At 44.0% G+C, this 144,179-nt stretch overlaps 3 protein-coding genes across 5 annotated transcripts in view; 2 read left to right on the forward strand and 1 right to left on the reverse strand.

Annotated features, from left to right (window-relative positions):
- The window catches only part of LIG4 (DNA ligase 4), an 8,731-nt gene extending 1,019 nt beyond the window's left edge, over positions 1-7,712 (reverse strand). The window contains exons 1-2 of one of the 2 annotated variants that reach the window (XM_082701251.1): positions 7,451-7,712; positions 1-2,807 (exon numbers count right to left, since the gene is read on the reverse strand). The exon at positions 1-2,807 is cut by the window's left edge and continues 1,019 nt beyond it. In XM_082701251.1, coding sequence (XP_082557377.1) covers positions 44-2,779 — 2,736 coding nt within the window. In that variant the 5' untranslated portion in view covers positions 2,780-2,807; positions 7,451-7,712 and the 3' untranslated portion in view covers positions 1-43. Of the gene's footprint in view, positions 2,808-7,117; positions 7,322-7,450 lie in introns of those variants that run through there. The other variant, XM_082701252.1, reaches the window with a different exon arrangement.
- Positions 7,713-9,778: 2,066 nt separating this feature from the next.
- On the forward strand, positions 9,779-29,641 carry ABHD13 (abhydrolase domain containing 13). 2 transcript variants are annotated; one of them, XM_082701000.1, is made up of 3 exons: positions 9,779-10,047; positions 15,379-15,528; positions 24,594-29,641. In XM_082701000.1, the coding sequence occupies exon 3, from the start codon at positions 24,614-24,616 to the stop codon at positions 25,625-25,627; it is 1,014 nt and encodes a 337-aa protein (XP_082557126.1). In that variant the 5' UTR covers positions 9,779-10,047; positions 15,379-15,528; positions 24,594-24,613; the 3' UTR covers positions 25,628-29,641. The 2 variants fall into 2 exon arrangements, with proteins under 2 accessions (XP_082557126.1, XP_082557125.1); XM_082700999.1 differs by lacking the exon at positions 15,379-15,528.
- Positions 29,642-33,561: 3,920 nt separating this feature from the next.
- On the forward strand, positions 33,562-91,173 carry TNFSF13B (TNF superfamily member 13b). Its single transcript, XM_082701001.1, has 12 exons — positions 33,562-34,277; positions 34,374-34,587; positions 37,980-38,193; positions 43,993-44,137; positions 45,895-46,006; positions 56,596-56,681; positions 56,873-57,918; positions 58,035-58,122; positions 71,763-71,819; positions 83,424-83,536; positions 83,620-83,770; positions 87,550-91,173. Exons 7-12 carry the CDS (start codon positions 57,568-57,570, stop codon positions 87,660-87,662), a joined length of 873 nt encoding a protein of 290 aa, XP_082557127.1. The 5' UTR covers positions 33,562-34,277; positions 34,374-34,587; positions 37,980-38,193; positions 43,993-44,137; positions 45,895-46,006; positions 56,596-56,681; positions 56,873-57,567; the 3' UTR covers positions 87,663-91,173.
- The last annotated feature ends 53,006 nt before the right edge of the window (positions 91,174-144,179 follow it).

Raw genomic sequence — 144,179 nt, forward strand, 5'->3', positions numbered from 1 at the left:
GAGGCCACCGGACCACAGGCTTTCCTCCACAGAAAAGCTAGCTTTAAACCAAGTACCGATTTTCCTCCTGCAACTCACACTTGTCTATTGAATCAGTGACCCAATCTTGCTGCAGGATTTTAAACTTTCTCTTAAGAGTTCTTCGAAAAGCTTTTAAATCTGCCACACGACTCTGATCCTCCCCAACGATGACATGAGACACTCCCTGAGCTAAATGAGAAACCACTTTGGCTCCATGAAACCGAAGCTCCAAAGCTGTAACGGCTAATCTTGTTCCCTCGATGCTGGTACTCAAGTCATTAACAACAGCATACATGTCCACGTAAATAACGCAGTGCCGAAACATACTGAGAGGGCAGCCGTCCCAGGAATACCGGTGCTCTAAATCAGCAATCACAGAAGCCATTTCTCCAGGAGCTTGTGCGCTGGGATTTTTAATTCCTGAGAACACTTCCTTCAGTCGGTTCAAATCCGTATCAACAAAATAACTGTCACCGTAACAATCGTATTCACGGGCAAAATGCTCCTTTGTCGACGGGCACATGTGAATCATAAAGCGAGGCTGCCACGGCACGCAGCTTTTGGTCTTAAAACACTCCAACAGCCACTCGGGCTTGACGACATCATGTTTGTCCGAAGAAATTATGTTTTTCACTCTGATGTTCTCGGACCCTGCAATGACGCAGTACGTGTCTGGGCCTGGATTCTGTACTATGTAACCACCAAATTCGGCAATTCTGTTCTCCAGATCGGGCTTCGGATGGCCATCCGTGCCGTTCATGACACAGAACTCCACATCTTCAAATATATTAGACACTTTGTTTACATTAGAAAGGTTGGGAGCTTTTAAGTGCTCAATAATTCCGATCACTTTCCTCATCTTCGGGGCAGCCTTCCGCTTCTTTTCTTGTGGCTCATCGCCGTCGCCGACGTACAGGTGTTTGGAAGCCAGCTTTCCCGAGGCCTTCCCGCGAAGCTGCTCCAGCCCGTCGCGGGTGGCGCACTCATGCCACTCCTTGTCTTCTCTGATCCTCTCGATTCGTGGAAAACGGAGTGTGCAGCCAGTCTTATACATATCGCTGGGGACGATCTCTGTGGCCTTAACCTGAACAATGACAGAATGACAGGGCTCAATGTACACCTCTGGCTTCTCCGTTCCACATAAAATGCTGCTGGGTGGAGCTTTCCTATGGAAAGGCTTCCAGTGTTTGGCCAACTTCAAACCCAGATCGTACAGTTCTTTCATGGTGTAACCTGAACCAACACGGCACAGAGTATGAAACACCGACGGTTTTTCGCCAGGAGGCGGCGTCTCTGCTACGGCACATAAGAAATGAGACATCATGCCCCCTCGGGAACCCTTCCCCCAGTAGCCCCCGACGATTAGGATGTCCAGCTCATCCACCAGCCCGTCCACGTACTCTGGTTTAATCTTCAGCCATCCTTCGCCTCTTTTGTCGGGCTTGTAAATCGACAGAGGGTGTTTTATCATGATCCCCTCTTCCCGTTTATCTATTGCTTCATTCAAAGCATCGATCACTTCTTTCTGAGTATGAGCTTGTGTCTTCTGCACTATTTCTATCCTACCGGGTATTGGTGTAAAAACACTGGTAAGAATCTCATACCTTTTTTTCAGGGTCTCACGTCCCAGCTTTTTATTATTGACCATCAGCACATCAAACACACAGTAACAAGTCTGCAGATCAGAATCCTCCACCATTCTTTTGATATCAAACTTAGTCCCCTTTTGCATGAAAGTCTGTGTGCTGGGGTTGAAGGCCATCATCTCGCCATCCAGGATACAGATCTGTATGTCTGCTTTGAAGGCACTGTGAATGAACGGTGTGAGAGAACCTTCCTGTGGCGATTTGCCGAACTGATCCGTGTAGTTGAATCCATTTCGGGAGAAGTACTGGTACTCCCCACCCTGCTTGTGCATCTGCATGCGCTCCCCATCGAGCTTGGTTTCAATGTAGAAGCTCTGGTGTTTCATGTCCTTCTCGATCCGCTCAATGTCTGCTATAGCAGCCAGCATCGGTTTAAAGGCTGAGAATAAAGTGATGGAGATGTCACTGAGTCCTATGGAAGGGTCATGCAGCTGCCTACAGACCTTTTCCAGATCTGTGGTGACGTTATGCAACTCAGCAGCATCATTATGGAAAACAGAAAATACAGACTGTTCGCTGAAACCGAGTTTTAAGTCCTTTACAATCATCCGTATAAGCCACTTCTGTTCCAGTGCTGAACTCTGACTTATTAGCTGAAGAAGACTCTTCTTAATTAGGTCCTTTCTTCTGGCAGAATTATTGCTGGCAATGGAGTCTAAAATGTCATTTACCTGCTGTATGGTTAAACTTCCTTTCTGCAAACATCTTGGTTTCAACACAAAATATGCAATTGTTGCAAAGTCACCAGCATCTCCACGAGTTCCGGTGGGCGTTCTGTAATTTAAAAGTTTAAGGGCATCTTTTCCTCCTTTAGGCAAATTAAGCAATTCGATATACAGTTTAGCAAGCATGGTTTCTTTGATTCCATACGCCATTCTCTCTCTTTCCAGCTGAGGAAGAATGAGTCTCATTGCTGGGTAAAAAGAGTCTTTGACATCTTTTTGGTTCTTATGAAGGGCATTGTGAAATCTTCTCCAAGAATCTAAAAATTCCCTGAACTGTCTGATTTTTTCTGCTCGTCCTTTACTTCTCTGTATTCGTTCTAACGTTGAACACAAGTCTGCAAAAGGAACATGAGATGCAACAGTTGGTGAAGTCTGCGCGGCGGCCATGGAGGCGATGGTGAATTCTCTGGTTTAACTAGGAAGGCAAAAAGAGAGTAATTTTCAATTAAAGATAAAATTCAACTAAACATTTCATGTAAAGACCTTACAGATAGTGTCTCATTCGTGATCAACACTTGCTAAACGAAACCAAATTAATGCTAGAAACTTGTCTCTTTTCATTCTCTACATTTAATGAAAATCAACTATTTTACTTCCATCCTATTTAGAATTTATTATCAAAAGTATCACCAGTCCCTTTCTGTACATTTACAATACCGAAATTGACCACTTTGTCTTTCTCCCTAAGTTCCAACTTCTTTTCAATTAATGATTCCATTCCTCATTTAGCTCATCGTGCAAAGGAATAACACAACCACAAAAACAAGGCTCAATTCATTTCATTTCTAGGCTTCTGAGGTAAGGCCTTTCCTGACACTTCTCCTCCTCTTCTGTCAGACGACCACACAGCATCAGAAACAGGCGTTTTCAACAAATCACTGAATTGAAATTTGGCTTTGCGGGTACTGTAGGAGTTCACCCAAAGAACTTATCTTCTCTTTCAGCCAAAAAAAGCCCATATCTATGTTTACTTTCACTTCACTGTTAGCAAAGCCAAATCACTCCAGTGCCCCAAACCCAACTCAGAACACCCTTCCTATGAAATCCTTACCTGACCTACCTCTTTTAACTCTATTTTATCATAGCTATTCAATGGCTTTAGCAACTTAAACTCATTAGCACACCTTTCTGCTCCTATTCACATGCAACTACCCCCCAACAATTCACTGACTACATATGTGCCAGGCACCATACTGTTTCTGCCTTAAGAGAGCTTGAGTTCTGGGGTGCCTGTGGGGGGGGGGGCTCAGTGGGTGCACCATCTGCCTCAGCTCAGGTCCTGATCTCAGGATCCTGGGACTGGTGCAGATGCTCGGACTCCCTGCAGCAGGGAGCCTGCTTCTCTCTCTCCCTCTGCCACTGTCCTGGCTTGTGCTCTCTCTCACTCTCTCTCTCTCTCAAAAAAATAAATAACATCTTAAAAAAAGAGAGAGAGAGAGCAAGCATACATTTTATAAAGAGAAAGGGGCTCTAACGGGAACTTATTATAAAATGCTAAGTGTTTTAACAAAAGTAAAATGTCATGAGACAGCTTTTCACTGAAGCATCTTCTTAAGTCAGAGAGGAAATAACAGGTACCTTGCTGGGTTAGGGTCTAGATTGTTTCCCAAAGTGATCACCACAACTGTGAAATTTCTTTGAAGTTTTAAATATTCATGCAATTTTTTTAGGGGGGGTGAGCAGAGGAAGCAGGAGAGAGAGACTCTTAAGCAGGCTCCTTGCCCTGTGCAGATGCCCCCACAGAGCTCCACCTCATACCATGAGATCATGACCTGAGCCAAAATCAGGAGTCAGAAGTTTACCCAACTGAGCCACCCAGGCACCCCAGCAAATTCTATCAGAATCTCTAAGATATCAGAGCTACTATATGATTTACATTATGTAACATTAAAATCAACTAACTTTTCCAAAAAAGACTTCAATAAAAATGTGCATTCCAGGAATATAAACTGTGTCCTATCTTGCGGTTTTAGACCCCTCCTGGCACATCCCTGTGTCCCCTAGAGAGCAGGGAGTCAGAGCAGGGAGGAGGGAGATGCACTGTACTCTCAGAGACCAGGAGATTCCCCATGGCAGCAAACAAGACAGCACACACTAGGAGCACAGGCCGCACTGTCTTACAGCTGGCACAAGAAATCCAACAGCTGGTGGTTGTGGTACCACTGTCACCACACTGCCAGCCCCGGAGGTGGGGAGCAGTACTTTGCGTCAGTAGTGCCTGGTACACAGTAGGTTTGTTGGTGGAGTGAATTACGGAACGACTAGAGTTGAGCTCCTGGAGAAGCACAGGAGCAAAGGCCAGAGGCTGGTCACACTCGGCACAACCCTCCCCACCCCCAGCCCCACTATGCCTCGTGGGATTCAGTTTTGTGAAAAACATTTAGCAGCTATGATTGCACTGGGAAAGTGCCACAATAGCCATTTGATGGCCTTTGGGGAAAAAGGCCACACTTCTCACCCAATGCCTGACAAAGGAAACTCCGCTTCTATGGAATCAGGTAGACCATGAGACAAAACCCATGAGAGACCACTTTTCCCAGCCTTTGATCTTTGAATACAGTGACTGCTCCCCCGGTCTCATCTGCATAACTGACTGAAACACGGGTCAGATGTGCTCACCGTCTACCTCTCAAAACGCGCCCTCTCAAGCCAGTGCATTACGCGATGTGCTGTGCTTACAATTCGTATATGACATTTACCTAAAACACAGGATATTAAGAAACACTTCTTGGAATGTTCGAGATGGGTACACAGTTTCTGATCTATCTGAATAGTCTACGTGTCTCAGTTCCCCTCAACAAGTTCCAGGGAAAGACTCAACTACTTTATAACAACACTGAAATCGACCCTACACATGGGCGCCAAAACTACTAAAAATGTAACAAGGGCCCTAGAGTTAGGATGAAATGAGGAGACAAATGTTTTTACTCCTTAAAATGGACAAGAACATCGCTTCTCAGCCTTTTGGCTAAGATCAAGTGTCAAACTGCACAGGAAAATAAAAATATGTACAAAAAAGTTAAATACTGGGATTTCCATCGAACATTACACATAAAAGGATTTCCTTGTAAACGTTCTCTAATTTTATTGTCTGGATCTGAGGCTGTCCGCCGACGGTCTACATTCGTGAGAACAACTGAACAGCGTGTGGCGAGGGTTCGGGCCCCGAGTCCGACCGACGTGAGTGTAACGGGGGCTCCACCGTGAGCAGTGCAACACGGGCCAGCCCCGCACCCTCGCCCAGTCTCCGTGGGTGTAAAGCGGGGTCCACCCCTGGAAGGTGAGACGAGGCGGCGTCAGACGCCCGCACACGGGCTGACCCTGGACGGGGCGGCCAGCAAACTCGGCTAATCTGGCACCGCACCGCGGGCGGACGCAGCAACGTTTAAAACGCTGTATGTACCCCAAAGATACAGATGTAGTGAAAAGAAGGGCCATCTGTACCCCAATGTTTATAGCAGCAATGGCCACGGTCGCCAAACTGTGGAAAGAACCAAGATGCCCTTCAACAGACGAATGGATAAGGAAGATGTGGTCCATATACACTATGGAGTATGATGCCTCCATCAGAAAGGACAAATACCCAACTTTTGTAGCAACATGGACGGGACTGGAAGAGATTCTGCTGAGTGAAATAAGTCAAGCAGAGAGAGTCAATTTTCATATGGTTTCACTTATTTGTGGAGCATAACAAATAGCATGGAGGACATGGGGAGATGGAGAGGAGAAGGGAGTTGGGGGAAATTGGAAGGGGAGATGAACCATGAGAGACTATGGACTCTGAAAAACAATATGAGGGTTTGAAGTGGCAGGGGGGTTGGGAGGTTGGGGTACCAGGAGGTGGGTATTGGAGAGGGCACAGATTGCATGGAGCACTGGGTGTGGTGCAAAAATAATGAATACTGGGGCGCCTGAGTGGCTCAGTGGGTTAAAGCCTCTGCCTTCGGCTCAGGTCATGATCCCAGGGTCCTGGGATGGAGCCCTGCATGGGGCTCTCTGCTCAGCGGGGAGCCTGCTTCCCCCCCCCCACCCGCCTGCCTCTGCCTACTTGTGATCTCTGTCAAATAAAGAAAAAAAAATAACGAATACTGTTTTTCTGAAAACAAATAAATCAATTTAATAAAAAAAATAAGTAAAATAAAACGCTGTATAAAGGGTTAGGGACACAAGCGCGGGGCGCTCGGCTCGGACGCAGCAGCAGGACACGCGGGGGACGGACACCACCAGGACCCTGCGGAGCTAACAACGCACACAGCGACCACCCGCCGCCCCGCTGTCCTCAGGCGACGCGGCAGAGCCTGGAGCAGGACCGGCTCGATGCCCGCGACCGCCCCGCCGCTTCCCGGAGAGCGCGCGACCCGCCTGCCTCCCCTGACGGCGCGGGGCCCCCCCGGGAGCGGCGCCCCCACAGCACCCGCCCCCGGCCGCTCGGGGAAGCCGTCCGCGGAGGGGAAAGGCCAGGACGCGGGAGCCCGGAGGCCGACGACGGACGGACTTAAGAAGAGAAACGGGCCCCCGGACGTCCCTGCGGCTGCCCCGGGGCCGCACCCCGCGGACCCCCGCCCCCGCCCCCGCGGACCCCCGCCCCCCCGGACCCCCGCCCCCGCCCCGCGGACCCCCGCATCCCCGCCCCCCCGGCCCCGCCCCCGCGGACCCCCGCATCCCCGCCCCCGCGGACCCCCGCCCCGATCCCGGCGGACGCCGCCGCGGGGACGGTCCCGTCACCTCTCGGAGCCGAGCGTCCCCGCGGGCCTGGGGAGGACGAGGTCCCGGAGTCGGGACGTGCGCGACCGCGGCGTCGCAGGGTCCAGCGCGCCCCGGGAGGCGGACGCGGACAACCCCGAGCCTCGCCCGCGGCCCGGGAACCCCGCCCCGAGGGACGGCCGCCCTCCGGCGCCGCGCGGTCCCCGAGGGGCCCGGGCCCGCCCCTGTGACCGCGCCGGGGAGCGGGCCTGAAAGACCTTCTGTCCGGAAACAAAAACGAACTTTCGAGACCAAAAGCATGTGGCGGGCGGAGAAGACGAGGGACGGCGCCGGCCCCGGTCCCGGGGAACTTACCGCCGGCGCGGCCCGCGGACTCCGACGCCCGCGCCCCGCTGCGCAGCCGCGCGCACGGCCGACCGGAAGCGCAGCCCGGGAGCGGTCACCGAACCGGAAGCCGCCGGCCGAGGGCTGTTCCGCCAGCTGCTCCGGGCGCAGACGCAATCGCCTCTGAAGGGGGGGGGCGGGAGAAATGGGTCCCTGACGTCATGAAGATGATGAGAGCGGCCGCCGTCACAGCGCCAGTCCGTGACGTCATAGGGATAATGTGCGCAGGCGCAGTGGCGCTCGGGACGGGCGCTCCTTGCAAGGCTGTGGAGGTCCCCAAGGAGTCCTGGTATCCGTGGAACTACAAGCAACTCCCGGTCGCCTCCCAAAGCAGCAGGTGCTCTTCGCAAGTGGCTGACCCAAGAGAGTGGGTTCCGTCTCGAGCGACAACCGGAAGCATCTTGTGTACTGACCCTTACTTGGACTATGAACCTAGTCCTCTCCCTGCGCGGCCTCATAGAGTTGTGTTCTCTGTCTGTAAGCAGTGGTTCCAACCCTCATCTCACTGGTTGTTGTGAAAAATGCCCTGATTTGAAAATGGGCATCTTCCCACCCAAAATGTCTGCGGTTTCCTTTAAATGGAAAAATAAGCTTTTGCAAAATTGCCTAAGGCTGTCCTTTCCTATTTGTTTCTCAAGATGGTACAACTTTGGTGTGAGTTCTTGTCTCTTCGTCCAGAAATAATACGTAACTCATGCAAATACATAACATATAATTCTTAATACAGACATAAAGAATTGCATGCCCAGAAATCAACTATGGACTCTTCTAGTATCTGTTCGAGGATTCCAAATAAAAGTACTGGGCAAACCCTTATTCAGCACGGATACAGTAACTGTGCTAGGCATGCAAGATTGAGAGAAAACAAACTCAGTCCTTATGTTGCAGGAGCTGTTGATTTCTACCAGTGTTTGGTTACGGGTTGTCTCCTTTCATGGAGAATTGAGAAATTATCCATGACGATGGGGAAACAACCTTTATAATTATTCAACTTAATTATCAACTTGTTTTGGAGTAGCACCCAACAGTGTTGGTAGAGGACCCCCCACAGTTGCCCATCTTAGCAAAGGGCATTTGTCTGTGCACATTTGCACCTTGTTCAGCATCTACTGAGCTCCTACAATGTCAGAGTTTTCACTTTATATTTTTCATACAAGAGAAGAGCCAAGGATTATGAAACCAAACTCCAAATTAATTCAAATCTTAGTCTCCAATTCACCATGATATTTTAGCCTTTCTAATGCTTGGTTCAAAGATAATCAGGGGTTTTTCATCAAGTATTTTCTAGAGGTGCTGTGATTATTACTTTATTTATGTTAGTGGTCTCCCTTAGTGCCTGGCATTATTGGTGCCAAATAACAAGAAGCTATTATCAGAGGCTTGACCTGGAGCTCTCCATCTGATGGAGGATACATGTTTGTCTGTTGTTTTTAAATATGAAATATCCTTTGTATATATAAAATAGGGCACGGAGAATGGGGAATGATTGAGGGAGAGGGACAGATTCTGTAGAAAACCAATTGAGTGCCTAGAAGGGCTGATAGTGAAGCTAATTTGGGATGCCTGGGTAGCTCCGTGGGTTAAGCCTCTGGCTCTTGGTTTCAGCTGACGTCATGATCTCAGGGTGGTGAGATGGAGCCCTGAGGTGGGCTCCATGCTCTGCAGGGAGTCGGCTTGAGATTCTCTCTCTGTCCCTCACCCCACTTACGTTCCCTCTCAAAATAAACAAAATCTTAAAAAAAGAAAAAGAGCAAATCTAATGAAACACTAGCTTTAAGGGCCCATTTGTGCAGCCACTTCCCAGGACTTGGGCTTTCGCATGTTCCTCTGGTCTTGTGCTTTTGTAAAATTTGCAAAAATAAGATAAATTTTGTATTCTTTTTCTTTGAAAGGCCCTCTAGGGTCCCCAGGTTCAGGCCTCTGATAGAGGCAGGAGAGGGCAGGGCTGCGAGAAACCGAAACAACGTGAGCTATGCACGCCTTTTAAGTACTTGGGGGAACGCACTCTACTATGCGGTAACTCTACCAGGCAGACACGCTTTCTTATGTAATTAATGCTTATTTGTGCGCACGCTTAGACTGTGTCCTGAAGGGAAGTCTGGTGCGTTACCAACACTCACCCTGAGGTCCTCGGATGAGGGTGGAAGGCCTCCAGGGACCCCGGGCGCAGAAGCCACCGGGGAGCGACCCGCGAGCTCCCGCACGCCGCGGGCCGGGCTCCAAGGTATCTTGTCCGCGCGGGCCACCGTCGCGGGGACTCCCCCGACTGCGGTTTGTGCGCATGCCCGGGAGGGCGGGTCGGGTTCCCACTCGCGGGAGGAAGGCGGAGAGGAGAGCAGGTGATGTGGGAGCCGGCGGGGACATTTGCCGGCGACACCGAGCGTGGGCCGGAAGTGGAGGAGCCGAGAGCGGCGCCGCAGGAGCTCCGGGCTAGACCGTGGCGACGGCGGCGGCCCCGCGGCTGGCGGAGGACGATGAGGAGCGACGGAAGCCGCGCGGGGGGACGCTGCTGCGCGGCGCCGGGTTCCGAGTCCGCGGCCGACTGCGCAGCCTGCGAGCGGGTCTAAGTAAGTGCGGGGCGCGGCCGCCGGGCCCGGGGCGCTCCCGCCGGGGCAGGGTCGCGGGGGGCGGCCGGCGGGGCCTCCCCGGGGCTGCGCGACGCGGACGGGGCCGGGCGAGGGGCCCGGACGGAGGCGCAGCGGGGCCGCGGGCGCGCCGTGACCGATGCCCCGGGGGCCGTGCGGCGACCGGCCCCGGAGCCGGTGTCCGAACCCGCGCCGCGGCGCTCCCAGCCGCGCGCCGGGACCGGTACTGGGAGACCGCCGCGCCCCGCCCCCACCCCGGCCGCCCCCGCCCCGAGGCGCCGCGCGCCGGAAGGTCGCCAGCTGCTGGGGCGCGGGGACCCGCGGGGGCACGCGGGCAAGTCTGGGGCGTCGGGGAAGCCGCGCGGGCGCACCCGGCGCGGCCGGAGCCCGTCGTGCTGCGGCTCTCCGCCGGCGTTTCTTATCGTGCAGGATGCATCCGTGCTGTGCCTGCCCCGGTGTCCTGACCGCGCAGCCCCGCTGGCTCTGCGGCCGCTCGACGGAGCTCTGCCGGGGGCCGGTCGCGGAGTGAGACCCGGAGACCCGACGGGCGGCGAGCTCGGGGTTGGGTCCGCGCGGAGCCCCTCCCGGCTTCCTCCCGCTCGGGGTCGTACTTGTGTGTGTGCGCGCTCACACGCGTCGCGTTTTCTGCGGGAAAGTTAGATTTCGTTTCAGGAAGGAGCAGTGGGCTGTTCCCGGGCGCTGTCCGCTCCCCGGGGCCGACCCGGACCCCCGGCTGCTCCCTTCGGGACCTGTGCAGCCTCCCTGCGCGCCCGGCACGGTCTGCCGAGAGCGCGGGACCCAGTGGGTGCCGCCCCGGCCTCGCGGACTGCCCGCCGGTGCGAGACCGGTGCCCGGCTCCACTGCGGCAGCCGGTGCCCCCGTCCGCGCGCGGGCGCAGAGCGTGGGGCGGGCGCCCCGGGCCAGGGCCAGGGAAGGCTTTCTGAAGGAGCTGCTACCCGAGCTGGGTTTGGACAGAACAAGTAGGGCATTGCCCTAGTTATTTCCTGTGCGCAAGGACTCAGGTATTCTCCGCTGAGTCGTACCCATTATTTAATGCAAGTCTAGCAGGACCTGTAGCTGTGCTTAACTTTCACTTACCCTGCTCTGGTGGATCATAAATCACTTTAAATTTTGTTTTGCAGAAGCAGCTGCAATAACACACTACCTATTACATTGATCCCAGTAGTCTTTCAATTACACGTTTCATCTCGCCTTTATCTGTGCGGAAACATGCATTTAGAGAAGCTAAGTGAGTAGACGAAAGTCACCCAGGTAATAACAGACCAAGCTGGAAAACGTCTCTTTCCACTGCGTGGCACTGCCGCCCATTGGTCGTTGATCTGAGATGGTGCCTGTAAGGCAGCTCCTGGCTGTCTCTACCTCCCCATCCTGGGGCCCACATGCCTTCTCAGACACACCTCCAGCCCCTTTGCCCTCTGAGTGACAGGATTTAGGAACCAAGTTGTTCTGGGTTAACAGTATCACTTAGAGATAGGTTTTCCTATGATCGCCCGTCTCTTGTTTCTCATCTCAGGGGAATCTATTCCTGTGTCTCTGTCTTTCACTCATTTAGGACTCAGTGATAACTCAGATTCTAAAAATCTTTCTTGTTCTTGTTTAATCACCCCAGGAAGGCCTGAGGCCCATAGATGCCCTTCTTAAATTGAGACCAAAAGAGTTTCTAGTTTTTCTAATTCTTCTAATTAAGATGATTTTCCCTCAAATGATACACTTCATAATGAATTGTTATATTTTGTTACCTTTTCTAATATGTCTTAACTCCTCCAGCAGTACGTTCTAAAGTTGCAGAGGTGTATTTCTAGCGCTTGAACTATATGCATTAATGAGGTAGCCTGAGAATCATTAGAAGAAAATAATTTTTAAGTTTCATCCATCTAGTTAATATAAAGTGGCTAGAACTGTACCCGCTTCATAAGTTGGAAGTGTCTTGAAGTTCGTTATCAGTCTTAATTCTAACATTACTATTTGCATTTTTAGCCTTTGTGAATCTTTTTAAACAATTTTCTTCCTTGTAGCTATTTATAATCTCAGAACAAACTGTGATTGGCTTGCATAGTGACAATAATCTGTCATCTTTGTTCTGTCAGAGTTGACTGTATTTGCCAAGTCTCTCGTGCTACAAGTGAAGGGGAAGCACACACGTGCTCTCCGTGTGGCTGTTGGTACATGTGTCTGAGGTTTCTGCTCAGGCGGGTTTAAATCCCAGGTCGGAGCGTGCTCTGAACAGTTCGGTTCCTATCCAGCATTTCTGTAGGCCGTTGTTGTTCATTTGTCCCCGAGGACTATTAATACCCCCTTTTTCATTATTGATGACATGTGGGTACCCATTAGGGAAGTAGATAATTCATTGTGTGGTGTCTCCCGCACACTGACAGCTGCTTGTGTTTCCACGTCCGCTGTGCGGCTGCCATGATTTCTTCGCTTCTCCCTGCTTAGCAGAGAAGGAGATACGTTGATGTAGGAGGGTTGAACCCGAGTGCTGTGGTACTTGAAATGTGATTGGAAACTGAATTCCCTCAGAGTAGCTGATGAGCAGCCTGGGACCCTCCTGTCCCTTGTGATCTGGCCGTTAACAATGACACATGGATTTGATGTCTGTGGTTTCCAGCCTTCACGTGAACCTGTTCTGTCACTTGGAGGTATGCTTGTTAACAAATGATGAGTTTTTATTTTTAAACAAGCTGTTCCCAAAACTACCAGCTTGAGATAGACTTAGGGGCCTTAAAAATAATAGTACATTCATGATTGAGGACTTTCTCCATGGCATGTGTGTAATTGGTGACCCTTCAGTCAGTGTCAGGGGGAATTTCTCTTTCACGGACTGGTAAACATCTTCTGTACTTTTCAAAGATCTTGGACTGTTGGCAGAATCAGTAAATCACTACACACTGTATAATACAATGTAAGCACTCGCAATTAAAATAATCAAGATAGTTAGCATTTACTTTTTTGTATGAGAATTCCAACTTTTATTAAAATATGATTTTAAGTACGATTGAAAGAATAACATATTTGTCTGATCTACTCTGCTATTGAGGCAGTGATAATTAAAATGTATTCATTCCCATAATTTAAGTTTTAGTTCTTGGTTTATTTAAGTTTTCTTTATGATTTGGGGATAAAATATAGCTGGATAGAGAACTGATCTGAATAGATTACAGACTTCAGAGGGAAGTGATAATATCTCTTGGCAAAGAAAAAGTTGATGGTGCTTGTTACTCTAGACTTGAAATTAATCTTTAATGTAGCACTTGCCATCGTGTCATTACTTTTTATTGGAGAGACTAACCCGAGTTCCATTAAGTAAAGCAAAAACAAGACATTTCAGAGTTCATGAAAACTCATGGTAGTTCCCTGTATATTCCTGACTCTTCTTTCTCCCTCTCAGTAATCACGTACTCCTAAAACATGCTGTGTTTTATGTGAAGGTTGCTCCGCCAAAGTTATTTTCTACAACTTTAACTCTGTGTGCTTTAAAAATATGTGACTTTGACAGTAGTGGTCTGGGAAGGAGACTAAAAATGTATGATGAATAAAATACCTCACAAACCCTAATTGAAATATAAAATCACTGTGTCTGTGCACATTGGAGATTTCTAGAGACTCATTTTTAATCTTGGTGCATACTTAGCTCGCTCACTAACTTTTCAGTTACTCATTAAAGTCATATAACTGGGCCCTCCAACCTTCTACTGTACTAGTTAACAAAGACTATTTATAATCTAGTGCTTATTTTCCAACTCTACTTTTACTTTTTCTCTGTCACCCATAAAATAGAATTTGTGAGATCTTACGGATTATTCAGGTAAGAGCTCCCTTCTCCAAATATGGGAACCAAGACCCAAGGTAAAAAAGTGATATGTGGGAATACCCATTCAGAATGAGTTGCCATATTTAAATGTGGACTTGCGGGGCACCTGGGTGGATCAGTGGGTTAAATGTGAACTTGGCTAGTGATCTGAGAATGTGTGAAGCAAGAGTCACTGGGTACAAGCCTCGCCTGGAGTGACATAGAACTTTTGCCTAGGCAGAAAGTTCTCCCTCCAGAGTTTGCCATCTGTCTTCTAGTTTATGATCCTTGGGAACCTGAAGAATGCTAGGTGTTTTTATTAAAGATATTTCTCTTCCAGAATCTAGCAAGTTTTAGCAACCTGTCTATATTATAAGACACAAAATATTTAAATTACTGTAGTACATTGTTCTTTTGGGGGAGAAGGTTCTGGTTTTATTTTATGTTTTTATTTAATTCCAGTAGAGTTAACATACAGTGTTATATTAGTGTCAGGGATTTTTTTTTTTTTCAGGGGATGCAAAAATAGTTCATTATTCTCAGTCAGCATGATGCAACACATTAACAAAGTGAAGGATAAAAATCACAAGATCATTTCAGCATTCAGAAATACCTTCTGAAAAAATTGGACATCTGATTTCATGATAAAAACTGTCCACAGAGTGGGTATGAGGGATCTATTTCAACATAATGAAGACCGTACTATATTAAACTTACAAGTAACATCCTACTCAGTGATGAAAGACTGAATGCTTTTCACCTAAGACCGGGAACGAGCCAAGGAAGTGCTCTTGCCCCACTTTATTCCCCTAGTTCTTGGAAGTCCCAACTGTAGGAATCCTCTTCCATGTGGCCCCTGCTCTCCCTTCGTTGTGGAGTTTATTCTGTCAGTCTTCAAGTGGATTTCTGGGGTATTTAGGATGATAGTTATCTAGTTATCTAGTTCTCCCCTATAGTACCTCATTCTTAATCTGAAGGAGTCAAGTTTCTGGAGGAAAAAGACAGTAAGGTTGTATAGTTAGACTCTCCGAAACAGTGGTTTTCAAACTTTCTGGTCTCAGAACCTCTTTACATTGTAAAGAATTATCAAGGATGCTGAAGTGTTTCTGTATATGTGTACTCTAGAGAGAGATATTTACTGTGTTAGAAATTAAAGTTGGGAGTTTTTAACGTATATAACATTTTAAAATGGCAGTAAAAAGTTCATTACGTGTTAATATATTTTTTGTCGAGAGCAGCTGTTTTGAGGAGTATGGCATTGTTTTACATTTCTGTAAATATCTTTAATGTCTGCTTAGCAGAAGGTATATTATCATGTTTCTGTATTCATTCTCCGAAGATAGGTTGTTTTAGGTGAACTGTGTGAAGCAAATCAGGTTCACACAAAACTTGTAAAGAGAAGAGTATTACGGATGTTCTTTGATATTGGTCCGATACTCAACAGGTAGTAGTTTCTTTTTTCTTTTTTTTTTTTTTAAAGATTTTATTTATTTATTTGACAGAGAGAGATCACAAGTAGGCAGAGAGAGAGGAGGAAGCAGGCTCCCTGCTGAGCAGAGAGCCCGATGCGGGACTCGATCCCAGGACCCTGAGATCGTGACCTGAGCCGAAGGCAGCAGCTTAACCCACTGAGCCACCCAGGCGCCCAACAGGTAGTAGTTTCTTAAGGGCTGATTACATTGTGGAATCTGAAACTTGGATCAAAGAACTTTCGTCTTTGTTACATTAAAATCCATTGGTTTGTCTTATAATGGACTGTTACTTCTGCTTGATGTGACAGCATTCATTGCTCATTTGGAACATACTTGTTTGCTGTGTTGGGCAGATTCTTTCAAATGTTGGTAATCGAAAAGGTTATCAAATTGCATTTGCTGGTACCATCATTACCGTGGTGCCGGCCGGAAAGCCTCTGAAGTCATGGGAGGCTATTGGCAACTTCACATTCGTTTTCCATAATGGGTCTGCAGGCACCGAAGTCTGAATAGCCATAGTTTGTCAGTGGTCTTTTTAAGTAAAATTGTTGTCACCTAAAAAAAGCAGCTAGTTCAGCTCTCGACTCTGAATTTCAGTGCAGGGCCCTAGGGTTTTTTGTGTCCTCTCCATTTTGTCACACATTCATCACACAAAATGTTAAAGATGTATACTTATTGGCTATGATATAAGTAAATTAATAATTTTTACAACTTTTTCAGTGACATTCTTAAGTAAAACTGACTTTTGGCTCCTTTCCTGGAGTTCGTGGGGATAAAGAATGGCACTCCCAGGCTCTTGCCTCTGGGTGGCGCTGCCTTCATTGTTGCTCAGGCGCTGCCGTCCTCCCACAGTGGTTTCCTACAGTTAATGCCGCAGTGAAAAGGCAAATCGTGTCTTAGTGCCATTATAACATGGATCTTGAAGATACCTCAGAAGGGTCTTGTGGCCCTTAGGACTGTGCACTGCAGCCACTGGCATAGAAAGGTCTGAGGCCTAATAAGGACCTTAAAGATCATCCACTTCGACTGCTCTGATTTCCTGGACACTGATTGCCAAGTATTTACTTAGATTATGCTTGAATACTTCTAGTTCCTGAGAATAATTGTGCTCAGTAATAAAAATAAGTGGCATAGATAGCCATTTGATGGCAAGTAAGAGAAATCCTTAAACGTGGAGTTGTGCTTTGTCCTGTTTTTAAAAGTTTGTGTAAATCTCCACTTGGTTTCTGTAAGTAACCAAGCATGCTGAAATGTAGAGATTACTCAAATTCTGTTGTAAAGGACACATAGTTGCTGTATTTAAGGGCAGTTGTGATCTTTGATTGTCTTCGTGTCCTCTGTGATTAGATCGGTGTATGTTAGACATGTGCTGTGACGTGTGCCCCTGAGTAGATCGTGAGTCACTTGAGAGTCACATGAGGTAGGATCTGCATGTATTTGTGGCGTTGTCTTTCATCTTTAAGTAGCAGGTAAGATGCCCTGGAATCTGCCGGGCCTGGGAAACCAACTCTGGGTCCGCTCCAGGGGCCTGGGCTGGCTTTGAGAACCTCTACGGGGGTTTGTGCTTGTGTTCTGAGGACTCGTGTCATTGACCAGGGGCGTTACTTTGGTACTGGTCTCTCTCTCTCTTTTTTTTTTTTTTTTTTTGAGCATCAACTTAGACAATATTTATTTAAATAAAATGGAACCATTTGCAGTTCTTCCAAGTGCATATAAACGAGGGAGCGCCTGAGGTGACTAATGGAGGTCAGGTGAGCGCTCCTGTCACCGGCTCCGTGACTTACACCCGCTCACGCTGCAGCCAACGTGATGGTTCTGACAGCTTCACGGCTTCAGATCGTTTTTATTTTTAGTCTTAAATTGGTGACTGTGTACTCACGACGGTCTAACATTTACAAACCTGAAGCACATGGAGCACTAAAGGTGAATAAAACAAGTTAATGAGGACCATACATTCTCAAGGGGATCATCCCAGGTCTGGGGCTTCTGTTCCTGATTAAAGTGCTTCTGTAGTACATCAGGATGTGGCTGGTACTTCAAAACTGTTCTTTTAAAAGGAAAATGATCGTATCTACTTTATCTAAACATTATAATAAAAATTAGTAGTGCTTCTAACAGATTTTTTTTAAAGATTTTTATTTGAGAGAGAGAGAGCAAGGGAGAGCGAGCTCCAGCAGGGGCGGAAGCAGAGGGAGAGGGAGAGAAGCAGACTCCCTGCTGAGCTGGGAGCCTGACTTGGGGCTCAGTCTCCTGACCCTGCATCAAAATCAAGAGTTGGGGAGCCTGCTTCCTCCTCTCTCTCCCTGCCTGCCTCTCTGCCTACTTGTGATCTCTGTCAAATAAATAAATAAAATCTTAAAAAAAAAAAAAATCAAGAGTTGGCCACTTCATCGACTGAGCCACCCAGGCGCCCCTCAATAGATCATTTCTTGAGAAGTGCTTAGTAATATCCGTTTGATGACTCTGATCACTTCATCTAAGTAAAAAGCACGAGATTATTTTTAATGTTGACTTTTTTCATTCAAAGTTAAGACCTGTGCATGTTATAATGATGTGCTCATTTTTTGAAACTGTCACACATTAATTAAATTTTAGTTTACACGTTATTATATATTGAACTCCAGGATTTCACCTGTGTTTTTTAAAAAAGTTATTTGTTTGCACACCATTGTTTTTTGTTTTTGTTTTTGTTTTTTTAGTAATTGACAATAAAACATACAAAATGTGAGGGGAGGAGAAAGGATGTGGCTGTTTGTAGATATGTTTGAGGTGTCAGTGAGCATCAGATACTCAGGGAATAGATAAATTGAGATTGGAGATGCAGTAGACACAGAGAATTGAAGTAAGTTATACACAAGTGTGATAGTTTGAGCCATGAGAGAGAATGAGATCGCTGAGGGAAGGGAAGTAGATAAATGGACAGGACCTGGGAAGATACCGACTTTTAGGGGTGTATCAGAGGGAGGAACACTGGGATTTGGGTATACTGGAAGCCAAGGAGGAGTCAGTGTCTAGTGCTACTGAGGATTGTGGTGTTGCAGTGTGAATTGAGAAAAATCCATTGGATTTATTAGTAAATGAGGTTTACTTTTTTTTTTTAATTTTTTATTTTTTATTAACATATAATGTATTATTAGCCCCAAGGGTACAGGTCTGTGAATCGCCAGGTTTATACACTTCACAGCACTCACCATAGCACATACCCTCCCCAATGTCCATAACCCAACCACCCTCTCCCTACCCCCTCTCCCCAGCAACCCTCAGTTTGTTTTGTGAGATTAAGAGTCTCTGATGATTTGTCTCCCTCCCGATACCGTCTTGTTTCATTTTTCCTTCCCTACCCACCAAACCCCCCATGTTGCCTCTCAAATCCTTCTTATCAGGGAGATCATATGATAATTGTCTTTCTCTGATTGACTTATTTTGCTCAGCATAATACCCTCTAGTTCCATCCACATCCTTGCAGATGGCAAGATTGCATTCTTTTGATGGCTACATAGTATTCCACTGTATACACCACATCTTTATCCATTCATCTGCTGATGGACATCTAGATTCTTTCTATAGTTTGGCTATTGTGGACATTGCTGCTATGACCCTTTGGGTGCACGTGCCCCTTCAGATCACTACATTTGTATCTTTAGGGTCAATTGCCAGGTCGTAGGGTAGCTCTATGTTCAACTTTTTGAAGAACCTCCATGCTGTTTTCTAGAGTGGTTGCATCAGTTTGCATTCCCACTGACAGTGCTCCGCATCCTCACTAGCATCTGTTGTTTCCTGACAATTTTAGCCATTCTGACTGGTGTGAGGTGGTGTGAGGTTTACTTTTTATGAGAGATCGTGGTGAAGGTTCATGCACCAGGTTCTTAGACACTAAGTAGAGAGTTTTTGGAGTGGTTAAAGCCACAGGTAGACAAATTTGAGAGACATTTGACATGTGAGACCTTGTGTGATAGCGTAGCAAGAGCAGAACTGAGAAATGGGAATAAGTCAGATATTTAAATGTGGGCATAAGGTAAAAACATAATAATGTAGAAGCATGGAAGATGAGAAGATACTGGTTGACTGAGTTTCTGTTATTTGTAGGTCTGATGCTCTTTCCCTCTCAGCAACCCTTCTAGTTCGTATAAACTTTGGTTTAACTTTGCATATATAATCTCATCATTTTTCTTGGTTGTTCAGTATACGAAGGTGATATCAGCAAATGCATTTGAGCATGCAGAAGAACCTGGCAGATAATGCATCTCTTTTGGCAACACATTTCGTAAATTTAGCAACACATTTCATAAATGTTTTGCCCCATAGATGCCCCCATAAAATGTACAGTCGCCTTGTTTATTGTCCATGACCGGCAGCAGTGGTCTTGGGTTCAACTGCATATTCACGCTCAAGACCTGAGAGGCCATACCTGGTGCTCTGTCTTTCCCCTTTTTGAAAGATAGAGGATACAAACGCAGCACGTCAGCATCAGGTGCATTGTTCCCCAGTAATAGCTAAGGTTAGAGGAAAGGTGACGTGGGCGGGAGCACGTGCCACCCTGACTTAGCGGCTCCCTGCTCCGTGGGAGATAGTATCTTCTGTAACAGCACCAGGGCATCGCATCCAGGTGCAAAGAGCACACCAGTTCCAAGTCCAGTCCCCACGGAGAGAAGGCTTTCTTTTTGATTCCTACCGGACATGTGTAGCCCTACTCAGTGTTTGCTCAATCCAGGTGTAGCTCACCACTAGGGGTCAAGTTTACCACACAAAATGTTGCTTTGAAAAAGCTGGCATCCCACCTTCATGAGGTTTCCAGGGAAACAGTACTAGAAGGTTAACCAGAGGTCATTTTTTCATGCTGGAGAAGAGGTTTTGTTAACCCTTTACTCACACTAAGTTATTGACAAAATACGTGGAAAACTTGCGTATCACTAGCTGTATGATCTGTGAAGTGCACTGTATTAGAGGCACTGTTCATTTTCATTGCCTTTCATAACGTCTGGGTCTACACGAAGTTGTTTTTACATGCCAGCAGATGGCTCTCTAGTAATTGTATTTTGCCGATAGTTTTAATACATTTAGGAAATTTAAAAAGTCCTTCCATATATTAGGCTTGCTTGCCTCAATTCTTAAGATCATAGAAGTGTGTGCTCGCTCTCTCTCTGTCAAATAAATAAAATCTTTAAAAAAAAAAAAAAGAGAGAGACAGCATACACACTTCAGAGCAGTTCTTATTCACCTGTCCTTAAAGTTGATTTCCATTTGATATTCCTCCAAATGGACTGACTTCGATTCTGTCTTCCACGGTTTAAGAATATAAGTTTATGTTGTTTATCACAAAGTCATTTAGTTAAGGTGACTTTTCAGGACTGCTTTGTGGAAAACTGCAAATTTAATTCCTCTTATTTCTAGCCATAAGTGAACTCAAATATGCCATTTTTCTGATGTCCCGTCTTAAATATATATATGTCCAGTGCTCAGAATACAGTTATGTTTCCTCAGAAGTCTAATAAGTTACTGAAACAATCCAGTAATAAGGTATATTACTAGATTGTTCATTCAAAAAATATTTTAGTCTTGAATATATGTAAAGTGGTGTACTACCCAGTAGGGAATAGAGTAGTGAAAAAGAGAAAGATAGTTCTTAGGCTTATAGATTTAAGTTCAATATTTTATGTTGAAATTAGATATTACAGAGCCTGCTTTAAAAGGATAATTTTTCTAAGTTTGAATAATTGAAAATTGTAACTCTTTTTTCTATGTTTTTTATTTATTTGTATATATGAGATAGTGCGGTAGTTTTTGTTTAATTTGAAAATTGGTCAATTCTTGATTATCCAGGATATAGGGGCCCTTATCAAATTTTTAGATTTGCTTGGTACATTCAGATATTGATGCTAATTTGAGTAGAACATGCTTAGGAACATAGTAGTACAGCTAGAAATATGAGTCACAAAAGCAAATACAGTTAACATATTTCTATAGCATTTGTAAATGCTTTTTAAATTAGTTTCATTTGGTAATGCTGACCGGCCTTATATATAGGCATTTAAAAAATTCTCATTCTACTGAAAAAGAAATTTAGATTGGAAATAAGTGATAAACATAAGATTATTCAGGAAATACATGGTAGAGCAGAATTTTTTTTTTTAAATTTTATTTATTTATTTGACAGAAATCACAAGTAGATGGAGAGGCAGGCAGAGAGAGAGAGAGGGAAGCAGGCTCTCCGCTGAGCAGAGAGCCCGATGCGGGACTCGATCCCAGGACTCTGAGATCATGACCTGAGCCGAAGGCAGCGGCTTAACCCACTGAGCCACCCAGACGCCCGGTAGAGCAGAATTTAAGTGGATGAAATTTTACTGTGTTTTTTTCCTACAAAATCTCCAAATAAATGGTACTTTGAGTTACTCCTCTCTCTGATAACTGTCATAAATGATTGGCTCTAACCATGAAAAAGATAGAAAAATTGTTCACAAAGAAATTTCTTAAATGGTATCTTATTTTCCAAATAGTGCAATGCTCTAATATGTTTGTATTTTATCTCAAACCCTGTTAATCCTAATCATTACACACACAAAAAAGTTTTATTTTGATGTAAAAAGTTAATGCTGGTGTGTTTTTACATTTCTCCAGTACACCTGTTGGGTACAAATGACAATCATTGGTATCACTTATAATTAAAAATTAAAAATAAAATTAAGTAAACAGTGGATGAAAAGTTTAAGTGGGCCAGATGTGTTTGTTGAGACGTATCCGCTGTGTTGAAGGAATATAGAATAGCTCTGACTGATCTGAGCACTGTAGATAAATTGCTGTTATAGGTTGTAAAGGCATTGATTGATTACTGATCTGCAAAAAGTTGTCAGATTGAATGTAATTGGCTTATTTGGCTGCTATAATGCAACCACTTTCAATCTGGTTTTTAACCAGTTCTTGATATCTGCTGCTCAGGGATTGCTGCTTCTACAATAGTTAAGCTTGAATTTTTCTTTTACCTCACATACCTGCTTTTCTCTGGCTTATCACGGAGCTCATTGTAATAAAACTTGCTACAACTGGGTGGCAGTGTTGATTTCAGAGAAACTTCAGAAAAATGTCCTGTTGTCGGTGTACATTCACAGTCATTTGGATAAGAACTCAAATTTGAAAGTCTGTGTTTAGTGAAGTAGTGTAAAGTAGTGTTTGGTGAGATAATGGTAAAAATCAAATTTGTTAAGTCATCTAACTCATCTTTATAGCCAATCCAATTTAACTTGGTTTTATGATTTTTTTTTTAGTGTTTAATTCAGTGAATGAAAATGTCACATTTATTAGCTTATGGAATACAGTAAAATTTTAAAAAATCAGTCACTAACATTAGATTCAATAATAACCTCTTTATGGTAGTTTTATTAGTGAGTAAAAGAGAATTTAGTATTTTTTTAAGAAGAAAATATTCAGTTGGGGAAAGGTCAGCTTCTTTAACAAATGGTGCTGGAAAACTGGATGTCCACGTGCAGAAGAATGAAACTGGACCCTATCTTAGACCATAAACAAAAATTAACTCAAAAAGGATTGAGGACTTTTAAGACCTGAAACCATAAAACTCCTAGAGAAAAACCTGGCCATAAGCCTCTGACATCTGTCTTGGCAAAGATTTTTGGATCTGTGACATCAAAAGCAGGGGCAGCAAAAGCACAAAATAAGTAAGTGAGCCTGCATCAAACTAAAAAGCTTCTGCCCAACAAAATGAAAAGACAGCCTACTGAGTGAGAGAATATATTTGCAAATTATATATCTGATAAGGGGTTAGTCCCCAAAGTATATAAAGAATTTACACAACTCAGTAGCAGCAAAGCAAACAGTATGAGTATGAAATGGACAGAAGATCTGAGTAGACATTTTTCCAAAGAAGACATACAGATGGCCAGTAGGTATATGAAAAGATGTTGAGCATCACTAATTATCAGGGAAATACAAATCAAAAACCACAGTGAGTTATCCTCTCGTTATCTGTCAGAATGGCTGTTACCAAAAAGACAAGAAATAAATGTTGGCAATGATATGGAGAAATGGAAAGCCTTGTGCCCTTTTGGTGGGAATGCAAACGGCACAGCCGCTATGAAAGATGATATGGCGGTTCTTCAAAAAATTAAAAATACAACTACCATATGATCTGGCAATTCTGCTTCTGGATATTTATCCAAAACCACTGACTCAAAAAGATATGTGGACCCACATGTTTATTGCAACATTATTTACAACAGCAAAGATACGGAAACAACCTAAGTGTCCTGTTGGTGGATGGATGGATGGGTAAAGAAAATGTGATACATACAGACAAGGAAAATAAAAAAGAATGCAGTCTTCCAGTTGTGACAAAATGGATGGACCTGAGAGCATTGTGCTTCCTGAGCTAAGTCAGAGAAAGACCAGAAAAAAACAAACTGCAAAAACTAACCCCTCTCCCACACCCAAAACAAAACAAAACCCCCAAACCCCAAGTTTAACAGATACGGAGAACAGATTGTTGGTTGCCAGAGTCAGGGATGGATGAAATGGGTGAATGTACAAACTTCCAGTTGTAAAATAAATAGACATGGGGATACAAGACACTGTTTGGCAATTATCATTAATACTGTATTGCTTATTTGGAAGTTTTAAGAGAGTAGATCTTAGAAGTTCTCATCACAGGGGGAAAAAAAATTTTCCAGTTGTGTATGGTGACAGATGTTAGCTACTTACTGTTGTGATCATTTCCCAAAATATATAAATACTCTTATTTTGTACACCTGAAAATAATACAGTATTACATGTCAGACCTCAGTACAAAGAAATTTTTTTTCTCAGCCTACGTGGCTCACTGGTGGGCACGCAAGGAGCTTTGGAATCCTGCCGGCTGGCCTCTGGCCTCTTCTGCCTGAGAAGCTGGGAGCACAGCTGTTGACTTACGCCCCCGAGCCTCCCTTCCCTCATATACAAATTTGGGAACATGGCCTCAACCGATTCTTCTGTCAAATCAAGGAGAATGCCTTAATGAAAGTACCAGGCAGTAATTAAGCACTTTTTTAAAAGAGGAGTATCATTTGATAACTCTGTGTTTCATAAATACAGCAGTGGCAGGAGAGAGGAGACTGATGGGACAGAAGCAGCAGGGGAATCCGGACAGCAGTGGGTGGGCCCTTTGAGGAGTCTCCAGTAGCATAATTTATTATATCGTGAATCTGACTTTTTAAATAACGTATGTCGAATTACTGATTCTCTCTCTCTCTCTCTCTCTCTAGGATACTTACGGAGAGTGGCCATGGAAAAGTCCTGGATGCTGTGGAACTTTGTTGAAAGATGGCTAATAGCCTTGGCTTCCTGGTCTTGGGCTCTTTGCCGTATTTCTCTTTTACCTTTGATCGTGACTTTTCATCTGTACGGGGGCATTATCTTACTTTTGTTAATATTCGTATCAATAGCAGGTATTCTATATAAATTCCAGGATGTATTGCTTTATTTTCCAGAACAGCCATCTTCTTCACGCCTTTATGTTCCCATGCCCACTGGGATTCCCCATGAAAACATTTTCATCAGAACCAAAGATGGAGTGCGTCTGAATCTTATTTTGATAAGATACACTGGAGACAATTCACCCTATTCCCCAACTATAATTTATTTCCATGGAAATGCAGGCAACATAGGTCACAGGTTACCAAATGCGTTGCTTATGTTGGTGAACCTCAAAGTCAATCTTTTGCTTGTTGATTACCGAGGCTATGGGAAGAGCGAAGGAGAAGCCAGTGAGGACGGACTCTGCTTGGACTCCGAGGCCGTCCTGGACTATGTGATGACTAGACCTGACCTTGACAAGACAAAAATTTTCCTTTTCGGCCGTTCCTTGGGAGGAGCCGTGGCTATTCACTTGGCCTCTGAAAATTCACACAGGATTTCAGCCATTATGGTAGAGAACACGTTTCTAAGCATACCGCATATGGCCAGCACTTTATTTTCCTTCTTTCCGATGCGTTACCTTCCTTTGTGGTGCTACAAAAATAAATTCTTGTCCTACAGAAAAATCTCTCAGTGCAGAATGCCTTCTCTTTTCATCTCTGGACTCTCTGACCAGTTAATTCCGCCAGTGATGATGAAGCAACTCTATGAGCTGTCCCCGTCTCGGACTAAGAGATTGGCCATTTTTCCTGACGGGACTCACAACGACACGTGGCAATGCCAGGGCTACTTTCCTGCCCTCGAACAGTTCATCAGAGAAGTCCTCAAAAGTCATTCTCCGGAAGAAATGGCCAAAACTTCCTCTAACGTAACAATCATCTAATGTTGTTCCTTTTGATTCATGCACTGTATTTTAATTTGTGCAGAATGATAAAGAATGTTCCTTCCTAGAAGTGTGTTATGTCTGTACTTGTCTGAAGAGTGACATTAAACTTTGAATGGACTTCAGTGCTCCTCTGAGATGATCCAAATAGTTTTTTACATTTGAAGAACTAGAATTCTTGGGATTCTTTCATACATTTTCATCCAACCTTTCAATGTGGTTATGTACCCATACCTTTAGTTTAATATGCCAGTGTAATAGCATATTGTATTCAAAAGTTTCTTGTTGCCTACGTGGTGTGCCCTGTGTGACACTCGGGTTAATGGCGGGGTGCGGAAGGAGAGTCGTAAGCGAGAAACCTTTGAGTATTCTGCCTTTAGTAAATACCGGGACAATCATGGTAAGCAAACGTAGTCTGTTAACTGCATTCTTCCCCTTACCAGTTAAAATGAAATGCATGATGGTATTTTATTCCTTGAATTATGCAATGCAATGTTTTTAATGTAAATACTACCGGTCATATACCGATGTATATGGTAACCTGGGTCATATCTATTTTTATGTAAACTCTATTTTGTTCTTGGCAAGAAGTGAAATTGAGGCCTGTGTGCAGGTTGCCATTGACTTTTGCTCTGGTGAATGCTGAGATCCAGCTTTTTCTTACAAATAAATGGGACCCCATTTTTTCAATATAAATGTACCGTGTTTTGTTAGGTACAGTCTGGATCATGGCATGTAAAAATAGAAATTTAGAATTTTACTGCAGCTTTGATGTGCATATTTGAACTTTTTAACATTTGTAATTTTGGTGGCAAAGAGAATTTTAGCTTCTGTCAGTTTTGTACGTCTACAGCTAAACCACTAATAGCAGTCATAATGACAATTAGAAATTGTTTAAGAATTAAATTAGCAAGTCTTACATTACATGATTGTACATACTATTTTACAGAAATTCCCACATTTGATTTTTTAAGTCCAGTATCTAGGTATATCTAGCCCACTAAAGTCAAGGTATCATTTATTGGACTTTCTGAAAATAAAAGTTACAAAAACAAAAGCAAAAAAGCTGTTCTTTGGTTTAATGTTCCAGTTGTTACGATAGCATTGAACGACAGTGTCAGGAAGTCTTATTTATTTCTCTCCTACATGTAGGAATGTGGGAGTGAAGGAACTATAGAACTTTTTCTTACAGAACCTACTACCAGATCTAACAATTAAGTGGCTATAAGTGAGAAGTAGCATTTAGACATATAGAAGAGTAAGAAAAATCTTACTTAAAAAAAAGAGCCCCTTTAAACTTGCAGGATTTACCTTAAAAAATATAAGCTATAAGGTATTATTGTGCTAAGTTGTTTCAAGTCGTCCTCAAAAATTAGGTGTAATTGAGCTCTGTCCATTACGTTACGTCAGCTTTAGCATACCATATTTTGAATATTTCAGCTATATTTATTGGCTTTGTGCAAGTAGCTAGAGCAGAGAAATAATGGGTCAACGTTCTTGACCTTAATTATAAAATCTTTCCATGGAGATAGGGCTAGAAATACTTTGCCAAATAGCATTCTTATTCACTTTATGTCAGTATTTAGAAAAAAATACATTCTAGCAAGGGTGATTGCTAAAGGATGCTGTTTTTCTATAAATTACTGTTAGAAAGTCATGCTTTTCTAAAAGTTGGTAATCCATATCGTGGAAGGTGTATTTTTATGTATAAATTCACCACGGTTAAAGGATAATTTTCATCTTGTCAGTCATTGCTATGTAGAATGATTATCCTAAATAGTAACGTATTAAAAAGAAAAGAGTTAATACAACAAATGTAGTGTCCTTAGACGTGAGCTCACGTGGCACACCCGAGATGTGTATCATTCTCGGAAGCTTGCAGAGCACCTCTCTGTGTGTTTCTGTGATGGCTCCGTCTCCTGCTTGGGGAGGGGCTTTTGGACTTCAGTTGTAAATATTATGCTGATGAAGTATAAAAGCTTTTTCTTCACCAGTGATTTTGTTCTTATGCTGCTTTTGGTTGTTTGTTTCCTTTTTTAGGGTTTATAAATATTTGTTTTTGTTTTCCCTAAAGCTAGGATTTCAAAAGTCCTAAAGTACTTGTGTCCACCCCCACTTTCATTCCCTGGGGATTAAGGGGCATTTCTTCCTGCGGCAGAGGGAAGAGTGTGTTTCGGGTTGTAGTACATCTTTCCTTCCTGGCTTCTGTATTTGAGATGTCCTTAGATGGGGAGAGGGGGCCCATGAATCCCCTGGCATCATTTTTTCAAAACGTATCGAATCTTGTGGCCAAAACAGTTAGTCTTAATCAGATGTGACTTCTTCATGGGTCACTCCTTCATTTGGACCCATGTCTTAGTGGGAATAGAGGTGTTTCTGCCTTGTGTATTAATTTCTGGCTCGTTTTGGAAGAGCGGCTCTAAGAGATGAGGAATGAATTTTAAGTTATTAAGCTGCTATAGTTTTGGAAATCCTAGGATGATTTTAAATACAGCAAAATACAAATTGTATTTAGATCAAAATTCATGATTTTAAAAGGGATTGTTGGGAGAGGGGTGAATGGCAAAAAGAATACTAAAAAGGATTTGCAAAAGATGGGGAGAAGAAATTTGTGACAGGCGAGAGATAAAAGATACTAAATGAATAGAACTAGCTGGAAAGGGAACGTGATCTGGTTCTTGAGTGTAGGTCCAGGAAACGATTAACTGAATAGGTCGGCAAAAAGGATACCTCATGGTGCAAAACAATACATTTGTATGCAAAGCGTCTCTAACCAAGAAACTGACTGGAGCACCTGATGTTGCAAATAACTTTGTAAAATTGATATTTTTACTGAAATGGTATTTTCAGTTTTCTTTTTACTGGGCAACTTAGCTTATTTTTTTCATGATGAGCTGTGGATACTTGGTAATTACCCAAATTCCAGCTTTGGTGATATGTCAGTTACATTCTTTTGTTGAAACTTCATACCACCGGATGCTTTTATATTCATCTTTTATTTTTGTAAGATTTAGTTTGAGGTGGAAATAGGTTTGTTTGGTCAAATTACAGAATGAAGGACACGTTCAGCTTTATATAAATATTCTCACAATCTCAGTTTAAGGACAGTTTTTAGCATTGAGTCCCTTTCTTCCTTAAGGTTGGGAAAAAATAAGGTAAACTTCTACCTAGGATGTCACAGAAGTCACTTTTAAAATTAGATCATGATTGAGATATACTGAACTCTTGCACTGACCTCCCCTTCTCCGTTTTTCCTATTACGTTTGACAAAATAATGAAGAGAAAAAAAAAAAACTGTGAGAAATATTCGTTATAATGCTTTCAGATTATCCACTTAAATTTATGTATTTTCATATCACTCAGGTAAAGTTGGAAATGACAGAGCACAGACATCTATTTTTTAAATCAGTAGGGTAGAAAATGAAGAGCACTTCTGTTTATTTATATTACCATATATGCACATCATCTAAGCTAATCAGAAATAATATATTCATTTGTATAGCAAAATGAATGCATTCATCCTAACTACAGTCAACACATTTTTGCCAAAAGGCACAAATATACCTCCATTTATATTTTGTATCTAAAAATGTAGTTTAAAAATAGGACTACGTATAAGAGACACTTTTTACAAAAAGTGCCATATGCACACAATGTAACGGGGATGAGTGTGTGGTGTTCAACATCATTTATGACAGTTTCCGTCAGTACAGTGAATACTGGAAAGTCAAGTTGTTTTCGACTTATTCAAGTATATCCAGGATAAAATAAGTTAACCCAGTTTCATGATGTAAATCATATTTTTGTTATTTGCCATATTTTATTTGAAGCAGTAATACAATTTTATAACTCAGATTTGAATGTTATCGTACACGATGTGCTGGCCATGGCAAGCAAACATTTACATTTGTTTTTTTTTTTTTACAATAAATTTCATTTAGAATATACTTTCTATTTTTCTGTACTGACATATGCAATAAATTGATAACATTAAAAGTTTGATTAATGTCTTAAGATAGTTTGTATTCAGTCTTTTTTTCCCCCCAGTTTTCTATTAACCTAAATTATATAGTAGGACATTAAGGTTTCCTAAGGGTTAAATAAAATTTCTGAATGCATAATGAAATTAATGAATTTTTATTGTTGTAATGGTATGGTTGATAAGTAGAAGTGAGATTTATATTCTCTTCGTATTATCTTCCCACAGAAGACATTTCATGTAGGCTCATAGTAAATATTTTCTTTTTTTTCAAAGGTTTTCTTTTTCTCAGTTTTTTTTTAAAAGATTTTATTTATTTATTTGACAGAGTCAGAGACCGAGAGCACAAGCAGGGGAAAGGGCAGAGGCAGAGGGAGAAGCAGGCTTCGAGCGGAGCAAGGGGCCCCTTGTGGGGCTCAGTCCCAGCACCCTGGGATCGTGACCTGAGACGAAGGAAGATGTTTCACCGGCCGAGCCTCCCCGATGCCCCGTGAATATTTTCTCTATATGAACCGCTGGTGATTGAATAGGCCCCAAAGCATTTGATGAGTTAAATGAATCTGGGAATGGATACATTTTAACTACTGATAGTCCTATTGCCTTCAGATCTCACAAAGTGCTTTCTCACGGGATTCTGGTCTTTTTCCCTCCGTTACTATGGGGTTGGGGGTGTAGGACGATGTAAGATGGCCTGATGCGTGTTCAGTCTTGCAGAGTCTGTATCTTGGTTTCTCTGACAAGAAACTCACACGCTCCAGTAGTGTCAGAACCAGTTGGATGATAACAAAATGTGTGACAGACCATTTTAAACGGCCCCTATGAGTCAGGGTGAGGAGATCCCTTATCGGAGGCCACCGTTCCACTGCAGATGTGGTGGGAGAGGCGATCTCCCGTGTACTTTCCTCAAAGACTGCTAACCTGAATCCGAAGAGAAAGTAGTTTGTTTTTTGTTTTTTGGTTTTTTTTTTTAAGATTTTTTATTTTTATTTGACAGAGAAAGACACAGTGAGAGAGGGAACACAAGCATTGAGAGAGGGAGGAGCAGACTTCCCGCTGAGCAGAGCGCCCGATAGGGGGCTCGATCCCAGGACCCTGGGATCATGACCTGAGCCGAAGGCAGACGCTGAACGACTGAGCCACCCAGGCGCCCAAGAAAGAACTACTCGTTTAAAAAACTAAGAACTACTCGTTCTTATTTTCAAAAAAGATACTTTCACAGTCCTATTTCCCAACACTCGCTTTACATCCCGTGACCTGCTGAAAGTCATGGGCAGTTGGATCCAGTTAAAGAATAGAACAGTCACCTTATTAACGAAAAAGGAGGGAAAGACATTTTCTAAACACCTACAAGTGTAAGACCTGCATGTAGGGCACGTTAATGATCACGGAATTCCCACAGCAAAGCTTTGAGACAATCTCGAGTGATTTACTCGTTAGGAACACTTCCAAACAATGGGCCATAGATCAAAAATTAGGAATGTTACACAATAAGCCACATTTTCCCAGAGCATTTATTTGTGTTTCTGTGGAAGATCTAGAGGTTAACCTTACTAAGACTTCTCATTCTCTCTTTCAGCCCTTGATAAAGCAAACTCAAAAGAAATAGGGACGTCAGTCTCCAGGTTGCGCAACAGATGCTGTGCCACCGATCTCCCTGTGTATTTCCCTGGTCCTGCCACACGGGTCCCTGACATTATTTTATAACAGCTAGCACTTTTCCTGAATGATTGTGACATACTAAGTATTGTTCTGACTCCTGTTTGACATTTAATTCTTGATCACTAAACAGTGAACTGGTTTCTGACTTGGCTGATCTCACTCTTTGGTCTTTGTCCTGTTTTAACTTGCAAAAACAACTCCACACCTTTCCCTATCAAAGGGCACTTCGTGACTGCATTTCTCATTAGATCAGAGTCAGACTTCTTGGTCTGTAGGGTCCTTTACAAGGTGATCTTAACCTTCTAAAAAGTGGCTACTCTTTCGTGAATCAAACTCGTTTCTCTACTACGCACTTAACGCCCTGTGCGTCAACCTGTATATCCAATGGCCTCTCACCTTGCTGAGCTCCCACACCCATCACCCAAATCCATGGTAGCTTTAGGAATAGTGTCTCCTCTTTCTGAAGATTATGGCACTCACTGCCTTTTGTAATTTGGTAGTTGATTATATTCAATTCGGTTCTTTTTTAAACACACTATCTCGTTTCCCGTTTGTATGTCTTGGCTTCGCAGTAAATCAAGGTGCGGCAGCCTGCATGCGATTTCTCTCTGTCTGACATAGTGCCTAGCACCGTGCTAAGCACCTTGTAGTGCTGAGTGTGTTTTCCATGTGGCGTGTGCTCACTGAAATTGGTCCACGCTTTTCCTTCTCTAAGAACAAAGAAGATGCACAAAGGCAATTAATGTAACATTGTATATTTCTTAAAGGTTTAGATTTAGAATAGCAGCAAGTGAAGGTAAACACGCGCACACACACGCACACACACACTCCCTAGCCCGTCATCAAAGTAGAAACATCAGAAGCTGCCTGTGTGATTAGATCACCCTTCAGAGGTGGGCAGGGGAGCGATTATGCAGGACATGTGACACTTGTAGGATCTAACTTCAGCTGAGCAGAGGAAAGAGGCAGACAGAGATGAAAACACACTTAAAAAGAGACCGCACAGAAGGAGGGTATGGAACAGGGATCAGACGTGATCACTAAGCCTGGCCGTAAATAGAGCTGATACAGGACTGCAGTGTTAGCAGGCACACCAGCGGAAGGCCACAGGACCCCTTGTCACGGGATCTCTCTTCTGGGTGATAGAGATTATGTCCCAGTTTTGTTATCTTCCATTTATTTTTAATCATGTACTTGTAATTCACTTTTTAAAAATCTATCATGATCCCTATAGTCATTTTAAAAAAAAGATAAGGTATGCATTTAATGTGGCATATTGGTATTTTTTGTGGCCTTAATCCCGGGACATATTCCTTGATGTTTTAGGAGTTCCAGGCTCCTCTGTAGCCATCCTGCAGGCAGGCCTCTGAACACAGGATGGACTGAGTTAGGGGAGAGCCCGGGGCAAGTTCAACATCTCTGGAGCAGTTGGTAAACAGTTGTCATTCCCACTTAAAGCAGACCTGAAGTTGAATGACAACTGTTGTAGTATTGTTAAAATCCCTTCCAGTCTTGTACTGTATTTCACCATTATCTGTTATTTGGGCTTCCAGCATTTTCCTCGTTAATGTGAATTACAGACCCACAAACATCAAGCAGACTAAACTTGGTGAAGATGGGCACAGTTCTTCTCATCTCTCCTCATTGGCTTGGGCGCACAGCTGGAATTCAGTAAATACCAGATGAGCAAAAAATATCCCTTGGGTATAGCAAATACTCCAATATATGATGATATCGATGGAAAATATATATCGGTACATTGCATTCCAGAGACATTATCTGTGAGAGCAGAGGCCCCCAGAACTTTCAGGAGCCTCTGTATCCGTGTGTCCTCTCAAAAGCTTGTAAAGGCTGCAGCGTGCACTCCGAAGTTAAGCTGAAGTAGTGAAGTTAGGATGAGTACGAAGGTCATAGCCACGTGCAAGTGATGTTTTTTTTTTTTTGTTGTTTTTTTTTTTTAAAGATTAGTGATGTTTTCATGTCCGAAACACAGAAAGTGTTTCTGTCGAATCGAAGTGACATACTTCGTTAACTAGAATACCAGGTAGTTGGGATAGATGGCTAATGATGTTTTATACTTTTTTAAAGAAAATGCAGGCTTGGGCACCTGGGTGGCTCAGTGGGTTAAGCCGCTGCCTTCGGCTCAGGTCATGATCTCGGGGTCCTGGGATCGAGTCCCGCATGGGGCTCTCTGCTCAGCGGGGAGCCTGCTTCTCTCTATCTCTCTCTCTCTGCCTGCCTCTCTGCCTACTTGTGATCTCTCTGTCAAATAAATAAATAAAATCTTTAAAAAAGAAAGAAAGAAAGAAAATGCAGGCTTGTCTTGAGGGGTGATTTAAGCATCTCCTACACTCTTGAAGAATTGTAGGTTCTAGGCAGTCTTCCTACAGATCCTAATAGAACTGTCCTGTGAAGGCTAGTTTTGCTCAGTTTGACCTCGTATTTGCTGTATGTATTTTGCATACCTTAATTACTTGTCTTCCATTTTCTAAGGCCGAGCTAATCTAAAATATAAACCGTTTGCATTCTAATATATAATTTGTTTCCCTTATTAGAATAATTGTTGCTTAAGAGCCTAAAATGTAAGAAAATATATTCATGAGTAACTCATTGCCCTTTAATTTTTATTTATTATGAGTAGAACTGGAGTAGAAAGGCCGAGGGCAAGTCTGATGAGGAAGAGTTTATACGAAGGTCACTTTGGCAAAGTGTGTTCTTATTGCCTACTGAGCTTTGGGAAAATGCAAAGGAGGAATGATCCTGACACGTGAGAAAAGCACACACTCATTATGTAGCACAGAAAATAGCCCTCCTGTTTTTTTTCTTTTCTTAATTTACTTTCCTCAGAACTAAAGAGCCCCCGGCGCCGTGTCGAACCCCCTCCTCCCGGACCTCTCGGTCCTCGGGCGGCATCCGTCTTTCAGGCCCGCGTTCCCCCTTCCTTGATCCTCCGCCCGCCCTTTCATTCTGTTGTCGCTGTTCACAATCACAGATCTACAGAAGAAGTTGAAGGTACAGTGGAAGAATTTTTAATGAAACATTTGCAAGTTCATCTCCAAGCTGATGCCCCCTGATCTCTGAATATTTTCATGTGTTTTTGCTGAGCAGATTCTCCTGCGCACATCCTCATAACGCAAACATTAAAACCAGGAAATCACCAAAGTGGATTACCTGAGCCTCAGATCCCACGTATCCCAGCATCATTTACGGACAAAGCATCTTATGAATATAGGTGCAAAATAAAATACTAGCAAACTGGATCTAGCAAAATATGAGAGAATTATGGATCACAACCAAGTGAACTTTGTCACAAGAATGCAAGGTTAGTTTAAAATCTGAATTAAACCATTTAAACCATTCAGTTTAAAATCTGAATTAAGCCACCTGGGTGGCTCAGTTGGTTAAGTGTCTGCCTTCGGTTCAGATCATGATCCCAGAGTCCTGGGCTAAAGCCCTGCGTCAGGCTCCCTGCTCACTGGGAAGACTGCTTCTCCCTTTCTGCCTGCCACTGTGCCTGCTTGTGCTTTCTCTCTGCCAAATAAATCAATAAAATTCTTAAAAAAAACAAAAAATCTGAATTAATGCAATACACTACACACACACACACATATATATTAGTCTGCTTGGGCTGCCATAACAGAATGCAGACTTGTGGTTTAAACAACAGAGATGTACTTTCTCACAGGCTAGAGGTTCATGATCAAGAAGCCAGTAAATTTGGTTTCTGGTAAGAGCTGTCTTACTGGCTTATAGATGGCCTCTGTCTTGATGTGTCTCCATGTGGCCTTTCTTCTGTGAGTATATGGAGAGAGATCTCTTCCTCTTCTTTCTTATGAGGACACCAGTTATCAAGATAGAGTACCATGATTACGACCTTATTTATTTTATTCCTTTAAGGATTTTTTTTTTTTTCCTCATAAGAGGGAGAGTGTTGGGAAGGGCCAGAGGGAGAGGGAGAGAGAGAATCTTAAGCAGGCTCCATGCCCTGCACAGAGCCCGACACAGGGCTTAACCTTACAACCCTGAGATTATGACCCGAGCTGAAATTAGGAGTCGGACACTTAACCCACTGGGCCACCGAGGTTCTCCATTAGCTTTATCCTTTTAAAGGCCATGTCTCCAAATACAGTCACACTGGGGGTCAGGGGTTCAATGTAGGTATTTCTGGAGGACACAGTTTAGTCCATAAAGCTATATGAACAGAAGAAAGCATTTGACAATATTCAACACACCATCTTGATGAGAATCACTCAACAAACTAGGAATAGAAGGAAGCCTACGCCCGTAGTGAGCATTTACAAAATACTTGTGGTTAGCATCATACTTAAAGGTAAAAGACTGAAAGCCTTCCTCCTTAAGATCAGGAACAAAACAAGGGTATATATTCATGCCACTTCTATTCCACATTATACCAGAGGTTTTATGCAGACGAATTAGGTAAGAAAATAAAATAAAAATCCGGCAGGTCGAAAAGGAAGAAGTGAAACTATTGATGAAATGATTTCTATGTAGAAAATCCTAAGGAATCCAACAAAAATCAGAACTAATAAATGAGTTTAGTAAGGTTCCAGGATTCAAGATCAAGTGGAAAAATCAATTTTATATCAATGCACTATTAATAAATAATCCAAATAAGATAGTGTTTTGGGTTGGATTGTGTCAAAACTGATTTTTGACACAAGTACCAAGATTCTTGAGAGGACAATCATTTTAACAAATTGATGTATAGACTGGATATCCACATGCAGATGAATAATTTGGATTCCTATACACACCATATAGTAACTCAAAATGGAAAAAAATCTAGAGGAAAACATAGCCATAATCTTTGTGACCTTGGATTAGGTAATGGTTTCTCAGGGATGACATCAAAACACAAGTAGCAAAAGAAAAAAAGAAAAAACAAACAAACAGAGAAATTGAGTTTGATAAAAAAGTTTTTTTTTTTTTTAACTGTGCTTCAAGGAACATTATCAAGAAAATGAAAAAAAACAACACGCATATTGATAGTGATAGAAAATATGTAGACATCACAAATCTGATAAGGGACTTGTCTCTAGCATATGCAATGATATAAAAAAATATATAAAGACAATCTCATTTTAAAATGGACAAAAGATGAGAAAACGTTCTCTGAAGAAGAATACAGGTGGCCAATAAGCACATTAAAAGATGTTGAGTGTCATTAGGGGTGAGGGAGATGTGAATCAAAACAATGATAGGACAGTACTTCACACCCACTGGGATGGACATAATCAAAGATGGTGACAGCAAGTGCCTGCAAGAATGTGGAGAAACTGGGCGCCTGGGTGGCTCAGTGGGTTGGGCTGCTGCCTTTGACTCAGGTCATGATCTCGGGGTCCTGGGATCGAGTCCCGCATCGGGCTCTCTGCTCGGCGGGAGCCTGCTTCCTCCTCTCTCTCTCTCTGCCTGCCTCTCTGCCTGCTCGTGATCTCTCTCTGTCAAATAAATGAATAAAATCTTAAAAAAAAAAAAAAGAATGTGGAGAAACTGTGGACACTCACATTGCTTGTGGGAATGTAAAGTGGAGGAGACGCTTTGGAAACCAGTGTAGCAGTTTACATAATGTTAAAGAGGGAGTTAACCTATGACCCAGGGTTTCCATCCTGGGATATATCTGAGAGGATTGAAAATACGTGTTCACACAAAAACTTGATTGTACGTGATTGTTCACTGAAGCATTATTCATAATAGCAAAAAAAGGGGAACCTGTCCAAATATCCATTAAGTGATAATTAAATTAAAAAAATGTGATGTATCCCTACAGTGAAGTTACCGTTATGCTACAATAAAAAGGAAGTACTTTTAGATGCTACGACATGAAGGAACCTTGAAAACATGCAAAGTGAAAGAATTGAGTCACAGGAGATGATGTACTGTTAACAATACAGGTTTAAACTGCAGTGAACATGGATTTTTTAAAAATGTAAACACAGTATAATACTGTATATGTATTTTCTCTAATGATTTTCTTCCTCTAGTTTTGTTGTAAGAATATAGTATATAATAAGATAACCTACAAAATATATATTAATTGACGGTTATCTTTTGGTCAACAGTAGGCTATTGGTAGTTACGTTTTTGGGGAGTCAAAAGTTATACATGAATGTTCAACTCGGTGGCGGGTCAGCAGGCCTAATCCCCTTGTTGACGGTTCAACCGTACTCTGTTTTTCCAGTCATTAGCAGTGTCCAACGAGGCAGCTCGGTTGAGTCAAGAAGGAGACTAATGTCTGTCCAAAAGGGGGCACTGAGTGGAATTAAAGAGTTTCTTCTGGGGGTAGTGGAAATATTCTAAAATAGGTTATTATCTATCTGTATCTGAACTATACAAAAATGCTGCAAATCTTTGAATTGCACCTTTAAATGGGTGAGTAGTGGTGCATGTTAATTATTTTAGTAAAGCTGTTACAGTGGGTGAGACCATTTAGGAATAGTCTAAGTAGAAGGCGTTGGGTTCAAAGGATAGTGTTGGCTCTGGAGAGAACTGGATGGATTCTAGATACCCTCGGGAGGAAGCTGATGGGGAGGAGTGGGGAAGAACCCAGAGCCGATAGTTCTCTTGCACCTGGATGACTAGGAGAGCGCAGGGAAGTTTTGACAGAAATATCAGGAGGTCACGTTAACTTTATAATGAGTATGAAGTGCCTATAAAACAAAATAACGAGTGTTTTTCATTCTTTTCACTGCCCAGCACCCGTCCTGTGCTTTGGTCGTCCTATCTGACCTGTCCGAGCTGGTCTCCCTGTGTGGGACGCTCCTCTCACAGCAAAGATGCAGGTTCTGTACGTGACCCAGACTTGGTCGACCAGACACACTTGCTCAAACTTGGAGCTGGAGAGCGGTGACGTGGAAGAGGAAGGCCATGGCAGCCCACACTAACGCAGGCCTGTGCGGAGAGCAGCCAGGTGCAGATTTCCCAGCCTCCTGCCCCTGCGGGCGAGCCGACGGGGCAGCGTGCCGAAGGATCTGGGCCGGGGGCCACAGCAGTGGTATCTTTATGGGCCCATTTCTGTATCGTGATGGGGAGAGGATATACGGGTATTGAGTCCCCAAGCATACTTCTCTAGTTCTTTACAAAGATTCTGGAAGTTACCCCGAGTCTGTTCAGTGAAGTTCTTTTCTATTTAATTAGCTAGAGATGGTTTTTGTCACTTGCTGCTAAGAGCAACCTGAGGCATAGGATACCTGAGAGGGCACGGAGGTTTGGGGAAGAGCTCTGAAGACGGGCCCCGGGGCAGCCACCCGCGCTTCCCTCATGGATAGACCGGGCGGGCAATGTGAGTGCGCTGAATGCGATGGAAGAAGCAGAGAAAGTGGTGACTCCAAGGTGTGTGGTTCTGGTGCCGTAAAGAGAGAGAGAATGTTGAGGGCAAGAGTCTGAAAGGGAAGGAGGAACCCAGGACCTAGCCTGAGGAACCTGAACATTTAAAGGCTAGGAGGACAGAAGATAGCCCTAGAAGAGAAAGAGAGGGAGATGCTTTATTGGGGTCTTTGCAGAGCAGCCAGCACTTGACAGTTTAGAACAAGGTTTGTTCTAATGGGAATGAATGAATGAATGAGTGAGCTTCACGCCCAGCTTGAGAGCCACGAAGGTTGCTGAGCACTGATTGCTGATGCAAATACACACGGGTTATAAAAGTACATAGCATGGTGGTGAAAAAGATCAGCAAATCGGTGTCGCAGCAACGAACAGCTCCTTTTATGACAGTGCAGAGTCCACAGGAACCCAAGAAGGGGAGGAAATTCTCAGCCCCGTCCTGCTGACTCCGTGTGCCACAAGAAGCCGGGCAGCACCTCTGAAATACTTTGGCTAAAAGTCTTCCCTGAAAACACACACTCCGACTCCGTGTATTGTGTGTCCAGTAAGATTTATTCATGAATTTAGGTCATTATTAACAACCTTCATGACTACTGGACTACCACACCTTTATTTAATTAATAATGCCAGCTCCTTTATGGTGACCATAAAAATGATGTGCAAGTTAATTCGTATGTTTTCTTTTTCTCCTTAGCTGGACAGATAGGGGGTAGCAGAAACAAGCATATTCAGATAAAGTGTAAGAAAGAGAGATGGTGGCATTTATGTTTGGACTTTCCGGTACCTTGAAATTTTTTTATTTGGAAGTATAAGCAGCCATTTGAAGCTCACCGGATCAAGGCACTGTCTGCTCCAGTACTGACTGTCTCCCACTGCAGTCCGAGAGAGGGGGGAGCACAGGGAGACTCCCCGGCCTTTCGATCCTGTTCCACTCATTCTCTGCTTCTCTGTATTTCGGTACCATTCTTTTTGACTCTTTGGAGTTTGGAAATCTTTTAGTGCAAATCCTCGAAACTTTTTTTTTTTTTGAAAATTTTTGATGGTTCTAATTCATTTACATTTCCTAAACATATTGAAATCAGCATGTTACTTTCTAACAAGAAAAAGCCTGCAAGCTGATGAACTTATCAATTTGAGTCACATTAATATCCCGGCAGTATTCATCTTTAGGCTTTAAGTTCTCTCAGCATCCTTTTTAAGTTTATAATTTATCAGGGCACCTGGGTGGCACCTGCCCTCAGCTCAGGTCATGATCCTGGGGTCCTGGGATCGAATCCCACATTGGGCTCCTTGCTCAGGGAGTGTCTGGTTCTCCTTCTGCCTGCTGCTCCCCCTGCTTGTGCTCTCTGACAAATAAATAAATAAGATCTTTAAAAAAATTATAATTTGTCTTCAAATAATACTTTGTGGTGTTTCCATCTCTTGCCTTTGTGCTATTTTTGTCATGTATTTTCCCTCTATATAGCTTACACATTTTATAATTATTGGTCATCAGTTAATTATCTTCTTTCAGTGGCAAAAATCACTTAATAGAATTTACAATCTTAATCATTTTTAAGTGAGCAGTGAGTAGGGATGGGTACATGTGCCTTGTGCGTGGCCCTCGAGAACATTTTTATCCTCCAGACCTGGAACCCTGTACCCAGCGAACGACTCTCTCTTCCCCTTCCTCCAGCCCCTGACAATTGTCATTCTCGTTTTGGTTCCTATCAGTTTGACTGCGTCAGATCCTCATACGAGCGGAAGCAGGCATCTGACATATTCACTTTGTATAATGTCCCTGCAACTCCAGACAGACTTTCCTTCTATTCTGAAGCTGCATTACATTGTATGTGTATAACGCATTGTCTTTATCCAGCCATCCGTCCTTGGACATTCAGTTTCCACCATGTGGCTCTCTTGAATAATGTTTCAGTGAACATAGGTGTGCAAATATCTCTTTGAGATTCCATTTCCCATCATACTGGGTATGTCTTGGAAGTGAGATTTGCTGGATCATATGGTACTTCGATTTTCAATTTTCTGAGGAACATTCGTACTATTTTCCGTAGCAGCTACACTGTTTCACGTCCCCACCAGCAGAGCAGAAGAGAACCACTTTTCGCATATTGTTGCCCACACTTTATTTTCTGCTTTGTTTGTCATCCCAGTGACCGTCCCTATAGGTGTGAGGTGGTATCTCGTTGTGGTTTTGATTTGTATATCCCTGACGATTAGCGACGTTGAACATCTTTTTCACGTGCTCGTTGACCATCTGTGGATCTTCTTTGGAGAAATGTCTATTCAAGTGTTTTGCCCGTTTTTAAGTCAGGTTATTTGGGGTTTGCTGCTGTGGTTGCTGAGTTGTTATTCTTTGTATATCTTAGATATCACTGCCTTATTGCATATGTGGTTTGCAGTATTTTCTCATTCACTGGGTTGCTTTTTCATTTTGCTGTTTCCTTGGCTGTGCATAAGTGTTCAAGTTTCATATAGTCCCTGTTGTCTATTTTTGCTTTTTATACCTGTTCCTTTGGTGCCCTAAGAAATCATTGTCAAATCCAACGTCATGAGATTTTTTCCCCAAATGCTTTCTTCTACAAGGGTATAGTTTGAGGTCTTAAGTTTAGGTCTTTAATCTATTTTGAGGTAGTTTTGTTTGTGGCGTTCATGTAAGGGTCCCACTTTATTCTACTGTGTGTGGATGTTCCGTTTTCTCAGCATCATTTGTTGAAGAGAGACTCCTCTCTCCATTGTTCAGCTCTGGCAGCTTTGTCCTTTGATCCCATATGTGGTCATGCATTTATTTGTGTCTGTTCTGTTCTGTTGGTCTGTATATCTGTTTTGATACCAGAAACATGTTGTTTTAATTACTGTGATTTTATATGATGTTTTAAAATTAAGAAGTGTGAAGGTTCTAGTTGTGTTTTGCTTTGTTTTGTTTTTTTCTGTTACGATTGTTTGGGCTATTTGGTGTCCTTTGAAATTCCATACAAATTTTACTATGATTCTTTCTATTTCTGCAAAGAATGCCACTGACATTTTGACAGGGATTGTGTTGAATCTGTGGGTTACTTTGAGCGTATTATGGACATTTTAACAATATTAAATCTTTCAATCCATGAACACAATATATTTCTATTTATCTGTGTCTTGTCTGATCACTTTCATCAATGTCTTGTAGTTTTCAGTTTATAAGTCTTTTGCCTACTTCGTTAAGGTATTACTGATTATTTTATTCTTTTTAAATGCTATTATAGATGGGATTGTATTTGTGATTTCCTTCAGGTTGTTCATTGTTATCGTACAGATTTTCTGTTGATTTTATATGGCACAACTTTACCGAGTTTATTTATTTTTTATTTCTAGTAGGTTTTTCATAAAATCTTATTGTTTTCTACATATAAGATCATGTCACCTGTAAACAGAGACAGTTTTACCACTGCCTTTTCAGTTTGGACGCCTTTTATTTCTTCTTGCCTAATTGTTTTGGCTGAGACTTCTGATATAGTTTTAAGTAAAAATGTCAAGAATGGGCATTCTGCCTTTATTTTTAACCTTAGAGGGAAAGCCCTCAGTTTTCCACCATGGAGTATGATGCCAGACACACGCTTTAATATGCAGCTTTTGTGTTGAGGTAAGTTTCTTAGTTCAGTTTGTTGAGTGTTTTTGTTAGGAAAGAGTGCAGAATTTTGTTAAACGCCACAGCAGAGCCCAGCACGACAATTTTGATCAAAGAACCAATGGACGAAGCTTCTCTGTGGCAGGCTCTGGGGTCACATGCACTCATATCTCTGCTCTGTCTTGGCAGATGGGGTTCTGCTGTGCTTGGACTTGGCCCGTAAATGGCACCATCAGCGGTGACCTCAGCTCCACTACTCAGTGATCGGGGTATCCATGGGGCAAGCTGTCTGAGAGGGAACCCAGAGAAAGGGAGGAGGACATGATGGGTATCTTCAGTGTAGTATCTTTCTCTTGGAATATATGAATTCTAGGAGGATTTGTTGGCAATTGTATTTGAAGACCTTAAGAATTGAATTGTTAGTAAAGTTATTGGAGCATGAGGACATTTCAGTACGGAGATAGTTGGAAAACAATTTAATTTGGTGTCAGTGAATGTCAATGAACTGCTTCATTTTTCAAGGTTAACGGGAACAAAATTTAAATGGTTGATAAAGTCTTTAAATGGTTAAGATCCTGTGCCAACAAGGGTACAAGAAACTGTTGTCAGCAGGATTATGAATTGTTACATTTTGCATCTATGTATGGAACATGAAGGTTGGTTTCATCACTTCTAGCCAGTGTGTTCACTTTGGAGAGTCTATCCCCTAAATATAATTAGATGAAGGCATGTGTAAAATTATATTTTAATGTAGCATTTTTGGAGTAGCAAACAAACAAAAAACCCCCTACAAAACAGCTTGAAACTCCCTCAGTGGGAAATAACAAATTACAGAAAGAATTAACCTTTTTTTTGTGATCTGCAGAAGTACTCATGATATAGTCACTGAAGCAAATCCATTGCAGTGCGATGTGAATAATAAGCATCTGTCAGGAACCCTGTAGATGTTAAGATCTGTGTGAATGCACACCGGCCCTTGCCCCAGGGACACACCAAACACACAGTGTTCTTGAGCTATACATGTTTTTCTCATTAAAGGTTCAAAACAAAAATACACACACAGAGGGGTTGGATTAGAATTTGTATGTGTTATCTGACTCATATGTAAATATACACAGTAATACATTAAACTATTGATATTGATTACATGTAGAGAGAACTTGCTGTAGGTAGGAGAGAGAAGAAACAGCGTGAGTTGGGATGGAACTCAAAATTGTATTGACCTAAGGCGTAAGTGGAATAATGTTTAATAAAAAAGATCTTTAGACAAAAATATGGGTTTTGTTTTACCTAACATTGAAAAGATAAAGTTGGGGGGGGGTTGTGTGTGATTGCTTTAATAATTTTCCCCTCCCCTAGTTCATAGAAGTCTTTCTAGTAATATGGTGTTAAAAGTTGGGGTGTTGTGGCTGGTAAAATCGTCTGAAATAGAGAGAAGGTATTTTAAATATGTCAGTCGTGAATTACCAAACAACAGTCATTATGTATACACATATGTTTATGCATACACACATCTCTATCTGTAACATATTCCATATATCCCCTACCTATCTATCTGCCTATTCACCCCCACTGACCTTTTCTTAGAGAAATGGTTGTATTCTGTACGTGATTTATTCCACTATGCATTTGTCACTTAATATATTTGGGAATATTTTTAAAAATATAAGAGAAGCACTTTCATGTTGTTGAACTTTTAAGGATCTAAACATAATTGGAATATATAAAAGTTTATATTGAACTTCAAATTTTTTTAAAGATTTTATTAATTTATTTATTTGACAGAGAGAGCACAAGTAAGGGGAACAGCAGAGGGAGAGGGAGAAGCAGACTCCCCACTGAGCAGAGAGCCCAGGGCAGGGCTCGATCCCAGGACCCTGTCATCATGACCGGAGCTGAAGGCAGACGCTTAACCCACTGAGCCACCCAGGTACCCCTGAACTTCAAATTTCAAGTCCCTTTAACAGAGTTTTGACATTTTTGTTAGCTCATCAGCTGTAGAGCACCATAGAGCTTCTCTGGGAGTATCTATATTCTCGAGCTGTTAGAGGCTGAAACCCATGAGCCCCGACCCCTTCGCCCAGCGACCGGACAGGAGGTTAGAGGAATGCCAGACGGGGTTCTTCCAAGTGCGCAGACTCGAGCGATTAAGCAGGCTCAGCCACGTTGAATAGAGGAGTGAGGTGCCTTCCTCTGCCCTCTGGCACATCTAAAACCTCCACCATTGGGTCACTCTAGTGTTGTTCGATAATGTTTTTGAGATAGGATCAGCTTTGTGGTCGGCAGCTCAGATAGCAGGATCTCCCCGGAAATGGGGAGACACAAGGTTAATAGGATCCATGCCTGCAGAGCATCATGATGCCTGGGCCGGTCGCTTCTTATCCTTGTCGGTACAAAGGCAGTGTCTCCTGTCATTCCACAGGAGAATGGTCGCATATCTTGAAGCCCACTGGTTTTGCCAATTAAAAGTCATTTTTAAGAAGATCTTATTTATTTATTTGACAGAGAGAGCGAGCACAAGTAGATAGAGCAGCAGGCAGAGAGAGAGGGGGAAGCAGGCTCCCTGCTGAGTGGAGAGCCCGATGTAGGGCTCAATCCCAGGACCTTGGGATCATGACCTGAGCCAAAGGCAGATGCTTGACCGACTGAGCCACCCCGGTGCCCACGTATCTCACAATCTTCATGTTTCTTATAAAACCTAAGATGTAACACAGACAAGGACACTCTATATAATAACTAACCCATCTTAATTCATTAAGTCTGTTTAACCAGTGTGCATCACAATTGGGATACTGAAGTATAATAAATCACCAGTTGGGTTACTGAAGTATAATAAGTTACTGGAAATTTAAGGCATGCTGATAAGGTTCTGATCTATAACTTTCCATAAATAGACAACTGTGCATTTAGATAAACCAGCCTAAGTTCTTGATGCGATAGATAGGGCCGTATGAAGCACGCGTGGCCTGCATAGTGCAGACTGCTGATCGCTTTCTTTCTGGGAATGGGGCATCTGCGTACATCGGTCATTGTGCTAGATTTCAGTTCTGTAAAGGCAAGCAAAGCAGGCAGCTCCTGCCTTCATGGGGTTCGGGGAGGTAAAGAGTTAGCAGATCAGTAAATAAATATACGCACACGCGGTACAAACGTCCGGTAAGTCTGGTGATTGGAAAGCATAGTTTTCCCCGAAAAAGAATTGTCTCCCTTCCTCTTGGAAGCAGGGAACATTACGTGTCCTTGTTTCTCTTTCTTTCTTCTTCTCTTCTTTAAGAATCTGTTTTTCAGTAATCTGGATCCCCCAGCGTGGGGCTCAAACCCACAACCGCAGGTTCAAGAGTCACACGCTCTGTGGACTGAGCCAGCCACGTGCTCCCTTGTTTACCTAAATCAGATTGACCTGCATCAGCCTCCGTAACCTGTAAAAATTGTCCATAGTTCTTGACTAATGATGGAAATAGAAGTCAAAACGACAGTGATCTATCACCGCACATTCATTAGCATGGCCGCCACCAAGGAATAGAGTGGCAAGTGTTGGCAGGCTGTGGAGATGCTGGAACCACTTTGGCCTGTTGGTGGGAATGCAGACTGGGGCAGCCACGGTGGGGAACAGGATGGAGGGTCCTCAAAAGACTAAAAATAGAACTGCCTCTGATTCAGCAATTCTGCTTCTGTGTATCTCTCCATAAGGACTGAAAACGGGACCTCCAGGAAGTATTTGCACAAGAACATTCTAGCAGTATTATCCACAATAGCTCAAATGTGGAAGCCATCCAAGCCGATCGTCCTCCCTCCCCGATGGGTGAGTGGATAAACAAAATGTGGTATTGCGTTGGCCAGGGTTCCCCAGAGACACAGAAACAATGGGATATGCATATGTATGCACATATTCTAGTACAAATACGAAAGCCGAGAACCCGGAGAGCTGCTGCTCTAAGTTCCCATCTGAAAGGTAGCTGGCTCCAGACCCCAGAGAGCCCATGTTCCAGTTCCAGTTTGAAGGCAGGAAAAGACCTGTTTCCCAGTTCAGCAGGGAGGCAGGAGGAGTTCCCTTTTCTTTGAAGGAAGGTCACCCTCTGTTTTATTCGGGCCATCAAGGGAGTGGGTAAGGGCCACCTACATTAGTCACAGACATACATACGGTGGAATATTATCCAGCTTTGAAAAGGAAGGAAACCCCGATACAAGCTGACATGGACGAACCTTGAGGACATCGTGCTCCATGAAGTGAGCCGGTCACAGGAAGGCAGACACCGTAGGACTCCACGGATCTGAAGTGAGCCAGTCACAGGAAGGCAGACACCGTAGGACTCCACGGATCTGAGGATCTAGAGTGTCCGCACCATAAAGACCGATAGTAGAATGATGGTTATCAGGGGTTGGGGGCAGGGTGCTTGTTAGTTTGGTGAAAAGAGAGGTTCCGTTGTGCATGTTGAAACAGTGCTGGCCACAGACGGTGGTGATGGTTGCCCACCAGTGAGAGATGGTAAATTTTATGTTGTATGTTTTTCATCACCATAAAAAAAAAAAAAAATCTAGGGCCAGAGGCGGCCTTACAGACAAAGGACAGTCCTGGGAATGAAAACACGTTTCTCCATAGTGAGTACAGTGGAGTGGACCACACGTGTCGCCACCTTCTGGAGCCTGAGATGATGTAGAAATCCTCTTTGTGCCGCAAAACCCATGCCATGCGGAGCTTTCCCAAAGTGAAGAAGGTTTCCTTGTCCGAGTGAGGGTGAGAATTATAAATTCAAAAGTCAGCTATGTTAAAGAGAGATTCAAGAGTACCTGTCTAAAGGGTAAGATGGTAAATTTTATGTTCTTTGCATATTAATGCAATTTTATAACCTAGAGTTAATGATTGAACATCAGTGTTCTGAAATGGTGAAGGAGTTTTTAAAAACTTTTATTTATTAAGTAATCTCTACCCCCAATGGGGGGCTCGAACTCATCACCTCAAGATCGAGTCACCTACTTTACTGGCTGGTCCTGCCAGGTGCCCTGAAATGGGAAAAGATTTTGACAGTCACCTGCAGATACGGTTTGTACTTTATTCCATGTCAGTTGTCATCCTTGGTTAATTATCCTGAGTCCTGCTGGTTGATAAGCGACAATGAGAATTTCACCAGAATTTTGCACGGCATCATGATTGCCTGTCCTGAGCGTGGAAATACCAACATGGGTCTGGATTGTGTTTAATTTTTGAAACGATTAAAGCCCATTATTCAGTTTAAAATATGTAAACAGCTGAAGCCATGAGATAACAGATTATGCTTTTGGTTAAAATTCTGGAAATCACCCTCCTTTTTTTTTTTTTTTTTTTTTTTACTCTAGTGGTAGAACAAAGAGACCTATTTTTAAGAGGAACAGAGAAAAAAAGTCAGCCCATTTTAAATGCAGAAAATTCAGAAGTAACCAACAATAAGATGATTTTTTACTAACGTCTTAGATGAGTTTTATGATTGCCCACAATGATGTAATACAGCTTTTACAAATCTTCTTATAAATATGTTGGACACTCAGACTTGGTAATAAGATGGTTTGAGAAATGAAGAGTCTTTAGCTTTGTATTTTGAGGATCAAGAAAACACAAGAAAAGAAGTTGCCAATTGCCAATAAAGGGTTCAACATAACGAGAGTTAATTTTCCTTGAGACCCAGTCTGTCTGTCCTTCTGTACTGTTTCCTCCTCCCATGGGTAAGTTCTCAGCAGCAGAATTGTTGAGTCGAAGTGAGAATGTGTTTTCAGTGTTACTAGGTAATTCCAGAGTGGTTTCTAAAACAATTTATTTTGCACTCTTGAAAGAGTTCTTTTCCCACGTTCTAACTAACAATACCTAATTAACAACTAACCCTCAGTGCTTGTTACCTTCATTAACTTTCACTTCCTGGGTTATTTTGACTTATTTTATTCCTTTCCCGATTTCTGCGGAATACTCTTGTGTTTGGGTGATAGCTTTGTTTGCAGTGCTCCTTTCTCATTAGTGATCCATACCGTGCTCGTTTCATATAACTCGTTTCCCTTCTCGGTGCTCTCCAGGTAGCTTCTCACTTCAGTTTTGCACATCTCTTTGATTCAGATTTTATCTGTGATTGTAGTTTTTATCATTTCCTTTTTCATTTTTTAAAGACTCTTTTTTTTCTTTAACATATTATTTATATACTTGAGGGGGGTTGGGGAGAGAGAGTGTGAGAACACAGAGGAGAGGGAGAAGCCAGTATCCTGCGGAGCAAGGAGCCCGATGTGGGGCTCCATCCCAGGACCCCGGGATCATGACCTGAGCTGAAGGCAGATGCTTAACAAACTGAACCACCCAGCTGACCCTATATTTTTAACATTTTCAAGTAATAACTCTTTGATCAGCTTTTTTTAATGATTTCAATTTTTATTACACCAAGAACAGTGAATGTGGTATTTCAGTTATCTATTGCTAAGCGACAAACCACCCTAATTCAGTGGCATATAAAGATGATGGTTTATTACTTTTGTGACTCCACGGCTTTCTGGCAGATGCATCTGCTGGCCCTACCTTAGCTCATCATCATGGCTGGTGAATTTGGACTTCTAGGCTCAAGCTAGCCTCCCTCACACATTTGACACTAATGCTGGCTCTTGGCTGGGGCACTTGGGTGCTTCTCCATCCCCCAGAGGATACACGGACTCTCACACTGGGACACTGGGTGCTTCTCCATGTGTGCGCCCATCCCCCAGTGGACACACTGGGTCTATGACACTGGGGTGCTTCCCCATTGTCTTCCCATCTCCCTGTGGATGCCCTGGCTTTCTTACGTGGTAATCTCAGGAGAGCAGCCCAAGAGAGGGTGAACTAGAACTGGGTTACATCTACCGTAGTCTCCTGATCACAAATCAACTCACAAGGTCAGCTCAGATTCAGGGGGTGAGGAAATAGAGAAACTTTTGGGTAGGAAGAGCTGCGGCGTCTCACGGCAAATGGACTTTCACCAGAGAGTTTATTCTCACTCTTCCAAAACCACACATCACAACAGTTTATAGAAAATGCTACCTTTTTGAGAGTTGTTAATGTTGAGTAAGTTTTGTGTTTCTTGTATGTTTTGAAAAAAAATCTCTTTTTCATAGATATAGTCATTACCTTCCTCTTTTGATTATCTTTCCACTAATTTTATATATATATATGTATATATATATAATGTTAAAAAATACAGTGTTAAATATTATAGCATCAGTTCTCATGAACCTAAACCATCGGAGAAACCACTGGAAATAGACAAGTAAAACACTGATGGTAGGAGACTTTAATCCATCTTAATTAGTCTGTAACAGATTATATAAACAAAGGATATTGTGAACTTTAATAAAAGTATGTGTGTCATAGTCACACAAATGAAAATATTAATCTAAAAAGAAGCTTTCATTAATTTTTATTGATAGAAATAGGAGGAGAAAATAACCATAATGCAGTATGGTAAGTGAGAAATTAGTACCGAAAATGAAAAACAAATGCCTGGAAATTAAGACAATTTAGCAAATATCTCTTAAATGATTTTTGAGTCCAAGTAGAAATCCAAACCAAATGGTGAAATTTTCTTGAAAATATTAACAATAAAAACATATCAAATATGATTGAATTTTGCTAAGCAATGCTCTTAGGAAACTTAATAGCCTGTTTGTTTATATCAAATAACAAAGGAAATGAATGATTTAAGCATTCAGCTGAAGAAGTTGGAACAACAAAACAAACTTAAGAAAAGTAGAAGGAAGCAGATCCCAAAGATAACAAGTAAAACCATCTGTTGATTACTTAGATAACAGTAACCAAATACCTTTTAGCTGTCTTTTCACAAAATAAAGGGAGAAGTCATAAATAAACAGTTTTTAAAAAATAGTAAAAGACCACCACAGGTACAAAATAAGTTGAAAACCAGATAGAAACTATTTTGTATAAATCCATTGTAGTTTGAAATTATTTAAAATAGATGACCTCACACAGCAGAATTTAACCTCCGGAAAGCAGGAGTTTTCAAACTTTCTTTTAAAGTTTCTTTCTTTCCTTTTTTCTATCTTCCCTTTCTTTGCTTCTCATCCCTGGCACCTAGAGCATTAATGACGGACCAAATGGTAGTTCAGCCCCCATGCTCTCCCTGGTTTATTTTTTCATTTTCCTTGTACAGAATATATATATATAGATCTATATATAGATCTATATATATATATACTCCCATTTCCCCTTATCAGTACTGCAAAAACTTGTTCATCAAACCCTCTTACTATCTTTCTGGCATCTGTAGTCTCTCTAGAAATGTCCCATTTGTCATTTTTGTTAATGATAATTTGTACTTTTTTTTTTTTTTTGGTCTTCCTAAAATTTACTCATTTTTTTGTTTCGAATAACCAGATTCCTTTATCCTCTCTATTGTGTCGTTACTTGCTATCTGTTTCATTATTTTTTTTTAAGATTTTATGTATTTATTTGCGAGAGAGAGAGATTGAGAGCACAAGCAGGAGGAGGAGCAGAGGGAGAAGCAGGCTCCCCACAGAACAGGGAGCCCGATGTGGGGCTCCATCCCAGGACCCTGGGATCTGACTTGAACCAAGGCAGATGCTTAACCAACTGAGCCACCCAGCTGCCCCTATTTTGTTCATATTTTATCTTCTTTTTATCTCCTATCTTTAAGCTTAATTTGGTGTTACTTTTTTAATTTTTCAGGACTTTGTGAATTGTATGCTTAGCTCTTTATTTGCCTTTCTGCTTTGCTACAGTGCTCAGATCACATAGATCTTCCACCTTTTAGTAAAATACACAATCGAAGCTGTCACGTCCCCGGTAAGAAGAGATTGAAATGCACCCCCCTGGGTTTGGCATATTTCCCGCGGGGCCCATAGACTTTGTGCAGGGATTTCATCAGGTTTCCTTGGGTGTGTTTTCCTCGGAGCTACCACTTGGTACCCACTTTCAAACTAGTTTTAGGTCTTTGTTGGATTAAGGCAGTTTTTTCTCCCCGCTTCGTGTTTCCAAATCACTGTGTCTTTAATCACCACGTTCCGGCCCGTCTTTTGTGCTCTGTGTTCCGCGGCTTGATGTCCCCTCAGGCTTGCAGGCCAGAGGTCAGAGCGTTGAAGTGACCATCCTTGCCCTGGGTTCATCTCTTACACTCTTTAACTGGAAAATTATTTGGAGTCTTTCTCAGTTCGTAAACAAATTATCTGCAACTGAATCTTCTATCAATTTAAAAAATTCGTGTCGTCTGCCCCCACCTTTGTGCCTATGCAGGGAGATGTCTGTGTTCTTTCTTTCTGGGACCACTCGCCTTTCCTGAACATGTCCTTGGCATCCTTTAAAGGCATGACGTGGCTGCAGTCTCTTCGGCCCTGCTAGTGGGAAGCCAGTCGGCTCTGTGCGCGCAGAGCAAAGGCAGTCTGCCCCTGAGGCCCGAGGGCAGGCGCCCCTTTCCGCCCATCTGGTTCCATTCTCCCAGCCCTGGGCCAAGAGGACTAAGTCTCTCCCCGTCTGGTTCCTTCGTACGTGCTGGGGGTCCAGGAAACGTGGCCTGCTCCTGTGGCGCTGATGACAGCGCCCCGCTCCCCCTTCTAGCACCGAGCCACTGAGCCTCCCGTCTCACATCCGGACTGGAAGCTGCCCCTTGACGGAAAACCTCACACCGTCTTTCCGTCCCAGACCAGTTCGAGCGCTGCGCATCCCTCCTGTCCAGCTGCCTCTGGGCCTCCGAAAGACAGGTCACTGGGGAGCCGGTCATAAGGACAGTGGGATGGATTCACACTGCGTTTCCCCAAGAGTGCCCTGGGGTCCCCTTGGTGTGCCTGAGGTGCTTCCCTCCCCACACAGAGACCTACAGTCCTGATTTCCTATTTTCCCTTCAGGAAGAGGTGACTGAATGTTTTCTGGTTCCACAGATAAGACAATCTGTTCCCTACCTTTCCAGAAGCTAACTACCAGTTGTAAAGTTGTTGTTTTCTTAAGTTTCCTAACACTACGAAATACCTGAAGTTATTGAAAAATAACTAAGTAAAACTGGGAAGAAGACTCTTACCGAGCGCATCCAATTTTTTTTTTCTTTCCAGCTGCAGATGCTGGCCTTTTCTGTTTATATTGTAGTTTTTAAAACGGGGACATGTGGAAAAAATTCTGAAAGAACATTCAAAACTGTTCTGTACAAAAAGTCTTTAATTGCGGGACTATAAATATCCTCCAGCTAGCAGAATTAGTTAGGCCGCTTCTGGGTGGCTTAGCACCTAATCATGTAGCAAGTTGGCTTAAAGAAGAAGGCAAATGTGTTACTTAGTATAAGAAGTCCAAATGTGGAGCAGGAAGGTTGATTACTTCAGCACTCAGTAGTGGGGTTAGAGACCTGGTGTCTTCCATGACCTTGCTCTCCTACCCTCAGCCTGTCAGCCCCGGCATCCCAGCAACTGGCAGATGGCTGCCACCATTCTCCGTTGTCCCGTGACATCATGTGACAGAGCGAGTATTTCTTGTGTTTCTCTTTAAAGATGATGAACTCTTTCCCATCTGCTTGTTAGAAACCTCACGAGTCCGTCCACACTTAGCAACCAAAGGCAGAGCCACATTTCTGTGATTAGGATTGAAACATGCCATTGGTCAGAGTCTCACAAAGACCGACGTCTAAACAAAATCAGCTTCTTACCTACAACCCAGCAATTGCACTTCTAGGTATTTATCCAAGCGATACAAAAATGTTGATTCAAAGGGGCACATGCACCCCAATGTTTAGAACAGCACTATCAACAATAGCCAAATTATGCAGTAACCTCTTTGACATCAGCCATAGCAACTTCTTGCAAGACACATCTCTAAAGACAAGGGGAACAAAAGCAAAAATGAGCTATTGGGACTTCATCAAGATCCAAAGCTTCTGCACAGCAAGGGAAACAGTCAACAAAACTAAAAAGCAACCCACGGGATGGGAGGAGATGCTTGCAAATGACATATCAGTTAAAGGGCTGGTATCTAGGACCTATAAAGAATTTATCAAACTCAACAGCCAAAAAACGAATAATCCAGTCAAGAAATGGGCAGAAGACATGAACAGACACTTCTCCAAAGAAGACATGTGAAAAAATGTTCATCATTAGCCATCAGGGAGATTCAAATCAAAATCAAAATGAGATACCACCTTACCCTAGTTAGAATGGCCAAAATTAACAGGAAGTAAACAACATGTGTTGGAGAGGATGTGGAGAAAGGGGAACCCTCTTACACTGTTGGTGGCAATGCAAGTTTGTGCAGCCACTTTGGAAAACAGTGTGGAGATTCCTGAAGAAATTAAAAATAGAGCTTCCCTATGACCCTGCAATTGCACTACTGGGTATTTACCCCAAAGATACAGATGTAGTGAAAAGATGGGCCATCTGTACCCCAATGTTTATAGCAGCAATGGCCACGGTCACCCAACTGTGGAAAGAACCAAGATGCCCTTCAACGGACTAATGGATAAGGAAGATGTGGTCCATATACACTATGGAATATTACACAGGCATCAGAAACGATGAATACCCAGCTTTTGCATCAACATGGATGGGACTGGAGGAGATGATGCTGAGTGAAATCAGTCAAGCAGAGAGAGTCAATTGTCATATGGTTTCACTTACTTGTGGAGTGTAAGGAATAACAAGGAGGGCATTAGGGGAAGGAAAGGAAAACTGAATTGGGGGAAATCAGAAGGGGATAAGAAACGTGAGAGACTGTGGACTCTGAGAAACAAACTGAGGGTTTTGGAGGGGAGGGGGGTGGAGGGATGGGTGTGCCGGGTGGTGGGTATTGAGGAGAGCACGGATTGCACGGAGCACTGGGCGTGGTGCATAAACAATGAGTCTGGAACACTGGAACACTGAAAAAATAAAATTAAGATGTTAAAAATAAACAAGCAAACAAATAAATAAATGAAATAAAATAAATGAAGTAGTGCAGAATTTAGAAAGAAATCAGGTTCTAGATGTTGGGCAGGAGACAGTCTATTAAGGTCGTGAAGCCCCCTTGGGCATGCAGACATGTCTGACCTCAGTGTCCACCTCCATCCTTTTGCTTCTAACATCTACTCAGCAAAATTTCAACTAAGTTATTTTAAATGTTTGAAAGCTCTGCCTTATTAATTTTTCGAGGCAGAGAGTAGTGTTTCTAGTGTGGGTGGCATCACGCTGTCATTTCTCCCAGTGTTTCTGAGATGGGTTGAATCATGCCAGGTTTTAGTCAAGTGTCCGAGGGTGTCTGTGTGTTGTCTGTGTCTGTGTCTGTGACATGGACAGAGTCATTCGTGGGTGTGGAGTAGCAGATGATGCACTGACTGCCCATATCCGTCTTAATACTAATTAGAATTTTATTCGTGTTGGTATTATAAAGGTCAGGAAGAGCAAACTAAGCTGCACGGGCCTTGGAAATGGTGTCGGAGCCGACAGAAGTGTCTTGAAAGCTCCCCCTTAAGCACTGTTTCTTCAGAGCATTACATCCGGAAGCAGTCCCGTGACAAACTAAGACATACTTGCAAATGAAAATGAATACTTAACAAACGTGCCTATGTTTCCCAGCAGTGAGGCTAATTAAGTTCCAGTAAATGCACGTGCTCCTATTTTTAATAAAACTATTGAGTATTAGGGATCAGTATGACTGACATTAATTTTTGTATATGGATCTACCATGACTTTACAGTTAAGTTACCAAGTGATTAGCACTAAGCCTTACAAATCCATTTCCCTGGCTGCATACATATTTCCAACAGGAGACAACGTGATTGTTGCCCAAATGTAATGGAGCCTTGTATCCACCTTTTTACCGTATTCTGAGCCCTTTAGGAAGTTGGTTTTACCGAGATCTATTGCTAGGTCCATCCACATGTCTGGGAGAGGCGTGCAATGCCCGAGTGGCACGGATCCTAGGGAAAGAAAACTCACCTTCGAAGAAGTGGTGTAAGAGAGGTGTCCTAAAGGTGCTGACTCTTCAAAACACTATTAAGCCAGAAGTTTCTAATTAAGCTTTTTGCATATTTTTGAGGTCGTCTATATAGGTAGTAGACAGCCAAAGATTGTATGTTGGTTTTACTCTCTGGTTCACATTCTTGGATAAACTCCTCACTTAAGTTCTTTTCACATATACTCTCACAAGTTCCTATCTGCCCAGTCCTGAGTGGAGGGACAGGAACATGTATTCCATCTGGGGTAGCTACAGCTGTACTACACAGGAATGCTTTCTATCCCAAGTGAGAAAGAGAAGTGGGTAAAAATAGCTCCATCCTGGCCAAGAGCACGGCGCATCTCAGGCACCCTGGCTTCCTTCCCTGAACACACTTGCGGTGTGGAGAGTTAGTCAATGAGCGGCATGCTATGTGTGGAGCAGAATTTCAGTTAAATTATCATCAAACCATGTCCCCAGCAGGAAACAGATCCTTGGTGTATGGGGTAATAACTTCCTTAGGTTCCTCTAACAAGAAACTCAGGAGCACATGAATGTCACTTAGTTTCTACCTGTCTTTAGAGAAGTTCGGTGGTGTGACCGCTGTGGCGACACGCACATGGGCATGGCCGCGAGTCTCACACTGCATCAGGGAAGCGGCCGCCTGCCGTCCTCCGTGGAAGAAGCGCCATCCCTCTGCAGGCTTAGGCTTGCCCACGGCTTGGTCCAAGTTGAGACGCTTGTTGTAAGTTGACCTGCACGTGGACTGGTCAGTCGTTTTCTCTGGAGATCGTGGGCCATGAAGGTCTCTGCCCAAAAGAGCAAGGAAGGCAGAGCTGATTCTCCAATGCGATCAAATTATTCCCTGTCTCTGGAATTTTTACAGCGGAATATGGAGAGCTGTGGCCCCCCGCAAGGGGAGGAGGGTCGGCTCACAGAAAGCCGCAGCGGCTGCGAGTGTCCTGGGTGGGAGAGGAGAGCCACCGCTTTCCAGCTCGGCCCTGAGTTCTTTTATTTCTGCGTGTGTGGAGGTGATGCAGATCCACACCCGTAAGCTGAGTGAGTTTCCCTTACTTTCAGTCAGAAGGCTTTAATACAGTCCCCCGAAGAATTATTCTGTTTTCTGGAACGTTATCTAGCGTGTGTCACCCTGACGGGCCTGGAGACCAGGGCTGTGACCGAAGACGTGATCACATGATGTTTGGCGCTCGCAGAGGGCGTCCTTCTCCACTTCAGAGACGGGGGACCCGCCGGCTGGTGTGGGGACCCCGGTCGTCTTTGAAATAACTTTGCAAAGTTTTTTTTTTTTTTTTAACCTTCTTTAAAAGTCACTTTAAAAGGTTTCAAAATTCATAGACCCAAAGAAAAAAATAGCCGTCCTAAAATGAGTGTCGGATGGTGTCCCCCTGGCTCCTGGGGAGGCAACGGGAACTCCTTGCGGGGAGCTCCATGACCCTGGCCAAGGGGGCTGTGTGCCTCCTCTCCTGCAGGTGTCTGCCCGGCAGCCGGGCGCACGTCGCAGGGAGACACGCGCGAGGACGTCTGCGGAGATGCTGCTTGTAAGACAGCTCACGGGGTGAGTGGGTAGGGACAGGGCCGCTCGCGGTGGGGCTGGACCGAGGCACTGGGAGTCGGGAGGAGGCCGGGTTTCCCAGACCCCGTCCGACCGACACCTGCGGCTGGGGGGGCCGACCTCCCGGCGTGGCCGGCCTGGGGGCGTCGAGTCCCAGAAGGAAAAGCAGACACGGGTTCCCCTTGGAAATGCAGCCCCCGCAGAGCAAGCAGCCCTCGGGTGGAGCTGAGACACGTCTGCAGGATCTCGCCGCGTTCTCTGTGTGGTGTTGCTAAGGATAAAGCGAGGATGGCCGGGTGGCCTCCGGTGCCTCCTCGGAGGACCGCCTGTTTCCTCCCTCGAGACTGTTCCTATATCGTTCTCCAGCTGGGACTGTTCAGGGCCAGCACTGAGCTTATCTGACCTGCACATTCATTACTCTGACTCCGGCAGAACCTGAACATTCCTTCCCTCCGGTGGTCTGAGCCCCGCGCCCCGAGGCAGCAGCTCCGGCCGTGCCACCCAGAGCTGGTCCCGCACCTGCACGGCTGCGGGGCTCTCCCCAGCGGGCCAGCCCGCACCCCGGTCCCGTCACACCAGGGGCCTGTGTGTGTGTGTGTGTGTGTGTGTCTTGAGATGCCATTGAAATTCTTACAAAAACTGAAAGTGAAATGAGGAAATGATTGGGCAATCGGATTGAAGCGCCGGTGCCGGGAAGACCTATCCTGCAGCGGGGCCAGGACGCGGCCGGGCGGGCGGAGGGGAGCGCAGGAGAGCTGTCCTGAGGGCGACCGCAGGGCCAGGCCCCCGAGTCAGTGTAGGACACCAGCAAGCACAGCTCACAGGAAATGAGCCATTCCCTGCGCTTGCTTACTCGAAAGGTCCGAACCTGCAACGTTCCAGGAGTGCCATGGATGGCTGCGCAGGCCCGCAGTCACGCCTGTCTCCCTGCCTGGAGAGGGGAGAAGAAATGCAACTGAAGGAGTGTGTCTCCATCCTCCCCTTGAAGGAAAGCCCCTCTGTCCCAGTCTCCAAAGATGGAACGCTGCTGGCCGTGACCTTGCTGCTGGCCCTGGCGGCCAGCTGCCTCTCGGTGCTGGCGTTCTGCAGGGTGGCCGCCCTTCAGGCCGAGCTGGGGAGCCTCCAGGCGGAGCTGCGGGAACTCCACCGGGCTGAGCAGCTGCCAGGCGCCCCCCAGGCCGGAGCCGCAGCTCCGAGGGCAGCTGTGCAGGAGGCCCCAGCTGTCCCCTCGGCTCTCAAAGTGAGTTTGCAGCAGCTGCCTCCCCCCGACCTCCGGGCGTGGCTGGGCTCGCCCCGCACAGCTGCCTCCCGCACCTCAGCTGTCTTTGCAGTAACTTGGGGTTTTTCTCTTCTTAGGGGATCTTCGCACCACCCGCTGCAGGAGGGGGCAACTCCAGCCAAAGCCGCAGGAACACGCGTGCCCTTCAGGGTCCAGAAGAAGCAGGTAGGTTTCCGGCACAGGAGCATCTGGGAGTCAGGGAGCCTGTGTCCACAGGTGTGGAGGACGGTCGGTCTTTGCTCTGGGGGCCCGGGAGCCGACCCGGGCACGGAGACCGTGCAAGTTGCATCTAAACCAGGGGAAGCTTTTAGGCACAACCGGTGCACAGCACGTCTGTCCTCCAATGAGCAGAGTGTGAGGGGCTGAGCTGTCCCGAGAGCAGAGGAGGAGGAATGAGCCGCGTAGTCTTCCTCGTAGATCATGCCTGTGTCAGAAACCGGGTCCAGCCCTGCCGGGAGAAAGCGCCGCGTGTTAGTGCAGATTCTGTCTCCCTGAGTCCAGAAAGCCAGGGCAAGGAGAACACCTCCTGAGGGCGTGTGGCGGCCCTGCGGCCCAGGAAGCTCCTATCGCAACAGGTGTGTTTGTGATTTCTTTTGTTTATTGCCTTCGTTTAAAAAAAAAAAAAGTTCATTTTACACACACACACACACACACACACACGCAGAGATTTTAAAGCTTCTCTTTAAGGCTTTTCCAGGAAATCCACAAGTTTATAATCTTGTAAGAGTTCTCCAGTGATTCCTGCTTATGTTCATGTCCCACTTAATTCCCAGAGTCCCAGAGTCCCAAGCCTCGGATTGGGCAGGGCCTCCGAAAATGCCCGATTCTAGTTCCTGCACTTCAGAGATGAAAAAGAGCATTTGTATTACATTCAGTAGCATCACAACTTAGGAAATCTGTGGTATCGTTTCCCGTGTCTGGAGCACACGGTGTGTCGGACAGGTACGTGCTGTGATAGCCGATGTCACGGCTACTGTGTCCTTAAACACTCACCCTGCCCGTGAGGCCGCAGGACAGGTGTAGCTGTGTGGGTACAGGTGTGTGTTTGGGGAGGGAAGGGCCTGACTTACCCGCCAAGTGCTTCTCCGTCAGACTACACACTCACACACACTCACACACACTCACACACACTCACACACATACATACATTAGATGCTCTGGCTGGAAACTCTTCACTACCTGCCTTGTTCATGGGCAAAATTCTTAACCGATAAAACCATGATTTTTATGTCTTATCAAAAGCAGATGGGTTGAAACATATATAAACTAGGAAACACTAATATTTTTATTATACTTTAATAAATGAATTACTTTCATACTTTGCATTTTACCTGTATTTCCTACATAATTGAAAAAATACAACATAAACTGTGGTATATTTTTGTGTTTACTTATCATACAATAAGCCTTTTCCCTACTTCTAAGTAATTCCATATTAGTTTGCTATATCATACAGTTATTTAATGTGACCACTTCCAAAATTTTGTGCAGGTCTCTTGTTTCTGAACTACATGTTTCACTTAAATTCTGTAGATAGACTATCAGAGCTAAAAGAGGATGAACGTTTTTACCACCCTCGCTGCCTGACGCCATTTAGCTTTCAAAATGACTTATAAATGTACACAGTCAGAAATGTCGTGGACGGGTTCTCCACATTCTTACAGCATCTTATCTGTTAAATTTTATTTTGGCTAATTTAGTGGTTATAAAACTATCTCAAATGTAATTTGTTGCTTGCTTACAAAGAAGAATTTCTTTCTGCATATTTGGATAATTTCTAATTTTATGTCCTGCTAATTTTTATTCATAACTTCCCTCATTTGTCCTAATTTTTCTTTGTAATTTTGAAGAAACTATGTTAGGCATACTGCTTATCAAAATTTTGCTGTAAATATTTTCACAATATTTTTTTTAATTGTATAGAGATTTTGTCTGTGTATTTAATATGATAAACTTTTCCTTTTCATCTTCTCTAATACATTAAAGCTAAACACATTAAAGCTAAAATTGTATTTATTCAAAATCTCTTACATAGTCTGTTCTATTCGCTGCTACTTTGACTTTTTTATAACTTGGTGTTTTAGTTTGGTTTTTAACTCCTTAATCCTCCTGGCATTCATTTGGTAGATCATGTCTACTAGCTTTAACTTCCCTTTTTTTCTTTAATTTTCTCCTTCCAAATTACTGCTAAATATCTCAACTAAATTTATTGGATGATTTTTTAACTTGTTTGCATTGGGCAGCTTACTATATTGTATTAAGTTTCTCATATATAGTTGAATCTATTTTGGACTGTCTTTTTATTGATTTATTATTCTATTTATCTGTATTAAATAAAATACTCAAGTATTTTGTAATATAATGAGCTTTATATCTAGTACCTCAATCTTCTTCAACCTCTATGTTAGTATTCCCAGCCTCCGCACATTAGTTTTACAAATAAACCTTAACTTGACCATCTCAAAGAGGGTGTCTTTATAGCAGATTTAAGAAGAAAGGATATTGAGTAAGAAATTAATTAACTTACAGAGTTCCACTTCCCCCAAATACCCTCTGTTCTATTTTAAAATTTCCTCCCATGTGCAGATTTTTACAAATTTGTGATTTTATGGCATCCAAAAATTAAGTACTGATTAAAAATTTCCCTAAATAATTTGTAATTGTTAGAAAGTTTGGAAAGTAATACAAAATTCTATCGAGTGAATGAAAATTTACCCAGTTTCCCAAGTCCAGATGGAGTTGCTATTGTCATTATCGAGGTTTGCCTGAGATGTTTTTTAGACCTTTCATAAAATGCATGTATCTGCATGGTATATGTGTGTACAGTATGTGTAAGAATTCATCATATATATGTATGATTAATGTAGCAGTAAATAGTATATCTCTCTACACACACACACACACACACACACACACTCAGCAGTCATAGATCTGAGATGGGAGGCTTGAAGTGGGTACCTCGGTGACAGTCGTATTTGCTTTTCCTCATTCATGAAACTGGGTTGAATGCTGTTTTAAACACTATCGTTTTGTGCAGGGAAAATAAATTTTCTTTAGCACGACCAAATTAATGTATCTATAACCGAGAGGTTTATCCAAAACTCCTTGATTTTTTTTTTCCTCTGTTCAGTACGGTCCTTTTTTGGAATTGAGGAAATTCTGAATCTATGCAGCTTTCTTTGTTTTTTGTTTGTTGTTTGTTTGTTTCTATTCTAGTTCTAATTTATTTTTTAAGATACTTGTTAATTTATTTATTTGAGAGAGAGAGAAAGAGAGAGGCCATGAGCTGGAGGGGTGGGGTCAGAGAGAGGGACAAGCAGGTTCACCGCTGAGCTGGGCGCCCAACTCAGACTCGGGGCTCAGTCCCAGGACCCTGAGGTCATGACCTGAGCCAAAACCAAGAGTTGGATGCTTAGCCCTGAGCCACCCAGGTGCCCCTAGTTCTGTTTGTTTGTTTTAGTATTTTATTTTATTTTGTTTTTTAAATTAATTTATTTTCAGAAAAAACAGTATTCATTATTTTTTCACCACACCCAGTGCTCCATGCAATCTGTGCCCTCTATAATACCCACCAGCTGGTACCCCAACCTCCCACCACCCTGTCACTTCAAACCCCTCAGATTGTTTTTCAGAGTCCACAGTCTCTCAGGGTTCACCTCCCCTTCCAATTTCCCCCAACTCCCTTCTACTTTCAAAGTATCCATTCATGTGCTTATTTATTAATTTTCTATATACATTCTAGAACCATTGACATTTTTTGTTGGGACTTTATAAAAATTGTAACTCTGAAGAAGAAAATGAATTTTCACATTGTTTAATTGCTTAGCTATCTCTTTATTAAATATCAAATTTTGAATTTCCTAATTAGATAGAATTTTCCTTATACAGGTTTTATTATTCTTTCATAGTTAATTATAAAAGAGGTTTTGTTGTGATTTCGAAGTCCTGGGATTTTCAAATAGGTTGTTAAACTCTTTGAGAAGGTACAGAATTGTCAAGAAATAATGCAGCATCCGATCTCATTGTTAGTTTTAAGCCACATCCACACACTTATTGGATTTATACTTAATAGAATTACAATATTTTTTCAGATTTTGTTTTTAGGATCCTCTGTTTTCTATACTCCTTAGTATCACTGTGCTGTCACTTTGTGTCAGAAAGGTTCAGAGCTAAGTACTGCTCAGTAATATGCCAGACTGCTGTGCATTTTTACTTCTCTGTAAATCCAACCTTGATTTCAGCAGGCACTACGGTTTTATCACGTGTCTATCTAATTTGTAAGTAAACTCCGGCGTGTTGGGCCTAGAAAGCTGCAGGTCCTCAGCACCCAGCACTCCTGGCGTCACGTATCACCTGCGGGAGGTTTGTACATGTCCTTTCTGTCCAGCTAGAGACCAGAGGCTTCTGTGCTCTGGGTCCTGTGTCTCTGGCACATCCGTCATGATACTTGCACACGGAGGTGTTCTGTGAATATTTGCTGATGGATTTTGGGCTCATGAAGCAGTAAGATGCAATGATTTGGCGTCCCTGGAAGGGGGGATTTTCCCATATTTCTTCATTTCTCAGGTTTTGATCAGAGGCTGTGTTATGCAGTTCTTTAACTTGACATTTGAAACAGCCGACTCACCAAAGGATGAGTCTGACAGCAAGGCTGGAGTTGCAGGGGGCACCTGGGGACCCCTTGCCCCAGACCTTCTTGGTTTACCAGACAGAGGCACAATTAGGGCTCGCTGAAGAAACTTTCATGTTCAACAACCTGTGTGACTAATTTTGTGGATTTCTGTCCTTATTTAATGCTTTGGTTCTAATTGAAATATTATTTACGTACGGAAAAGGGCACAGATCGTAAGGGTATGTCCTGGGGAGAGTTCCTGGAATAAACGTGAGGTGGAGGGCCGACATCACCGTCAGCCCCCAGGCCCCCCAAGGGCGAATTCTGTTCTTCTGTAGTTGTACTGTTTGGGTGCTTGGCTCTGGTTTTGTTTTCCTTAATTGTGTTGTTTCAAATGGAGGCCTTACTAGGTTTCTGTATTTCATAAGATAATTCCTGATTGTAATATCACAAACAGAAATGTGGGGAAATCCAGGATCAAAGAATTGCCAAATGGCTCAGATTAGCCCAAAGTTCACTTTTCAGCCCCTAAATGTATTTGGAGATATTCCCAATTAAAACTATTAACTAAAGTGACCTAGCTTTGAAATATTCCTGTTAAAGTTTCTTCACAAATGGAATCATCATGATACCTGTAGTCAGCGCTCATCTAACGGTCCCGTCCACTCAGAGAACGTGGAGATGACCATACTAGGAGCCGTCAAGAGAAAGGGTTCTTGCCAATGGATCGCTACTGAGCTAAAACCAGGTTTTATTAATAAAATCAGGTAACCTTTATAATTTCCCCTTGTTATTCAGGAGGGAATTTAAAAGTTATTAGAATTGCATGTGTTTAGGGGCACCTGCGTGGCTCAGTGGGTTAATGCCTCTGCCTTCGGCTCAGGTCATAATCTCAGGGTCCTGGAATCGAGCCCCGAGTCGGGCTCTCTGCTCGGCAGGGAGCCTGCTTCCCACCCCCACCCCACCTGCCTCTTTGCCTACTTGTGATCTCTGTAAAATAAATAAAATAAAAAAAAAGATTATAGAAATACAGAATGTATTTTTATTGATTGTGTGTATCATACTCATCTCAAGTTATAAGACTAAAACGGTGTTGAAAACATGAACAAAATGTAAAAACAAGAATAGGGAAAAATTATCCATATTTTATCTTGTAAATATCTGTTGTAAGATTTGGGCCAATCTACTTTCAGTAATTTTTCTCCATTTTTAAATAAATGGTTCTTGGTTTGGAAGTATTTTAGAATAAAAGAAAAGTTGCAGATAATACAAAGAGTATTACAGAGAGTTACCATATACCCCCCATTGAGAATCTCCTTTAATTTATATTACTATACTTTGTCACAACTAAGAAACCAACACTGGTATTTAACAAGTAACTGAACTGCATATTTGAGGGTTTTTTCTTTAACCATAGTTCATCTCCTTTGCAAGGAAAGATGGGAGGTCTGATGGGTCTATAACATCTAGTCTTTGTTTCATTGACATTTCTGGGTTGGCTGGATCTTACAAGACTATAGAAAGAAATTTAAAAGCATATCCAATATAGAACTCAATCATCCAGGCCAACTGGGTGGCTTAGTCATTAAGTGTCTGCCTTCAGCTCAGGTCATGATCCCAGAGTCCTGGGATCGAGCCTCCCATCCGGCTCCCTGTTTGGTTGGAAGTCTGTTTCTCCCTCTCCCACTTTCCCTGCTTGTGTGCGCTCTCTCACTGTCTCTCTCTCTCTGTCGAATAAGTAAATAAAATCTTAAAAAAAAAAAAAAAAGATCTCAATCATCCACTTTGTACCAGAATCAGGTTAACTGGTGCCTCTTCCCCAGTAAGGGTGTGTTCCTTCCTAGAACAGAAACAGCTGGCTGCTGTCTTGGTGATCTTTGACCAGAATCTTCCCTGAGTGCTATCCCCCCCCCCACCCCCGCATCAATAGTGGCTTCTTTTTCAGTGTTGCAAGAGCTGGCTTCTGTTCAGTTTCCAAAAAAGTAATAAAATAAAATAGTGATCTCATAATCAAATCTCTGAACCCTGTTCTTGTCAAGTTTAAAGTTTTGGGAAATAGAAGGAACAGGAAGTGAGTCAATCAAAGCAGCCAGAAGCGATGTCTCATACCTTCCATGCATGCCACAGGCCCGTTAGGTCTCAAGCACTGTTCTAGGTGTGGGTGTTGATCAGAAAACACAACAGATAAAAGTTTCCTGCCCGCTGGAGATTACGTTATAGCGAGGTAGAAAGACACAGAAAGTAGTCAGTAGACACAATTAATGAATAGATTACTAGATACCAGAAAATGGCACAGATCATGGGAAAGTACAGTATCTTGGGCAGCATGAAGGGTGGGGAAGAGGAAGAGTGTGCATCAGGGAGGCCGGGGCAAGTCTTTCTGTTCCTCCTCGAAGGCTCATTAATTCTTTATACTTTCAACTTTAAAAAGAATTGAAGATATGGGTTGATATTTCAAAAATAAATTCATAATGTTGGGGAATAAGTTCTCATTAATAATGCTGTAGGATAAGATAATATTAGTTTCGATGTTTATTATTTTTATGAGTCAAGTCCTATTTAAAAGAACGGTATCGAACAGCTGCACTTTTGTTGTGGTTGGATTTTCTTTTAAAAGGGATTCTTGGGGCTCCTCCGTGGCTGTCTCTTAACTTTGGGCTTCAGCTCAGATCATGATCTCAGGGTCATGAGATCGAGTCCCACCTCAGGCTCCACGTTCAGTGTGGAGTCTGCTTGAGATAATGTCTCTCCCTCTCTTTCTGCCTCTGCCTCCACTTGCATGCACACACTTTCTTTTTCTCACTCAAATAAATAAAATCTTTTTTAAATTTTTAAAAGAAAACAAAAGATATTCTCATTTCTTAGAAAAGAAACAGGGTTCGCTCAAAACTAGAGGAAACATCCACTGTGCCAAGGTCTGAGGTGGGCACTCCAGAATTACAGAAAAGGGGAGGGAGAAACTAAGTTACTGGGTGTGTTGCACTCACAAACTCTGGGTTGGGCTCTGTGGGTTTATGACACCACGTACCATTCACCTTCTCAGTAACCCCTGTTAGGTAGGCATTACTGTCTTCATTGTAGGTGAGAGAATTGAAGCCAAGACATCACCAGTCCCTTACCTTCACAAGCTAAATACTGAGTTGGAGAAATTTTTAAAAATTAACATAAATTTTAAAATAACACTGTAATCAATAAGCTCTTTACCTTTTACAAAGCACATGTAAAGTACCACTCCCGTTGGTTCTCACAGCAACGCAATGAAGTAGATATTTTTATTCTTCTTACACAAAGAAGAAAAAATATTTTAATGTTAAGTGTTAATCTCATGATTAAACAGCTAAGTTGGTTTGAGAACTAACATTTGAATCCATTATATACTGACTACTAAGTCTGAGTTTTTTTTTCCATTGTGCGAGTGGTATGTCTTAACATCCAAGTAATATAACAGATTTGACAAAAAAACTGTTGGGTCCCCAAGAGGCCTAGACTGTTACTAACATGAGTACCAACAGGAGGCCATTAAGCAATGGTATCCTAGGATGTGAGATCAGACCACAGACTGACAGATGATGGACACCATGATGGATAAGAGCTGAGCTGAGTTTTGAAGTATGAGTCAATTTGGGGAAGGGGAGACAGTATCCCAGGGAAAGGGATCAGGGATGGCTCAGGCAGAATATAGGCCAGCATCTTGACATTGCCCCTTTGCTTGGATTTTTGCAAAGGAACACTGATGGAAGTGTTTTCACACGTTCAGGTTTCCTCCTCCTCCTCCTATGGCTGGGCCTTTTGGGGTAGACAGGGAGACTACCGCAGGTGACTACGCAGTGACAGCTTCTGACACTGGCTGAGAAGTCACTCTTCACAGCTCTTTCTGTTTCTCTTCTGTCTGCCACACTAGAACTTCTTCTGGGAAATAGAGAGTGAGAAATTTTGGAGAAATACTACACAACCATTTGCTTCAAAAAATAATATAGTGTACTATGATTCTACAAAAAAAATTCAAAATCTTTATTATTGAGGATTATTTGTTATGGAAAATGTTTTTTGTATAACCCTGGGATTATAACCAAGGATTTATTGTTAGATGGTCCAGATGTCAGTGGTTGTTTCTCTTTTATGAAACCTATTTTCCCTAAGCATTAATTCAGTTTGATATAATGTGTATTATAAAGTTGGATATAAGGATGAGGTTTCAAAGAACCATTTGGAAAAGGTGGATATTATTATAATGTCTATTTTTGTTCTAAATGTTTGCACAATACTCCAATTTCTCTTCAGATAGTATAAATTTTTTGCCTTTTACTAAATTGTTGCATGGGTTTTCTTTCTTTTTTTCTAGTCTGACATAAGCCAGACCCCATGCAGATTTGTAAACGGTGCTCCTTAACATCAAGTGTCAGCCTAGGGAGAGAGACAGTAATAGAAACAATGAGGATGTATAGTGAAATGTTATTTCAGTAGATGTTTGCGCAAAGTGTAGTGGGATCCAATATTTAGCAGGAAGAATGAGGAAAAGAATGGATATTTGGTCTGAGCCCTGAAGGAGGGATGGGTTTCACCAGATGCCAAGGTGAGGAGTATGTAGCCAAGGGAATGGCAGACACGCAGTCGCAGTTGGAGCTCCGTTCTGCAAGGGGTGGGGGTGCTGAGGTCCTGGGATCATGAAGGTTCTTGGGTTTGTGTACAAGGGAAACCCACTGAAGGAGTTAGAAACAGTGGAAGGACAAGATCAAATTCAGGCTAAGGAAGGCCAATCTGGACGAAACGCAAGAGATAGAGTGGAAATGTCAGACAAGAGAAGAGCCCCAGCCCAGTGGCAGGTGCTGTCGTCCAGAGCAGGGAGGGTGGAGATCTGCACCGCTGCCGTGCTTGTCCTGCCCCTGCTTATCATCCCTCCCTGTCTGTCTGTCTGTCTCTCCCCCTTCAGTCGTCCTAGCGGTGCCCCTCCACCCTCGGCCTTTACGTATACTCATGACGATTAGTTTCGACTGGAATGCTCCTACCCCCTTCTTTCTTCTGACTTCAGTTTAAGCACCCCATTCTGAGAAACCCTCCTTATCTCTCTTGAAACTTCAATTCTGTATGTGTGACGCTGCTCATACCTGTTCTCCGTGGACGTAGGGATGCTCCATGGGTCTAGGGATTGTGTCTCCTCTGATTCTTTCCTTTTCCTTCTCCTTATCCCTTCACTCTCCTTTCCTCTCCTTTCCTCTTTTCTTTCTTTTTCTTTCCTTTTCTTTTCTTTCTTTTCTTTTTCTATCTGGAGCACAACACGTGGCCTAAATTTAGTGTCCAGTAAAATTATTGAATGAGATAAATAACAGACAGAATCCAAACGGAGCAAAACTTGAAAATTCAAACCATTAGAACTTGGTTATTTTCTGGGTTTCAAGATGGCAAGGGAAGGAATCAGCATGTTTACAAAGTGTCTCCGTTGGGCGGCTCAGAGGATAGCCATAAGCACTAAGAGAAAACAGAAGAGTGAGAGGTGCGTGTGTGGGAGGAACATAAAGAAATAGATTTGGGTCATGTTGAGTTCGAATCGTCACTGTGATATCCAGACAGAAGTGTCCAAAGGGGAGTCAAAGGTGTAAGAGCCAATTGGGCAACTCCCCGGTTATCTTTCTTCAAACACTCAGGTATATTTCTATCTTGGTTTTGAACTTCCTTGACTTCAAGTATGTTTGCATGTTATGTCATGAAGTTAATTTTCTTCTCTGGTAAGTTACCGATATCCAGTGCTTTATGCGTAGACACCATTAATAATGAGAAATAGTCTAATAATTCAAAGAAGTCATGGCCAAAGAAAAATAATACCCTGTGGAAATGGGGACTCAACTACAAAATTAGTAATTTTAAATTAAAATAGTTCATCATTTGTAAAATGAAATAACCTATGAAGATGGCATTTTGTTTTCCTGGGTTTTGTTTTGTTCTGTTCGTGTTTTTACTCTTGGTGTTTATGAGGCAAGGCAGAGGGTTACCATTTTACATATCTTACAGTTGCTTTAGACATAAAAGATGCTCACATTCTAAATGGTGTGTGACAATGTTAGTGCTTAGGACTCCGTACACACTCACACACACACACCTTCCATTCAGATATCTTTATTTACTCCTGTTGACTATTGTGATTTCTGTGTTATTTTATCCACCTCTTTCCAAAACCCTCAAAGAACAACCCCCCCCCCCCTTCGGTACTGCCTGAGGGCCTCTGTAGTGCTGCCATCTTTCTGAATTATCCAGAATGGAAAGCTCGTTTTCATTATTAGCTTTTAATTCTCCTTCAGACACACAGTCGTTAGTCACAGACCTTTAATTCTTTTCCCCACACTCTGTCTTGGACGCCATATTTATGGAACTGCTTCTGGGAGCCGATCATCCGCATATTGGTTACGACCACTCAACAGCTGAACCTTGGCTTTCATTCTGTCTGCGTGACCATTGATTCTACACGAGAACGCGTGTATGACCTTCTTAAAGCACAACATGTATCAGATGGGCCCCCTCAAGTTAAAAAATTCCTGATTTAAAAAAAAAAAATTTCTATAAGGCAAATACATGCTTCTCAATTTAGCTCCCTAGAAATATTTTTAAAACTCCGCCTACTTGTGTTGGCAAACTGTTTATCATTGGTCCACTAAAACTCTATAATCCAGTTTTTTTACCCCTAAATTCATTGAATTTAGGAAAGGATTTTACCCCTAAATTCATTGAATTTAAGAAAGGATTCATTGAAATCAGGAGTAATGTCTTAAAGATTTTCTTGTTTCTCTCTGTCAGGTGGTCTTTATTCATTTGGTCTTCATGGCCTCCTAGTACTCTTCCTTTATGTGCCCAGTTTATTGGGTTCAATACTGTGAACGAGAATGATGTTAGCACCGCTCCCATGATAATAGCCAAGACATATCTCGCAAGTATTGTGGGCCAAGAATAGTACTAACTATGCCACACGCTTTATCTCATTTAATCTCTATATGCATGTGCACATACAGCCCAGGAAAGATGGAACATTCGGAAATCTGACCTCGACTTCTGTCAACATCTGTCCTCATAGAACCTATCACAGTGCCCTGTGAGGAGTGATTCCTTAAGAAGTGTTTGTGAGAAAGATGGGAACATGTTTAAGTAGGGCTGGGTGGGCTGCCCTGGACGCTGTGCCTGTCCTTCAGACTTCCCTGCTGTGGGTGTTTTGTTCCTCCCTTCTTACACGCTGTCCTTATTCATGGCCGTTCTGCCTCTTAACGATGCTTTTACGTATTTTTTGTGGCAGAAGGTCTGCCGTAGTGACAGAACCAACGAGTCACATTTTCCCTGTGGCACAGACATGGCCACTGTCATTTTGCAGACCAATGAAAGAATTACAGAGTCTCCAGAATGTTCTGCTCCAATTGAAATGATGAGATAACATAAAAATATGTTAGAAAAGGTTCAGGGTTATAAAGGAATCATAGCTTTTTTTTTTTTTTAAGACTTTATTTATTGGAGACAGAGAGAGAGCACGCACAAGTGGGGGTTGGTGGGGGGAGAAAGGGGCAGAGGGAGAAGGAGAAGCAGACTCCCCGCTGAGGGGGGATCTGACACAGGACTCGATCCCAGGACACCGGGATCATGACCTGAGCCGAAGGCAGTCACTTAACGACTGAGTCACCCAGGCGCCCCAAGAATGACAGCTTTTAACATTGTGTTTCCACTTTGAAATACCAAGGGTATTCTTCTTAGCAGGTTTTCTGATGCGATTACTCCCTGCACAGGTACTCGTTGAAGGCCTGTCTGCCTGTACAGCTTGGGGGTAGCTTACAACTGCTACATCGATGGGGTGTTGTATTGTGAGTATTAACATGCAGAAAGTTTTCAATTAATAAGTGAAGCAGGAATTCTCTGTGTCACTCTTAAAATGTGACCACAGAGAAGCCTGTTTTTAAAGGATTACTTCAACTCTGAATAAAATACTTGCGGTAAGAAAAACTCTACACTAATATTTTCTTAATTAAAAATAGGCACGCTTAAATGGCTGTTTCATATTTTTCACAGATATTTACTGCTCTGCTTCCTTTTCCCATAGGCAGGGTTCTCATTTTGCTTTCACCTGGGGGCTTCTGTCTTTATTTGAGAGAAGCATTCTCTGTGTCCTTGAATGCTGTCTGGAATATCATACACGTGATATGTGGTGCAAATTGAAGCTTCCCAGAAGCTTGACTGATTCTGCAGTTCCAGGGAAATCTCCCATTCTATTTTTAAAGATGCTTTCTTTCTTCTCTTCTTGGTCCAAGAGATATTACCCAAAGCCTGACTTTGGCTCCAAAGCGAAGCAGGCAGGGTCTCTATCTGGCCCTGTCCGTTTCCACCACAGACCCCGAAACAAGCTGTTTACACTTTCCGGGACTTAGTATCCCGTATGTAATTTTTAAGATTTTTGTGAAGTCGCTTGTATTTATATCTGCTCAGTAAATGTTAGAAATTGTTTTTATTTTCAGGAATAGTCATTGTATTAGCAGTAACAGTGAATTACTATTTAATGTTAACTTTTTCTTTGTTTCTGTTTTTGCTTTTTGTTTGGTTGGTTGTTTTTATTTGTTTGTTTGTTTGTTTGTTTTTTGAGAGAGAGAGTCTATGTGAGTTGGGATGCCGGGGGGGGGGGGGCGGGCGGGGAGGGACAGAGAGAGAGGGAGAATCTCAAGCAGACTCCATGCCCAGTGCAGAGCCTCTATCTCATGAACCTGAGACCATGATCTGAGTCAAAATCAAGAGTCAGATGCTTAATCGATTGAGCCACCCAGGCTCTCCTTCATGTTAGGCTTTTCTGAAACAAAAAAATCACTTTCACGTAGTCTGATAGTTTGGCTCATACGTATGATGGACGGGAAGATCATGTGATAATTACTAAACCAGCCTTCTGTCCCCGCTTGACCTTCGGGCAAGTTAGATTGAACTCTAAGGATGATATAGTTGCTGGGTTCCAACAGCACATAGAGTTTTTCTAAACCATGGATTTCAAGAACATACTATATTTTAAGTAAAATTTATAATAAAAAATCTGGGCGTGGACATCATAAAGCAGTTTGAGAACAAAGAGCAGGCTCTGTTGGAAGCAGACTTGGTTTCATGCTTCTGGAAGAGCACCTGTGCTCCTTGTGCACTCTTACTGTTCCTCGTCAAGTAACTAAAAGGATGTATTTTTGCCTTTCAGTCACTCAGGACTGCTTGCAACTGATTGCAGACAATGACACACCTACCATACGGAAAGGTAATGAGAGCCCCTCCCGTAACTTTTCTTACACGTTAGTCACTTGTAAGACTGCATTCAGACTTCATCTCGAATCCGCTGTCTGCCTGCAAACATCTCAGAATCAGATGTGAATAAGAGCCTTCAATCTCTTCAAAACGGTTGGGGAATACATGTTTAGGCTACTGTAATAATCTAACAAACAGAATTACCTTAAAGACACAAATACTTAGAAATGTAAAATAATTAGCCTATGATAAAACCAATACTAAGCCATGCTTAGGTTTTTGTTTTAGATTTTTAGAAATCACTTTGGCTTCTCTGATGACTCAAGATCATTTTCATGAATATTAACTGGTTTTTGTTTTATTTAGGTTTTAGAACTCACAATAGGGGGAGGATGAAACTGAACAAGTCATAAACCTTTTATATCAATTACTAGTGAATATGTAATTGTGCAAATGAACATGACACTGTTATGATAAACCAATGTGAAATGATTGCTTTGTATTTTGCACGTATCAGTTGAAGACATGCGACGTTCTACGTACCGTGTGGGCTTTGGGGCTTCGTGACAAGTCAGATGTGTACTGTTCTTCACCTTCATGGAATTTACCTTTTGATGAGGGGAACCGGGGAAAACGCTAATGAACAAGTGAAATGTAAAATGATAAAATTAAGTGCAATGGGAAAAACTCCAGCAGGCGGGGGCCTGGGGAATGTCTGGGCTGTGAACCAGAACAGGGAGTTCACAAGTGTCAGGGGGCTAAGCCAGGAGCCAGGAATGGGGAAACGAGAAGGAGCCCAGAGGATGGATTTGGACGGGCCTCTGTACTGAGTGCCAGGAGGGCCGTCTTACATCTGTATTTTTCTAAGGGGATGTAATTCTCCCAAATGTAGCACAAGTACTAAACTCTTTGAAACCCTGTTATCATTTATCACTCTGCATTTTCCAAAGTTCTATCTTTGCAACTTTAATAGGCAGCAGACTGTTTGCTAAGAATTAAAATAAAGTCCGAAGAAGACCTTAAGGACCAAAGATAAAATTTGAAAAATATAACTTAGGGAAAGTTTGGTTTATATGTTTGGCCAAAACAAAAATGCTGCCCGTCACATGGAAAGATGAAGCTGCTTTTTGGTCCTGGGTGTGAGTCTCACAGAGGACTATGTGTGATGTCCCCGGTTGGTGGCTGCTCTCCACTGACCTCAGGTGCTTATCTTCATGCTTTACCCCTTAGACATGTAGGTTAGCCCGGTGAGACCAGCAGGCCTTGAGCAGCATGGGACTGTTAGTCGTTAGCACCAACCCGGTAAGGTCTGCTATGTTGTGTTTCCATTTTCACTTGTCTCACTATATTTTTTAACTTAACCTTTTGATTCCATCTGACCCATTAGTTGTTTGGGAGTGTGTTGCTTAATTTCCATGTAGTTTTGAGTTTTCCTATTTTTCTCCTGTTACTTATTCCTACTTTCACATCATTGTGGTTAGAAAAGATGCTTGATATGATTTCAGTCTTCTTAAATCTGTTCAAATTTGTTCGGTGCCCTAACATTTTATTTATCCTGGAGAATTTTCTTTGTGCGCTTAGGAAGAATGCATATTCTGCTACTGTAGGATAGAATATTTGTATATCTGTTAAGTCCTTCTGGTCTGTAGTGTTTTTCAAGCACACTATTTCTTTACTTAGTTTCTTTTGGATGACCTATCCATTATTGAAAGTAGGGTATTGAATTCTCCTACTCTTACTGTGTTGCTGTCTATTTATCATTTCAAATCTGTTAATATTTGCTGTATACATTAGTGGCTTCAGTTCATTAGGGGTAACAAGTATATATATGCTTGTTATACTTTCTTGATGAATTGATCCACTTGTCATCATATAATGACCTTCTTTGTCTCTTGTGACATTTTGTTACTTGAAGTCTATTTTGTCTATATAAGAATAGCCACTTCTTGTCTTTTTTGTTTACCATTTGTATGAAATATCATTTTCCAGCCCTTCACTCTGAGTGTCCTTAAAACTGAAGAGTTTTTTGTAGGCAGAATAAAGTTGGATTTTGTTTTCCCTCCAATTCATTCAGCCACTCTATGCCTTTTGATTGGTAAATTTAATCTATTTACATGTAAAGTAGTCATTGATAGTGAGGACTTATTATCTTCTTTTTGTTAATTATTTTATGGCTGTTTTTTAGTTCCTTTCTTCCTTTCTTCCTCTCTTGATGTCTTCCTTTGTGGCTTTGTGTATTGTTATGTCTTCATCCTTTATCTTTGTATTTTGGGTGTCTACTACAGGTTTTTAAATTTGTGTTTACCATATCACTTACATAAAGCCATTTAGTTACAGTAGTTTATTTTAAGCTGATAAGAATTTAACTTTGATTTAGATCTTTTTATATTGTGTGTCTATTAACAAACTACTATAGTTATAATTCTTTTAGTACCTTGTCTTTTAATTTTTATACTAGAGTTCAGAGTGATCTATACTCATTATAGCCATTTCTGTCAGGTTTACTGGAGATTTGTTTTATCCCTTCGGTTGTGTTGGATTTTCCTTGTTCTTCACCTTCCTTGAAGAGTTGCTTTGTTGTCTATTCAGGTACCTCTCCTGCTCCTCACTGACTGATTTTGACTGGGAGATACTTTTACTGGTTATCAGTGCTTGATATTAGCCACTTTAAGGCTAGGAGCAAGGCCCACTTTGCCTCCTCCCTACCTTCCTGGAGGAAAAGAATCTGTTGTCTGTTTTTCCTCAGTCATACAAAACAAAACAAAGCAAAGCAAACTGCTGGGTATAAAAGAATGTCCTCCCCTTTTCTTTGTTTCTTGCTGTTGCAGGGACCAAGCTCTTTGAATCATTCAGCACAAAGTATGGGGTGAGATGGAAACCAGTTCCAGAGAAGGCACTCTGAGAGGCTATGTGGCTAGGCATACACTCAGATTTCCCCATCACAGATGGAGGCCGTCTTCTTGGTGCTGACAATAGCCTGTCTGGGGGAGGGACTGATGTGAATAAATTGAAATTGTTCCTCATACATATATTAATGTTAACTGCTTCTCAGTTTGTGCTTTACTACGTAACTCCTACTTCTTAGCTGGATTCTGAATTTCTTTTCAGAAAGTTGGCATTTACAAGGTATTGGTACATCACTGTTTCTGTGAAGGGTTGATGTGTAAGGCTTACTGTGCTGCACCTTGCTGACATAACCATTCATCCCACTGCCTTTTGCCTACATGGTTTCAAGGGAGAAATCAACTGTTAATATTATTGAGCATCCCTTATACTGGAATGATTGCTTCTCTCCTGCTGCTTTCAAGATTTTCTCCTTGTCCTTTCTTTTAGCTGCTTAATTACAATTCACCTTGGTATGGATCTCTTGGAGTTTATCCTATTTATTTATTTATTTATTTAAATATTTCCTTTATTTGTTGGAGAGAGAATAAGCATGGGGGAGCAGAGGTAGAGGGAGAAGCAGGCTCCCTGCTGAACAAGGAGCATGATGTGAGATTCAATCCCAGGACCATGACCTGAGCCAAAGGTAGATGCTTAACCAACTGAGCCACCCAGGCATCCCCATGTTAACCCTTTTTAGAATTCATTCTGCTTCTTGGATGTGTAATGCAATCTTTCTTCAAAGTTAAGAAGACCTCCTCTTATTTCTTCAAATACTCTTTCTGCTCCTTTCTGGGCTCCTTCTGGGCTTCCCATAATGCAAATGTTAGTCTGATTGAGAGTCCCCTGCTCAGTTCACCACTTCCATTTCTTTTCTTTCTGCTCCTCAGACTGGATAAGTTTAATTGTTCTATTTTCAAATTTGTGGATTCTGCCTTCTGCCTGCTTAATTTGCTCTGTAACCTCTCTACTGAATTCTTTATTTTAGCTATTTTACTTTTTAGCTCTCACGTTCTATTTGGTTCCTTTTTTAACAAAATATTTTTTATTTGTTTACAAAGAGTGTCCATTTGTTTATACATAATTCTCTTAGTCTTCTTAAGCTTTTTGTCTATGGTTTCCCTTTGCTCTTTAAGCATATTAAAAGATGTAAATCTTTGTCTAGTAAGTTCAATATCTGGGTTTCCTCAAAATGGTTTTGCCAATTTCTTTTTTTTCCTGGGAATGGCCCATAATTTTCTGTTTGTTTTATTTGCTTTTGTCAGTCTGCTGTCCCTTGTTCCAGAAGGCTATGTGTAGTAGACATCTTTAAAGTTTTTGATTGACACCAGGCTGGGGATTTGCTCCTATCAGAAAGAAATCTCTAAGCAGGGGCACCAGGGGTGGGAGAGAGCAGTCAGTAAGACATCTGACTCTTGGTTTCTGCTTGGGTTGTGATCTTGGGATCATGTAATCAAGTCACACATCAGGCTCTATGCCCAGCACGAAGTCTGCTTAAGACTCCCTCTCAGTCTCCCTCTCCCCCTCCCTGTTCTCTCTCTAAAATTAAATAAATCTTGAAAAAAAAATGAAAAGAAAAAAAATAAAGAAAGGAAATCTCCAGACAGGTCAAAATGCATAGCCACAATGATTTGAGAACAAAGTAAGTATTATACTCAATAGTTCCAGCAAGGTGACCCCTAGAACTCAGGGCTTCATCTCCCTAGCTGCTGCTCTGTTGGAGAATGGGAGATGGCAAGTGTGTAAGCAAAAATACAATACTTCCATAATGAAATTTAACAGCCTTTTTCTTTTTTCATTAATTACTGTCTTGGTTGCTGTAACTTTTTTTTTTTATTAGATTTCATATATCCAAAGATGTTGATTCTGTAAGTTTTGCCAGCTTAATTGCTATTCTGGTGGAGGGACTGATTATTTGAGCTTTCTACTCTGCCATTTTATATGACATTACTCTGACATCTATAATTACATCTTTAGGGAATATCTATTGACCACTCTGGTCTAGAATAAAATTAATATGATTCCTCTTAATTCTATATATTCCTCCTCTCCCCTACCATACATTTTTGGGGTACCAATGTTATATTTCTATATGTTATGTATGTACTATTAAAATATCTATGTTTCTATCCATTGAGGTCAACTTTAATACACAGCCTTGGAGCCCCAGGTATTACAAATGAGGCAGTTGAATGAATTTACTACCAATATTTTTCCTCCTCTACTTCTCTGTATTTGTAAATTTTATAATTTCTACATTGTCATGACATAATACTGTTTCCTTCTTTTCTTTCAAATCATTCTCTTTATGTACTTTTGTGTTCAAACCATTCTTTTTATGTGCTTTTTGCTTGGTTTTACAGATAAATGTAGTCAATACCTATCCCAAGTGCTTTTATTGTGCTTTCCTCATTCATGTCTTAGTTTCCTGAATTTCACTCTATTTTACTCAAAATGGGCTCAGGAGAAAAATGTTCACTAAGCTTCTGCACTGATAAAGCTCTATCTTTGTAGTTTCTTTTTTTTTTTTTATAAGTAATTTTTTAAAGATTTTATTTATTTATTTGACAGAGAGAAATTATAAGTACACTGAGAGGCAGGCAGAGAGAGAGAGAGAAGGAAGCAGGCTCCCTGCTGAGCAGAGAGCCCGACGTGGGACTCGATCCCAGGACCCTGAGATCATGACCTGAGCCGAAGGCAGCGGCTTAACCCACTGAGCCACCCAGGCGCCCTGTAGTTTCTATATGTTAAGGACAGATGGCTAGATACAAAATCCCCAGTTTCCCCTTTATTTATTTGAGTTGTAGGAATTTCTCCACTCTCTTTTGGCATTAAATGCACTTTGAAGAGAACAAAGGTAAGAGAAATATTTCTTCTTATAAGTGGCTTGACTTTTTTGCCTGATTTTACAAAGAATTATTTATTTACCTTTAAAAGTCAGTACTTGTTTTATTCTATATCTCAGGGTTGACTGCTGAGTAGGTAGCACAACAGCTCCCAAAGACATCTACGGTCTCATCCCTGAGACTTTCGAGTATTGTAGGTCACACAGGAAAGGGCACTTTGTAGGTGTGATGAAGATAAGAGATTTGGGGGAACTACCCTGGCCGATCTGGGTGAGCCCAGGGTAATGACAAGTGTCCTCGCAGAGCAACTTGGTCTGGTCAGAGTCAGAGAGGTGATGTGAGGTTGAAATTCAAGATGGGAATGATGGGTTTGGTGCCTGGGAAGACAGAGGAGGCCAGGAACCAAGGAAAGCAGGAAGACTGTGGGAGCTGGAAAAGGCAAGGGTTGGGCTCTGCAGCTTCCAGAAAAAACATAGACTTGCCAACACCTTGATTTTTGCCCAGTGAGACTTCTGATGTTTTGAACTGTGAGATACTAAATGTCTGTTTTTTAAGCCACTGAATACTTGATGGTTTGTTATAGCAGCAACCCACAACTAATGAAGCTATCTTGAATCTACTTTCCTGGCCTGGGCGGCACCCCTTCATCTGTGGTGGCTCTGCTTGACTTTTGTTGTGGCTTGTTTTGTCTGTCAGGGTTCCAATTACTTGTATGTGCTTGTTCTTGACCTGTCTTATAGCTCCTATATACTTTATAGTTCTAGATGTATTTTTCAAATTCTAAACTCTTTATTTCTTTGTTTTTGCAATACCTGTTTCCCATTCTGAAACTTTTATTTTCATTTCAATGATTTATTTATTTTTAAATTTTATTTATTTATTTTGCCTCCTCGCCTCCCACGTTCTTCTAGCCAACATGGAAATTTCCTGGACTGTGAGTTTGCAGAGATTTCTGTGTGCCTACGAGGGCTTCTTCACCATTAGAGAGTTGATTCTTGCTGGTTCTTTGTAAGTTGACCAATGCCAGGACCTTTCACTGTTTTCTGGCTGCGCCCCTCCCCTTCCACACCCAGCCCCAGTGTGAACCCCTGACTTCTGGCAGCCTGTACAGCTACTCTGGAGAACATGCATCTGTCTGCTTCTTTCACATGACCCAATAGGAGGTAAAAAAGGACAGATGTTATTTCCACAATCGTGTTGATAGCAGAAGTCTCTTGTTTGTTTCTGCCTTGCCATCTAATTATTTCATATAGGCAATGATGAACTTTACTTTCAATATCCCAGTAGAATTTTAACACTTGATGACTCCCTTCTTGAAATACACGCTGCCCTTGGTTTATTTCTCTAATCATTTCCTTACCCTTTGGGCCATTCCTTTTTAAATTTCTTTGAAAACTACCCTTAAATGTATTTCCTCAATAGAGATGTCCTTCAGTCCTCCAGTACAATCATATTCTCTTTTCATTCTTCTTTTTCCTTTGGTGTTTTTCAGTGCTACTATGTCGTCACTTAGCAGGTATGTGCTGATGGTTTAAACATAGATCTTTAGCCCAAACCACTTAGCTCCAAGCCCATATACACTCCTGTCTTTTTAACATATCTTCCTTCAACTTGGTGACATCTCAGCCTAGACCATAGGACTTGTCCCCACATTTCCTCCTCTAGCAATCCTATTCCAGTGAGTGTGATGACTGTGTCCTCAGTTGTTTCAGGCAGAATTTTGGGTGTCATTCTTATCTCTTCCCTCTGACTCAGTACATTAATCTCAAAACTCTGTCAGTTATTCCCCATGAACATAACCTGAATTAATCCATTCCCTTAAATTCCCATCTTCCCAGACCCCCATCATCTCTCCCCTTGGCTGGTTTCCTTGGCCCCCATTTTGTACCTTTTCTTGTCTGGTAACCACAGAGTGATTATAGCCCAACCGGGGCCTCCAATGACCCTTCATATAACTCAGCCTCCATGGCCCTGCCTGGCTGCGTGTGCTCTCTCCTGATTCCCCTGCTCTGTCCCAGCTACAGAATCACACCTGTCATAACTGTGGGTTTCCATGCCCAAAAGCACTCTTTTTATATTAAAAAAATTACTACTTCTTGAATTGGTTGACATAATCTGCCTTCTAAGAAAGTATTATCATTATCTTATCCCCTAAAACTATTTTCAGCAGCTGTATGATACTAAGATTAAAAAATCAGAAAGGCTGGGGCGCCTGGGTGGCTCAGTGGGTTAAGCCGCTGCCTTCGGCTCAGGTCATGATCTCAGAGTCCTGGGATCGAGTCCCGCATCGGGCTCTCTCCTCAGCAGAGAGCCTGCTTCCCTCTCTGTCTCTCTGCCTGCCTCTCCATCTACTTGTGATTTCTCTCTGTCAAATAAATAAATAAAATATTTAAAAAAAAAAAAAATCAGAAAGGTAGCCAATTGACAGCTTCTCTCTGTAGCGTTTTTTCAGTTACTGTGGGAGGTAACACCAGAAGTATGGATGTTTTCAAGGAAATCTGTTCATAAAGTAAAATTAAAAAAAAAAAAACAAGTATTCATGAAATGCATCTGATTTTTCTTTTTTTTGTTCAAGATTTAATTGGGCATTTTTAAATTTTTTAAAATTTATATTCCATTAGCCAACATATAGCCTCATTTGTTTTTGATGTAGTATTCAATGATTCAGTAGTTGCACATAACACCCAGTGCTCACCATATTTCTATAAAATGTTATCAACCTAAAATTTATGTTTTCATGTAAGTCAGATCACGAAAGACGTACTCTTCTTAAGAGCAGATGCTTTCAAATATAGTGTAAATGATTTTCACATGTTAATACTGGCATTCTGTTGATTTCATTTCATTATTATTATACACATCCATTTTAAGTTTTCAGAGACATTTAAATACCCCAAGTATTTACAGCTCCATGGAGCTGGGAAGTTCAGGCTTTATACACCACAGCACATCTGTGTTTAGCTGTGGACTAACGGAGATAAAGAGAAGCAGTAACTCTTGGCGTTTACTTACAAATTCTCAAATATTTATTGGTGGCGATGCATTCCAGTTTAGAAAAGCGTCCTCTGGAATGGGTTCTTCATGCGTATTTTCTTGTCAGCCTTTATCCATCGTCTAATTAGTGTGCTAAAAGTCTCAGTAAATTTTAAGATGTAGAAGCGTTATATAATATTTATGCTTACGTTATAATCACTTTAGCTCTTAATGTATTCTTTCATCTGTTTTCTTAATGGATCTGAGATTCACTCCACATGTACCCCCTGAGTGCAGACCCCGGGCAGGGCTGTGTTCTTGGCGTTTGGCCTCACGCAGTGCGGTCCGTGGGTGTGCGTGCTGGTGTATGTGTATGTGCACTGTGTGTGTGCAGGGAACAGGAATACAGACAGTACATACAAACCAGTAACCATGGGCTGTCTCTAATAAGAATATTTCCAGCAAGGTAGGATGAAATGCCAAAAGAACATGTCAAGAGAACATAAGAATATACCTAATAACTACTTCTTTTGCTTTCTGTTCTGACAATGCGGCAGTGAAAGTTGGTACAAGCTGGCTCACTAATTTTACAGATGTAAAGAAAAGCCTTTCCTCAAGAAATAGGAAATCAACTTAAAGTATTGAAAAAAAAAAATGTGCAGCCAAGAAATACCTCCAGCCAGAATACGAGCAAGCAGGTTTGGAAATGAGCCTGTCCCTTCACCTCCTGAGTATGTCCTACATCTGTGGTAGCTTCCATCTCGCACAGTTCCGGCAACCAGCTCATGAAACCCTTTCAGAAAAAAATTAATAAATAATATGATGCTTTTAAAATGCAGCGGGATGCTTGTGGGCAACTGTATAGCACACCACCATTTTGAGTTAGTTTATGTCTAAAGTTGGGGTCATTAATTCAGTGACGCTTGGCTGCCTGTCCCCGAGGGGCATCATCTCAGGCCCCAGAAGGCAGCAGGGAGCTGACTTACAGGGCCCCGAAGTCAGAGAGGTCCCAGTCTCAGGCATGTGCTGTTTCGGAGGGAGAAAATGTGCTCGGTGGTCGGAGCATCCGACAGGTGTCCTCAGGACCACGGAGGCCCCTTTCGTCATCCGCTGCATTTCACAGCAGTCACAACACGAGACTTCATTCTTCCCATGTTTTGGGCAGTCTGCGTTTAAAAATGCCGTGAGCACAGATCTCACGTAAACCAACAGAAAACGATGGTATTGTCATCTTCCCACTGCCTTGCTGCTGTGTCAAAACGGGATGACAAGATTGCCTCTGCGACGTGTCCCTGAGGAGACCTTTCCTCCAGAGACTGTCCCCTTCCAGTGGGGCACCGGAGGGCTTCCATCCAAGTCCAGTTTCTTCATGGGCCTTCCTGGGAACAGCAGAGCTGGGTGACCAGGCCTGCCGAGCACTGGGGGGCCCTCCTCCCTCCCCATGGGAAACTGAGGCGCGTCCTGTGAGCACACAAGAGGACGGACAAGACCACCTGTGTCCACAGGCACCTGTGGCTCCTTCCGTGGTCTCCCTCACAGCCGCCTGTCTTCCACCTGTGGGCCATGCCGACGTGGAGGGCTGCGAGAGGGAACAGATCTCAGATTCACAGTGTCCTTCGCTTTGTGTGATCACCTCGGGCTCTTTACTTCTCTGAAGTGTTGAGAAAATATGGGGTTTTTGTTTTATTCTCTTCCCTCCTGAATCCTATTCGGAAAAAGCTCAGACAGGATGGGTTTGGGGGAGCTAGCTGAGGCAGGGACGCTCACTCAGCCGTTCCTACCGTGCCACCCCCTGACAAAACTCCACAGGAAAGTTGTTCTTGAAACTCAACCCAGGACAAGTCGTTCTTCCCAGAACTTCTGGCATATCGTCTTGTGGGCCCCGAGTTTTATTATTCCCCTCTTTGCTGCGACCGAGGTGAAGCCTGGGGACATACCCCTCTTTGCTGCGACCGAGGTGAAGCCTGGGGACATGCGTTGTCCAGCATTATCCATTATAAGGAACATTTTTAGATTATTTTAGACCACAGTTTCATTTCACTGTTTTCTCTCCTTACATTACCACTTCCCTAATCTTCTTTTCACTTGTTAGATGCCATTTTATTTATGCCCCTGCATTCTTGACCTAGTCTCAGTTTTACCCTTTACTCTGGTATTTTTACACGATGGTGAGAAATCCAGGGAATTTAATGCTGTGAATTCACAGGAGAGGGTGTTTGTCCCTGAGCATGGTGTTCCCACGCCAGAGGGAGGCCCCCCTCCTGTCTACCCGTTTCTGTAGCCGCTGGCGGCTCTGTGTCCCCTTCCTTGGGCTCTTGTCTTTGCGGACCCCCCCAGGACTCCCCCATGAAATCTGAGGGCTCACAGAGGAGAATGTGTGTGCTGACCTGGAAGCACTTCAACTTGGATATCGCAGAGGACTATTGCCGAGTTCCTTGACCTTGTCCTCGTAGAGGCTGTGTCTTGGTCCCTTCCCTCGCTGCCCTGAAGCCCAGTTACGGTGCCTGGTGGGGAGGGGGCCTCCCCAGGCCCCTCGCTAAAGTCTCCCATCCTAACTCGGTCCTCTCCAGGAACCAAAGGAAAACCAGAAAACCTCTGTGAGTGTGTCATTCAGAGACATTTGGTCCGTTTGGCCCCATCCAGACCAGGCTTTCTGGCGAACGTCGCTGAAATACACAAGATTTGAAGAAAATGCAGACTTTGCTTGAGATGTACTGGCCCTCGGGTCCCCAAATACAGGGGTGCGGGAGGTCGTGTGCCCAAAACCACTGCTGAAACACCAGGAGAATGTCCTGATGGTCTCTTTTGTCTCTTTTGTAAAAGATGAATTTCTCCTCTAAGTTTCAGACTCCGGTTTAGCGGCCGAGCAGACGTGGAAAACCGCTCTTCTCACCAGTGCTCTGTCTTCATCACAGGGGCTTACACATTCGTTCCGTGGCTGCTGAGCTTTAAAAGAGGAAGAGCCCTGGAGGAGAAGGAAAACAAAATCCTGGTGAAGGAAACGGGTTATTTCTTTATATATGGGCAGGTAGGTTCCCTGCCCCCTGCTGCCTCTGCCTGTTTCTCTCTGCTGTGCTCACTTCTGACCCGCGTCTCTGGTTTGTTCCTCAGGTTTTATACACCGATAACACCTTTGCCATGGGACACCTAATACAGAGAAAGAAAGTCCACGTCTTTGGGGACGAATTGAGTCTGGTGACTTTGTTCCGATGTATTCAAAATATGCCTGAAACACTACCCAATAATTCCTGTTATTCGGCTGGTAAATAACAATTCTGTGTAAATAGAAGAATGGTTCTCGGTATGCTGGGCGGCGTTTGTTCTCTGGAAGGATAAGCTAGCTCTTTTGAGTCGAAACGGATACAATCATTAGTAATGGTTTTATCGTTCTTCTGTACATGGAGAAGGGGCCGTAACGCGCTGGCGATCAGCACGGAGAGCAGTTCCAAGCTGCATTTCCTTCCGTAGATAACGCTGCGTAAGAACCCAGGGAATGATTACCATGTGCCAGGCATCCTTGTCTTATCCTGACCTGGGCTCCTTCGTCCGACCACCGCCCCCCTCCCCCCCTCCCCACCCCGTTTAAGGGAGGCGGCATCTGAGACACAGAGAGGTAGCTCATGCTGCCCCAGAGGGCACAGCTTCCAAGTTCCAGAGCCTGGATGAAACCAACAGGTCTGACCCCAGAGTGGGAGCCCCCAAAGCTTTTCTTGTTTGTGTTTTTGTTTTACGTGCTGCTGAAGACATGTCCTTAACCAAATCAAGGGTCTGGTCAGGTTGCCCAGTGGCTTTCTCTCCCTCTCCCTCTCCTTCAGGTGACATGTGCTGCACATAGGCCAGACAGAGGACTTTGGGATGGGAGTTTGCAGGAGCGAGGCTCCTTCAGCTCGGGGCAGTGAGGATGAGGAAAGGAAGGAAAGGGAAAGGGAGGACTTTGTTCCCATCCGGTCTTCAGGCTGTTCTTGCAACAGAGTCTTCATTTTATTTTGGGGGTAAATTCATCAAAGCTGGTATGAGGGGAGAAAAAAAAAACATATTAGCCTTGAACACATTTTTTCCTCTCTGGTGATTTGACACATCCACTGAGAACCCTGAGGCATGTCTTCAGTTCCGTATTCCCTGAAACACAGGCCCGAGGCCTGGCCGCCTCCTCTGAAGCCCTAAGTTTCAAAGGCGTTTGCTACCGAGTGCACAATCACTCATCAGGAAGGAAGGGAAATTGGAGGGGGTGTCCTTGTGGACCCGCAGCCATGAACAGCTGTAAGGGGATGATGAGGAAGTGTGTTGAATTCAAACTCCCTAATTTTCATAAAGAGATGTTCCCCTGTGCTCAGCGATGACCAGTATCCTGGCATTGCAGAAAACCCACAGAAAGACGCGGCCACCCCGTCTGGACTGACTCTAGGCACAGCAGGACGCAACACGGGCGGTGTCTGCTCATTGCCCTTCGGTGCTCCTGCCCTCCGCCACGCCGCCCCGGGGCCTCAACTTTGAAGACTAGTTTATTGGACCTTTGGGCTGTGCCCCGGTGCCAGAGCGTAGGTTAGGTAGGAGAACCGTTCTCCAGGACATTCCGGGCTGCAGTGCTCATCTGTTCTGGGCCAGTCTGCTTCAAACCAGTTAGTATATAAGAGCCGGACATGCTCCCATACATCATAACCTGGGAAAAAATGCAAACGGTCCCTCGGAAGAGCCCAGCTGGCACCAAACACTGGTCTTACGCACAGCTGGATCGCGCTGTTTCCCTCTCAAATCGAGTGTCTGTTGTAGAAGTGACAGCTCAGCTGCTGCGATCGGGAAGGACTGGAAGAGCCAATAACTCAGTGTTAGAGTTTCAGACAGAACCTTCTTGAAAACTGTCAGTTCACACGGCCTTTATTTTGAGTTAGTATTACTTAATGCTCCGTGATCAATAGCTTTTGTTAAAATACTAGATTCTCTTCAGTCTATGATAACAACTGATCTATTCAACAAGTAAATTCCAGCTTTTTTTTTTTTTACTGTTTTATGTAGTCATCAAATGCTTTGCTAATCCTAAAAAGTGTGCATGTTATCCTTCGCAATACCTGAAACTATGTTCTTTTGTTTGTTGTCTGTCATAGTCCATGACAAAAAAACAAGATCCTTGGAGACAGAATCTTCTGTCATTCTGATCACAGCCCTGTGCGTGTCTAGAAAGGTGTCTGGTACATCGTAAGTTCCGATAAGTAAACACTGACTAGCTGTCGCCTGAGGAGATCTGGGTGCTTTGGGCCTGATGGATGTTAACATACATAATGTCGTTTGTGTAAATACATTTTCAAGGCATCTTCGTGAAAATACAACTGCTTTTTTAAATTGTTGGTTGAAAATAAGAACAACATCGATAGTAATTTGTTTGTTATTTTCTTTGTTTCTTCTCCCCTAATCATCCTTTCTTCTCTGTCATCTTTGTCTTTTAAAACGGGTCCCCACGGATGTACCGAGGGTAGTTCCTGAATTGTACTCTGTGTTCCTGAATCACAGAACACATCCTTGTAAAATAGGCACATACAGATTTATTAGTTAGTTTTGAGGAGCTAAGTATTTTATTGCTTTTGATTATGAGGACAAATATGGTCATTTAAGGGAACGTGGAAACAAAGAAGACTGTCAAAAATAATTCAAATGTCTCCTAACCCCATGGTCTGGACTCCAGAGAAACACTATGTTAATGGATGGGTTTTGCTGATAAGTGGTGTTTTGTTTTTTGTCTTCCTAGTAATATACACATATTTATTTATTTATTTATTTTTATTTCTTTTCAGCATAACAGTATTCATTGTTTTTGCACCACACCCAGTGCTCCATGCAATCTATGCCCTCTCTAATACCCACCACCTGTTTTCCCCAACCTCCCACCCCCCGCCCCTTCAAAACCCTCAGATTGTTTTTCAGAGTCCATAGTCTCTCATGGTTCACCTCCCCTTCCAATTTCCCTCAACTCCCTTCTCCTCTCCATCTCCCCATGTCCTCCATGCCATTTGTTATGCTCCACAAATAAGTGAAACCATATAATTAACTCTCTCTGCTTGACTGATTTCACTCCGCATAATGTCCTCCAGTCCTGTCCATGTAGATATGAAAGTTGGGTATTCCTCCTTTCTGATGGAGGCATAATACTCCATAGTGTATATGGACCACATCTTCCTTATCCATTCGTCCGTTGAAGGGCATCTTTGGAAGACCATTCCATGCTCTTGGATCGGAGGAATAAACATTGTTAAAATGTCTATACTGCCTAGAGCAGTCTTTACTTTTAATGCCATTCTGATCAAAATCCCACCACTATTTTTCAAGGAGCTGGAGCAAATAATCCAAAAATTTGTATGGAATCAGAAGAGACTCTGAATTGCTAAGGAGACGTTGAAAAACAAAATAAAACTGGGGGCATCACGTTACCTGATTTCAAGCTTTACTACAAAGCTGTGATCACCAAGACAGCATGCTACTGGCATAAAAAATATACACATTTTATATGCACATTCAGTGCATATTTATGTGATATCTATGCAGTTTATACATCTGCATAGTGTGTGTGTACTTTGTGTATTCTATTTTGTATTTTTATTTAACATCATTTTTTTTGTATTTCTATTTTGTTTTTATGTAACATCATTATTTTTTTAACACTGTTATAAACATTTTTGTCAATAAAATGAAGCAAAACCACTTTTAACCACACAATATCCCAAGGAGGGATGTGCTATGATCTGACTTTTTTTCTTCTTCAAATAAAACATTGGTTTCTGTTCAGAGTCTCATCTTATAGACAGTAGGTGAGAAATACATTTATTTGTATCTGCTGTCTTTCTGCTCATTTGCTTTAGCTTTTTTGTTTGTTTTTTACTCTGGTCGTAGGCCGGTGGAATTGTAACTGGTTTGCAGTCCGCGGGTGTCCCTTGAAGCGTGAATGCGTAGGTTAACATTTCCCCAAAACAGCATCGTTTTATCCAGTGCGCCCCCACCCTGCGTCCCGCGCCGCACGACCGCTCAAAGTCCCTGTGCATCCTTGTTTTCCAGGCATCGCGAAGCTGGAGGAGGGCGACGAGCTCCAGCTCGCAATTCCGCGGGAGGACGCCAAGATATCGCGAGACGGCGACGGCACGTTTTTTGGGGCCTTGAAGCTCCTGTGACCCGCGGACACCTGCGCCGCGGCCGGGTCCTTCCTCGCTCCGCGCCTCTGAGGAGGAGACGCTTCCCGGGAAACACCCGAAGGAAGAAAAGCAGTGGTTGACGCGCCTTTTCTGGGAGCTGCTTATTTTGATTCCCTGACACTAGACCAAACAGGAAATTTCACGGACAACCGCAGCCCGGGGGTGTCCTGGGGACGCCCGGAGGCGGCCGTTCCGGGGAGACCGAAAGGAGGCCGCCCGCTGCGAGCCGGCTGGGCGCGGTGGCGCTCTCGCTCGGCCTGCAGGGGCCGGTGGCCGGGGCCGTCGCCCTTTCCTCCGAACGACAGTCCGTCGTGTCCGCGGGGCGCTGGGACGTTCCTGGGAAACCGCCGCAGCCCGCCCGAGTCTTCACGTGACATAGAAATATGCCCTGTCCTTCCGCCGTGAACGTGCGGAGAAGTGTTTTATTAGAAAGAAAAGAAAACAAAAAAAAAAGAAATCTTGCATTTGGCACATGAAAAAGTAACTTAAAAGCTTACACGGAGATACATTAAGCCCTTGCACTTAAAACGCAGGCACTATTTAAATTCCTCCAGTTTACTTCAAGTCCGCCCTTTTTATCTGTAACATTGTATCACCGTCTGCCCTTTTCATCGGTAACATTGTATCACCGGCTGCAGCACCAGACATTTTTCGCAGGAGGGAAGTCATTCTCTCCGGCGTCTACACTTAACTTGTATATTTTTTCTAGCTAATGTCAGTCACTTCAGAAACTTTACTGTGGGGTAATTCCAGTTCTTACGTATGCGAGCATAGAGTGAAAAAATAGCCGTGATTGTTCTTCTGTAAAAATCAAATCTCCAATGGAAGCTAATGAATACCTTTATAATAATGGGATCTATTTGCCCTTTATTTCTTAATCTTCTGTTTTAAACTGCTTCTATAAAGCACACCCATGTTATTAGGTTTATGGAAGTTGAGCTGTCGTTAAACTTCTTGGCGTCCGGAAAGGTGTTCCTGCCATGTGCTTGTTACCCGGCTCTGGATACACCAGAAACATCACCTTCTTTCCACCTAATAGAGAATCGTACTCACAAACGCTGTCACAACGGCCTTTATGACATCAATCTCCCTTGTTCTGCTTCTCTTTTTACAAAAAAGAATTTACTTCATTAAACAATTTCCGTCTCTCGTTTAAACAGTAGGTGGAAAAGATAGACCCCGATCTAGACTCATTTTCTCCAGTCCACATTGGAATGCTCTTCAAACAAAACAAGACGATTTGTACTTTGTGTCTAAGATGTCTAAGATGAAACGTTTAAAACTCTGATTACCACAATTTTGGATTTTTTGTTAAAATCAAATGTATTTTCAAACTTACTGTGTTACAATATTATAGTTAAAAAGTACAGGGAGAGCAGAAGCCCTGATCTAGGAGGTGAGTCATTGTCCTCATGTTGCTGCTAACTTGAACTGCAGAAGAGAAAATCTCAGTGCCGTCTGCCTGGCTTTTTGATGGAGTTTGCTTAACACCCTTCATCTTTCGGTTTCTCTCCATGTAACTAAATGACGTTTTAAAAATTCAGTGCTGAGGTGTCTGGGTAGCACAGCGGTTGAGCCTCCGATTCTTGGTTTCAACTCAGGTCACGATCTCAAGGTCATGGGATCGAGCCCCACAACAGGCTCCACGCTCAGCGGGGAGTGTGCGTAAGTTTCTCCCTCTGCCCCTGCCCTTCCCCCTTCCCCTGCTGTGGGCACCTACGCACTCTCTCTCTCAAATAAACAAATAAATCTTTAAAAATAAATAAATAAATAAAACAGTGCATACCATAAAACATTATTAAGTAATATGCGTTAGGGTAGGAAACAAAGCATTTGAGGTCATGCATAGCTTATATATTTCAAAAAGGATTTGTTCACATCAGTACAATAGATAGATAGAAAAGAAGCAATTCTTGGAGCGTCTGGGTAAAGAAGGTAGTGCTCCGGCTCAGCAGGCTTTCCCGTCAAGCCGTTCATCTCCACCCGGCTCTCCCGTGTTCCTCTTCAATGACTGAGCGCAGTCTATGGGCAGATGCTGCCTTCTGCCACATAAAGCGTCCTTAACTTTTACTTTGCTTTGAGTTTAAACCAGCATTGAAATGTAAATCATGTCTTCCTCATGCATGAAATTGTGAGGGAAGTCAGGGAGGTTCTCTAAGAGTTTATTTAACAGTGAGGAAACAGGACAAAGAGGAGGTAGTCCCATAGTGGGGAGGGTGGGAGGTGGGGTCTTCCCGGCAGCACTGGGTCCAGCGTCTCCCTTTCCCTAGCTTTCTCCCAATTTTCTTCAGGAAAAATGATGTCATAGTGAGATTTCCTATAACAGAACGTTTCTAAGGTTCACTGTATGGACCCAGACCCCAGACAGTTGTCTTATAAGCAAACTTAGAAAGGATGCTGGGAACTAAGCACTTGAGTGTTGACTTGCTCACCTGCGTGGGACAGAGGGACAAGCCAGCAAGCCCCCATGAAGTGACGGGCAGCCCCACCTGGGTCCTGGAGAGACCGACGCACCGTCTCAGCTGGGGTGCAGAGAAAGGATTGGTTTGGGGGATAGCAGTGGACTGTCAGAAGAACTTACGGGATCCTATTGTAACGTGAGCTATGAATCACACTTGCTGTCCTGGGACTGAGGTTGTAACCTGTGAATGACGCACCAACACAGACAGCTGATGCGTTTGCTTTGGCTTCCGATTTGCTAATATAAAAATCTAGACTTGTTTCATGAAAGCAGGACATTTAAACATTCTATGAATATTCTCCAAAAATATTTGGGGAAACCTATGTACACATTTCTGTTGGACTGATACCTAGAAGTTGAATTGTTGTGACAGAGGATGCGCCTATGTGCAGCTTCAGTAAATACCGCCAGAGAGATCTCTGAATGATAAACAGTTAACAGAAAATCGCACCAAACCAGGCTGTTGGAGGCAACAACCCATTGGGCTAGTTTCCGGTGGCCCGCTGCAGCCACGCAGGCGAGCACTGGGCTGCAGACCGCACGGGACTCTCTTTTTCCACCTGTCCTGTGCCTGGCCCCACACCAGGATGTTGGCGATTATCAAATACACTTTACTGCTGATTACCTTTGGGCATATTTGCTTTCACAAATCAGTTCTGTAACTTTGTATGCATTGGGCTAAATTTTACAAACTAATCATTGGTTAAAAGGAAGTGGCCCAAGGTCCCCAGTCTTGCTGATATCAGGGCAGCTGCTCCTTTGGGGTTCCTTGTCTTCCATGGGTGAAGCATGGGAGTGAGGGGCCCCATAGGGGGGTCAGCGATGCCACACTTGGGCGCTGTCCCTGCTCAGCTATGGCCAGACCAACTTTTTAGGTTTGGTTTGAGGTCCTCACCATCACCACTGTCCTTATTCAAGTAAACTAAGTCTTTGGTTATTTTAAAATTAATGCAATGAAATTATGTTTTAGATCATTATTAAGATTATTAAAAATAAAGACAATCAAATATAATCATATATGCATATTAATAATGTAGCACGAGTATGGATTTCTTGCTTATATAGACTTATTTTACAATCTCATTGTAACTAGCCCAAGGGCTAGTTAACTTGTCATTTTAGAGAAATAAAGGAGAACTACAATGCAAAAATACTGATACACCTGGGATGCAAGAACAATTTCGGTGTCACCTTTTCCCTCTACATTAAACTAGCAATAATTTTTTTCACAAATGCACATACACGCACACACACCATCACACACACTGCAACACAGGCATGTGCGAGCGCACACACACACACACACATGCACACACAGACACACTAGAAAGCAGCTCTTCTAGAGCACTCCGGAGGCTCCCAATCTTGGTTTAATCCTCTGCTGCTCCGTCTTGAGATTTGTAATAATTTTTGAGGAAGGGGTCTTGCATTTTTGTTTTGCCCTGGGCTCTGCAAATTAGGGAGCTGTCCTGTCCCGCTTGAAGCTCTTGGAGAGAAGGACAGGATGGCAAGTAAGGGCATGTCCCTAGGGGTGTGCCCTGGAGTTCAAGGCCCTGGAAGGCTGTTTGTTCACTGGTTGTATCCTTTAGGATCTGGGGATAGCAGTCCTGCTGAACTCCCCCAGCTGCTGGGAGAAACAGATGAACATGTGAAAACACCTAGACGGGTACCTGGCACATTACACATGCTAAATGTTGTTGCTCGAAAGATACACACACACACACACACACACACACACACACACACACACAGAGAGAGAGAGAGAGAGAGAGAGAAGGGAGGGATTGCAAATGGAATTCGAAAGAAGTAAAGAGACGTGCACTGTTTGGTTTTATTTTAGCAAAAGATCCAAAGCTAAATCTGGTTTTGTTCGGTTTTAAGAGACCTTGAATAGACCCAAAATAAAAAGAGAAGAAAGAAAGGAGAACCAGAAAGCACCTACCCGACCCCCCGCTCGGGCTGGGGAATACCACTGTCCATCCGCCTTCAGTCCCAGAAGGACACTTGCCTCTACCTTACAGTGCCCTGAGACAGACAGCAGCTCTGACTACGTCCTGCCCTGGAGGCTAAGTATTTCCAGGATTTAGGAGACGGGTTGGGCCAGAGTGTCAGTGTGGGAGCCAAGGCTTTTCTAAATTTAACCCCACTGGAGTCAAAGAACCAGGATCCCGGGATCAGGTGGGAGAGACTAGACAACGTCGTGGGGGAGGGGAGTGTTGCGGAGAAAGAAAACGCCCGCAGGAAGGAGACTGCCGGGCTCTGGGGACGCCCGTCCCAGTCCCACCTGCAGGTGTGAGCAGGGACAAGGGACTCCGGGACTCAAGGGACCAGGGACTGTGCCCGCACCCCCGGCCTCGCCCCCCACGGGGTTCCCTCCACTTGCCGAGGAAACAGCTGACCCTCCTAGCGAGTCTCGTCGGGGAGGGCACGACCTGCGGGGCCCGCGGACACCCGCTGGGGCGGGCGGACACTCAAGTGCGAGCGGGAGTCATGCGGGCATGGAGCCGGCCGCGTTGGAGCTGAGCTGCCTTCCAGACACGCCGGCTGCTTCCCGCACGGCGCTGACTCCCTTGGACGTTAGGACCAACTGATGACGGGTCACGTGTAGCCGCCGGGCCGGCAGGGCCGTGGCCTCCGGGGCAGCAGGGCTGTAACCTCCGGGCCGGCAGGGCAGCCCAGCGCGAGTCCAAAAACCGTAGCGAGAGCGCACAAGAGGTTTGCAGAACAGCGTGGCCTGCCCCGGACTCCTGTCCGCCCCCTCGAAGGCGGTCCTCGGCCTCGGAGCGCGCGCCCGCGGGGAGGCCGTCCGCGTGGCCCTCCGCGTGGCCCTCCGCGTGGCCGTCCATGAGTCCCTGCGACCTGCGCTCCGGGAACCCGCCTCACCACGTGTCCCGGGAGAGAGATGCGCGCGCATGCGCCTCCCAGGCGAGAGGGGCGGGGCGGGCATGCGCTGGAAGGGGGCGCATGCGCAGCCCGACGCCTCGCCAGGCGCTCACCTGCTGGTGCCGGCTGGGAAGCTGCGGGCGTCTTCGTTGCTGGAACTTCAGACCAACTGGGGTCCTGGCTGCTGCCCCATGGGGTCCGGGGCGGTGTGTTCCACAGCCCCCGGGGCCGCAGAGGCGGAGAGAGAGCCCCGCGGTTCCGCACGCCGCACCCCAGGGTGGAAAATAGGGACGCTCTCCGGGGACGAAGCCTGAGCCAAGTAGGAACTGGTGCGCGGGCAGGACGCCCGCAAACACACGCAGGGGCGGGGGGAGAGCAGGGGAGGAGGAGGAGGAGGGAGCAAAGAAGGAGCATTTCCGACGCGCAGGGACCTACGGGGTCAAGTCAGAATCAGTGCGTAGGACTTCCGGAATTTCGTTTTTAAAAAAAAAAAAAAACAAGCTTATCAAGGTACAAAGTACATAGTATAAAAGTTACTCGTATGAAGTGCACAATTCAGTGTTTTTTTAAAAAATGAATTTGGAGAGCTGTGCAGAAAGGTACAGAATTTGGTTTTAAAAATAGGAACTTGAGATTTTAGTGCCAGGAAGGAAGACGAGGGTCTCCGGGGAAGATTAAAATAACAACAACCTTTTATTTATTAAAAAAAAAAAAAAAGATTTTATTTATTTGGCAGAGATCACAAGCTCGCAGAGAGGCAGGCAGAGGGAGAGGAGGAAGCAGACTCCCCGCTGAGCAGGGAGCCCGACGTGGGACTCGATCCCAGGACCCTGAGATCATGACCTGAGCCGAAGGCAGCGGCTTGACCCCCGGAGCCACCCAGGCGCCCCCGACAACAGCCTTTTAAAGAAAATGCGTGAAGCACCTTTTAAAATGTTAGGACGGACGTGGGCTTATGAGAGGACAAAGGGAGCGCAGAAGAGTCTAGATGTGCCCCCCAGGTGCCCCCAGCGTTGGCGTCCCGGCTTCTCACGTCCTCACAACCGAGGAGCGACCCCCCCACCCCGCGTTCCCATGAACCGGGCTCACCTGGGACCGGGATCCGTGCGGTTTCCGCGGCTGAGCCTCTGCTTTCCAGAACCCGGTCCAGGCCGTGCCTTCGGCCTCCGGCGCTCAGTCTCCCCGCCCGCCCGGTCCGGGCCGAGCGCCTGACTTTGCTTGGCGTCGCGGCCCCGCAGGTGCAGGGGTGTCGGCCGGCTGTTCTGCGGGACGTCCCTCCGTCTGGGTTTGCGGCCGGGGTTTCTCAGGTTGCAACAGCTGCGGTGCCTTTGCGGTTAGAACCGCCTTCACGTCCCGTCGGATCAGACGCACCACCACCTGGCCGGGAAGTGTCCGCCAAGATGCCAGGGACCACTTTTAAATTCCCATAGTTCCGCTAATCGTGAAACTGCTAACGGTGCAGGCTACATTTATTTGGAAACGAACCCACAAAAGGTTCATTTTAGGCCACGGACCGTCCCGCCTTTGCCTGGTTAGATGTTATACCCCCGTGTCACCACTAGAGGGGAGCACTAGAACAACGAGCGGACAGGTGCGCCTTCTACTGCAGAGACAGGAGTGCTGTTAGTCGCCATAAAATACATTATTAGTGTTTGATGCATAACACAATAAATAATTTCATTCTGATTTTAAAAATCAGTGAGTTAAAATTAAAGGGGATGAATTTTAAGTTTGTGTTATAGTTTTTAAAAAATTGGTCAAGGAATAAAATGTCTTAATAATTAACTCTGAAAATTACCGTCTCAAATAAAATTTTCACGTTTTGGACCAAAAAAATAAAAATAAAAGTAAAGAGAGAAATACTAAGTGCGATAAAACCAGAAACTGGAAGAACGTTCAAAGACAAGCCAAACCCTGCTAAAGCCCATTACTGTTTCCTCAAATCATATTCAGTTTCAACAAAGAGGTGCAGTATCACAATTTCTACTCTGTTCTTGCGTGATGAGCATCAGCTCCTGTTGAACTGTAGGAACTGGTTTGCAAACCTGAGAACTTTGGCGAAGGTGGAGTCCCGGAGAGTCAGGGCGGAGGGAAAAAATAATGACAAGGAGAAAGGAGGAAAGAAGCTGTAGGTCAGGCTCTCTCTCCCAGGCTGGGCTGAAGACACCGCTTCCTTCTCTGACTCCTTAATTAAGAGATGGTTATATTGATATATCTTGATGCCAGCACACAGCAGACTACCTCCATTAAATTTTTAAACTGCTTATATGTTCACTGTACTGAACCAGTTTGCATGCATTTTCTAATTTTGATTAAAAAATCAAGGAGTATTTTTAGAACAGTTTTAAGTTTGCAGAGAATCCAGTAGAAAACGCAGGGTTCCCGTACACCGAGTCGCTACCTCCCTAATGCCCCTGTGTTTAACTGACTGGGTTAGTGTGGCAAATCAGCGACAACGGATGAACACACACGGACACACGATTATTAACTAAAGAGCACGGTTTACATTAGGGCCCAACCTTGGTGTTGTAATCTACGAGTTTGGGCAAAGGGGCGATGTCATGCAGTATGGGTGTCTGCAGTGTGACACGGAATCTTTCATGGCCCTGAAGGTCCCCTGTGCTCCCCCTACTCACCCCTGCACACCCCAAATCCATGACAGACCACTGATCTTTTTGTCTGCGTAGTTTTGCCTTTTCCAGAATGTCAGAGAGTTTGGATCACACCCTCTGTAGCCTCCTGAGACCGGCTTCTTTCATTTAGTAATGTTCCCTTCAGGTTCGCCAGGCCTTTTTCTAGTTTGACGGCTCGATCCTTTTTGCTTCCGAGTAATATCCCACTGTCTGAGGGATCCCGTTGATCTGTTTATCTCTTGAGGAACATCTGAATTGCTTCTAGATTTTGGCAATTGTGAACGAAGTGGTTGTAAACATTTGTGTGCAGATCTCTGTGTGGAGACATCTTTTCAGCTCATTTGGGCCAGTAGCAAGGAGCACGGTTTCTGGAACATACAGGTAGGGGTATGCTTAGCTTCGTAAGAAACCACCGAGCTGTCTTCCAAAATGGCACCATTTGCCTTCCCAGGGCCAACAAGGAAGGTTCCTGTTACTGACATCCTTGTCCAGTGTTTCTTGTCAGGTTTTCGCCATTTAGTGGGTGAGGAGCGTTATCTCCCCTGCAATTAGTTTGCAGTTCCCTCAGGACACGGGACGTGGAGCACCCTTCATACGGCTGTTTGCCATCCGTTATCCTCTTCGGCGAGGTGTCTGCTGAAATCTATTGTCCACTGGCCAACTGGTACGTTCTTTTTCTAATAGTTGAATCTTAAAAGCTCTGTATATCTTTTAAAAGTATTTTATTTATTTATTTGACAGAGAGAGACATGGTGAGAGAGGGAACACAAGCAGGGGGAGTGGGAGAGGGAGAAGCAGGTTCCCTGGTGAGCAGGGAGCCCGATGCTGGACTCGATCCCAGGACCCTGGTGTCATGACCTGAACCGAAGGCGAGGCTTAATGACTGAGCCACCCAGGCACCCCAGCTCTGTGTGTATTTTTAATATAAGTCCTTTATCAGATACGTGTTTTGCTAAGATTTCCTTCTGGGCCGTGATTTCTCTTCTTATCCTCTTATCTATTTTATTTTTTGCAACAACTCTGTGATGAAGGGGTGATGGTCATTAACCGGGTCCTGGAGAATTTCTGTATCTCATCCGAGCTCTCCAACCCTACAGTGCAGTGGATCTGGAGTGTGAGCCCAGATAGGGCAGAGCCTACTGAACTGACCACTTCTTTGCTCCCATACTCCGTGCCTATCAGCTTTGCACACAGGCCATTGGTGCTTGGCTGAGGTCACGTACGACACAGAGACCCCGACACTTGTCCATCTGCCTTCCACAGTACGCAGGCTTCTGATGCTTCCTTAGAAATGTCGTGAGTTAGTGCTACCAGGTGCTTAAAAGTAGACGTTTAAATACTGTAAAATCAAATCCAGCCTAGAAAGAGTTGCTTTTAGACCAACAGTGGGGATTTTTCAATATCAGAGAAGAGAATGGTTTCCGGAAAGCTTGCATGAAATTCCACTAAAAGTTAAACAAGGGGATTTTAGTGGTTTTCTTGAAGGAAATGAAAGTGAATCTTCAGGAGAGGAGGCCTGGGGCTAACCGGCCTCATTTTAGATCACTTTGGTCTGGAAATTTCCAGGGAGAGAGCTATAAAGTCCACTTAATCAAACACAGAAGAAAATGTGGATGAGCAGCCGTGTGAATGCATTATCAACCAATTTTTCTAAAAATGAAACAGAGGGAGAGAGAGAAAGAGAGAGAGAGAGAGAGAAGAGGACCTGGAAAGTGAGTTGGGGGTGAAGGGGCGGGCTGCCCTCAAATACTGGAAATGTTTCCTTGAAGAAAGAGCATCTGTTCCTTCGTCCTGCAGAACTCCGGAGTGCACGGTGAGGCTCCAGGGGAGACCAAGTTTTCTTTCCACACAAGGAAAAAAAAAAAGTTTTTTTCTGGAGATGCAGCTGCTCCTGCGTGGAATCAGCTCCCCTGCCATCCGTCACAGTCCGGTGGCTGAGCGTCCCCACACCCGCTGTGGAGCCGAGGTCACCGTCTCATCCGCAGCCCTCGGCCCTTGCGGTCTGGGCCAGCGGCAGAGGGCAGAGGCCCAGGGGAGGAGGCCAGGCTTCCACCGGGGCCCACGGCTGAGCTGGGGCCTGTGAGCGTGGAGCCCGGAACCCCCAGGCAGCAGATAGAGTCACGGGTGGGAGCTGGGAGAAACAGAGAAGGCACATTATTGCCACCAGTTCCGATGACAAGGAGAACCCTTTGTGTGCCATCTGCTGAGGAGAGGGAAGGCGAGGGGGAGCGTCCAGCAAACGCCCAGCCCAAGTCCTGGATCCCGAGAGGGGCCGGTGTAAAGGCGGGGAGAGAGGAGGCCCCGTGGGGCGGGGACGGTGGGATCCTGCGTCGCAGGAGAGAGAGAGCTTTAGATTTGCTTTCCCTGAGGCCTCGGGGATAACCTAAGGCCAGAGCAGGCAGGAGGCAGAGAGAGAACGAAGGGCAGCGCTGTGCCCCTGATGGGGGGGCGGTGCGGGGGAGGCCTGGCTCTTCTGGTCGGGCAGGAGATGCCTGCAGCCTGCCCTGAGCCAGCTCTCACGGAATGTGCTCAGGGTCACCCTTTGGGGACAAGGGGCCCCCACTCCAGCTGCTGGTGGCTACCTGCCGGAGAAGGGGAGGGGGGCTCCGGTCTCCCTGCCCCCCACGCTCCTCCCCAGCCTTCCTCCGGCAGCAAGGCCCAGCCCTGGAAGAGGTGGGCTCCTTTGCCCCCGCCGTGCATTCAATCAGTGGGAAGAGGCTGAGGGCCTGCGACCGTCCTTGCTTTCTGCAGGACCCAGTGGTCCTATTTTCAAAGAGTTAAAGCAAAGGCAAGATCACTTGGAGCAAATGTTTTCATGACCAAGGTCATGACCTGTGCACAGTGAGCTGTAGGAACGGGGGGGGGGGGGTGCGGGGGGTCCTTGCTCCTCCAGGCCAGCCCCAAACCTGCTTCTTTTCGCTTCTAATTAGCTTTTCAGTTTCATAATGAATTAAATTTAATAGACCCTGAGCCTAGAGACAGCCTTGTTGCCTTTCACTCGCTTTAGTCTGAACTGAACTAGCCATGCATCCCTAGGAGTCAACGGATGTATCCATATTGTGAATCGTATGAATCATATACTATCAAAGATGGGAATTTTAATGGTTGTGTTATTAAAATCTGAAATATTATAATTTTAATGATTGTGTTACTCATATTAATCTCCGAGTTCCAAATCATCGATTTTCTTTTAAAGTAACGCACCGGACCAAAACAATGAGACAGTACGGGGCATATTTGATGTTTCAAGGGCCGTACCCATCCTGTGCTTTAACTGAAGGAAACCTTCTGTAAATCTGCCCCCACACGGTCTTCTCTCCGCTTGCCAGCTGCGAATTGATTAACGCTGACACGGCGTGGCGATGGAGTCCCTTTTATTTTGCTGTGTTTCATTCAACTTCGAGTCCTAGTGCATCTGTTTGACTCCGAAGCCCCTTTTTTGCCATGAAGATCTCCCATCTCTCAACATTTGGGATTGCGTATGCCTTCCTCTGAAATGAGACGGAATTTCGTTTCCACATTTTTGATGTATCTTCTGACGTTAGCTTGAAGAGCAGCGTGGAGCCGTGGTAGGAGCATGGGGTGTCGAGCCCCACGGAACTGGTTTGACTTCCACCTGTGTGACCTGGGGAGGGCGTCCCACGGCAAGGCTTCCAGTTCTTGATCTGCACAGAGCTGGTGTGGGCATCAGGGATCCGCTTACACGACACGCCTCTCCGTCCTGCCCACCGTGGCTGTGGCGTCATCGACGCCCACAAGTCCTCTGTCACTAGGCTGGTGCTGATCCTGGAGGGCAGAGGCAATCACCACTCACCTTTCTACCACCATCGCTCAGTTTGGTGTTTTGCTTATAAAAGTTGCCAGTTTATGTTTCTTGATTAGGAAACTTACTGTTGAAGAAATGAAGTGTCTTGTAGATCCTTACTTAGGGGAAACCAGGAAAACCACTTTCTTGCCCCATGCCCATTGCTTTCTGTATGTTAATGTCAGTTTGTAAACAGAAGGCACGTTCACTGTGCATCGTCTAAGGTCTTATTGGGAGGAATAACATACTTTTAACACTTCAAGTAAATAGAGGGAATTAGGAGCGGGTGCACTGTGACCTCCTGTACCCACAAGTCTCCTGGGGTCAACACAGCAGGTCGACAGCACTTGGCAGGAAGCTCGTAATAAAAATGACTCCAGCTGAGTTACCGTTTGGATAACAAAGATTTGCTGTAAAGATTTGATGATACTGTCTTTGGCCCTAATGGATAAGCTTTACGAGAGGTTGTGATGATCATTTCTCTCATCTCTGTTCTTGGACTTAAATGTCCTAGAAAAGGCCGGCTGGTGAAGAGCTGTAATTATCAACTTGGCTGAATTAGGAAGCTTAGGGGATGTGCACTGGGCTTACTTTCCCCTCTTCTCTGTGCATACCCTGTCTCTCTGCCGTTTCTGGTAAGGATGGGAATGACGGTGAGAAGTAGTCATAGTCAGGGGCTTCTGTCACAGGAGCTCTTATGATGTCTCCACTAAAGGACCAAGTCTCTGCTAGACAGAACCCCAGAAGAAAACAACTGTAGCATCTGGACATGCACAGAGCCATTTCCTGGTGGCTGGTGGTGGGAGAGGAGGCGCTGACAGACGCCCATGGGGGTGAGGGGGGTTCGCGCTTGCTTGGACAAGGGGAGATGGAGCTATATGGGGAACTTTTCCTGGGAGGTGTGGGGCACATGTGGAAAAAGCCAGTCTTATTCTCTAGGAAGTTATAAAAGAGCTGATAAAATGCAGCTGCTGAGGAGAGCTAGGAATGTTGAAAGGAGAAGTCTGGGCATGATGTGTGTAGCCAACCTACCCACTTGTCTCTCGGACCCTGACCGTCGCATGCGAAGAACAGACTCAAAGCACAGAGCTGAAAAGACAATACCTGAACGGAGACCAGGCCTCTATCCAAGACACAGTTTTGTGGTTCAAACTCAGCAAGCACCATTTTGTGCCACTCCTGAAGTCCTTCAATCCATGCACCTAAAGACCTGAATGCCGTTGCACGGGAGGATTTCCTTATGATAGAGAAGAAATATGGCAGTACACGAGCATCAGAAAGGCCTAATTTGGGGCGCCTGGGTGGCTCAGTGGGTTAAGCCACTGCCTTCAGCTCGGGTCATGATCTCAGGGTCCTGGGATGGAGTCCCGCATCGGGCTCTCTGCTCAGCGGGGAGCCTGCTTCCCTCTCTCTCTCTCTCTCTGGCTGCCTCTCCGTCTACTTGTGATTTCTCTCTGTCAAATTAATAAATTAAAAAAAAAAAAAAGAAAGGCCTAATTTGACAATAACTGAGGATTTTGTCTGTTTTGTAGGCTCATCTATTTTCAATTCGCTTGATCTTTTTTTTTTTTTCCAGTAAGCAGCTTCAAAGGAAAAGTGCCACACTAAATTATATTTTAAGACTTTTTTTTAAAATTTTTTTAAAATTTTTTATTTTTTATAAACATATATTTTTATCCCCAGGGGTACAGGTCTGTGAATCACCAGTATTTTAAGACTTTTGTGGCAGGTTGTCGATGGATTCAAAAGTTGTAGAATCATTTTTATTCCCACTACATAATTATTTTTTCATGTATTTATTTTTATTATTTTATTTTATTTTATTTTAGAGGAAGAGAGAGAGGGAGAAACGGAATCTTAAGCAGACTCCATACCTAGTGCAGAGCCCAACGTGGGGCTTGATCCCACAATCCTGAGAACATGAGGTGAGCCGAAATCCGGAGTCAGATTAACTGACTGAGCCACCCAGATGCCCTGCATTTACTTGTTACTAGTATGTTTTTGTTTTTATTTTTGTTTGCCTGACAACACTTAACCTTTACTTATTCTCTTAGATTTTTGAGTTCGCTGCACTCAGTGTCTCGCACTGGCACATCCGATCATGGCCCTCTTTGCTTCGTGAGCTAGAGGTTTCCTGAGACAGGGGTGAATCCGTTAAAATCTCACACAAGTCAATTTGCTGATTCATAGTCACCGTATCCTTTTTGGTGGGCTCTGGTTATTTCTAACAGTTCAAGGTGTCCCCCATCACACCCCTCCAGCAAACTGTCTCCCAGGCGATACGCTGTTGAAAGAGAGAGAGAATTAAGTGCAGCCACAGAGTCAGACAACTGGTTCTCTGTACTTCAGTGAGTGGTTTGCATGAAAGCTCCACCAGGTTGCAAAACCAACCATGCTCTGAAAGTAGATACACAGAAGTTTCTGAAACTCTTTGTCCCAGGATCAACCAGAGAGTTGGACCTTTGGCACCATCTGGAAGGGTAAGAGACTTAATCACCAGGTTTTTGTACATGATCTTTTAGGGGTTGAGATGCCTCAAACTGTGGCCAGCAGCCGCACATCCCTCCAGTAGGATATCGTGCTGCTTCACAGTCCTGGAGGGCAGAGGTGGATGGCGTTGCAGGTAGAGCCAGACGTTCTGGCCTCTGGAGCCTGGAGCCCTGACGAAGGTCTCGGTCTCCCAGCCATGTGGAGCGTGTTGCCTGCTTCGTCCACCATTGCTTTGTGTCCCTCCAGCACAAATGAGAGGCCACTTGCCACCCAGACCCATCACCATGTCTGTGCCCTGTGCTGGTTCTATGAACAAATCACGGGTCTCGTCGCTTGCTTCATTAGGAGAAGTTGTTGTCACAACGGCTCCTTTAAAGCACTTCGAATTGTCGAGAGAGCAGGCAGTTTGGGTCCAGGACTGCTAAAGCAGAGGAAGTGAGGGGCCTGCGGGAACCTCGGAAGGAGCGGGGGCACTGGAAAGTGGCTGCTGAGGGCGGAGGTGACCAGGCAGAGCTGACCCGCTGGCCCAGCAGGTGCAGGACAGAACAGACTGTGACACTGCTTTGGAAGCTCACGGGAGCGGACGGCGGGGGTGGACAGAGAGTGCACCACGAGTGTCCCTGCACCTGTCCAGAATAAGGAGAGAGGCAGCTCCCCTTTTTCCTTAGAAAATGCATAGGTTCTTTCTCTGTCCCTTTGAATAGACGTCACTCATTTTAAAAGGTAATTCCCCAGTTTCCCAATCCCCGTCAATCTTTCTCAAGGGCGGGGGAGCCTTCTCTAGGGGACGTAGCATCAAGGAAGACAGCCACCGGTCTCCTGGCGCAGAGATGGCTTATTTTCCTTTGTATAAAGCCGTCTAACTAACAGGGGAGGTCACCCTAGTGACAAAGCAGGTGTAGGACCGACAATGCGGGCCAAGTGTGCCATCATGCCTGGCCACGTGAGGACCAGTTACCGTGTCTCCTGAGAACGTGGACGTGGCGGGTTGCACCGGCTCAGCCACACAGAGCGTGGGATTTCCTTCTCTCGGTCAGTCTCTCAGCAGACGAGCTGTTCTGTGACTCACATTCTGACTTAGCACTTGCTGGGTAATAACACCGCTTCCTGCACGGACTTGGTGGAGAAGACCTCTGCGTTGGCAGGGACTGTTTTAAATCCTAGGTCCCCACTAAAGGCTAAAGCTTGGGGCACCTCAAGTCTTTGACTTCTTTTTTTTTTTCCTGCCGCAGGATGATGCCAAGACATGTCCCCAAGAATCTTCTCTTTGTTTATAGAAATATGGTTTGTTTTCCAGCGGCTGGCATATTGACCCCCTCGGCCCTGGCTGGCCGCTGCAACTTAGATGCTCTCTCAATAACTGCCGACGCCTCCCATCAATCTAATCGTTCTCCCTGGCCAAGCCCTGAGGCTTTCAGTCCATCGCCATGTGCCTATTGGTGATGGGGTCGATATTGTCCGGCCAAGCGCAAACTCACCCCTGGGATAATTTAGTCAGAATAATAATGTTAGCGATAATAACGGAAACACATACATTCTTGGACAAGTGATATTTCTTGGTGCACTGCTGGAGTTCTGAAACTCTGCCTTTGAATACGTTCATCAAATTCTTGGATCTGTATCAATATCTTCAATTTCTTTTTCGTAACTTTTCTATTTGATTTAGCTCTATTTTTTTTAATAGATTGAGAGAGAAAATAAGTTCACCCCCCCCCCTCCAGAGAACCCAGCACAATATTAATGACCCAGAGATAATCCCCGTGAAGACGTCACAATTCACAGTGCTCGGGTATCTGGGGTTTTCCACACTTGCTATTGTAAAGAAAGCAAAGCAAAGAAATAGAGATGTTTTAAAAAGTAAATTCAAAAATAATAAAGTAAATTGCCTTCCCCCAAATTCGTAATAGCACCCAGATATTTTAAGAGGCACCAGACTTAAAGGACGAGCACATCGTTGGAAGCGTGTTCATTTTCAACGAGGCGTTTATGTTGGGCATCATCCCTTTGGTCCTATCACAGGAGCTCAAATTGCTTTGGCTAAATTGCTTTCAGCCCTAATCATACGCTGTTTCTCAGCACAGTGCTCTGAGAGACTGTTACGAATTAATTGAAGTGATCGTACAGGATTCTTTTTCATTAGAGAGATTGTCTTTAGGGACACATCCATCATTTGCTTGGAGTTTGTAGGGAAAAAAATTCTGGACAAAAAGCAGTTTCCAAATTGGAAGTCATCCCCACTCTCTGTTGCTTAATACAGTGTAAGCCTGGAACAGCACACACACACACACACACACGCACACGCACACACACACGCACACGCACACACGCATGCACACACACACATGCACGCACACAGGTCCCTTAGGACGAATACTAAAAATGACAGGTTACTGCTCGGAAATCTAACTTCTTGCATTGGAAAATCACATGAAATACACCTTCTTCTGAGAAGTAGAAGAAGAGGCAAAACAATAGAAACGGTGATTTCCTGCCATTCACCGTGGGCTAGCATGACCTTTAAAAATTATCTCCTTTCACCAAAGTATTTGAGGAAGTCGTTTTCTTCATGAAGCACCAGGCTCCAGGGTCACCAGCCAATACTCTCATGGGTTAAAAAAAATCACTTTTTCAGGTGGTTTAATTTCTAGCAGGGAGCCTTTGAAGTCTCTGGAAAACTTGGCTCCTTCCCAGCCTGATCCTCCCCTGGAAGGACAAAAGGCTCCTCCCGTGTCTGGTGGCGGCCACTAGATGGAGCCTGATGACAGTTCTAGAATGCTTCCCTTCTCCGAGGCCCAAACCCTCAGCTCAAAGATTCCTGTAATTTATACACTGTCTTTTTAAGGAGGACTCGATGGTTGACTATCTGTTGGGCTGACCTCGTGCCTTCCCAGTTCTGTTTCCGGCTGGCCCTCTGTGCCTGCCTTTCCTGGTCCGGGCTGCAGCCAGGCCTTCTAGATCCTTCTGAGAAACAGCAGGAAATACAGTACAGACAACCAGTGAATGCAGGGCAGTGGTGACCTGCGGTTGTCAGCCATCTGGGAAAATAAGAGTAGGAGGACGTGGAATACAGATGTCCTAATATTTTCCCTAACGGCCCAAGAAGGGAGACATGAGCCTTCAACTCGCCAAAGCAATGATCCACCATGAGGTCCTGTCTTTGCTGCCAAGGACAGAAAAGGAAAATCGGAAATGCAGGCACGCACGAAGGAGCGGACACTGTTGGCCAACGTTGCGAAAGCAAGAAGGGGACGCTTTGCTCTCCCCATAAGAACACCCATGCCTCACCACCAGAGAAAACAAACCCAAACAAAACTCCACACCTTGGGGAAAAAAGGAAAGTAAGAGGTCATCCTGAGGGTTCCCCTCCCCAGAATGATGAAACCTCGACTCTCGAGCCAAGATCAGAACCCCGACGCCTGAGAACGTGAGTCTGAAGGCCGGTGGCCTTGAGCTCCGGGAGGTCATGTGTACTGACCTCAGCTACCTATGGGGTCTGGTGATCAGAATTCCTTCCAACTACACCCAGACTCAGTTCATATATTAGATCCACTCAAAATTGGGGGATCTGTCCTCCTCATGGTGAGTCCCATGAGTGGTATTTGCAACGTGGAACTATACAGCCCGTTTCAAGAGTGTGCTGTATATTCTCCTCCTCCAAGGGCAGGCTCGGAAGCAGCCTCCTCTGTGATCCTCTCTAGATGCTCTGGTTCCCAGCTGCACGACGTGGGATTTCCATGTGGGCTTTCTCACGGGGCGAGTCACACTAGGCACCTTCATCATCTTGAGGATTCACTGAAACAAAATATGTGAGATGCCTTTCAGCCTGGCCCATCACATGTTCCGTAAATGTTAGATGCGTCTCTTTATTGAGCTACGCACTTCAGTTGGAAATCATTTACTCATGTACAGGTGGGACTGTTGAGACCTAATGGTCACGGTTCTCACATCTTCTGTCTTCTACCAGCGAGCAGCGTAGAATCTAACACTTAGGGCTTGTTAAATACTGTTGTCATTCTTCTCAAATGACAGCTACAATTCTGAAGGTTTTCGAAATGTCTTAAATCAACTCAACCAACAACCATCGAGCATTTTGAGGTTAAGCCTGCAGACCTTCTGACGTTCACGCAAACACCTACATGCTGGTATTTTTATACTCCTGCAGGCAAAGAGAGTGATGGTACCAAGTGGTGGGACCTTCTCAAAGGGCTTACGTGTTGGGGTCGGGGGTGGGGGAGGCCGCACGTGACAGGGGCATCTGACTCTGCTGAGGAAATGCGGAGACACGGTCAGAGAGTGCTTCCCAAGAGGATAGGTTAAGGAGGCTAAAGTTCATCTTGGTGGCGATGGGAACTAAACGGCTGATTTATTTGTGAACTGGAAGAGATGCTATTATTGTCACTTTTATTATTGTAAGATGGCGTTGGTAGCTCTGCTGTGGTTGGTTTGTCGCAGTGAGAGAGGAAACAAGGAATTGGTGAAGGGGCCCGCACCCAGCCGTCGTGCAGAGGACGTGAGGGGGCCCGCGGGCAGACAGGATACGTGGGAGGTCGAGCCATCCGTGAGGGGCCTTGGCCTGGCATTGTGGGCCGTCCAGCTCAGAAAGAAAGAACTAAGGGAGACACGACCTGGTGGTCCCGGCGGCCTCCTCAACCTCTACTGGGCAAAGGGGTCAGGCTATAGTCCTGGGCCTCTCTGACTGCAGAAGAGAGAGCACTGATCATGCACTCTGGCTTCCGAGAGCCCTGCAGGGTGAGAGGACACGTGTCCACCTCAAGCCTTGGTGCTGTTTCGTGGCTTACTCACAGTGGGGAGTAATGGAGCCCAAGGGAAGCACCCATCTTGCCCTCCGCCCCCGCCAGCCTCAGGCCGCCCATAAAGCAAGACCCACCAAGATCAGATAGGCTAGGCTAGGAGAAGATAAGTTAAGATAAGATAAAGGCCAAGATAAGATAAGAACCAACTTTCCCAATTGGGAGATCTTTACTGCCCTTGGAGAGAACAGTTTTAGTCCTTGGGGAGCATCCCTGGATGGAGAGATCGGGCTGGTCAGGATGCGCGGACCGGAGCGCCATTTCATTTCACGCAACAGGCTTGTCTGTGAACGGAAGGAGAAATAAGAAGAAGCAGCCCAACGTGTCTCTTCATTTTGTCCGTCAAAGTGTTCTTTATATTTGGGGAGATAGATGGCACTTGGTTTTAATGTTTTGCTACAAAATAAGCCATTGATGACGTGATTAAGTATGAGAGGTCAGTAAAAATGGTCTTTAATTTTGTTATTTTCCAAGTCACCCAAGTGCTCCCTCGTGTCCAATAATCATAAATCCGGACTCACCAGCAATAACGGAACGCTGAGTGAAGACAAGCCCTCACACGAGGCCGGCCTTTTTCAGAAAGCGAACACTTACATACTGGGCTCTGAGGGACCTGTTTCAGAATACGCCTCCTACCTCATCTGGCGTGGACCGCAAAGCATCCCACAAACAGAAGACACCGGAGCGGTGCTAGGGGTGCCGGGCTGGCTCACTCAGGTAAGCATCTGACTCTGGTGTGGCTCATAAGCCCAGGGTCCTGTGATCGAGCCCCGCATTGGGCTCCCTGCTTAGGGGGGAGCCTGCTTCTCCCTCTTCTTCTACTGTTCCCCCTGCTTGTGCTCTCTCACTCGGTGTCTCTCTCAAATGACTAAATAAGCCCCCCCCCCAAAAAAAAGAAAGAAAGAAAAAGAAGTTTCTTGGTATTGATGGGGCTGAGATGCTGGGTCTCAGCTCTCTCCCATTATTTTTGTTCAATGTGTGTGTTTTCCATTACATCATTTTGCTAAAGGCATACTATTTGGGGGGGGGGAGTGTCTATCCTTCTTGGTGATGTGCACAGAGTTTTGGAGGATATACAAAGTGACTCAGATATAAGTGACTGCAGTTACCTCTGTCACCTAGAAGTTGTCCATCCATATTTCCTTTTAACATTTATCATTCCTTCCTTATTCTCATAAAAGCTATTAAAAGCCGAAATACCTTTGGGATATCGAAAAATTCTACTTTTTCGGCATGTCCTTTTTGTAAAATAATTAATAAGGCCTTTTATAAAGAAATTATAATGCATTTTCTAAAAGCCAATCATAATAAAGAACATTATCTATACCATAAAGTCAACTCTTTTAATAATTTTGGTAATTTTCTTTCAATAAAATTCACAATTAAAATGACAAGAGTTTATCCAATTTGAAATTGGATGATATGATCTTAAAAATTCAGATGAAGATGCAAATGTTTGAGTACAGCCAAGAATATTTATTTATTTGTCTGAGAGAGAGGGAGAGTGAGCACAGGCATGGGGAGTGGCAGAGGGAGAAGCAGGCTCCCCACTGAGCAAGGAGCCCGATGCGGGACTCGATCCCAGGACCTGAGACTGTGACCTGAACCAAAGGCAGACACTTAACCGACTGAGCCACCCAGGCGCCCCAAGAACACTTTTTAAAAAGTCTATGTGTCAGATGTCAGCAGATACTACAAAGCCAGTGGAATCAACCCAATATGGTGTTGGCGTAGGGACAGATAAAAAGTAGGTGAACCAAAGAGCAAACCAAATAATTTTGGCTGTATAAATCCAGGAATCTCACCCAGTGTACACGAGATAAAACATCAGACAAAAATGGTATCTTAGCTCAGCAGGACGGGGCGGCTTATGTGACAGGACGTGCCGGCCCAGCAGCCCATCCTTATGAAGGAGGGGGTCTCAGGCCCCAGAGCGGCGCGTCCCAGCAGTGGCGCATGCGTCCACGGCCACACGGCCACAGGGAACGGTGGCCAAGGCCGGCAAGTGACGTGGTTTTGAGACTGTGGAAGTCTTTACGAGTCGCAGAAGGAGTGAACTTCAACGTGTAGGAAAATGGAGATCATTTTTCCCATGACCGTCATACGCATGTTTTAGGACGGAGCTGGCAGACACGAAGGATCTGGGGGAGGGCAGAGACGCAGTGCGGTAGCCGGGCAAGAAGGTCTGCGGGAGGCCAGACGTGGGAGCGCGGGGTCTAGAACTCCGGCGATGACCTCAGACAGCTGGGGAGCAAACCCTCGAGGCACGCTTGCCCGCTTGACCCTTTTGCCAAGAGGGTCATTCTCTCGCCTTGCCGTGTGCGTTCTCAACAAACTCCTGGTCTCAAGGTCTTTCCCCTCCTGTTCGGCAGCTGTAGGGACCCACAGGGAGCCCTGTCTTTTTCCAGTTCCTGGAAGCGGCTGTCATTGCACCGACCTCCATCCTCTTGTTGTAACCAGATTGTGGCCACCAGCTCCCCCGTCAAGAGCTCTCTCAAGGGAAACCACAGATCTTGTGGCTCAAAACCCACCCCAGAGTGTTTCCAAGCCTAAGAGATGAGACGAGGCATCGTCTAAACGCTGCTTCTCGTCAGTGAGCGGTGGCACCAGCCAGCAGGGGACATTTCTCTCTGCGATCACGCTCACTGCCGGTTGTCTGAAGCAGCAAGTGGAGCCCAGACCCACAGACCCACAGCTCTCCGACTAGGATGACTGGGGTGTAAATCTTTTCAAAAACAAACCCTAGATTAGGCTTGGAGTCCGTTCAAACTTCATTGTGCAAAAAGTCGCCGCAAAAACATGGAACATAAAGAAAGCCGAGAGCGTGTGGAGAAGAAAGGTCTTCTTGTCGTCACATCCTTGTGAGGATTCCTGTTTCACGCTTTGCAAACGGGCCATGAGGGTAGGCTTGAAAGATGGAGGAAGCAGTACCTGTCTTCCCTCTTGGGCTTCTGAGCGTGACTGTTTCTACAATTATTCTTCTTATGTTAATTTTTCAGTAAATACTTGGTGCTGGGAATTCTAATAAGAGTATATATTCTCGGGGCGCCTGGGTGGCTCAGTGGATTAAAGCCTCTGCCTTCGGCTCAGGTCATGATCCCAGAGTCCTGGGATGGAGCCCCGCATCGGGCTCTCTGCTCGGCAGAGAGCCTGCTTCCTCCTCTCTCTATTCCTGCCTCTCTGCCTACTTGTGATCTCTGTCAAATGAATAAACAAAATCTTTAAAAAAAAAAAAAAAAAAAAAAAAAGAGTATATATTCTCATTTTATTCTTCATTCTCAAATCATGTTATTCCCAGAACAGCATTTATCAGCAAGATTAGTCATTTCTCCATAGTCGCACAACAAAACATGAAAAATTCGTCATCTAACTCAAGCATACACGGCCCCAAGGAGCTCGCTCTCTCCACAGTATATATCCTCCCAGTTAGGCCAAAGCAACTCATGTGAAGAGGAAAGCCTGAGTGATTTTGGTGATGCATTTTGCCTTGAATGCAAATTGCTTTTGTGCCCGTGATCTTCAATTAATTGGATGAATCTTTGAATCACGCCGATGTGAGCCCTGAGTCTGAAGAGGGTAACGCTGGTTTCAGCAGTTGTCCTGGTACCCAGACTTACTGGCCTGGTTTAGAATGTGGTAGTCGTGACATTATTATTTAGGACAAGCTACTTTAATTTTCTAACCCTCTGTTTGCTTGTCTATACAATGGGTGTCTAGACGTTAAGACTTAATGTAAATGAATCTAGTGATTAAGACTCACTCATAAAAATCAACAATCTCCTTCCCCTCCATCATATGTCTCCCCCTCAGATCTAGAGTGTTCCTAGACTCCAAACAGTTTGTACCTTGTATTTTAGATAATGAGTTTGTGGTGAGGTTGGCATTCAGCCCCCAAATAAACATCTCATAGTGGAATTTCAGGACTACTGTAAACAAACAGGAAAATGATAGGTTGTAAGATACTCTTGGAACATTTTCAAATCTCAGTCCCCTGGCATCTGTTTCTTTAAAAAGCATTGTGAAGGGTACCTGGGTGGTTCAGTCCGTTGAACGTCTGACTCTTGGTTTGGCTCAGGTCGTGATCGCAAGGTCATGAGATGGAGCCGCAGGTTGGGCTGCACACGAGGCTCAGCGTCTCCCTGGGATTCCTCCCTCCCTTCCTTTCCCTCCCCCTCTACGCCCTTTCCCCCATCCATGTTGCTCGCTCGCCCTCAAACAAATACATAAAATCTTAAAAAAAAAAAAGAAGCGTGGGAATGTAAGTTTGGGCTAGGTTCACTGATAGTCTGGCATGGTGCAGAAGGGAGGAGACCTTTGGAAAGGAAAGAGAAAGACAAGCAGACAGAGAAGTGAAGACAAAAGTTTTCCAAGTGAAAACAGTACAAAAGTTGGTGAGAAAATGGGGAGGAAATTAGCCATTTTGATAGACAGCTGTGAATGTTGTTAGTGGTTGATATTGTCGTTTTATCTCTTGAGGTCTAGGGTTAATAATGATTTTCACATCCGCGTGGTTTGATGCGAATCCAGTAGTCACTGTGGATTGCACCAGCCAGAGCGGCGGAGGCTGGCGTGGGAATAAGGGACCCTTCACCACGAAGGCGCAGGAGATGCCTTCCCTGTCACGTGACCCAGAGCAAGAAGAGACCCGGAGACTGAAGCTTTCAGGTGCTGTTTTTCTGGAATTTGACACGGGTGCGTTGCAGTTGTCTGCAGAGGGAGATCATGCCCTTCCTCCTCCAGAGACTTCGGTAAGCTTCTGCCAGAAAACGATGCGCTGCCCCCACCCACACTTTTGTCCTCCTGCCGTTGGGGGTACAGTGACTCATTCCAGGAGACCAGGTTTCATTTGGCTGTGTTGCAAAGACTCTGGAATTCTATGAGGACCGCAGGAGAAAAAACGTCCTTGTGCTTCCGCGACGTGTTAGCTGGAAAATAGAACTTGAAGTTTCTGTCAAGTGCTCCTCTTCCCTGGGAAATCCTCTGAGAGCCATTATATTAAAGTCAAAACAGAGCCAAGGATGCATTTAACCTCTCCCCGGTGACTTGGAGACGTCTCTCCGCTGAGTAAGGCACTGATGTCCAAAGCGATAGACACAAATGTTCCAAACTACCTAATGTCAAAGAAGACAGATCGTTGAAAGCATCTGACATATTTTGGACTTTGATGTACAGGAAATAGGCTGGTAAAAAGTGTCCTGTCACGGAGTCTAGGACATTGAAGAACTGCGGAATGGAAGCCCGAACAGAAAAGAAGACAGGAAGATGAATTGAGCTTTTCCTCTTCATCAATATGCTATTGACAGGATGACTAACAATACAGCCCCGGGACGGGAGACTCCGAGTGAGGCTGACCGACATGCTGGTGAGGTCGGCTCCCCTGCCTCGTCCTCATGGGCTTACCCGGGGGAGTGGGGGGGCACATCAGCTTTGATTTCATGTAGTAAGCGGGGAGCTGCTGTAAAATCGTGGACTCTGCAAGTGTCACATGTCACCTTCCGTCAACGGTCAGTTTTAGTTCGTGCGAAATGCATGTCACACTCACAGCTCTCAAAGTGGGACCGCCAGGGGCCTTCTTTCCAGTGAGCGCTCGTCCCTGGGACACCGGCTTCCGTCCCCACAGGATGGAACCTGGTGGGCGTTGGCGACGTTATGACCTGGCTCTTGCCCGTGAGTGGGCAGTAGTCCGGGAGGACCCCGCCGTGCTGTGTGAGGACTTCCCCACACGGTTGCATTAGACTTGACCTTCTGCTCCAGGAGAAACGGGAGGAGGAATCGTGTGGAAGGGACCGTCCACCCGAGGGGGGTGTCCTGACCTCCAGGGCAGGCGGCCAGTGCTCGAGGTTCGCCGCTGCCCAGAGACCAGAGACGCCGGGCGGATGCCCATGCCCTGCCTCCAGCCGTGTGAGGAGCCGCTGCGGCCCAGAGCTCTTGACGGTGAGCAAGTCCACGGCGCCACTTTGCTTCATGGGGAGGCTGTGTGAGGCGGAAGGGCCGCCGCCATGCGTTCATAGGCCCCCCCAGGACCCCCCGCCTCTGAGGGATGGTCAGACACATTCTGCATTTCTTGTGGTAAGAGCAGAGAACAGGAGATGCACCTTGTTAACAGATCTTCGTATCTCATACAGCGTTTTCCACTAGAATCCGGCGCTGTACCCCAGATCGCTGGTGCTCACCCCTCCTCTTGAGCTCACTCCTCCTCTTGCGTAACTGGAACTTCTGTCCCGGAAACAAGTAACTCCTCCTCCTCTCCCCTCCCCGATGCCTGGAACGCACCGGTCCTCTCTCCACTCACTCGACTTACATCTAAGACGGTCCCCCTCGTGGAAGCTCCGGATGTTCTTGAATCACAGCCAGTCGCCACTCATACCTGAAAAGCGATATGTAGTCTCCACAGGCTCCTGAGTTAACCCATCACGGCAGAGGATACAAATGTGACTTAACATTGTTTCTTTGCTCATCCATTTAGCTGATTGTACTCCCTTGATCTGCTGTCCTGGTGTGGTAAACCCACAGTCCTGTGCCTTACCCTCTGGACCACAGCGCCGGAAGACCCAGCTTTAAAGCCCCACGTGGGAGAGTGAGATACGGTTCAACCCGCAGCCTGCTAAGTGTCCCCTTGGTTTAGTTTGGGGAGATGTAATGAGGGAGGAACCAGACAAAACTTCCTGCCCAGGAACTTCTCTTCCAGGGAGGGAGACGACAGCGAGTCGCCCACGTAAAACACACAGTGCACTTGACAGTCGCGTGTGGAACACACGGTGCACGTGACAGTCGCGTGTGGAACACACGGTGCACGTGACAGTCGTGTGTGGAACACACGGTGCACGTGACAGTCGCGTGTGGAACACACGGTGCACGTGACAGTCGCGTGTGGAACACACGGTGTACGTGACAGTCACGTGTCCTTAGGAGAGAAGATAAAAGCAGGAGGAGGTGCAGAACATCCGCGTCTGAAGCAGGAGTGAGCCCTGACAGTCTAGTGACACAGGGGTGGCAAATGACAGAGAGCGGGTGGCCTCTGAGTGAGCACTGCGTGTCACGCATGGCGCGTGTGTTGTGTTGAATGGGGTCGGGGAGCAGCCGGGGAGCAGGTGCCGCCAGGTGCTGGCAGAGGGCCAGGGGTGTTCTGGGGACGGAGCGCTGGCGTGGGGCCACGGGAGGAGAGGTCAGAAGGGCCAGGGGAGCCTGTGTGGAGCGGGCCTGGTGAGGCTGGAAAGGAATTTGTCTTTTTCTCTGAAATGGGAATGTCTGTAAAGTCGTGCACAGAGCAGTGCCGAGATAGGCTTGACAGGTTCCGACGGATAGCGGAGAAGGCACTGGAGAGAAGCCTCAGCAGAAGCAGGCGGGAAGTTAGACGTCAGGACGGTAATGAAACCGAGGCTTAGCGACGGCCTTGCCCGAGGTGTTGGCTGCGAGGACCCAGCGAAGGAAACAGCACTTACAGCGGGAAGGAATGTGGGTGGGAGTGGGGAGACCCAGAACTTGCTAGGCCGGCTGCCTCTGCCCGGGGCTGGGAGAACTCACGGGGCGAGATCCCACGGGCGGGAAGAGAGACGTCTGCTTCTGGGCAGAAATTTGTGACATTGGTATGATTCTATATGGAGGGACCGGTCGACAGGTGGACTCATGGTTTCTGGACAGAAAGTCTGGACCAGAGACGTACCTTGGGGACCCATCGGCAAACGGGCAACTTCTAATCCTGCGAAACTGAATGATACCAGCGAGAGCATGATTTTTTTTTAAGCCTCATGGGAAGAGACAAAGACGCAGAGATCCCAGCAGAGGCTTGGTCAGCCTGGAATGTTTGGAGGGGGCCTGGGCCAGCTCCTGGAATGTCAGAGGAATTCCAGGCCCCATCTTGGGAGCCACTTCTTTCTACTCAAGCCTCACGGCGTGTCACCTGGCGTGGGTAGCGGTGAATCTTGGGTCTGCGTATGACACACCTGCAGAATCCACGTCCTCACAGGGCAGAGGAGGGGGGTTGGGGCCGCAGAGGTGCAGTGTTGGCTCTGCTGTTCCAGGATTCTGTCACACGCGGAGCTAACTCTATCTGCCACTCGAAACACTTCCCCACAAAACTCAGTGCCTGATCGTGTTCTCAGCTCTTGTGTTCACACGGCTAGGTTACAGCCAGACGCTGAAGTGTTGTTCCTTTTGTTTTGCTTTTGACAAACAAAGGATTTTTTTTGCACGATTCACAGGAGTGTCAGACACCGGCTAAGCAATAAATACTTCTTGTTATGAGATAGTAATTTTATGGTCATTTTTTTTCTTTCACCAGAAAAGATCACAGTCCTGGTTTGAACTGGGGTCACACAGGAGAGTCAAAAGATATCGGCACAGTCTTCGTTTGCACGAGTGTATCTCGGCGCCTTCTTATGGACATGAAGTATGCTTTTCAGCTGCCTTAGGGTTCCTTCTTGACAGAAAACAAAAATTAAAAAGAAAAAGCCGGGACACCTGGGTGGCTCAGTGGGTTGGACGACTGCCTTCGGCTCAGGTCATGATCCCGGAGTCCCGGGATCGAGTCCCACGTCGGGCTCTCAGCTCCACGGGGAGTCTGCTTCTCTCTCTGACCTTCTCCTCGCTCATGCTCTCTCTCCCTGTCTCTCTCTCAAATAAATAAATAAAATCTTTAAAAAAAAAAAAAAAAAAGAAAAAGCCTAGCTCCTTTCCTGACGCCTCCCAAACAATATTATCTCTGAGCTATCTTTGGACTCTGCCTCCTGTGTTTAGAGAGTGTCCCGCTAAAAATACCCTCTGGGACAGCTGGGTGGAGAATTCCAGAGAGCACAGCTGTTTTGGGGTAAACTTTTGATCTTTGTCATCAGAGGCCCAGTTGCTAATGACTACCATAGCAAAGGTTTTCTTTGCTCTGAAATGAAAGCGACAGCATTGGGCCTTTCGTGCAGCATGGAAGACTTTCAGGAGCCCTAATGGGCCTCGGCCACCATGCTGTGAGGTCTGGAAGTGACACGTCGAAAGAGAGCAGCACGAGAGGAACTGACCATTAGAAGCCAAATACAGGTAGCAGGACCACGTAAACCGCGAGCGAGGGTCACATCATCGGGAAGCCAGGACACATTTCTGAAGCAGATTTATAAATTTATTTACAACAGGGCAAAATACACTGGCAAACACAAATGCTGATCATCCTGAATCAGCTTTCTGAATCGATCTGGGCCCTGACTCAGTGCTTTCAAATCGCATTTACTGAGCACGGATGGCAGCCGCGGTGGTCGCTGGAGACTTTGACATCCATGGACTCACTTAATTTGTGCCACAATCTTTGGAATATATATTATTTTCCACTCTTTATAGGGGTGGGAACTTCGGCTCACACAGGATAAAGAACCAACTCCAAATCACCCAGTAGTTCTTATAGATACACGATATAAAATATTATAAAATACACAAAACGAATATGCAGAAACTTGTTGTGTTCCTATGATTAATGAAGTAGCAGGAAGAGAAGTGAAGAAAGCAATCCCATTAAAAATTGCACCAAAAGAATAAAATACCTAGGAATAAACTTAACCAAGGAGGTAGAAGACCTGAATTCCGAAAACTGTAAGATATTGGTGAAAGAAATTGAAGATGACACAAACAAATGGAAAGATATTCCAGGCTCATGGATTAGAAAAAACAATGTTATTAAAATTTGCATATCGCCCAAAGCAATCTACAGATTTAATACAACTACTAACAAATACCAACATTTCTCATAGAACTGGAACAAATAAACCTAAAATTGGTATGGCACCAAAAAGGAACCTACGTGGCCAAAACAATCTTGGAAAAGAACAAATCTGTCTCGAGATACACCACAAAGCTGTGATCATTGACACAATCTGGTACAGGCACAGAAACAGACACACGGATCAATGGACCAGAATAGAAAACCAATGCTTAAATATCCAATTAATTCATGGCAAAAGAGACAAGAATATTCAATGGGAAAGAGACAGGGTCTTCAACAAATGGTACTGGGAACACTGGAGATCTACATGCAGAAGACTGACACTGGACCAGCAAACACAAAAATAAACTCAAAATGGATTAAAGACCTAAAGGTGAGACCTGGAACCATAAAACTCCTGGAAGGAAACCCAGGCAGTAATTTCTCTGACATCAACAGTAGAAACATTTTTGCAAATGTCTTCTCAGATAAGGGAAACAAAAGCAAAAATGAACCATTGGGACTACACCAAAATAAAAAATCTTTTGCACAGTGAAGGGAACCATCAACAAAAGGACAAAGCAACTCAGTGAATGAAGAAGATCTTTGCAAATGATACATCTGATAAGGGATTAGTATCCAAAATATATAAAAGAAAACCCAAAACCTTATACAACTCAACACCAAAACAGAAACAAATCTGATTAAACATGGGCAGGGGATTTGAATAGACATCTTTCCAAAGAAGATATCCAGATAGACAACAGACATATGAGAAGATGCTCAACGTCACTCAGCCTCAGGGAAGTGCAAATCACAACCACAGTGAGATACCACCTCACACCTCTCTGAACGGCTAAAATCAAAATGACAAGAAACAACAAGTGTTGGTGAGGATGTGGGGAAAAGGGAATCCTTGTGCTCTGTCAGTGGGAATGCAAACTGGTGCAGCCACTGTGGAAAACAGTACGGAGGTTCCTCAAAAAAATTAAAACTTGGAATACCACATGATCCATTAATTCCACTATTGGGTATTTAGGAAATGAAAATACTAATGAGAAAAGATACATGCGCCCCTATGTTTATTACAGCATTATTCACAACAGACAAATTCTGGAAGCAGCCCAAGTGTCCACTGATAAATGAATGGATAAGGAAGATGTGGCACACCCATGCATGCGCGCACACACACACACACACACACACACACACAAAGGGCTATTACTCAGCCATTGAAAAGAGTGAAATCTTGCCATTTGCAACCACTTGGATGGGTCTAGAAGGCATAATGCTAAGTGAAACGTCATAGAAAGTCAATCACCACATGGTTTCATTCACATGTAGAATCTCTAAAAAATGGAACACATGGGGGTTCCTGGGTGATTCGGTCAGATAAACTCTGCTTTCGGCTCAGGTTATGGTGTTCGGGTCGTGAGACCGAGCTCCATGTAAGGCTCTGCACGGGGCACGGAGCCTGCTTAAGATGTTCTCTCTCCCTCTTGCTCTGCCCTCCCCACCCTACTCACACTCTCTCATGGTCTCTATTCTCTCTTTAAAAGCAAATAAACAAACAAATGAACAACTGAAAAAGAGACAAACAGAAAATGTGCTCTTAAATACATAATATGAACTGGTGGTCACCAGCGGGGAGCTGGGTGGGGAAATGGGTGAAAAAAGTAAAGGGGATTAAAAGCACATTTTTGATTATACTTCAAGTTAAAAAAAGAGTTTCAGGGACACCTGGGTGATTCAGTGGGTTAAGTGTCTGCCTTCAGCTCAGGTCAGGATCCTAGGGTCCTGGGATGGAGTCCTGCATCAGCAAGGAACCTGCATCTTTCTCTGCCGCTGCCCCCCTACCTGTGCTCTCTCTCTCCCCCTCTGATTCTCTCTCTCTGACAGACAAATAAATATAATCTTTTGTTTGTTTGTTTTTTTGTTTGTTTAAAGATTTTATTTATTTGACAGAGAGATCACAAGTAGGCAGAGAGACAGGCAGAGAGAGAGGAGGAAGCAGGCTTGATCCCAGGACCCTGAGATCATGACCTGAGCCGAAGGCAGAGGCTTAACCCACTGAGCTACCCAGGCACCACAAATAAAATCTTAAAAAAAAATAGTTTCCACTTAAAAAATGGAATTGTAAGCAATTGAAATGAGGAAAATGAAATGAGGAAAATTCACGTGGTGGGATTGGCAAATCCATGCTCTATACAACTGAGACTGCAGGGCAGACCCTCCAACAGTGGGTCAGATATGTCACCCACATACCAGAGACAGGGCACACTGAAGCGAACAGGCTGTGATTTTTGAATCACAAATGGATTGGCACTACTATCTTTAACTCTCAAAGGAGGTGACAATGACATTCATGTGGCACATTATTAGACAACTCTCTTTATAACTATTAACGTAGGTACTTAGAAGGCATTTCCACAACAGCAAAACATCCAGAATGATGACACTCTTTGAAGAGCGCCCATATATTTGCTCTGAATTAATTTCTGCTAAAGCTATTTTGCTGGAACGCTAATGTATTCGTCTAGGGCAGAGGTGCGGCAACGCAGAACACAACAGCAAGGATTTGCTCTGAGGGCCTCATGTCTTCTCCATTGTCCCTTACTTTAATGGACCTGGGGTTAATGATAACAAATGTGTAGAAAAATAAAAACAGAAATGACAAAAATGGGCCTTAAAGGATAAAAGGAAGCTTGTCTTCCTGACTACCAGACAGCTGACTTGTGAGTAGGGCTGAAGGTGACGACTCCTACGTAGTCCATGCTCACATGTGTCATGGTCTTGAGTCCTGCTCCTTGACCGCCAGCCTCTGCTTTGGGTATATCTGCTGCAAAACCCAGAGTCTCTAGGGCCACGTTTCCCACTGTGGTGAAAGGAAGAAGACATGGTTTGCCTTGACTCCTTCTCAAGGATCCTGTAGGAGTCAACCAGGGAGGAAGCGTGGGAGGCAACACCCGGATCTTCCAGGGTGGTGTGACAAGCAGGGACGGTTCCCACCCCCCTGGCTGCACATTTGAAACATTGGGGGACAGGGGCCCTTTAATATTCCCGAAGCCCAGGCCACAGTGTAGACCAGTTCAGCCAGAAACTCTGGGAGTGGGGTCCTGGCATTAATGTGGTAAGTCTTCGGGCGCCTGGGTGGCTCAGTGGGTTAAAGCCTCTGTCTTTGGCTCCGGTCATGATCTCAGGGTCCTGGGATCAAGCCCCGCATCAGGTTCTCTGTTCAGCAGGGTGCCGGCTTCCCCCTCTCTCTCTGTCTTAAAATCTTAAAAAAAAAAAAAAAAAGAAAAAAGATTTGAAAGAAATGTGTTAATTCTTGTTAAAATAGCCCAGGGGAGTCTCCTGTATAGCCAAGGGATTGAGACCCAAGGGGTTGGGGGATGATCAGAGTACCCCTACTGCTTGATGTGCTGTCTTCTGTCGTGCTTCCATGGTCACTGGCGGCAGGTTCCTCACCCCAAAGACCTCAGCTTATGACATCTCCTGACTCACACCCAACCATGTAGCCTTCCCTCCAATGGGTCGGCGTGGATTACGAGCCAACAGGGACTGCCTGACAACCTGAGGCCTGACGAAATGACATACAGAGGACGGATAGCATGATGTCTTGGAGACGAACACATGTTACACATTTCTTCCCCAAGAGCCAGTTCAAAATCCGAACTGTCTAAATCATGAAATGGTTCTGACCATGGTGAAGTAGCCGCTTCTTTCATTTACGTGCATATGTCAAGATGCAATTGTTTAAAACATTTTCTTTCTTTACTGAGCTGTCCTTGACATGTACTTTTTGTTGGTTTCAGGTGTCCAAAGTCACGAATGACCTGCGTTCATATGTATTGTGAAATGGTCAACATGATAAATCTGGTGAACGTCACCACCCGTGGGAGATGTTTTAAAAAGAGAATCCCAAATGTAGGGAGTGGAGGTAGTTAAGACACAAGTATGGAATTCAGAAGCAGAGGTGAGCTTAGGGATTGTAACCGTCCTCTTAGTACGGTGAATCACTTCTTCTTTGGGAAGGGTGTGGTAGGATGTCTGAAGTTTTAAATTCTTATCTCCTGAAAAAGAAAAATGTTTATGCACTCACTCCCAGAGAGTCCACATTATGAAAGGAGGTTTTAAAAACAGACGTGACAGAGAGCAACGTATTTCTGGGGACTCAGCCCACAGCTCCAGCTCCATCAGTGGAGCAGTCAGCGGTTAGCAGTCCCATTCCCAAGACGGGGGTTTTAACACTGCTATCTCGGAGTCTGTTGGAAGCATGAGGAAAAGCAATGTCAGGTGGACTTTGCCTTCCCGTCTTCATGGTTCTCCAAGAACAGCTCCGATATTCATGGAAAGTACACGTACCTCACAGATATGACGAAAGCGGGCCGTCGATCCTAAGATGTCCGTCTGGCAGGGGTCTATCACCGACCTGCGGATTTCATTCTCGGAAAGAGCAAACAGCACAGTAATCAGAGAAGCAAAGGCTGAGCTCCTACGACTTACTGTTTGCCCAGGCTCCGTCAGAAAGACAGTGCAGGTTTATGAGCTGTAATAAACCCGTCTCGGAGCCGAGGCCTACTTGTCTTCCACACACACGAAAACCCCTCTTCGCCCTGAGTGGGTGAGACAAGCACATACCCGAAAATTACTGAGATGATCCAGGCTCTCATGATTGAGGATTATCTAAAAGTATTATCTAAAAGTATTATTACTCATCATTGTCACGTTGAGTTCTGTCCGTCATAGCCTCGACCTGAGACCTGTGGGCCAGCCCAGGAAATGCACACACTGGAAGCCCCAGCTTTTAGGCATCCTCTGAGGGGGTGGGTACAGAGGGCATCGGGATTTTCTGTTGGAGGACATGTACCGAGGATTCTGTGTTTCTATTCTGAAAACACACACCAAGTCCCCCGCAATGTATGTTCAATAACGGAGTGGACAGCCGCCTTCTTGGGTAGAAAATAGGAGTGAGGACATGCGAGATCGAAGGAAGTAGATTCTGGGCCGGAGCAAAGCCAGTGATGATGCGGAGGGCGCAGGGGGAAGACCAGTCGAGGACACACGGGGGACGGGTGTGGGAGGGACAGCTGAGGGTGCTGGCCGCTGTCAGCGCACCTGCCCGGCTCAGTGCAGGGCGACCACACCAGCTGCTGGCATTACAGGTGGGACAGGTGGGCAGCAAGGTGAAGGTGGAGGAGAGCGGGGACTGGTTCTGCTCTTACGCACTTCTGTCGTCCCTGCAGGAACAGATTTGCAGAGAATGGGTGGCTGTGCCTACGTCAATGCACATTTTCGACCGCAGTGCTCTGCTTCAACCCTCCGTTCCCACAAACAAATGCAGCACATGCTTCACGGAGGGACTGAGCGTGCCTGGATTGAGCGCGTGGGTCCCACTCCTAGAGGCTCTGCCGCTGCCGGGATGGGTGACCCTTAACACGACATTCCCGTGTCTCCGTTCTGCGTGAGGGCGACTGGGTGAGGACAGTAACCAGCCACCGGGCGGTTGTAGGGATTAAGTACACGGATTCCGAAGAAAAACACGAAACCAGGGAATAATGGCAGCTACTACTCTCACCAAAGTCTCTTAACCAGGTGGACTAATGGAAACCATCGTGAAGCCACGGGCTCGTTGTGGTCTGCTCCGGCTGCTTCATCAAGGGAGTCAGCGCGGAGCAGAGCTCTGGGTCTCGGAGCTCACTCCAGTTAACGGACCGCATTCACCTCATGACCGGGAACGCAGCAAAAACCTGGAAAGCTTTTCTAAAATACATAATTAGGAGGATCTCAAACAGGTAATACGCATGTTTGGGAAGGGAAATACCGCAGCAAGACTTGAAGGAAGGGGAAGTTGCCGCTGATTCCATGTTCCTTACTCTCAGCCTTTACTCCAAGGCAATAAATTTTTTCTTAATTTGAAGAATAACATGGATTTAGAAAAAGGCACACATTTTCCGTGTGCAGGTGGATTTTTGCAAAGTGGACACATCCAAGTAACTAGCAGACAGGCCGAGCTGTGGAACACCCGTGTCCCACCAAACCGCCACGGGGCTTTGACACGGACCTTGCTCGCCCAAACTGGTAATTGGCTCAGTTATGGACAACACACGTGTAAGTACATTTGGAACAACCTGAGTGTTTGAATCTACTGCTCTATCTGCAAAATGTAAGGACAGGTTTAGAGTTCCTGTTGAAAAATTAGCATCTGAACAGAGGAGGGCTGTTCACGTTAAAATGACTGATAGCAAGACTGCACGAAAAGATCTGATATACCTCAATCATCTTTATACTGGTTTTGCGTTCAGTTAAATAAAGTCTATAAAAATAATTTCATCTGTTTCTTTTTAGTTTTTAAAACTAAACTAAACTCTCTGTCCGTGTGTGATGGTCCGCGCTGACCTACCGTTCAGTAACGCCCTTGCCTCGCGCCCACGGCTGGCTACTGCTGGGGCTTGGTTCTCTTCACTGTTCTTTAGTATTTCATTGTTTTAAAACCCCATATTTTATTTGCTTATTCACTCTACTGTGAATGGGCCTTTGCCCCCCGCCTTTTTTGTCTTACCGATTACTATGCTCTAGACACTAGACTTCTGTAACCCTTCAAGGACTGGCTTTCTTGGAACTTCCTTATTCCTACAGCTTCTGTCTGTGCATTGCTCTCCAGTTCTCTCCCGACCTCATTTGTTTCTTGCCCTACGCGGCTGAACACACTTCACCTTTCACCCAGGTCCATTCGTCCCCGGGCGCGGTTCCCCCGGCGCTTCTCCATCGCCAGCACGCGTCTCCTGCGATCCACCTGCCCGGTTGTGTCCTGACTCCCAGCCTCCGTGCCACGTCCCGGTCCCGTATTTCCAGCACCAGCTCAAGTCTACAAACTGATTTCCATTTTAGCCACCGTGTCTGAACGGCTGAAAAAAAAAACCCCCAAAACTCAGCTTAACATAATGCCAGTGTGTCTGTTGCCCCCTCTCTACGCTGGTTTGGCGGTGGGGGACTGGCTGAAGCCTGTCTCTGAGCTCAGCAGTTTGTCCCAGGAGAATAGGAAGGGCACGGGTAGTAACGACCCCACACTCTCAGCGACAGAGTCCCGTCAACTCCCCTGCGGTGTCTTCCTGTTGAATTCCTCTGCCCTCCAACTTTGGAAATGATCCCGCTTCACTCTTGGATCATTTATTCCCCTCTTTTTGGGAGATTGTTAGCAATGGTCCATTGTACCTCCCACAATGACGGTCTGTGTCGCTTATCTCCTGCTCTGATTTTTTTTTTTCTTTTTCCTCTCATTTCTTGAATTTGTATGCACCTCCCAACCAAAGCTTTTCTGTCTTGTTGTTCTTGATTTTATTTTCTGTTCCTTGACTTGTCTTCCTGGATATTTCATGCTTTGTCTTGGATTTTCCCCTTCCTATGAGAGGGATTCTTAAAATCACTGGTTCCTCTACTGTTTGCATCACAGAAGACGGTGACAAAAGAGCAGAACGGAGTATGTCTTTGTTGCTGGGCTGGTTAACTGGACAGACTTCACCTCTGGTAGTCAGAAAAGTGTCAGCACTTTTAAATATGGAAAATGCATCGTCTTTATCCAGGGATTCTAAAATCACCTCCATTTTCTTTGTTGTCCCCTCAAAACATCTTCAGAGAAGAACTCCAACAGTTACCTGTTTTCTCTCATTTAAGCTTTAGATGTTATCCCAGTGCACGTGTTCCATGTTTTGTTTCCAGAAAGACCCTGTTGACTCCACCCTCCGTGCTCTGCCTCATCACACACCTAAAACCTTTTGTGGGCTCTGTCCAGCAGGTTGGCTGCCCTCTCTGGCCCTGAACCCACTCTACAGCCCGCCGAGTCATTTGGATCTCCTTTGTCTACTTTCTGCCTTTGGTTACTGGGTCAAATGACCTGTCCTTCGAGGGTTCACACCTGTTATCTCTTCCACTGAAGGAGCTTGTGGATTTTCGCCCCCTTTATTTTCACTTAGATCAGGGAGAAGAGAGACGACTCTTGACATGTCACTTGGACAGAAGTTGCAGGTCGTTACACTTAAATTGACCCAGCAGAGGACCCATCTTTTCTTAGAGGCCAATTCAGTGGTAAGATGGAGCGAAGAGCCAGACGGTTGTAGAACACGAGATGGAATGCTGGTTTCACCGGGCTACTCCAGGAAAGCCGGGGGCGCCGACAGCTCCCTGCTATATTCCTGTGTTTCAAGGGCTCATTACACAGTCTATGTGAACTGAAAGCTGTGAAATGACCCTGTATTCATGGAACTCAGGTATTAGTGTAAATTTAAAAGTGTGTTTTGCCCTGGATTTTATTTAGAAGCCAATTACAAATGCTGTGTGTGTGTGTGTGTGTGTGTGTGTGTTCTCGAAGGACTACATTTACTTTCGGTTTATTGGTTCTCTGGGAAAATTCTCAACTACTCCCAAATCTCAATAATCAAAATACTTAAAAACCACCAATTGATGGTGGTTTAATCTGAATTGTTGCCAAGTAGCTAATAGACAGGAATGTTGGCTTAACAAGAGATCAAATCTTGTTTTGTGTACTCTACACTAGAGAATACAGTCTGTGGTTAGCTCTTCTGGCCAGCACCTACTAGACACCAGATAGCTGACCACGGGTTTCCCATGAAAGTTCATGTTTAGTCCTCTCAGTAGTCTTATAAGGTAAAAAGCATGATTAACTTGGATTTACTGATGGCAAAGTTGAGTGCTATAGGATTTATTTGCCTGGGATTCCAGGCATGGTAAGTATCAAACCCAGGAGAGAAGCAGAGGAATTCTGGGTCAGGGTCCACATGCGGGACAGGCACACGCGTGTGTCTGCAACATGGGTTGCTCCGCCACGCCCATCCCATCAGGCACCATCCTCACGCTCCTCAGCTCTGTTTCCGCAACCTCAGGGCTGCTGTGTACTCAACACTTGTACTGCATTCGCTTTGCTCTTTGACTTAAATTCATTTGTTTTACCAAGAAACCTTCTATCTCCAGCTCAGAAGGAAAAACGGTCATTATTTGTTGTGTGTTACCAAGGCGACGGTGGCATGATTGAAAAAAAGACACAGATGATCAAAGGACTAGAATTTTATTTGGCCAATGATGGGAAATCGGAGTATGACACAAAACAAAAGAGAATTCAACATATTTACAAATGGAGATAGATGGCTTTGCCGGATCTCACAAAACTGCCTGTCGCTTAGGAGAATTCTCTGAGGTCAGAAGCTCAGTTTTTCCATTATGAAGGTTTTTTGTTTGTTTATCTGTCTGTTTGTTTTTTAATGCCATTCTGGGTAGAACAAATGACAGGCCTTTCTTCTCTGGAGACCCCAGTTACGTGAGTCTCTATAGACAACTAAGGCCAGAAACCCCCAATGTGTCCCAAGTTTCCCTGAAGACAAGTGACTGTCACAGCAAAGTTGGGTTAATAGATTGAATCCAAGGTCAGTGCCCGGGTGCAGCATTTCATGGCAACTGCAAGCTTCAGGCCAACCTGGGGTTCCCCACCTGCACACGTAATAAACTGAAGGTGTCCCATAGATAGTTCTGCTCAGCTTTAGCTCAAGGTTATCATCAGTCAGTGCTCTAAGCCTAAGGCTGAGTCTCTTTTCTAGAAAGGGAGTTAAGGACCCTAATACATACTAACATCCAACGTAGACTTATTTCTCGACATTATCTCGTGATTTTAAAGAGAAGTGAAATTGGTTTAAAAAGATGTTTCACTTGAAACATTTATTATATTACATAACATATATTATATTGAATGACCCGTGTATGTGTATGTCTTGCTTAAATTAGCAGAGACACCCTCTGTGCTTCCTGTCTTGCGTTTTAGGAAACTCCACTCAGCTCTTACTGTTCTGTACCCACCGAACTGTCAGCCGCCACAGTGAGACACGCTCGCAAACTATCCCATGAACCAGCTGGTTACCATGCATTTTTGTTTTTTAAAAAGTTACGTAAGGTAAAATTGATTTTGGGGGGTACATACATTTTATGAGTCTTAATACACATATATTTTTCTGTAAGTACCATCGCCCTCCGAATGCACCCACGTTGCTTCTCTGCAGACGGACTCTATCCCCCCGGCCCCCATGCTTGCCAACCACTAGCTCATTTTTTGTCCCTAGAGTTTTTCCTTTACCAGAACGTTGCACAGGAAAATCACACCATGTGAAAGCTTCTGAGATGAATTCTTTCACCATGTCTATGCCTTTGAGACTCATCCACCTTTTTAATGTATCAGGGGTTCATTCTTTTCTGTTGTGGAATCACACCGATCAAGGGACCTCGGTCTGCCCATTCACCCGATGACTAGAGAACTTTTGTACCGTTTTTGTTTTTTTACCACTACAAACAGAAATGCTATAGATATTCACATACAGGGTTTGTGCGAGCGTAATTTTATTCCTAGGTGTGGTATTGCTGGGCATAGCGTAGGTGCATGTTGGATTTTATTAGCGGTTACCAGACTATCTTCCAGAGCGGCCGTGCCATTCCGCACCTTCACAGGCTGCAGGGGTTCCAGGCACCGCGTATCCTCACCAGCCTTTGTTGGCTGTTACTCATTCCCTTACTCATCCATTCACACATTTGCTTAAAGTTGCTGTGATGCCAATGTGTCATCCTATCTCATTATGATTTTCATTGGCATTTACCTAATAGCTAGATATGTTGAACATCTGTGCACGGTTTGCATATCCATTGGTCAAGTGTCTATTCAAATTTTTTGCCATTTCTTTTATTGGATTATTTGTTTTCCTACTGTGGAGTTTAGAGAGTTCTTTAAATATTTGGAATACAAGTCCTTTGTCACATGCATAATTTGCAAATGTTTTGTCTTAAACTCTCTTTTCATTTCATTAACTGTGTCTCTCGCGGAGCAAACGTTTTTAATTTAATAGACTCCAATTTATTTTTCTTTTATCAATTTTGCTATTGGTGTTGTATTGAAGCATTCCTTGCCTGACACAATGTCACAATTTTTTCTGTTTTCTTGTGAAAAGTGACAGTTTTATCTTTTATATTAATTATATCATCCATGTTGAATTATTTTTTATAATGCGTAAGGTTTATTTTGCAGGTCATTTTTTTAAAGCAGCCTTTATTTTACGCACTTACTGAGAGAGTGTGTGTGCACACACATGTGCAGTGGAGGGGACAGGAAGGGGGAAGAGAGAACCCCAGGCAGACTCCACACTCACCTTGGAACCCGATGTAGGTCTCCTTCTCAGAACCCTGAGATTGTGACCTGAACCAAAACCAAGAGTCAGACACTTAACTGGCTGAGCCACCCAGGTGCCCTGTGGTGTTTCCTATTTTGTTTGCATCTAGATACCCATGTGTTCCATCACCATTTGTTGAAGGAGTTTCCTCCATTGTTTGCTTGTTCTCTACTCTGTTTCACACATCTACGTGTCTCTTCCTTCACCAGTACCATATTGTCTTGATTGTGGTAGCTTTATGATAAAAGTTAAAATTGAGTCCTTTAGGGCGCCTGGCTAGCTCAGTTGGTTAAGTGTTTGATTCTTGATCTCAGCGCAGGTCTTGATCTCAGGGTCTTAAGTTCAAGCCCCACATTTGAGGGCACCTGGATGGCTCAGTTGGTGAAGTGTCTGCCTTGGGCCCGGTCCCAGTCCCAAGGTCCTGGGATCAAGCTCTGCATTGGGCTTCCTGCTCAGCGAGGCATGTACTTCTCCCTCTTCTGCCCATGCATGCTCTCTCTCACACTCTTTCTCCAACAAATAAATAAATAAAATATTTTTTAAAATTGTTGAATACATTTGTCTTCTCCAGTTTCTTTGTCTTTTGAAATAAATTTTAGAACTGGCTTCTCTGTATCTATAACCTGACGGAAGGACTCAGATGTGCATTTTCTCTTGATCTGTGCTGACCTTCCCTTAACGCCAGCTAACTCCTTATAACTCCTTATCCTAAGACTAACTGGACAGTCCGGCTCTGAGGAGGGGCTATATGTTGTACTGAAAAGTATCTAATATTTTTCTAAAAATATCTCAATGGCTATTATCTAGGAAGTTCTATCTGAGAATAAAGACATTCTCCAAAAGTCACTGAATGTTTGACACCCAGGGGCTTGAGTGCAACGGTTCATCTTTAAATTGTTTTTTTTTTTTTTCCCCAAAAGGTTTGGAAAGATGGGGAGTTGAAACTATTAATATAAATCAAGTGTTAAATTTACTGTGGGTTTAATTATCCCAGCAACAATTAATAAGTGCTGAATTTATCAATTTATGAAATAAGAAAGATCAGTATTGAGGGTTTTGTTTTAGTTTTGAGGTTTTGTTTTCTATTCTTTAAAAGCACCTATTGAAGACATACATCACAATAGCAAGTGGCCATTTTGACCGTGGATCTCATGTTTGTGGGTGTGAGACAGTAAGTCAACGACCAACCCAGCTTTCTTTAAAGAAATGGAGTATGTCTTTCAAATTTAGTTTCAATTTTCTGGTTTATGCTCTTATGAAGATTGGCTGGTTATGATCCGTTGTCAATGAGTTAAGTCTGATCCTGTTTCAATTTTGTACCCCTCGACATACTCGGAACTCATGCCCTAAGGGGAAAAAAAGTATCAGGTAACAACAAAAATGTTTAGAGACCTAATGTTCACACTCTCTGAAGTTGGCTTGGGAGCAGTCTGACCTCCATTTCCCAATAACCAGATTGAGGCACTGAAGGCTCTAGGGCATTATGCCCAGCCCCAAGCATTTCTGAAATGCTCCACCTTCTAGAACATCCACACCATGGCCATCCTAGTATGCAAGCTTGGATAAACTGCCGTGCTCGCTTGGGAAGACGCAAGTCCGGCACAGGATCATTCGTGAAGCCCATAGACTGTAAAACACACAGGTTTCCTTTGAAGCCAGTGGGGCTGTGGGGCGTGACGCTTCGTGGGTGGAGGTGTTTAGATGAAGAACAAAAGGTTCCTTTCGTGCTGCTTTGCTGGATTGTTTCCACAGACATTAATGGGAAGACAACTCCACTGTCTGTGAATTCAGTGTCTGGATAATAGGAGTCAGAAAATTGGATAGAAAATGGGCACAGTTTTATTTCCTCAATTACCACATCCCCCTCTAAAATGCTCTTCCTGAGAAAGTTTACTGTCTCGCTTGCCGAGTGATTTAGAGGGCATCTGAAGTAAGTTGTGGCCTTGTAACGGAGGAGAGAGCACGTTTCTATTTTAAGAATTTGAAAGAACTTACGTACTTCCATTTGGATTAGTTAACTAGTTAAATCAGGTTTTCTCAGCTGTGGCACTGGTGACATTTGGGGTCGCCGGGGGCCGTCCTGTGCTCTCTGGGATGCTTTGCAGCATGACGGTCTCCACCCACTAGATGCTAGAGGCCCTCCCCTGCCTCTGCCACCGGTTACGACCATTCAGAAATGTCCCCAGACACTGCTAGCTGTCCTTGAAGGGTAGGGAGCCGAACTGTCCCTCGCTGAGACCTAGGTAGACGACAGCATCCCTGAGCCATAACAGGTGTTTGCACAGAGTTTGTGACTTCAGTTGGGAAACAAGGTTTGTGAAACAAAAGACAAAAAATCATGTTTCAGAAAAATCATGTTAAAATCAGCACATTTATGTTAAACGATGTATTGAAATATCCCAATACTATATCATTTTCCAAATGTTCCAATCTCTCTTTATAAGTGTGAATTACATAAAAATCACGTGTTTTCTATAAGTGCCAAATTTATTTATTTGTGTGATTTATTTTTGCTATAAAATGTTTACTTTTCTGCACAGACAAGAGTATTTTTTTGGCTGCTGGATATTTCTATCTTATGCTGAGCTCGATGGGCCATTATGCGGCAGCTGTTTGTGGAATCCTATGAAAACACTTGAGTCGTTTTCTTTTAGAACCTCACATCTTCACATTCACTGGTGCAATTTTAAGTACTTCACTTATGAAATGATGCTCTTCTGGTTATTTGGAACTCATTTACATCCCCCTAAGTACCCAGCAGGAAGTCTTTTATCATTGGGGTGTGCTGTCATTTCGTTTGACTTTGTTCATCTTTCTACAAAACACTAGTGACTCCCAATCTAATTCTATCTCGTTCCTTCTCTATCCTGTACTAGGTGAAGTTATGCTGGTTTTTGTTAGACTTTAAAGGGAGAACAGAATTGTTTGCTTGAGTTAGTAACAGAAAGCCTTTCATTCGTATTGGAGCTATTTCAGTTCCAATGGCACAATCCACACACAAACAGCACTGAGAAACAGAAACAGAATCATAAATACAGAGAACCAAGTGGAGGGTTCCAGCAGAGGCGTGGGGGGATGGGCGGAAGGGGTGAAGGGTATTAAGAGGCACAAACTCTCAGTTATAAAATAAAAAAGTCACAGAGACAAAAAGCACAACATAAGGAAGATAGTCAATATTGTAATAACGTTGTCTGGTGCCTGATGGCGACCGCATGGTTCATGGTGAGCGTCATGTAAGGTACAGAACTTTGGGCTCATGGTTGAGCATCTGAAATGAATAAAACCTTGTATATTAACTGTACTTAAATAACAAAAAGAAATAAATACATAAAAAGTGAAAAAAAGATTCAAGGGTATGATTGAAATGCAATGACATCATTTATTCCACGACAGTTTTTTATTAGAAAGTAAATTTTTTTTTTTTGTTAGAGAGAAAGAACACACACACACACACATTGGGGAGAGGGGCAGAGGGAAAAGGGGAGAGAGAATCCCAAGCAGACTCCCCACCGACTGCGGATCCTACCCCCTGAGATCATGACCTGGGGCCAAAATCGAGAGTTGGCCACTTAACCAACTGAGCGCCTCTAGAAAGTCAAACGTTCTAAACAATACCATGTGAATTACATATCTTAACATTTTCACTCATAGGTAATTCTTCAGTAATAAGAAATGTTTTCATAATTTCAAAACGTATTCACCATTGCAGGGCAATAGAATGATATTAAAAAATACAAAATTTTAAGTTCTTTTTATAAAACATTGCTTATTAAAATGGTATGGGATAGTTGATACTAAGAGAAGCCACGTCACAGACTGAAATCCCAGGTAAGGACAGTCTGGAAATCAGGAAGACAATTGTAAAAGACATGTCGACCGTACACTAGCTTTTGTCATTGAAACATGACCTGTCTTTTCCGACCTCCGTGTGTGTGTCTTTCATCACTGTCTTTGGACACACTGACCTGCCGGTGACTGCAAGCAATTGTACTTAAGAGCTCCAGATTTTTTTTTCCTTAAGATTTTATTTACTTGAGAAAAAAAAAGTGAGAGAGAGCAAGAGAACAGGATGAGGGACTGAGGGAAAGGCAGGCTCCCTGCTGAGCAGAGAGTCCACGAGGGACTCAATCCCAGGACCCTGGGACTATGACCTGAGCTGAAGGCGGGCATTGAACTGACTGAGCCACCCAGGTCCCCCAAGAGCTCCAGATTTCTAACACAAAGCCAAATACAAAGCACATGCCCAAGTGAAGAATGTAACTTTAAATTCTTTCTTAGCTTAAAAGCCAAGCACTCATCTCATTGCTTCTTTCTGGTTACAAAGCCCAGCAAAGGAGTCTTTTGGAGATCGGCCACTGGGTCGGGACCACATTCTCAGGACACTGCTGAGCTTTGCTGCTCGGGGCCCCGAGAAGGCAGAGAACCACGGGCAGGTTATGAGGAGAAGGGCTTGGGGCAAGCACTAGAGGCCAGGGGACGCAGCTTATGCCTGGAAGTGAGAGGCTTGTGGGTGTTTGGGGTCTACTTTCAAATCCTACAACTTCTGGTGGAATAGCTAAAGACATTAGCAGCCTTGAACAAAACTGAACTAGCCCTCCGGGATGAAGTCAAACACATTGACATTATACAAGTTCTTACAGTAGCCAGAAAAGCACCTGCAAATAGACTATTCTCTTGTTTGCTTTTCCACACTTGCTGGCCCTTTAGCTAGAACTGCTCACTGACTTCACCCTGCTCTCTCACATCCGCCCAGGGCATAATGTGGAAATGTCCCAGGAAGCAGGTGATCTGTTTTGGCAGTCTGCTTCCGGTCCCCCAGAGCTCACAGCCAACTGCACCTGCTCAATAGTGCCTCGGCGAAATACCCCGGGTGATGTTGGTCTCCTATCGGTGTAGCAAACGGGAGTTACGTTTTGATTGTGTCTGGCAGCATACCTGGGCGGGAGGTACGGAACGTGGGCTAGTGAGCAGGGACGGGCAGCCCGCCGGCGGCCCTCACACCTGCTCACATTACCACCCATCACTGCCCTAGCCACGGCGAGGGCTGGGTTTGTTCATCAAACAGCCCACAGGGCAACCCGTTCTTTGTGAATTTATCGAGTTGGGACTAGAGTTGAAACTTGTGTGTCATCCTTATTTTAATTCTCTCTAGGCACTGACTTGAGCCCACTATGCTTCTTGGTCTTGACTTTTTCATCTGTAAAAACAAGGAAGCTCATTTTTCAAATTTGTCATCATTAGTCTGCCTGGAAGAAGGAAAGTGGACTATATAAACTCAGCCTCCTTCCAACTCACATTTTCATTGTGAAAACATAATATTAGATTGCTGGGGAGAACTTGAATATTTCATTTGCTCACAATGGCTTATGTATGGGAAGAGTCCACTATTCCAGAACATTCTAGCCCTTGAAAAACATGGATAATAACTCTATTTAAGGTCAAAGTTAGATTACTACCCAGAAATGATTTCTTGGTGCTCAGCAAGAATTCTGTAAGTGAAGATCAACTAACAATAAAACAATGTCTTTTTAAAAATAACCTGTTTTTTTCCAGCATTCCTTTCTAAAAATCTTCAAGTCTTAGTAATTACCTCTGGCTTCCGATTGCACCGTTTTTAGCACTCAGCGTTCACATGAGAGCAATCGGACCAAAATTCACTTAACATATGGAGCTGCAGCTGTTACAGAAAAATGAGCCAAGGAAGGCTCTGATGTTGGCCTCCTAAGTCTCAGGTGTGGTGACTGACACGTGAAATTCAGGGTTGCAATCAGCTTCCAATTGTTCATCATGGAAAAAGCTACTGTTGTTAGCAATCTGATTATGTAAGAAGCATTCCCCTTAGAAATGGCTAGACTTTGGCAGGGAGGGGCAGAGATGTGCTTATGACGCACGAGGTCATAGTGCCCAAAACTACAGCCGGTGGAGACAGCTGTCTTGGTGCAGACACTTGTGTAAGCTTGTGTGACCTTGGGAAGCCTTGAAATATCTTGGTGACTTCTTTCCACATGGACAAAAAAAAGAGAGTCCCTACCAGTGAGTGTGCTTGTGTGGCTAACTTGGGGAACCTATCCATGGTTCTTTGAACAATGTCAGCTAACAATGGTCCAACAGATTTTAACTATTTCTAGGGGGAAACGTGAAAATTATATTTTTCTTACAGTTCCCATTTTTTAAAGATACTATTTATTTATTTATGAGATAGAGAAAAGGCAGGGACAGGGGAAGAAGCAGAGGGAGAGGGACAAGAGGACTCCATGCTTGACGCGGAGCCTGATGTGGGGCTCTATCTCATGACCCCGAGATCATGACCTGAGCCAAAATCAAGGACGACACGGGCACCTCTAGAGTTTTCTTGTAGAATGAGATAAAAACCAACATATTTGTAAGCTGTGCAAGAATGACTGACAAGAATATTGTGAATTAAACACAAAACCAAATGATGCCTCAAGAATGCCAATACAAATGACCAAAACAGTATTTACAGCATTTAAAAGTATTAAGGTATTTAAGTATTCAAGCTGTTCACGGTGGCTGAGAAAGGATGTGGCCCATGAACAGGGATACCTGGTTAGTGATCTGGACACGACGTGAGCCTCGATGGTGCCGTCATCAGTCCCCTCATGGGAGCCACAGCCCCTCCTCATGGACTAACCGCGCCTGCTGCAATTTGGCTCCCATGATGCCCCGTGGGTGGAGAAGAATGGTCATCGGGGAACCCAATACACCATCCACGTGGTAGGTCTTTTTTATGTCAGTCTGAGTTTCAGTGATGTCTGATTGCTGGAAGGTGGTAACCTCTGGGTCACTGATAATCGAATATCACCTCGCAAGAATGAGCACCAGACCTGGAACTGGGTGGCTGAGCTCGATTAGGACCTCTCTGAGGATGCTCCCTGTCTGGGTGACCCGAAACGCTGCTGCCAATGAGGCTCGATTTCTCCCCACAAAACTTTTTTTTTTTTTTTTTTTAAGCAGAAACAACTTTGGTGGGCAGATAACTACGGGAAGTGTTTTTTTTTTTTTTTTTTTTTTAAGATTTTACTTATTTATCTGACAGAGAGCGATCACAAGTAGGCAGAGAGGCAGGTAGGGGTGGGGAGGAAGCAGGCCCCCTGCTGAGCAGAGAGCCCGATGCGGGGCTCGATCCCAGGACCCTGAGATCATGACCTGAGCTGAAGGCAGAGACTTTAACTCACTGAGCTGCCCAGGCGCCCTATTGTGAAGTTTTTATTGGGCAATTAGAATAATAAAAGTGAACTTGAGGAACATAAATCAAAATTTCCCCATCACTGTAATTCATCACCACATGTCCACGTGCTGGGATATTAGATTACACTTGTTTCCTTCTTCTTCTTCTTCTTTTTTAAAAAATTGGATATTAAGAATAAATTATATCATGCATTAAATAGGTATTTTACAATTGACTACTTTGGCTTTTAGGAAAGGCAGTTTGATTCAAATTAGTTTATATACGATAATAGCTCTATTTAAATTAATGAAATCTTTATATGTCTTTTTAATATAATTTAAATCCAAACATAATAAACTTAATGTGTCAAGATATTATAACCAGTCACTGAAAATGAATATAAATGTAACACAAACTCTTTAAAAACACGATAAATAACTATTTACAAGGTGCATCTGAATGAAAAACAATTTTGCTGCATTCTATACTTATGTAAGAGTAATTTCATGTACACTATTAAAATTTCTGGTATTATTTGCAAAAATGAATTTATTTCTTTTGAGGAGAGTGGTGTACATATATCATGGAAGGATGTCTTGTTGACAGAGTGTGAGATTCTGTGTAATGGAAGAATTTACTTAATAAATGCACACACTGTATCTCTCTTACACACACACACACACACACACACACACCACATTACATCCAACCCAATAAAGGGTACTGAATAGATAGATGGTGGTAAGTTTTGGATAATTAGAATAGTCAGTGAACTGAGAAATTAGAATATTGTTAGCTGAGCTACATGTTTTCACTTGCATGCTAGAGAAAATAAAAATGAGTCACAATGACTCTTCGGCCAGTTTGGTAGTGGTTGGAAGGTTGGTATTCTGAAATAGATGAGACACTTATTAAATAGCAAATGTGTTTAAATTACTATTCAAATTGCAAAAATAAAGAAGTAACTCTTGACTACATGTAAATTAAGTATAAGATATATCCCTTCATAACTCTGTGGCCTTTGCCTGTCTTTTTCTCCCCAGAACCAGTTTCTTCATTTCTGAGGCAGGGGTCACCCAACTTCATCCCTGAGACAGGCTTCTCTCCCAGGGAAGCCCTGTCGGCGACTACACCCAAGAGACATCAGCATCCCATTCTCCATGTCTGCTGAGTTCTGCGATGTGATGGCACTTAAAGTGATGAAAGGATCTTGTACCTCATCTGTCTCTCTCTCTCTCTCTCACACACACACACACATATACACACACACACACAGATACACACACACACACTCTCATGGAATTTTGGGTGTTTTGAAGGAAAGAATATTTGATTATTGTGATTTCCTACATTAAACAAGATGACTCTTGGGGCACCTGGGTGGCTCAGTTAAGCGTCTGCCTTCAGCTCAGGTCAGGATCTCGGTGTCCTGGGATCCAGCCCCTCATTGAGACCCACATCGGGCTCCCTGCTCAGCTGGGAGCCTGCTTCTCTCTGTCCTGCCCCCCTTGTCTGTGTTTGCTCTCTCTCTATCTCTCTCTGTCAAATACATAAATAAAACCTTTTAAAAAAATAAACAAGCTGACTCCATACATTTTTTATATTATTTGGAATTAAATGGAAAGTACTAATTTCTCAGACAAGTTAAATAAAATTCTTAATGTGAACGTAGTGAATAATGCTGAGTCCTAAGTTTAATGTTCAGCAAAGTGTGGTGTTTCTGTTTGAGCTTCCAAATGGCACAAAATAAGCAAATTCCAACTCAACAAGATTTCCTGGTAAGCAACGTTCTCCAAACGACATTAAAGTAGAGGCGTCGTGGGCATACAATTTGTGAATGGCATGAAGACTGGGATTCTATAGGAGACTCTGGATGTGTTAAGATTTGGGGCAGCATCTGGCACTAACTAAGTGTAAATTCTTATCATGCATATCATCTCCACCCTCATCACCTTGTCCGGTCCATACCCACCATCAACTTACAATAAATGTCTGTGATAAAGTAAAAGTCTTTCATCACCACTGAGAACTGAAGGTCAGTGTCAACTCAATGACATCACATGGGAAGAACTACTTCTAATGATAAGGCAGGTGGTGGTGGGTTAAGGAGAACGTACTTAATTCAGGAAAGCTTTTGACTTCTCTTCAGAAAACAGACAACACGCGAGAAAAGGAAAGACGGTGTTTTCTGGCAGTCGTGACACCTTTCCTGGGATTGAGAGATCTGGTGAGGAAATAATTCAGCTCCTCACAGGATCTGCAATGGAGGTGGTGACAGTAAATGTTTAGAAACAGAAGTGCAGGACATAGGGCCAAGCTGGAGGTGGTGAGGGGCATTCTGAGGGGTACAGAACCCCAAAAGAAACAATACCCCCAAGAGGTAGACAGACAGAGACCCGGTAACAGAGACACGTGTAGATTCTGGTATCTTTTTCTTTCTCTCTCTCTTTTTTTAAAAGATTTTATTTATTTATTTGACAGACAGAGATCACAAGTAAGCAGAGAGGCAGGCAGAGAGAGAGAGAGAGAGAGAGAGAGGCAGGCTCCCCACTGAGCAGAGAGCCCAATGCAGGGCTTGATCCCAGGACCTGAAATCATGACCTGAACCGAAGGCAGAGTCTTTAACCCACTGAGCCACCCAGGCGCCCCTAAATCCCAGTTTCTGTGTGCTCAGGTCACTTCCCTGCACAGAAGTAGTGGGTAGAGGCTGGGGGCTGGGAGGGGGGGACCGTGCGGGTGGGAGCCAGAAGACACTGGTAGAGAAAATCGGCCTTACTTACTGTGCATTGCATTGTGCATTTGAGTGGGGTGCTGCATACCGATCTGCTTTTCAGCATAGTTTTGAGAAGATTCAGTACCCAAAACTCATTTTCCATCTCAGCAGGTGTCAAATATTACTCCTCAATTTCTATGTTTGGAAATCAAGACACACACACACACACACACACACACACATACATATACATACACACACACACACAGAGTTCAAACAGAATCTATAAAGAAGTTCTATAAAATATGTAAGAATAGACAAAATAGAAGAGTAGATTTACAACAAACATACAAAAGTTCTGACCTTTACTGCAGAGATTACAAACTCAGATCTACCCCAGCAATAGGAACACGACAGCATTAGTGACAACCAGGAGGGCAGGTGATGGTCGCAACCTAAAGCCCACATGCCCTCTCCCAAAGGGAGACTAGAAGAAATCGGCCCCTGCTGGTTCTTGCCGATACAGGCTCTGGTCCCTCCTAGTGAGAGTTTTCAGATAAAACTAAATCTCCAAAATTTTTATGGGAGCTCTCCCCATGTTTTTAATATTGTATATGTCAAATAAAACATGTCTGTGGGCCATATGTGGCCCAGGAAGGCCTAGATATTACCCTATTCGTGCACCAAATCAGAATGCATTAAATATTTATATCTAGAAATGTCAGAAACACCAGGTTTTAATTACCATTAAGGTAACATTTTACCATCGGACTTTGACAGAACAAGGAGGCTGAGTACAAACAAGCAACAAACAAAAACAGATAAATGTTACGTTTCTATAAAATTCAGGCCAAAAATGAAATCTTGCCATTTGCAATGATGCGTATGGAACTAGAGGATATTATGCTCACAGAAATAACTCAGTCCAGAACGACAATTATCATATGATCTCACTGATATGAGGAATCTGAGAAACAAGGCAGAGGATCATAGGGGAAGAGAAAAAAATAAAACAAGACAAAACTGACAGACAAACCATAAGAGACTCTTAATCACAGGAAACAAAGTGAGGTTTGCTGGAGGGGAGGGTAGTGGAGGAATTGGGGTAACTGGGTGATGGACATTAAGGAAGGCACGTGATGTATTGAGCACTGGTTGTTATATAAGACTGATGAATTACAGATCTGTATCTCTGAAACCAATAATACATTATATGTTAATTTAAAAAATGTAGACCATAATCAGTTAGGTTCATCTTAGAAATAAAAGTTCCATTCAACATTAGGATGTCATAAGTGATATTAAATAAGCATTTGACGGCAAAAGAGCAGGTAGCTTCGATATCCATTCCAGTTACAAAATTGTACTGTGTGAGGCTTAGGGCATACATGAGAAAGCCTGGAAAGCCTGGTTTCAGGTCAGTCAGCACCATGCCCCAGCTTTCCCCAGCATCTAGATGCCTAACCACTAGACAAAACATCGCAAAGCTCTTTTATATAGGTATTTGCCTCCAAATACTCATACTGTAGTCTTCTGAGTTATCCTCCTGCCTCCTGGATGATTAGTTACTAAGATGACGTTGCTAATGGACAAGCGTCGCTCATACAAAGAGAGCTCCCAATTATTTTTATTTTTCTACCTCAAATACACGTAAAACCATTGGATTACTTAATGAAATCCTTGTGATAAGAAAGGCTCCAAGATTAACCAGAACATTCAATCACAGGAGCAACTGATACTGCAGGAAATAGATGAGACCAAAAGAGAAAAAAAAATGTCTATAGAAAGATTTAAGAAGACAAGACTCAAAAAGAGGGTTCATCCACAAAATAAGAAAAAGATGCTTTACAAAACTGAAAACAAAACAACACCAGGAAATTTAACTATGATTTAAGAGATTTCTAAAATATTCAGTAACAGTGGTGGGAGATTGAAACACAGGAACTATCTTAGAAAATGAAATAAAGATCAAAAGCATGGAAAATATGAGTACAAAGATAAACAATATGAAAAATCATTCCTAGAGATTGCGTTCAATTTGCACTCAATTCCAAGAATTGCACTCAAGAAAAGAACAGAAAAAATAGATGGGGAAATGGCTGAAAAAATCGAACACAAAATCACTTCTCAGGGCCAATGATGAGGAGTCACAGGCAAAATAAGACCAACGAATGTTCAACAAAATGAATGAGAAAAAAACCACATTGATTATATCATCACAATAATTGAGAACAGCAAGTTTAAAGAGAAGTTCCTAAAATACTAGAACAAAATTGCCACGAAGAGATGGGAAGGAGAAAACTTTCATATTTTCCATCACTAACAGCAAAACTCCAAGCCCGAGGATTCACTCTTCAGGGCTGTAAGAAAAATTTGTAACTTAGCATTTCGTTGCAGCAAGACATACAGTGAAATAAATTTTAAGAACAGATAAATTTCTCAATGATAAGGACTCAATGTTTATTCCTACTCATCTTCACTTTTGAATGTGCTCTTTGGAAGTAAGGGATAGTTCCCCAAATGGAATCAACCACGGATCCAGTAGAGTAGTGATCAGAGACCATAAAACAACAGGAGACAGATAGTAGACACAGAGAATTTCGACAGCCAAGGACAGCAGAGGACTCCAAGAGGTAGTTCTATTGAAAAGAAGATGTACAAGATTTTTGACACTCTATTTGAGAATTTGTAATATCTAATAAAACAGTAAAGGCAGAGGATACAGGGAAGAAAAAGTAACTGATCATGAATGATGGGGTATTACAGTAACCAGGGGCAGTTCTGGAGAAACAAACAGATGCATAAAAGCATACGCACCACCGGAAGGTGAAAACTATCTAATTAACAGATGATGGACAGATTGATGACAAGATAGAGAGATGATGGATGAGTGGGTGGATGGATGGTCAGATGATGGATGGATAGATAAAAAGATACAGTGATATAACTCAGAGCAAAAGAAGCTATTGATTTATTCATTGTGTCATTATTTACAGTAGCTCATATGGAAACAGCACAAGTATCCATTGACTGATGATTGGATAAAGAAGTTGTGAGATGTGAGAGATATATAGATATAATATATATAAAACATGTATTACATACATAATATATGTAATGGAATATTACTCATCCATAAAAAAGAATGAAATCTTATCTTTTGCAATGTCATATACAGAGATAGAGTACTATGCTAAGCAAAGTCAGTCAGACAAAGATAAATATCAAATGATATCATTCATATATAGAATTTAAGAAACAAAACAAGTGAACAAGGGGATAAAAGAGAGAGAGACAAATGAAGAAACAGACTCTTAACATAGAGAACACATGGGTGGCCCCAGAAGGGAGGTGGATGGGGGATGGGTCTTCAGGTGATGGGGATTAAGGAGTGCACTTGTGATGTACAGAATTGTTAAATCACTGTATTGTATGCCTGAAACTAATAGCATTGTATGTTAACTGGGATTAAAATAAAAACTTTTAAAAAAGAGAAGCTATTGAAAAAGAATGAGTATAAAAATTATTTAACTATGGAGATACAACTGTATACCTGTGAGAATTTTGGTTTTGAATCAGAAAAACTGTTACAAACGTTAGTAGAGCAGTAAAGTCATAAAAGTAAGTGTGGCTTCATGGAAAGGCATAGAAAGAAATGGAAGTCTGTTAATTTCATTATCTTTCTACTACAAAATCAGTCAATAGTGTCTGATATTGAAACCCAGCTTTAGAAAGCCAAGAATAGGACTCCAAACCCTTAGATATTTTTGTAATACCTTTTCGCGTATCCTTAGTTAGCATATACTATAAATCCACATCTCTTATGGGAAGGGAACATTTATCTGATGTTCAAAAATCAGAACATCAGATAAATGTTCTGTTAGCTTCATGTTTTCCTTCTTCTGTTAAGTCCAACTTATACTCAACTGTATACCATCGGTTTAGAAGCAGCATGTTTACTAGTGAATTTATTAGTAAAAATTCCTGGCTTAATGACTGTTATATCTGTAATTCCACAACTGAGGGATTTTTTATGTGGGGACATCATTTCCAACTGCAATGTCATCAACTCCTTGAAATTTTTCATTTCACACCGCATATTACTAATGTAAATTCAAGTCCCAGACTTCAAAGACCGAGAATTGAGCTGCAGATGGTTGAAGGTTATAGTAAATGATCTGTCCTTTGAGGCCCGGTGCTCCTTGGGTATTACTTCACTCACCTTTCAAAATGATGAAAACTTGAGTCCATCACATTTTTGATTGATCCCCATGACATCACCGTATTTTTTCTATGCTTCCTTTCCTTAATAGGTGTAATTTTTTTTTATTTGTGTAATTTTGCAGTTAATTGATGTAGCCAGGTAAAAAACCTAATGTTTCATTTTAAGGTATTTACAAGGCTTCAGTCATATCCTGAAGGTTTTTGTTTAAAATGTTGGTTACTACCAATCTGGTCAGTTCAATAGATCACTGGCAGGTCTGACTTTAAAAATATTGTGTAGTTAGACTGTTTGGCACTATGACCAGGACCCCAACTGTAAAGCAATTAAGGCCAAGTTTTCTCAGCCCTACAGAATTTTAGATCAGTTCGTCTTGGCTTTGCATTCAGGATGGGCCAATACTACATTTTTGTGTACATGTTCCATTTCAGCACAAGTTTAAACAGATGAGGAGTTGCGTTTTGAGTAATCAAGAATGTCCAGGATGAAATTTGTCCAGTAGACACTTGTTTATCCTTACCAAAAACCTGGAGATATAGGCTGACAAGCATTGGAGCCAATAAGAAATTATGGCCAAGCATATATTGAAAATTACACACACACACACACACACTTTTGGGTGTTTAGATGTTTCCTGAGGCAAAGCCATGCACATGATTTTATAATTTTAGGTACATGCAGCATCTGACAAAAATTCCAAAGTCGTAAAGACAAGGAAGGGCTCTATAACTCCTGACTCTAGACTTACAGGATTGACCCATAGAAATATCACCAGTTGTAACCTCTACAATCAAGTGAACGATCGACAAACCCAATTGCATATACATTTACAACTTGTGTGCAGACAGCAACATCAGATACAAAGCAGAAAGACAAGTATTCCAGATATGACAATATGGCCAATCCTGAGAGCAAAACGACATTCCCACTTTAAAATACTGGGGGAAAAAATGTTGGGTAATACTTTCAGACTTTTTAATGCAGGCGAAGTGCCGTCCATATGAAAAGTTTTCAATTTCAAAAGTTCCAAAACCAAGTTTCCAGAAAGGTAAACCAACACCTTTTCCCTCCCGTTGCTATGGGGCCTGAATTAACACCACCTGTGTGCTTTTTTTTTCTTTTCTTTTTCTTTCTTTTTTAAATTTTTTTTTTTTTTAATTTACTGGACAGACAGGGATCACAAGTAGGCAGAGAGGCAGGCAGAGAGAGAGGAGGAAGCAGGCTCCCTGCTGAGCAGAGAGCCTGATGCGGGGCTTGATCCCAGAGAACACCAGGATCATGACTGGAGCCGAAAGCAGAGGCTTTAACCCACTGAGCCACCCAGGCGCCCCTTCTTTTCTTTTTCGTTTGCAGTAGTATAAATTGAGCTAACTTTACAGAGGTTGACTTGGCAAAAGCAATCAAAATTAAAGTGTATATATGTTTTGAGCCAAGAATTCTACTTCTAGATTTACCAACTCATGTAGGTGCACACAAAAACACCTACAAGGATTTAAACACACACACACACACACACACACACACATATGCATGTACACACACAGAAACAGTTACATGCACATTAATAAGGGTATGAAACCTTAAATTAAAGGATAGCCATTTTACACAATTATTAATACTGAGCAGCTAATAAGAGGATGGGATGGGTCTGGGGTGCTGTCTTGAAATATGGCCAGTGAGTATTAAATGTAGTGAGCTCATTAATAAATGTGTACATGTTCTCATACACATAAATAAATGCACCACATGTACATCATGGTGAAGAGCGGTTACCTCTTAGTACGCGTAGATGACATTTCATAATATGATTGCAACACAGTTGTTTTTTTTTTAAAGATTTTATTTATTTATTTGACAGAGAGAGATCACAAGTAGATGGAGAGGCAGGCAGAGAGAGAGAGATGGAAGCAGGCTCCCTGCTGAGCAGAGAGCCCGATGTGGGACTTGATCCCAGGATCCTGAGATCATGACCTGAGCCGAAGGCAGCGGCTCAACCCACTGAGCCACCCAGGCGCCCTTGCAACGCAGTTTTTAACAAGTTCAAGAAAATCACATTTTTTATTTGATTTTTGGGGGGGATGTGAATTCAAATTAATCAGGATCAGTGTGTTGAAAAACCTGTGTCCCTTGTCCCTCCTTCTGTTTTCTGTTAGCTGAGTAACAGACAGAAGCACTGAATACTAAACCCCATTCAAGAAGAAAAGCCTGGGACAACGTGTTTATAGCTTTAAAATGTGGAAGTTCAGAGTATAATAGTATGTATATAATTTAATGTTGAACACAGAAATCAACAAAATGCGAAGTTTTATATTAATGTAGCTGGTATGACTCTCAATCCATACACCTGGGTCAGCAAGGTATATATCTATGTATCTATATCTATATCTAGTC

Source organism: Mustela nivalis (assembly GCF_964662115.1).
Source record: "Mustela nivalis genome assembly, chromosome: 15".
NCBI classification, from domain to species: domain Eukaryota; kingdom Metazoa; phylum Chordata; class Mammalia; order Carnivora; family Mustelidae; genus Mustela; species Mustela nivalis.

Bases quoted from the DNA above. Each gene is read 5' to 3' on its own strand.
- ABHD13 (XM_082701000.1), top strand. From the start codon at position 24,614: ATGGAAAAGTCCTGGATGCTGTGGAACTTTGTTGAAAGATGGCTAATA.
- TNFSF13B (XM_082701001.1), top strand. From the start codon at position 57,568: ATGGATGGCTGCGCAGGCCCGCAGTCACGCCTGTCTCCCTGCCTGGAG. The intron at 57,919-58,034 runs GTGAGTTTGCAG...TTCTCTTCTTAG, and splicing joins CTGTCCCCTCGGCTCTCAAA to GGGATCTTCGCACCACCCGC. The intron at 58,123-71,762 runs GTAGGTTTCCGG...TTTGCCTTTCAG, and splicing joins TCAGGGTCCAGAAGAAGCAG to TCACTCAGGACTGCTTGCAA.